Consider the following 112,622-nt stretch of genomic DNA (forward strand, 5'->3'; position numbering starts at 1 on the left):
TGACTAATACTGTACAGCACTCTGCTACTAGCCCTTATGGAACTGGCACACAGGGAGATAGGCTTCATATTTATTCATCTGAGGAAAGAGAGACATTATACTACAAACTGTCCCTTTCAGTATGATTAGGAATTGCCATGATTAGGCAGGATAGGCACGATTGTGGCCCAAATTGATCTTTAAAGTTCCTAAAGCAGTCTTATAGAAGCCATAGGAACATGTCAATATTGCTGAGCCCTCCCCCGCCCAGCATTACTTACCTCAGGAGACACTCCAACACAATTTTGGGTCATGTTCGATAGAGTCACACTGAGCTGGAGGCAGCGCCATCCTTTCATTGGCTCCCGCAATTTTTTCATTTGTAATCAGCCTATGGAAGGACCGCGTCACCTACAGCCCAATGTGACTGAAGAAAACAACTCAATGTCAGCCCCTCTCTTTCCTATTGCCAAACTGCAGGGCTAGGGGTAACATGGGGGCATTTTTAAATATAAAAAGTTGATCCCCCAGTAATAATGACAGTATCACTTTAATGGCATTGTAAGCAATATATGTAATTGGATGGGGGCTGAAAGAGAAGTATAGAAACACTGAATCATTTTTATAGTAATTGATCTTTTGCACAAAATCATGTGGATCAGTTACTAAAAGTTACCTCAGCAGTGTTGGTTGGGTTGTGGGCCAGATAGCTTGCTCAAGGTACCCCGGGCTGGTGCTGTTCTCTCCTAACAGGGGCACCAGCCCGGGGTACAAGGTAAGCAATTTAAGTCACTGGGAGGTGCCTAACATTTTGGCACCCCCAAGTGACTTAGCCTTTCCTTAGTGTAATGAAGCCTTGTTCTTATCTTCTACCTGTAGGGCCCTACTGCCACCTGTGCCCACCAGAGCTCTCTAATTTGTGTGCCTAAATGAAGTGCACAAAGTACACAAAAATAGTGAATTGCACCTGTTTTTTTGCATTTTGCTCTGCAGGTTGTAAATGACCCCTGGTATCTTTTCTTGGAAAAACTCTAAACTCCTGATGGATTGAGAGTCCTGTGATTTAGAGGGGTCTCTCATGTATTGGAAAGTGGTTATTTTAAAACAAACTCTATGTATTTCTAGAATATATCCACTAGAAATTCTATCTTCTATTAATGATTCTTCTTTCTATGTTTCTGATGCAACATGAAACTGCACCCACCATACAAAGACCCGGTGTTCAGCATAGATTCCCTTTCATTGCTGGATAGTTCCCACCAACAGTAGCCTTCCATTGCCTGCAGATACCTTGAAATAAAACACCATTGTATATTTTTCTCTTTTTATTGCAAAAATAGACATAGCTCTCCAATATCCTTAGTTGTCTCAAAGTTATTAATGTTTAGCCAGGCCTCGGCATTTTAAAATATACTTGGTGTCACAGATACAGGGGGGGTCATTTACATAAGGAGGTCTGCATGCAAAGTACAAATAACGAAACAACCGGCCATTTTTGCAATTTGCATACTGCCTCATAACAAAAGAATTGCCGCTGATCATCGCTCCCTGTTTTGGAGAGTAGTGACCTTCGGAGGCTCGCGTGAATACAACAACAGCCCCAGCAATTAGAAAATGACCCCTTGTTCCAGGAAGCCACAAAGCCTTGTGTAAATCTCCAGCATAAGAATCCACAACAGCTTGTAAAATGCTGTGTAAAAACAGCGTATTTTGGTAATTCCAGAGTTCCCTAGTGTTAATAAATGCACGTGCGCACTATTCATCAGTGGGGGCGGGAAGCATTAGCTCTTCATGCAAGTACAAGTAAAGCCATGGAGCAGGTATGGGGGCAGGTCCTATGGTTTCTTTTGTTTACCAGAAAGGAAATATATTGCCCTTATGACAGCATACAATTTGCCAATAACATTTTAGCAGTACAGTAAAGCAATATTGCACACTGTTTTCAGGTAAAAGTAAATACATGTTATTAAATCAACAGTATCCCTTTACCCACAAGGGCTTTGTGATGGGATTAAAGGAGAAGGAAAGTCATATTTACAGGGGGGGCACCCTCCAGTGATTGTATTCACTTACCTGGTTCCCTAGGCCCAATGCTCCTATTAGCAGAGAACTGTACCCGCCCAGGGTACATGCAGGCAAGCGACTCTCTTCCTTCCTTCTTATTCTATCCCCGTATCCCGGGGCCAACGCATGTGCAATAGAGTGAAAAAGACGATTTCTTTGTTAAATTTTGTCCCTTCACTCTATTGCGCATGCACAGCCAGCGCAATGAGAGACGATGGAAGAGGATCGCTCGCCTGCATGTACCCCAGGCTGGTGTGGTTTTCTGCTGACAAGTGCACTGGCCCAGAGTTTCAGGTAAGTCCATATAATCACTGGGGGTGCCTAACATTTTGGCACCCCTCAGTGATGTGACCTTTCCTTCTCCTTTAAAGCAAATGGCTGATGTTCACACTATGGATTACTCTACTATTCATAGGGTTGGTTGCCTCTTAAAACAAATTGCATTGATTTGAATGTTTTAAAACCAATATGTTTATTCACAGGCTCTGTAAGGGGAATAAAAAAGCAGAATGCCAAGTAACACACATTGGAAAAAGTTTATTAAGTCGATAAATAACATTAGTGACCTAGAGTGGCAAATATATCTCTTTCTGTTTTACACTGGATTTATCAGGCTTGGTTTTCTAATACAGACATTTAAAAATGAAATTCACACCATCTCAACACATTCAATCACAGTGCAAAATCAAATAATATTCATATAAAAGTGTCCAACCCTTTCAGTTCCTGGGACCTGCTTTGTGCAGTTCAATGACGATGCCTCCCCGGAAATAAACAAGCTGAAACAAAACCATACGCATGGGCTTTGGTACATACAACTGACACAACACTATTCATACAAGCTTTGGGAATTGCTATAGTAGCACATGTAACAGACGTGTCCCCAGTGGTACATGATTTGGGAAGATGTTCTGTGAGCTCAGGAATGCAAGCCGTTATACATTCTAATCCCACCCTGCACCCCTCTGCTACTTACTCAACTACTATTCCCATCAACTGCTGCAGGGATTTGCAGTTCAGCAACATGCAGAGGGGCTACATAATTTATCAAATAATGATTTGTTTAAAAGGTAAAATGAGATTTGGCCTAAAATCACTGCATATCACAGAATATCGTGTCTTCTAAGTTTACGGCTAAGGAAATTCCAGTGACAACAGTTGCACTTAAAAAAATGGACTGAACTCATGAAGAGCAAGAAACAGAATATTACATTGTTGGGCGCTTACAAACTGATAAATAACATATAAAAGAATAAATTATAAATCATTATCACTGACCAACAGGTTGGCTGCATGTTATAGGGGTTGTTCACCTTTAAAATAACTTTTGTCATGATGGAGACAGGGATACTATGAGACAATTTGCAATTGGTCCTCATTTTTTTTGTTATGATGTTTGAATTTTTTGTTCAGCAGCTCTCCAGTTTGGAATTTCAGCAGCTGTCTGGTTGCTAGGGTCCAAAGTACCCTAGCAACCAGGCAGTGGTTTGAAAGATGGATAGATAGATAGAAAGATAAATAATAGAAAGTAGCATTACTCATGTCTGTGACCCCCATGAGAAGCCTGGAAGAGTCAGAAAACAAGGACCAATAATTCAAAAACTAAAATGCATGTAAAAAATGAAGACCAGTTGGAATATTGCTGAAAACAGGACATTTTATAACATACTAATAGTTAAGTTAATGGCAAACAACCCCCTTATATGGGGGACCGATACACAGAGTGCAGTCTTCTAGCACATACTTTCTACTGTGACCGCTTAATTCCCCTTATTATCTTCCTATGGACATCATGGCTAGAACTGAGCAGCCTTGTTACGGTTACAGCTTGAAATGAAAGTGCTGAAAAAGGCAGGACGATACAAGGGAGATGTTCAGGATCTAATTTTGTTCACTACTGCGGAGTCTGCAGGCCACAGCAGTGATCAGAGCCGCTCCTTTACCGCTCCCATCCTCCGAGAGGAGGAAAGAAACGTTGCACTTCGGGGCAAGGTCTTTAACTGTTTGGTGCATGATTTTGGAGAAGCTGAAACAAGAAACGCAATGAGTTAGAAATGGGATCCAAAATGTTTCTATTATATATATTACAGCAGGTACACTTTATATAAACAGATACAAGAACAAGCCGAGAAAGCACTAAGGGGATGGAGATTGGGGATGAGGGTGAAGGAAAGTGGGGCAAGATGTGGGAAGGAGCCAGTAGGAGGCAGAAAGGGAAAGGTGCCTGGGGAAGGAGCAGAAGGAAAGGTGCAGCAGACACAGAGATGCGGGAAGAGGAAATGGAGATCATGGAAAAAGGCAGAGAAGTGTAACCCTTTCTGCTATTGGTTTTGCTAAAGCCTTGTCACACACTAATACTGCTGTGTTTTGTAATAAATATTAAATAGAAGTGCACTCCTTTTATTGTATCCAGAGATGTATGTATGTATATATTCTCCCTGTTCTTCAAACCATACAGGCAGCCTCGCTGGCACCAGATAAAATGTACCCTAGTGTGTATATGATAGGGATCTTAGATGGGAAGAACCCCTATGACAGGGGCTGATGGAACATAAAGAAACTGACACACTACTGCAGGGACTATGATGCTAACCTCTTTATTTAACCAAACATGACACTTGAAAAAGAGTCACAGTCTGAAACATGTTGTGTTGGGTTGAATAAAGAAGTTGTGTATGCAGCTTAACATGAAGTAAGTCAGGCAGCGCATGATAAAACGAAAGGTAGCCTGATTTGAGGCAGAAACCTGCACTGCCCTTAGTGAGAGGTTTCAATGTTGTCTCACATGGGCTTATGTATAAACAACTATTCATCCAATCAGGTAATTTGTGTTAGTGCAGACACTGCTATTAGGTTAGAAAGCAAGTACTTACTGTGGATGTAATTTATATAATGTTCCATCAACTCCAACTGTGACGTCCAGATGGTCTAAGCCCCTGTTCTCTCGGATTTTATCCACGACCGCTGCCATGCCTGCCCCGCACACCTGCGCTGCCCTTCTTGATACAGCACCACACACCTCCTTTACAATGATACTGTCATCGCAGGTGCTGTTTAGACCTAGTTGCTGAAGGATAGATCGGACTTGGAGAAGCGCTAATCTATCACTGTAATAAGAATAAAAATAAAGCCAATTTAAGTACCGGATGAGCATTTTAGTAAGAAACTAGCAGAGGCTTTATTGCATGAAAAATGAGACAGTCTGTTAGGCTCCTATGTTGATCCTAGAACTGAGGATTCTGTTTAAGAAGGACCAGTGTAAATCATATAACAGTTAGCAAGACAGGAATACATATATAATTTCTCTATGAAAGGACCTCACTGCACTGTGGCAAATACATGGGGGAGAGGTGGAATAACATTTAACCCCCAGGCAGCACCTTGGTCAGAACTGAACCCAAGATCTAAGCCCTATAAGGCTGAAATGTTAAATACTGTACATATTAGATTATGAAATGTATTTTGCCCGCCCTGCTGAATTCTTTCAGTTTAGAGTAATAAGAAATGTTTTTGTCTGTAATGAAGGGCCTGAAAGTAACGTAGAACAGAAGACAAGTAAGTTTGGGTTCATGTAAAGTATATAGCCTTTCAGAACCATTTCTCTTCAGTGAAAGACCTCCAGGATGGCATTTATAAAATTACAGTAGACTCCGAGTAATCCAGGCCAACCAATTTGGCTACATCCAACATGTTAGTGCCCCTAAGAATATCCATAGTAGAGAAAATGCATAAGCTCACTCCTAGATTGCACTGAAAGCCTTGATAAAAGGCACAGGATGGCCTGCAATATTGCCAAGTGTGCATATGTACGTGTATATGAGCTAAATAAACACCTTTTACACAACACAGTATATTGCCCATGCTACAGGAGAGGGATCTTGTGAATAGGCAACACTTGCTATCTTGTTAAGCTTCACCCTTGGATTGCTAAGGGTACCAACTAACCTATCCAAACACAACTTTTGTCATTTGCAAATGATTTGCAAAGTCACAACACTTCCCATTATGCTTAGTATTAAAGCCATTGTGACCTGTTTCCCTTGAACAGACAGCATTTGTGAGACAAGCAGATACATAACAAACAAACAGCCAGCAGATATTTTATTCAATCAGAACAACAGTACCGCTTACTTACCTCTCAATTTGGGAAAGGAATTTGGTTTCAAAGATACTTGTGGTTTTCAGTGCCTCACTAATCTGCCCTCTGAACAGAAATCCTCTTTTTGTGAAGTCAATTAATATGTTGCGCACAATTTCTCCTAAATACATGCCACTGATCATCTTCTCGTACCTGCGGGAACATGGTAAATAAGTACTGGCTTTGTTTCACGTTTGTTTTGTTTTACAAAGAACTTTGCTTCCTTCTTAGTTTCATTTAAACAGATTCTGAACTAATGAACCCTAAGGCTAAAGTTCCAAAATATGGATAAATTAGTTGAACTGGTAGTCCGACTGCTCATGCTGATTTAGGCACAATCACCTGGAAGGTAAACGCTGGGTAAGATCATGAGGGCACCACAGGAAGGCTGTGATACCAGGTGGAAGGTAAATTGTGTGGAGATCAGGAGGGCACTGCATGAAAAATAATCGGTGGGAAAGTTTAAAGCTGGCCAGACACATTAAGATTTTTAAACTCTTTCTGTTATCGTAGGACAAATCTTATCCTAAAGGACTGTTTAAAAGTACAATTTGTCCATTAACAAAAACAACCATTTTAAATTATATCATCTAGCTGAAACTATGAAAACTACCTGCTTGGTCCTAAAAACAATTGGACAATGGGCAAATTTCATTGTCAATGACAAAAATTTTCAAACCTGCCCGATTGATTTTCTGACCGGCATTGATTGAAAGATCGCCAGATGTACGATTGTTCAGTGCCCACTAACCTTATGATAATTGGACAGTTTTGTCAATTTGCACTGAAATTGGTCGTTACGTGTATAGACAGCTTTGGAGTGCACACAATTGATGGTAAACTGCATGGGAAATCAGAAGGGCACTACAAGGGAAATAAGCAGTGGGAGTGCACCTAAAGCTTGCCATACACATTCAAATTTGAACGTTTACATATTGATCATACTTTTAATTCAATCTAAAACTAACATTCAGATTTTACATTGCAGGATTATTAAGTCAGAAAAATAATTTCAACAATCAACGAAAGTTATGTCCCAGAAATATTAGTGATGTATGGAAAATGTAATCCCGGAAATGATGTTCTTGCTTAATCATATAGTTCTTATACAAATGAATGCGCTATGATTGAGTCTGTTTATATTTAAAAAAACAGATTTTGTTTTCTGTTTTAAAATGAGTCCAGTATATATATATATATGAATGGCAAAACACTGCAGCCCCTGCAATAGTATTGGCAACAGCTCATCAGGAAAAGGAGAAGATAAAGGATTCCTGTTTTAATAGGCAATGGCTTTTTAGGGCTCTGGCACACGGGGAGATTAGTCGCCCGCGACAAATCTCCCTGTTCGCGGGCAACTAATCTCCCCGAATTGCCATCCCACCGGCGACAATGTAAGTCCCCGGTGGGATGGCATACGCTGCGCAGGCGATTTCGGCAAATCGTCGAAGTTGCCACGCGAGGCATTTCGTCAATTTGCCAAAATTGCGCCGCCGCATGTGCCATCCCACCGACGACTTACATTGTCGCTGGTGGGATGGCAACTCGGGGAGATTAGTCGCCCGCGAACAGGGAGATTTGTCGCGGGTGACTAATCTCCCCGTGTGCCAGAGCCCAAAGCACAAATCGTACATAAAGTTCCTCTGTGGGTGTGTGCATTTCGTTTATATGTCTTATGTCACCCATGGATATCATCTGATATCGTCAGCAACACATGCAAACATATTGTAGCTATCTGCGTGAAATTTTCGAACCCGTCTGGTTTACTAAACTATGATTGCCATGGTACGAAAATTGTCAGGATGGTCATTTGGACCTCACACATGGTCTGCAAATCACACAAAATTTTATTTCGTACTAGGGATGCACCGAATCCCGTATTTGGGCCGAATCCAGCCTTTTTTTGATGGATTCGGTTTCGCCTGAATCCACAGTCACGGCTGAAAAAAAAACGAATCAGCATAAATTAAAATATGCTAATTAGCATTTGGAAAGGGTTAAATTTTAGGGGGAAAAATGTAAACTTTTGACCCTTCAAAAGCATATGCTAATTAGGATTCAGTTCGGGATTTGGTAGAATCTGTCAGGGTGGGTATGGGGGTTTAGCCGAATCCAAAAAAGTGGGTTTGATGCATCCTTATTTCGTACGAATACATTGACGCTTGTATGACCAGCTTAATAGAAGTTAAATTGTTGAGGAAATCAGGACACCGCATGGAATAGGATTAGTGTGGAAGATTAAGAGTGAGTCTGATGTACGGCCAACTGTGGGGGAGATCAAAAGGACACTACACGGATGAGAAGCTATGGTAGAGATCAGGGGGACAGAAATTCACTCTCTAACATACTAAACTTAATAATATAAAACCACTAGCAAGAGGACAAACTGCCCTTGATTAAAAAAACATACCTCTGTTTTCCTGAATTTAATGACAAATCATCAACAGCCTTATCATAGACTGTGCGGATATCATCAAGGCAACCATTGTCCCCAAACGCTCCCCATTCCATGTTCACACACATTCTTCCCTGGTCTCCGTCCACCATTTCTATATTCTTTGTTTCTTCCATGTAGCATGCATTGCTTCCAGTCCCTAATATATTAAAGAGATTAAATATAGATTTCATAGATAAATATTTGTTTATGCAATTAACCCTATTTTAGGTCAAAAATGGCTACATTGTTCAACTGCAAAGTGAATACTGACTCTGATTGTCTATGCTGCTGCTAGGGTGAGTGGTTTTGTAGCTGAATTTGACATTTTACATACAGCATGTATAATACCTACAAATGCATTTGTGAACAGAAAAATGGCAGCCTTGTGATGATAATTTGGCCCCTGTGCGGCACTAATTAGTCTGTGAATGATATTTTTAGTATGACTTCCGCAGATGTACATGTGAGCCGTGGCGCACCAATAGGCTGTATACAGATGGCTTTGGTTTACACTTAACAAGTGCCACAGAAACATACAGTGGAACCAATAAAGCCATCATCTCATCTGGTTTTGGTTCTACTTTTCAGGAATAAAGGTTCTGCTGAACTGCGATGTAATTCATGAATATTTGTGCTTACTCTATAGTTCACCTGAATGTGGTTGGTACTCTTGGCTCTAACAATAAAGAAAACAAAATCTTTATACAATCTAGATCCTATTGATTCCTACAGAATCACATATATACTCGTATTCCTTTCCTTGGGTTTAATGTCAGTGCTACATCCGTTACTTACCCACAATGAGACCAATTTCACAGTTTGGATCTTCATATGCACAGGTCATCATGGTTCCTACTGTATCATTCACAATCGCAACCACATCCAGGTCAAACTCCTAAATGTGGGAATACAGAAAGTTAGGGGCCCATTTACTAACATTCGTATTCTTTTGTTTCCCCTTTTTATTGCTAAAAATCGTGTATTTTACTAATTACTAATAAACCAATTTTTTTTTAAAAAATGAATCAGGTATTAAAACCACAAATAACACTAATACATATGCCATCATGTAGAAGTCAATGGGAGTTGTCCTAGGTAATCTGTAACAATCTTTATTTAATTGGTGTTTTTTTTTTCATTTGTAAGCACACTAAAATTCTTATGAAAATTAGGATTTTGTATTCTGATTATTTGATTTGTTTTACTTCAGTTCTCTATTAGATCAGCCTAGTTGCTGATTTGTTCCGATCATAGAGTGCAGTGTGCTGAGTGCCGCCGGCTCCCCTGAACAGCCTGGGAAAGGGGGCAGCAGGAAGTGGAACAATTTCAACATATCAACCCAAAACACTACTTTTTAAAGCACATTCCTTCTATATTTAAAAGGAAAAAGTAGTAGCCTCTATTTACTAAATAGCCAGACACAGTGATATGACATTCCTCACAAATTGTTAGGAGAACTAAGTATTTCACCCTTTTGCTAAATATACCCTGTTGATAAAGAGTCTTGCTTGGCACCTATACATATGTAGCATTTACTGCTTTACTGCCAGAAACACATTCTTAATGGATTATTAACAGTGAGAATAACCTGATATATAAATACATTTAACTCTTGCCCTTTAATTACTTCTATAATTACTTCTATAATATACTTCGAGTAGTAGAAACCAATCAGCCCTTCCAGTCTGTGGTGTCGGGGAATGCACCCAACCAAAGATACATTACACACATTATTGACCACTTTAGTGAGCAATTTAAATTAAGTACATGATATGCTTCCATGTCAATAGACAGCACAAGAATCACAGTTACATATCCATGACTTACCTCTCTTCTCTTAATTCCTTCTCTTAATAAATTAACCACATCTTCTCCTTCACAATCAGTGGCCTTGAAACCTTTGGTCCATGTGACTAAGATGCCCTGGGCAAGTGGAAATAAATGGTGTCTGTTACATTCAGTACTAACTATAAGCTCATACCTAGGCTCAGTGCATCTAGGGGAGTAGGAGAGGGGGTTAGTATGGGAAATTATACATACATTCAAATACAGATCCCATTTCTCCATGCAAACAACACCACAGCAATTTATGTAATGATTCATTTAATAAGTATTTTGTGCAATAATTTGGTTTTTTTTTTAAGGCCGCATTTTAATCAAAACATTGACATTCAGTTTAAAATGGGGCCCAACTAAAGAGAAGATCCTACTGATATTAGGCTGAATTACAGTTTTTCATCTTCTGGTGCCCCACGTCTACTGTATTAAAAGACTCCTTAATGGTTTTCTGTAATGGTCTCTTATTTCAAGCTGACAATTTTAAAGGAGAACTGAAGCTAAAGTTCTGAACCTGCCCAAGGCAGCCTCAGCCCTTTTGCAGGGAAAATCTGTGCCCCCCACCCCAAAGATGACCCAGTAGCTCCCCATCTTCTTTTCCACTGATTCACTGCACAAGCTCTGTTCTGCTGTCAGTTACTGAGCTTAGGGACCAACTCACTATATACTGTATATATAGAATATAAATGTATATTAAATATGGCATAGCAGTATTTGTTTTTAGGGTTTAGTTCTCCATTAAATGTAAAGTATATGTATTATTGTGGCAATTACTTTCAAATGAACAACAATAATAAATTACTGATATGATGTTAACATCCCTGTCATGCAGCATTGGGTAGACATAGATGACAGACATAAGGCAACTTACAGCATCCAAGCTGGTCTGCATGCAGGGGAACGAGAAAGTGAAGCCCAGCGGAAGTCTTGCTCCCTTTATTCCCATGTAATCCAGGAAATCAGAAATACAATGAGCAATGTGATCAAAGAGCTGCAAAGGAGAACAGAGGGCACAAGTTACAATAGAAAATCTGCCAGCAGTACGGTGTGCTGTTGTAATAAAGTTGTAGGTTAGGATTTCTATAAAGTGTCCTTCCCCATACACAGTAACACTGATTATTACAATCACTCAACCCTTAGCCCATAATCTCTGACCTACGCAGGGGGGAGGAGCAAGGCACTTTCCTGTCACTTCCTTTCAATCAATGACATCCCCAAGACACTGATGAGAGGCATTAGCCAATGGGTGCAAATCAACAATTGTTGTCTAACTCTGTATGCTGGAACCATTCATTCGAGAGTGTAGAACTGCTTGTCCAGATTTATAATCCCCACAGTAATTTGTACTGGGGGATTATTTTTTGCTTGTTTGTTTTGTTATGAAATTCTGAAATACTTTTTGTACTTTGTGTAAGAAACCCTCTACATAAACAAACCCTTCCCCCAGCTGATACCTATGTAAGGCTTTTAGATAAGAAGCAGTTCATTATATAGAGGGCTTGTCACTGGACTGCTAACTTGTTTCATGGTGCCCATAGGAACCAAAAGTAGAATGTGGCTTTACTTTTAATAGCAGGAAACAGCAAAAAACAGTTAGATATTTTCTAATTAAGATGATAGACAAAACATCTATTTAGCACAAGCCTTACTTACTGAAAAAGGGTTTACTGCCCCTTTAAGCTGGCCAAATTTAAAACGGCATATGTGCTCCTCTGAGAGCATTTAGCAATATGTGTAATTTATTTTTTGCCCAGCCACCGGACACTGGGAGCAACATGGACAATATATTTTTTAAAAACTGTCAGTATTAAACTGTACAAGGGGAACAATCTTATAACAAGCACACATGTAATAAAACAAATGATATCATATTTTATATGAGAGCAGCTTGATGTTTCTGTAGTGCACAAATCATGAGCAGTACCTCTTCCCCTGTCCCCTGCATGACATCTATAGGGATGGCGTAAATTTTATTGTGCATTTCCACGGTTCTTCTTTTTCCACTTCGAATTTTCACAAGTAAAACTCTAAAGTTTGTGCCACCAAGGTCCAGAGCCAGAAAGTCTCCATTTTCTGCAAAGATAAACCAACCAGCAGACAGCCGATTAACAGGCCTGAAAAAACTGACTTTTACTACATTGTTTCAAGAGACACAACCAGAGAACATCAGTTACATTTAGAAATATTTTAAAACCACTGACATTCTTTTATTAATGTAACAATTAACATGACATTTTCATTCATTGTGCAAAAAAGCAGGTTTTGGGCAGGTATACAGTTAATATTAATTAAAATAATGTTAATAATGTATTGGCATATTAATACAAAGATTCGACAGTGCAATGTTTTCCTTAAAGGGGCAATATCCACATACATTCAACATGAGGTTAATTAACAGAGCTTGTGGCGGACAAGCATGTGTCCATTATATTAATTAAAGGGATATGTGCCACATCCTATGAGAAAGCCAGCCACTGTACACCTAATATGTATGCAGTTTAAACCTGGAAATTATATCTAACAATTTTGCATCTATGTTGTTGAGGATCTGCATTTACTGTAAGATTCCAAGTTAGAAAGTGATATTTAAAGGTCAGAACTGAACAGATATAGGTAACGTACCTGTACCATCGGGTGTACTCCTTACATACGTTGGCAACATTTTAACCTTTGCTGATTCATGGGTCTTTTTCCTGAGTCCATTCTCTATTTCAATCCGCATCCTCCTCTTAACCTCAAGCAACTGTTCACGGCTGAGCTTGAACTCTTCTAAGGTCTCATCGATCTGCCTTCTCTGCTCTGACAGCCTGTATGCCACCGCAGTCACCATGGCAGCTCCTTTGCCACTTCCACTCTCTGATAAGAGGAATCTCACATCCGACTCAGGAACCAGTCGCCTTACTGTTTTGTGTAAGCGCCTGGCATATCTACAGAATGCACATAAGACACAATGTGGAACTGATTTATAATACAGTGTGTACTCATTACAGAAAATTTCCCCCCCTTAGGAATGTGGATCTGACAAGTCAAACCAGAATATAATTTTTACCTAATAAAAGGACAAAATTCTAAGCAACTTTGCAATATACATTCATTACAAATTTGTAATGGTTTTTAAGTTATTTGTATAAATAATTGCTATTAAAAGCAGTGTTTGTCTGTCCTTTTCTATTCTCTGCCCTGGTGGCTCTGGCATGTGAAACAATATAACACATGGCAACAGACTGACAGACCTGCCTTGCTGGAGGAGACTGACCTTTGCAACATTGTTGAAAAAATAACAACCAAGAGTTCAGACTATGCTGCTTTCAATAGCAATTACAATTACAATTAACCTTTAAAGGACATGTCAACCCCAAAATAATGTTTTTCCGAATAAAAGAAAACATGATTCCAACCAACTTTCAAATGTGAATTTTTTTTTGAAAAACAAGCAAAAACCTATTTTTGGGGTTGACATGTCCTTTAAGACTATCTATGATATCCCAAATCTCATGCTGATGCTCCTGATGGGTTTCTACAAGTACATATGAGAATACACAAAAATTGCCACATCAGACATTCATTCTGGACTTTCAGGAGTATCTCTAGAACATATATGCATTCTCTCCACATTTCTCCCTAACTGACCTTCAGGTTGCCCCTTCTGCCCCAGCCACTGCTTTGGGTCACGGTTTGGGATCTGCTGCATTATAGTAAGAAAAGTAGCCAAAGCACTTACTGTGGATGCATCTTGTATAAGGATCCATCGATGCCCACAGTAGTACGCAGCCTGGGAACCCCTTTATTGTCCCTCAGTCGTATGAGGATTCCACCAAGCGTAGCAGCAACTAGATTAGCAGAGCGGAAGGACACGATTGTACATACATGCTGCACAGCAATGCAGTCTTCGTGAGATGGCTCCACCCCAAGTCTGGTCAGTATGTCTTTGGCTTTGCTTAAACCTTCTTTGCTCCTGAAAGAAAATAGAATGTCAAACTGAGACAGTTTTACATTTGTTTTTACTCTTGCATTGTTTCTATCCCTGACACCCGTTCATGCCCCACTTCTATCTAAAATCTCACAGTAAAGGTTATGGAGTTACACTTACTTCTCGATTGCAGAAACATGCTTTGTTTCAAATTTTCCTCTGGTCAGAAGTTCAGGAGTAATTCTCCCTTCAAATAGGAGTCCTTCTTTGGCCATTTTTACCAGGATAAGTCTGACAAGTTCCCCCATGTACATGCCGCTGACCATCTTTTCAAACCTGTGCAAAGTAAGTGTGACTGTTAAACTCCTGCTGCAAACAAATGCTTATTTACTGTTAAGCTCTACTTGAGCAATGTGCTTTTTATTTAGGTAACATGTAGAAAGCAACAGGTTGACTGTAAATTCCTGCAAAACGCAGGGCAAGATAACTTTAGAATTTAGAGAATAATCTCCTTTAGTAGTGACAACTGCATTGTAATAGTGAGATACTTACAGCTGTTTTCCTGGATTGAGTGAACCTCTGTCTATCTCTCTGTCGAACTCCGACCTGATGTCCTCCAGACACCCATCGTCACCAAATGCTCCCCACTCAGTGTTAATGCACATTCGACCCTCATCCCCTTCCACCATATCAATGTGCCTCAGCTCTTCCATGTAGCAAGCATTGGTCCCAGTACCTTTAAAACACATTTCTCAATAAGTAATCTTTCCTCCAACTTGTTCAATTAAACAGCAAAAGCAAGTATATACTGCATGTTACCTATAATTATACCGACTTCACATCTCTGGTCATCAAACCCACAAGTCATCATTGTCCCAACTGTGTCATTCACGACAGCCATTATATCTGCCTCATAGTCCTAAAGTAGAGGACAAGGATAAAAAAAAGATTAAGAAAATATAAATAAATGAGAGAGAGACAGTGAGTAGTTAAAGATGAATGCCTTGGGTAACTGAATACAACCAAACTCTGGGTTCTGTGTCACTGTTTATTGCTGAGAAAATGAAGCACCAGTGTAATTAGCACAGAGATGAAGCACACTTTCATTAAGCCCTAAGTAATGTCTTTGTGCACTAAGCATTCTCTGAATATTTACATTTATATACAGGTATAAAATTCAAAACCTGTTATCTAGAAAGCTCCAAATTACATGAAGGCCATCTCCCACAGACTTCGTTTAATCAAATCATTTTTCAAATTATTCTTTTTTTCACTATAATAATAATGTACTAAGATATACTTAATCTTTATTGAAGGCAAAATAATCCTATTGGATTTATTAAGGGGCAGATTTATTAAAAATGTTAGAGTTTAGTTTAGAGTTTAATACATAAAAACTCACCCACGTTCTATTTATTCCTATAGGATTTTTAGAAGCATATTTGTCAATGGGTGAAAGGTGATAGGGCATTTACTAAACCGCAACAGAAATTTTTAACATTTTTTCTTAAATTTATTATGTGAGAAAAATGCGACAATTCCGAATCCAAAGTACGCCATCTAAAACCTTTGAGATCATGCAGAAGTATGTGGCAGATTTCTCTTTTACATCTTTCTTTGCTTTGTGCTTTTAGAGACTTTTGTTTTTTTCTATGCTGGCTTTTGTGTAAAAGTATGAAAAAGTTTTGCTTTTGCAACATTTCCACAAATTTTTTTCATTTTTTTCTGTTCAGATCTTTTGATAAATCCGAAAAAAACGAGTTTTAGTAAATCCCCCTCTTAGGGGCAGATTTATCAAAATGTGAGTTCAGAACTGAATACATAAAAACTCACCCACGTTCTATTCATTCCTACGGGATTTTAAGAAGTGTATTTATCAATGGGTGAAAGTTAGAACTCACTTTTTGATAAATACACTTCTAAAATCCCCATAGGAATGAATAGAACATGGGTTAGTTTTTATGTATTCAGTTCTGAACTCACATATTGATAAATCTGCCCCTTAGAGTTTAGCATTTAATAAATACGCTTCTAAAACTCCAATGGGTATGAATAGAATGTCAGTGAGTAGGGTGGAAAGATTGCTTTTCGGAAAACCATTGGTTAAAACTCCTGAATTGTTGTCATTTTTGCTAAAGCAAAATGTTTTAATGTCCTAAATATACTGTTATACTGTAGGTGCATGCAGAGGATTTCTTGTCTTTATCTATATATAAATATATATATAGTGACATAAGTTCATTTGTTACAGTGTGAGGGATATAATGTAACTCTCAGTAAAAACTACAGAACTTATCCAGATAATAATCACTTACCCCGCGTTTCTTGATCGCCTTATTTAGCAGTTTCACAACATCCATTCCCTCAACCCCACTGGCTTTGAATCTCTTGGTCCAGGTAACTAGTACACCCTAGATAAAAAGGTAGAATATTACACTGTTAGAGTATTGCCTTGGTATCAGCAGTGGGTCTACAGACTAACAACTGGATACACTGATTCAGGAGGTAATTCCACAGAGCGAGATTGGTAATATAAAACCCACCACAGAGTTTCCTCAAGGTCTAGGAACAAATAACAACCAAGAAGATTTGTTTTTAAACAGCAGGCCAATGCACAAGAAAAGTACATCTTTTATTTGTTTCTTAAATTAACTGGAATCTAATGAAAAAAAATTTAAATTTAACTGCAGGCCCACAAGGCCCTTCAGTGGCTGAGCCCAGCATACCTGTTGATCTAATCAGAGTTTAGCCCCTGTTGCCAGCATATGGAACATATACCCACGTCTGTCTCACCTCATCTATTTTGGTTTGTATACAAGGGAAGGAGAAGGTAAATCCAACAGGCAGCTTTTTGTCTTTGATCTGCTTCTTCTGCATGAAGTCTCCAAGGCATTCAGCAACATGGTCAAAAAGCTGTAAAATAACATAAAAAAACAATCAGACAACTTCTAACATGCTCGGGGTAGCAACTTATTAGGGCTCATTCAATCATTTCTGGCTGATTCTGATCCTCCATCAACATTGCATTATACTACTTTCACACTAGTGGGTCCCACTGGGACTATCCTTTGCACACAGGTAATAAATCCCCAACCCTTCACCCTCATATTTCTTTACTATTTTAGAAACAAAGGTACAGTTTGGTCTTCCAGAAAAGTCAGACGGGGTACATGTGATGCTTCCCACAGTATTCAAATTAGCAGCAATATGTGAAAAATATGTGTAAATGTGATTTCTTTGCTTAACTGAGCAATAACTTGTGACCAGAAAATGTAATTTACAATCGCTAGTGCAGTGTGCAAAGTGCAATTTTATACACAATTCATCACAAAGTGTATTTCCCTCCAGGGGCACAAATGCAGGAGCTTCCTTACCAGCACGTGTGCCCCAGGGTTGCTACTCTCTGCAGTGAGTGTTGGATAAAAAAATCTAGTGGTCGAGGCTGCTCCTAATGCTCCCTAATTAGTTAGTTGGTTGGTTAGGGGCAGATAGGGAGCTGAGTGCTGAGTAACACAGTCAGCACTTGATCCATGGGGCATGCCGCAGGTAAATGGAGTACAGAGGCCTTTGGCAAGTTATACAATGTAGGAGGCAGCCAACTGAATTGTAAATAAGGCCTATGGTTTTTGGCCAGAATGCAGTGGTTACCCATAATTCCAGCATAATTGCAGAGAGAATAGTGTCTCACAGGGAATTTCTTAGACACATGGGTTACTGTACCTAGACAAAATTTGCTTCTTTATTACTATGTGTGGATAAGCTTCTGAGTTCAGCAAAAACATAATTACGTAACTACTATTTTTATTTATTTATTATTTCAAAAGTACACACTGAAACTGCCTCATTGGCTGTGTTCAAACACTTCCTTGATTTAAGTTTACTCCATCTTAAGCATAAAAAAGCTGTGTATTCCCCCAGTCTTTCTAAATGACACTTACAATATTACTTTAAGGCATATTAAGGCCACTAGATGGCGCTATGTGTCCTTTAACCCTTCTAATGCCATAGATTGTCAGCACATTAGTGCCATAGTGCTACCAGTGCTTTAGATCCTACTTTTCCAGCTTTATCTGTAATCTATGTTGTGTTGTACTGGCAATATGTAGTATTCCGAATTTAAAGAGTCACAGCACTAAAAGGGTTAAATGAATCCCTGCTTACAAATGCAAGAAGAGAGGAATTGCATGGTTAATTCATATATTAACAGAAAAATAAATCATTCTATCAGGGTTAAGAAATAAAAAGGCACTAGGTTTGCTCAAGAGCAGTAACCCATAGCAACCAATTAGCAGGTAGAATTTTCTGGTTACCTGTTTAAAAGCAAACATCCGATTCGTTGCCATGGGTTACTTGGTGCTTTTTGTTACATATAGGGGTATGTGTGTACCTGTTTGCTTCTATATAATTCTGCTTGCAGATTCTGCCTTGTCTATAAAAGCCCTTTATTCCCTGTCACAATCCTCCAATGTCCCAAACAACAGCAAATCATACAGACTGATACTAGGGGATACGGATATATTGGATCACAAATGATACATTTAGAAGGTTAACAAAGTTAAGAAAGACTATGATAAAATCCAGGGTTAGCACTGCAGCAGAAATATCATTTATACATGCCCAGTTTTGGAAAACCACAAATGGAAAGGTTTTAGTGCACCTTTAACCAGGTACAGAAAGGAGTTTTATACCAACCAGCAGATCCCAGCACTTTTATTATACTATAAGAACTGCAAAATATAACTGAACTGTGTTTTTTAAGAAAGGGCTGCCACCAACTCACAGCTAAGTACATGCTACATGAATCCACAGGCTGACACAGGGCACAGGCCTATAGGATACAGGATTAGGTATTTAGCAACCTACAATCTTTTAATCCCGCACCGTATATCTCACGTACGCACACCAATAATTTCTGCTTTGATCACTGCTAATACATACAGGTCAAGGTAAATAATAATATATAAAACTCTTCAGAAACCCCTTTCTCAGAAAAATATTCCTTTGAACCTAAAAATCTTAAATTAAATATTTAATATTATCTGTGTCAGACTGTTTTTGATCACTGGGATAAGAAAACAAGTTTAATAAATTCTATTTTAGAGCACCTGCATCCCAGAAAGAAACGGAAGCAATACACATTCCCCATTCACAAACATCTCACTCACAATGACCCTATTAAAGTCTGCATTTACAACGTAATTTAAAATTCTTCTTCCATTGTCCCAGGCCCTTCCCTCTTGCACTTAACTAAATGACAGGACTGATCTACCTCTATGCTGCTCCAACATGTGCATTAAGCTCCGCTGCTCATTTCAACACATTTGTGTTTGAAATCCAGAATTCTGGAGACCCTTTTCTAAAGGTAAAGACACATGGAGCTCCTAGTAGCAGCTACTTGCCACAGCTACAAAAACAGACAATGCTGATCATTTACTGATAATTGCCTCTATTTGTGTTTTAGCAGAGGCAATTCTCAGTATTGTCTATGGCAGAGTATTTTCGCATATTTAGTAGCCGTGACAAGTAGCTGCTACTATGTAGCTCCATGTGTCTTTACTCTAAAGCTGCCCCTTTCTCTGGAACCCAATTTACCCAATCCCTTCTAAAGCTGCACGTCATCACAGCTGCATTTAATGACCACTAACTATTCAGGACAGGTTCCCCTTTCCAGGACTATCAGTTCAATGAACTTAATTGCATTAATATTATATGCTGTATTGTGATTTATTCCACGTATCGGCATTGAATTACTGCATCTAACTTCCAATAGTGTTTTAATAACTCCAAGAAATCCTATAATCTCCTAGAAATTTCTGACTCAACTGATTTTAGGTTTATGTGCGCTTATCATTTTGATGCCACCACCCTCTCTAGGAGATAAACTTCCCATGCCAGAAAGCAGGTTCTTCCCATTTTAGTGAATAGGAGATGCATTACCAATGTTAGATTCTAGCAATATTTCCTGTGAAAGTGCCCGCATGATCTCTCACAGGCAGTGTGCATTGTATAGGGACAGGCAAAGGTTGGGCAAGAGGTGTGACATGAACCTAATGGAACATATTATCAGCTAGGACATTTACCAGTTATGTCAAAGACAAAAATGCCCCCCTATCAAAGTACAATGTAGATAGCAACAGGAACCACTTTTACACAGACAGCCAACTACAGGGCTACTGACAGAGTGATAACAGAAAATAGTTCCCATGGGATTCCTGTGACATGTGATTGTCCTGAATGAGAAAGAGTGCGTGCTCCCCTCACCCTTAGTTTATCTCACTCACCAACCTTGTACAGTTCCAATGGTTCTGAGCAGCAGATGGCCAGTCAGCTGGGATGTAAGGGGCAGACGGCCCATTGACAAATTAAAACAAAAGTCTATTGTGTTTCTCAGCTGTCTGGCTCTTAAATAATTCTAATTGCATCCCAAAGCTGCCCGTCTGCTTGTACAGCAGAAGGCATTAATCAGCAGTTTTTTAAAAAGCCGAGTCATCCTAGGAACCTTTTACTAGGTTATAAATGGTAGCAATTTAAGCAATTTTGATTATTTGGCTTTATTTTCTTACTTTCTGTATTTGGTTTTAAAAACACTATCTGGATGGTAAGGCTGATGATGCCTGTGACCAGGAAGCCCAAGAGAAGTTAAGTATAACCCCAGTGATAGACAAGCTTGAAAACTTTATTTTAATTTCTGCCAAATAGGCAATAGTGTGAACTCTCCCAAATACTGCATCATTGCTATTTATTCCTAAGCAACAACCACTTTAATGTTTAAAAACATGCAATGTGAACTGTCCATTCCACTTCTTTCTTATTGCAGGCACTGTGTTGCTCAGCAGTAAAGCTGGCCATTGCTGGTGGGCAATATCAGACTGATTTGATCAATTGGCCTTCAGGGCATAGATTGGATCACAATGATGAGATGCAGGCTGCCGGGGTGAGTATCTTATCCATGAGCCGGTGCACTCCTCGCCCTGATGGGATTTTTAAACCTAGATTGCACAAAAATACTGGCACAACAGGACTTACTTAAGCGGCATAAACCCTGCTGATTTTTAATAGTAGCAAACCATGTAATGTTTCAGGGACACCCCCCTTCATCAGTGGAACGTGGTGGAGAGTGCTGAAGACTCTCCAAATACTGTGCACCAGGGGGAACAGAATGGGAAGGCCAGGGTGTGCTTGTGAGTGTGGACTGGGATTTTTAAACCTGCCTGATAATTTCTAATACTGAGTATCCTTTGTAACACTAAGGGGGAGATTTATTAACCCTTTAAGTGCCAGCCGAATTCGTCATTTCGGTTCCCCCCAGTGCCAGACGTTTTTTAAGCATTTTGTACTCATTCACTTTAACAATGTTTTTTGGTAGGAAAACCTCCACGAAACTAGGGAAATTATATATCGTTTTTTTCGTCACTAATTGGGCTTCGACATACATACCAAATTTTATAACTTTTCTGGAGATATGATGTGTATTTTGGGTGAAATATGTAAAAAAAAAATAAAATTATGAAAAATTTCTGTATATTTTGAGGTTTTTTTCCATAGAAAAGTTAATTTTACTCACTTTTTTTTATTGTTTGTAAAAGCCCTGATACTCCCAAGTCCAACGATACCAAATATGTGGTGGTACCCCACAGTTCCTGTCCAGAAGTAACCCCCAAACTAAGGCAATACTTAGTACAATATCACACCAGAACAAAGCAGAAAAGCGCTTGTAACAGTTAATGCAGCATAACTTATATGTAAATCTAAAATATCCCCTCATGTTTGGTATCTTTAGAAACTACAGACCTTCAGGTTTCTAGGTGCAATGTAGTTTTCACTCAAAAGCCAAATACCTTTTGTCAGTGCATTGTGAAATTTGGAACTTTTTATGACATTTTTTTTTTTTTTCTAAAACGTAAACTTGGACGCATGATCAAATGTGGATTTGACAAAAAAAAATATCATAAAAATTTTCTAACAAAGGCATATTTGAAAGACAAACTTCTCCTGAATAAAATGATGCCCCATATGTATGGGTGCACATAAAGACATGGGCACCAAACACTCCAAAGCAGGGGCAATGCACAAGGGCAATTACAGCTAAAAATGTGGGGGCTGCGCTCTATGTGCACTTCCTGCAGTTTTTCAGTGTTAACCCCCCCTACCTGTGAAATAACCCCCACAAACTATATATTTCTGAAAAGTGCACACCTTCAGCTATTCAGAGACACCACTCTTTTCTTTCTACATGGAAAATTGTGGCCGCAGTCCCTTGCAGAAGTCAGCGCTTTGGTCAGAAATCAAGGAAAAACCAGATAAAAAACCTAGATTTCTCCCCAAAATCTCCATGGCAACTACCAAAAACTTACTAACCATCAATCTGCAAGTTCCCCTGAATAAAACGATACCCCATATGTATGGGTGCACATAAAGACGTGGCCACCAAATGCCCCAAAACAGGGGCAATGCATAAGGGCAATTTCAGTTGAAATTTTGTGGGCTGCGCTCTATGTGCACTACCTGCAGTTTTTCAGTGTTAACCCCCCCTACCTGTGAGATAACCCCCACAATCTATATATTTACGAAAAGTGCAAACCTTCAGCTATTCAGAGACACCACTCTTCTCTTTCTACATGGAAAATTGTGGCCGCAGTCCCTTGCAGAAGTCAGCGCTTTGGTCAGAAATCAAGGAAAAACTAGATACAAACCTAGATTTCTCCCCAAAATCTCCATGGCAACTACCAAAAACTTACTAACCATCAATCTGCAAGTTCCCCTGAATAAAACGATACCCCATATGTATGGGTGCACATAAAGACGTGGCCACCAAATGCCCCAAAACAGGGGCAATGCATAAGGGCAATTTCAGTTGAAATTTTGGGGGCTGCGCTCTATGTGCACTACCTGCAGTTTTTCAGTGTTAACCCCCCCTACCTGTGAAATAACCCCCGCAAACTATATATTTCTGAAAAGTGCACACCTTCAGCTATTCAGAGACGCCACTCTCCTCTTTCTACATGGAAAATTGTGGCCGCAGTCCCTTGCAGAAGTTAGCGCTTTGGTCAGAAATCAAGAAAAAACCAGATACAAACCTAGATTTCTCCCCAAAATCTCCATGGCAACTACCAAAAACTTACTAACCATCAATCTGCAAGTTCCCCTGAATAAAACGATACCCCATATGTATGGGTGCACATAAAGACGTGGCCACCAAATGCCCCAAAACAGGGGCAATGCATAAGGGGAATTTCAGTTGAAATTTTGGGGGCTGCGCTCTATGTGCACTACCTGCAGTTTTTCAGTGATAACCCCCCCTACCTGTGAGATACCCCCACAATCTATATATTTACGAAAAGTGCACACCTTCAGCTATTCAGAGACACCACTCTTCTCTTTCTACATGGAAAATTGTGGCCGCAGTCCCTTGCAGAAGTCAGCGCTTTGGTCAGAAATCAAGGAAAAACCAGATACAACACTAGATTTTGGTCAGAAATCAAGGAAAAACCAGATAAAAAACCTAGATTTCTCCCCAAAATCTCCATGGCAACTACCAAAAACTTACTAACCATCAATCTGCAAGTTCCCCTGAATAAAACGATACCCCATATGTATGGGTGCACATAAAGACGTGGCCACCAAATGCCCCAAAACAGGGGCAATGCATAAGGGCAATTTCAGTTGAAATTTTGGGGGCTGCGCTCTATGTGCACTACCTGCAGTTTTTCAGTGTTAACCCCCCCTACCTGTGAGATAACCCCCACAATCTATATATTTACGAAAAGTGCAAACCTTCAGCTATTCAGAGACACCACTCTTCTCTTTCTACATGGAAAATTGTGGCCGCAGTCCCTTGCAGAAGTCAGCGCTTTGGTCAGAAATCAAGGAAAAACTAGATACAAACCTAGATTTCTCCCCAAAATCTCCATGGCAACTACCAAAAACTTACTAACCATCAATCTGCAAGTTCCCCTGAATAAAACGATACCCCATATGTATGGGTGCACATAAAGACGTGGCCACCAAATGCCCCAAAACAGGGGCAATGCATAAGGGCAATTTCAGTTGAAATTTTGGGGGCTGTGCTCTATGTGCACTACCTGCAGTTTTTCAGTGATAACCCCCCCTACCTGTGAGATACCCCCACAATCTATATATTTACGAAAAGTGCACACCTTCAGCTATTCAGAGACACCACTCTTCTCTTTCTACATGGAAAATTGTGGCCGCAGTCCCTTGCAGAAGTCAGCGCTTTGGTCAGAAATCAAGGAAAAACCAGATACAACACTAGATTTTGGTCAGAAATCAAGGAAAAACCAGATAAAAACCTAGATTTCTCCCCAAAATCTCCATGGCAACTACCAAAAACTTACTAAACCTCAATTTGCAAGTTCCCCTGAATAAAACGATACCCCATATGTATGGGTGCACATAAAGACGTGGCCACCAAATGCCCCCAAACAGGGGCAATGCATAAGGGGGGGCTGTGCTCTATCTGCAGTTATTTAGTCTAAACACCCCCATACCTGTGAAATAACCCCCGCAAACTATATATTTCTGAAAAGTGCACACCTTCAGCTATTCAGAGACGCCACTCTCCTCTTTCTACATGGAAAATTGTGGCCGCAGTCCCTTGCAGAAGTTAGCGCTTTGGTCAGAAATCAAGGAAAAACCAGATACAAACCTAGATTTCTCCCCAAAATCTCCATGGCAACTACCAAAAACTTACTAACCATCAATCTGCAAGTTCCCCTGAATAAAACGATACCCCATATGTATGGGTGCACATAAAGACGTGGCCACCAAATGCCCCAAAACAGGGGCAATGCATAAGGGGAATTTCAGTTGAAATTTTGGGGGCTGCGCTCTATGTGCACTACCTGCAGTTTTTCAGTGATAACCCCCCCTACCTGTGAGATACCCCCACAATCTATATATTTACGAAAAGTGCACACCTTCAGCTATTCAGAGACACCACTCTTCTCTTTCTACATGGAAAATTGTGGCCGCAGTCCCTTGCAGAAGTCAGCGCTTTGGTCAGAAATCAAGGAAAAACCAGATACAACACTAGATTTTGGTCAGAAATCAAGGAAAAACCAGATAAAAACCTAGATTTCTCCCCAAAATCTCCATGGCAACTACCAAAAACTTACTAAACCTCAATTTGCAAGTTCCCCTGAATAAAACGATACCCCATATGTATGGGTGCACATAAAGACGTGGCCACCAAATGCCCCCAAACAGGGGCAATGCATAAGGGGGGGCTGTGCTCTATCTGCAGTTATTTAGTCTAAACACCCCCATACCTGTGAAATAACCCCCGCAAACTATATATTTCTGAAAAGTGCACACCTTCAGCTATTCAGAGACGCCACTCTCCTCTTTCTACATGGAAAATTGTGGCCGCAGTCCCTTGCAGAAGTTAGCGCTTTGGTCAGAAATCAAGGAAAAACCAGATACAAACCTAGATTTCTCCCCAAAATCTCCATGGCAACTACCAAAAACTTACTAACCATCAATCTGCAAGTTCCCCTGAATAAAACGATACCCCATATGTATGGGTGCACATAAAGACGTGGCCACCAAATGCCCCAAAACAGGGGCAATGCATAAGGGCAATTTCAGTTGAAATTTTGGGGGCTGCGCTCTATGTGCACTACCTGCAGTTTTTCACTGTTAACCCCCCCTACCTGTGAGATAACCCCCACAATCTATATATTTACGAAAAGTGCACACCTTCAGCTATTCAGAGACGCCACTCTTCTCTTTCTACATGGAAAATTGTGGCCGCAGTCCCTTGCAGAAGTCAGCGCTTTGGTCAGAAATCAAGGAAAAACCAGATACAAACCTAGATTTTGGTCAGAAATCAAGGAAAAACCAGATAAAAAACCTAGATTTCTCCCCAAAATCTCCATGGCAACTACCAAAAACTTACTAACCATCAATCTGCAAGTTCCCCTGAATAAAACGATACCTATGTCTGGTTGCACATAAGTACATGGCCGCCAAACCTGAAAATGCATAATATTGGGGCTGCACTCTATGCACCCCTTTTTTTTTGCCTGCACCCGAATGAATGGGATACGCTCGGGTGCAGGCACATGTAGCCGATATACGCATGAAAACGCGTGAGAATGCAAAGTCTCGCGTTTTCATGCGTATATCGGCTACACGTGCCTGCACCCGAGCGTATCCCATTCATTCGGGTGCAGGAACAAGTAGCAAGCGTAGGGCTGAATTTTCGGCAAGCGTTTTTCCACTTGCTGAAAAAATCAGCCCTACGCCTCGTGTGGCATCAGCCTAACCCTTGGCAATAGAAACTACCAGAACAATCTTAGCACCTCTGGACCTTTCTAGAACAACTGAAATCAAATGGAATAAAACCACTAAAAGCAATCAAAGAACAATAGTTGCAATGAAATCGGTAAGAGCCCTGGATCCACCAATGTCACTGCAAAAGCAACCTTTTTGGGGGCACTAAACACACAATAAAGAACAATGCAAAGATAAAACACCGTAAAATCCAATAAAACCACCTAAACCAACAGAAGAACAATAATTGCAATGAAATCGGTGGTCAGAGCCCTGGATCCACCAACGTCACTGCAAATTCAGCACCCAATAGCAATACAAAAAGTTACAGTGCAATAGAATAATTCAAAAACAGAAATCAATTATGAAAATGCCAAAAAAACACTAAAATGCAACCAAATAAATCAGATAATTATAGAGCAAGATCAGAAATAAAGTTTTAGTAAAAAAAAAGACTGCCAAAGAAAGCAAAGACAGAAAGAAAAGAAAAGAAAGAAAGAAAAAAAAAAAAAAAAAAAAAAAAAAAAGTGTAAGTGTAAGTGTGTGTGTAAGTGTCTGTGTGTGCTTGGGAAAGTTGTAAATCAGTGTGTATGTGTACAAAAGTGTAATAATGACAAAGATAGAAGAAAAAATGCAAAAAAAAAAAAAAAAAATTTTTTAGACAGTTGAGATAGAAATAAGCAAAATAAACAGTGGTAGAGAGTTGTAGTTCAGCTTACCCAAGGCAGGCAGACGATCAGGGGCGATCAGGGGCGATCAATCCAGCAGGAAGGCAGCAGGGGAGCTCCATCTCGTCCGAAGTGCGCAGCAGGAGTGAGGGAGCCGACAGTAGGCGGCGCTATTTAAAGGGACAGCAGTGGACACGTCATCAACGCGTGTCCACTGCTGTCATTGGCTGGCGACGCGATCGGTGCGGCTCGGGGACCCGGATCGGTGAGTATGTCTTACTCTGCTCGTTGCCTAGGGGGATCTGAGGGGTTTACAAGCGCTGCGCTGCTTTAAAAGCGAGCGCAGCGCTTGTAAACCCGACAGTGCCATTGGACGTAGATTCTACGTCCCATGGCACTTTGGTCCCTTGGTACCTGGGACGTAGAATCTACGTCCCTTGGCACTTAAAGGGTTAAGACACGAATGCTCTGAGCACGAAAAATTCGGAAAGGTCCTGCCACTGTTTACAATCGTTCGGTACGAAAATTTTGTGACTTTTGGATCGCCAATACGATATTATCGTGACTAATACGATTTTTTTGTAAGCATTCGTGTAAAAATTTGCGATCTTCAGAAATGATCGTATTATCGTGTTTTAATGAATCGGCCCCTAAGGGTATTTCTAAAATTTTGTGCGTCCAAATACATAAGGCAACTTGCAAGGCAACATCAGGCTACTGATACATCACCAGCAGCAATTTCCATTAACGCCGTAGGAACTTTGCATGTTTTTTCGCAGGAGGGGATTAATGGCAGGCAACAACTAAACAACTTCAAATGGTTTTATGAAGGAGGGGATTAAGTGCAGGTGACAAAAAGTCCCATCTGCCAGGGCACATAAGAAAGTAAAAAATAGCCTACAAAGGTAAAAATAGTTGCTGGTTAAAAATAATAAATAAAACAAATGAACTAAGAAGCAAACAAAGAAGGAATGCTAGGAATGTGTTAAATACAACTGAATGCAGAGCGCTGGCAAATCCAAGTAAGGAGAGCAGGTCATCTCCCAGGAACAAACACTGGCTCACTGTGTACTAAGCACACACATATAGATGGGTCACTCAGCAAACACACAAAGGCACAACTACCCAGCCATCTAGTAGGACTTGTCTTTGTCTCTGTACAAAAACCAGTATAATTACAAAAGCATACCAGTTTAAGTGTCTGAGCCCCTTAACAGTTGTTCATATACATCTGTTCATTATCCAATGATTTGGCTATACATATCCTCTAAATAGAATTATTGTAACACAAAAAAAAACAATCCTAAGTGGTCTAGTGAGATATGGATAATCCTAGATATTAAGCTATTTTAATATACACACGTTACCTACAGGATTTAAAGGAGAAGGAAAGGCAAAGTAACTTGGGGGTGCAAAAATATTAGGCATCCCCAAGTAAAAGGTAAGTGATTTAAGTCACTTGGGGGTGCATTTTTGGCCTTTCCTTCTCCTTTAATAATGAAATGGATGTATGGATACATCACATCATTATATTGCATTAATATGATGCAGTAGCAGGCTTTCTATTAGTGATATTTTCCCTGTTCAAAATGATAGATCTTTTGCAGTAAAATATTTGACTTGTGATGATCTAAAGAGAATCCTTTCAGCTGCCTATTACACTTGACTTAAAGAGGCAATATTTCAGGAACACTAAAAAGGTAATTTAAGACTATCCTAGGGGGAAAAGTCTTGAGCACTAAGGGGTGCAAGAGACCTATGTAAAATGTGCCTTATGGCAAGTGGTAAGGAAAGGCCCCCCTTCCCCCCCCGGACACTGTGACTTGCATGTCACATTGTATTTATTATCCAGCATCAGATGCAGACTGCAGCCAGACCAGGGGATAAAGTGCTGGTTGATAAGAAAAACGAAGCATGCTATTGTGCCCCTTAGTGCTCCTGTACTTCTTCCCCCAGTCTTTGTAAATGTAGTACATTTTCTTGCCAACACTATTTAATGTCTAATGTTGACTACAGATGGAATAGTTCCTAAATAATCCCTGCCTTCATACTAGGAATATTTTTTAAGAGTCAAGGTCAGATTGGTGGATCCAATTAATTTTTGTCCATGTAATTGCTGAACTGATGGTAACTGCAGTACACAGCACCTAATGGTATGTATGTTTTAAGAGTTGTTTGTTCCCCTTTAAAGGCAGAACTGCCCGTTTCTCTTCCTATTTCTCTGAAGGATTAACCTTGTTAACCATATGTATTTTTTAATAGTGTGGACCATAGTGCAGTGGGTGGGACTGTCAAAAACACTAACTCTGTCTTGTGATTCTTCACTCACTTTGGTGAGGCACAAACAACATACAAATCTCTATAGTGATGTTTGGCTTTATTTTTTGCTGCATTTTTACATTGTTTTAAAGGACAAGTTTTAAGCTATACAGAAATCCCAAATAAGCTCTATCTCAACTGAAGGTAAAATAGAGAGATACAACACAGAGACCCCAGAAATTCATGTCACTGACACTCAAATTACATTACAGAAATATTTTTCTACATTATTCTCAATGAATACTTGGAATAATTTGTATATAATGTGATCAATAATAAAATCACTTACTCGGGTACCACTGCCATGGATAATATCCTCTGGTGTGTCATAGATCTCACTCTCCATCTGAACCGTCTGCTTCTTCTCATGCGAAACTTTCACTCTCAAAATGCGGAAATGAGATCCACCCAAATCCAGAGCAATGAAATCTCCCTTTTCTGTTAAAAAGAACAAGCTTTACCGAAAAATCCACATCCTCCAAGTTGAGGTATACTGCAGTAGAAAGTCACTAGTGATTAAATTAAATAAAGGCATTGGAATGTTCAGTTCAATATCTCTGGATAATGAAATGGATAAATGGAATTTCATTTGCCCAGTGTAGTAAATGAGCCCGAGTGGATCTATGGGTTAAAGAGAACTAACCCTTAAAAACAAACATGGAAAGAAATGCTGTATATAATAAACTAAGTTTAATACATCAGGTTCAGCATCTCTATAACAGGCCTTCAAATTTATGCACAGATAGCCACCATTTTGGATTCTGTTTGACGTGGCAGTGACACTGGCATGCTTAGTGAGCTCTGGGCTGCTGTAGAGAAAGCTAATCTTAGGGGTCATCATCAAGCAGAAAATGAGGGATCACCTGTAATCTAAGCTAATGCTACAGGGCTGATTAGTACATTCTGATGTTTAATTGTGCTGGTTTGGAGCTATCATGTAATAAGAATCTGATTTAATTACTAGCCTGTTTTTTTTACATTTATATTCTATATATATAGTATATTGTGAGTCGGTCCCTAAAGTCATCAGTACAGAGTATGTGCAATGAATCAATAGAAAATAAGATGGGGAGCTACTGGGGGCATCTTTGGAGGCACAGATCTTCCTGCTAATGGCCTGTGGTTGCCTCGGGCTGGTACAGAGGCTCAAAACATAATGTACAACATTTCTGCCCTACTTCTTTGCTAAGCATTAGTTATCTTTTAAAATGACAATAAATACAAATTTTTTACTGATTTCTCCATGGCCCTAAATAACTCACTCACTACTCATGTTGGCAACCCCACTTGTTTATTTAGGGTTGTCATACAGATTACACTTCAGTCCCACAGCATTTTAACTAGAAAGCTGCTGATATTTTCTGAGGGTCATTTTCAATCCGGCTGAAAGGTTTAAGTTATTGCTGCTACACTGTAATGGACATGACTCAGATAGTACAGCCAATACGGCTTAGAGAAAAAAATCTATATTGAGCCACTTTTGGAACATGCACCCATTCCTATAAATGCATGAACAGGGAACATGTACAGGCATCCAAATAAAAGCCCTGCTTACACAGTGACAGGCGTAAAACGACTTTCATTACTTCCAGATAACTCGCCTATAATTGACTGTTATCTCAATACAGATACTGCAAATTACTGCTCATTTCTGAGTAAACAGCAGAACAGATGTTCAGACTTTGTGGCCATTGATGCACTTTAATTAAATGCTCAGTAATGTCAAAAGTAAACATTAAAGATCATCCTCCTCTCCCACCAAATATAACAACACAGTCCAGGACTTTACAACCTTGATTTCTACAAACCAATTTCTACAAACACTATATACAAAATAACACATAACAGAAATGTTGTATCTAGCATATATTTTATGTGCTGCATATCCAGAGAAAGCAGTCACAATGTGGCTTGACTGCACTTAGGGCTCTGGCACACGGGGAGATTAGTCGCCTGCGACAAATCTCCCTTGTCACGGGCGACTAATCTCCCCGAACTACCATCCCACCGGCGAAAATGTAAGTCGCTGGTGGGATGGCACACGCTGTGCAGGCGATTTCAGCAAATCTTGCCAACTTCACAAGCGTTTTTTCATCAGATTTTGTGGGACAGGTTTATTCTGCTTCTCCGTGCAACAGCACACACCATGCAACAGGTCGGATCTTACAAAATCTCAATAGGCTGTAATGTAAAATCAGATCAGATAACATAAGAGTGCTTTGTTTCCATGTCTACACGTGACAATCAATTTATTTCAATTATAAAAAAAAGTTGCTCCCACTGGAAGAGACAATTTTGCTTTGGATGTGGATGCAGCATGTCATGTTTGCATCAGACAGTCATGTTGCGTCTGATGGAAAAAATGACATGTAGTTTACGCCCCTAAGCCCAATGCTAGAAGAAGCTGTATAAACGCAGGCCGAGAATCAGCCCCTACACTGGCATTAGCCATTCCCTGCGCCTGCTACTGGAGCCATTGCATCAGCCTGGCTCCAGTAGCAGGCTGATTTCAGCTACAAATTGCATACTTGTGCATTTCCATGCCCAAAATCCACTTTTTGTGCCTGCTCTGGGCACACACAAAGGAAAAGAGCGATGCTAGTGAAGGGGCTGATTTTTGGCATGTGTTTGTCTGCCACAGGAAAATCAGCCCTATCTGGCATTAGCCTAATAGTTCACAGGTTAATGTACCCTTTAAACTGCAGTCTGCATTTAACAGTCTGTCTTCCCTATATATATTATCTGCAATGCTTGGTTGGGACCATCCTAGGGTTGCCACCTTTGCCGGTGGCTAAACTTGAATAAAGAGGGCGGGAAAGATGGTTTTGGGGTGGGGCAGTGATGCTGGGGGGGGGGGGTAAGTATGATGACATAGGAGGTGGCAACAGTCATGCCAGACAGGGTTATTTCATCACTTAGACTCAACTGGCTAGATTGCTATCCAGTTTTTTCAATACTTTCAAAGGGACAGACAGTTTTGAACTGGACAGCCCCTTGAAAAACTGGGATGTCCAGTTCAAAACCACATGGGTGGGAAGCCTATCACTATTTATATTTTGCCAGAGGAGTAAGTCCAACCCTTTAATGTGGCATGGGATCGCTTATACAGAAATCAGTTATCCAGAAAGCGCTGAAATACAGAATGCTAATTTAGAAATGCAATTGATTGACTGATTAGCTTTTTCTTACTGTAATAATAAAACAACTGCTTGATGATAACTGAGTCATATTGAAAGAAAAAATCATGACGAGTATCTTAATATTTAAATGAACAGGCCTTCGAAAATCGAACTGTGGCAACCCTAGACCACCCGTAATTTTGAACACTGTGCCTTAAAGCTAAAAGAAAAACATAAAAACAAGAACAGGATCATGTTTCACCAACATGGAATTCATTTAACATCATTAATATTAAATAGAACTATAGAACTTTCTACTTCATTATTACAGGGGGAAAAAGTTAATCAAACTAATATAAACAGGACAATCATTTGAACATTTTGTGGGCCGATTATTTCTCATTATGTATTTGGAAAGGCTGGATAATATAAAATGGACCATATCATATAAAGTGGTCTACAGAAACCTGAAGGAGACTGGGGGGGGGGGGCATAAAAATCCCATTGAAGGCCACATCCGCCCCACAGGCTTCCATTATGAAAGCCCTTATTTAAGAAATGGCATTGCTGCATTTTAGAGCTCTTTATTAGTACAGACAAAAATCAACACATATAATATTTTTTTTATAAACCTGTTGCCCCTAACAACTTTTTTTCTTTACAATTTTATTACTATGTTTTCTCAACATAACAAAGTTACACTGGACCCAAAGACTCAAATGTCTGCTATTACCAAACAGAACAAGTCCTGACAGATAAATATACATTATTAAGCAATTAGTTGCACAATGCAAAGCTAAACTGGAAGTAAGGAACCCTATTCAATAATACATGTTATAACAGTCACTCCTCTGCTGAGAAATCTGTGACATATAAATAAGTATACCAGGGAAAGGTGTATACAATATAAAATGCGCTGGTCCATATTATTGTTAAATCCCGAAAAACAATATTATGTACGTGTAAGTGGTAAGTCATGGCTAGTACCCCTCTTACAACAGTAATTCTAGCAACCATGTTTGTAAACCTAGTCAATTTACTATTCCTGAGACAGCAAACTTAAAGCAGTAGTATCTAATAAAATTGTCAATTCTTAGCACTTTTTAAATTGGTCTTCTTCAAAAAACCATAAATAATAAAAGAATAAAGACCAATTGAAAATTGTTAATTTAAAGGTTAAGGTTTAGTACTGAGTGCTTTATGGGGAAGGGTCTTGTACCTGCAAAATGCTATGAACAGCTTAAAGTAAAGTCACTGTACAATACTGGATTTCCAAAATTAAAAGTATTGTAAATATACTATAGCTAATATGAATAAAATGTGATAATAATAAAAGGTAGAATCTATGACGTGCTTCTCATTTTGTCAACACTTTGTACTTATCCCGGGCTGCAATATCAGCTGTCATTGCGGTCTGACTAAATATAGAAAGAGCAACCTGAGACACGGGCTAGAAAAGGCAACTTACAAAGGTCAGAGGGTCTGGATTTAATCAAACGTCTCTGCTGTATTTCAGGGAAATCACGTCCTTTATGGTAAGCAACCTGACTCTTGTTAAAAGGGACTTAGCAAATAAATATATGTAACATGCACAGCTATTGAGAAATTGAAGTCCACTGCTTCCTCAGCTACCTTTTCGTACTGCTTTTAGCCCTGATGAAAACCCTACCATTAGAGTTCATTCCCACTCTACTCCCTTAAGATGGCCATACACGGTAAAATTTGTTGGCGAGGTTGACAAACAAGCTAATCTTTCCCCCAATTTGCCCACCATGGGTGGCCAATATCATGCTAATGTAATTGTTTGGCCCTAGCATAACAATGAAGTGAATACAATGAACATCGGCTCATTGATGCACCCTTATCCAACAGAAAAATCAAGCCTGTCTGATCAACATCTGACCGATTTAAAGGAACAGTAACACCAAAAAATTAAAGTGTATAAAAATAATTAATATATTATGTACTATTGCCCTGCACTGGTAAAAGTTGTGTGTTTGCTTTATAAACACTACTACAGTTTATATAAATACCCTGCTGTGTAGCCATGGGGGCAGCCATTTAAATTGAAAAAAGGAGAAAAGGCACAGGTTACTAAGCAGATAACAGATAAGTAGCATAGATTCCCATTGTATTCTACACAGTTATCTGTTATCTTCTTATGTAACCTGTGCCTTTTCTCCTTTTTTTAATTTAAATGGCTGCCCCATGGCTACACAACAGCAATTTCTATTAACTACAGTAGTCTTTCTGAAGCAAACAGACAACTTTTACCAGTGCAGGGCAACAGTACATTATATTTTAATTATTTTAAAACATTTTTATTTTTTAGTGTTACTGTTCCTTTAAGGCCAGATATTAGTTGGGGAGGCCAGTCAGACAGCCCCATACAGGGGCAGATAAGCTTACGAATGGGCCCGAATCGGCAGCTTAAATCTGCCCCTGTCAGGCAACAGCACATTCACTAAATCGCTAAATCTAGTACAAAGTGGGCTGGGAGCATCTCATTATGGAATTCTATGTTCATGTGAACTCCAAATGTACACCATTAGTCAAAGAACATACGTCCAAATTAGTTTAAGGTTACTGCCACACCAGGCTGATTCTAAAATCTGCTTTGTGTGCCTGCACTCGAGCTCACCAGTGGCTCTGGGTGCAATTACAATGGTAGGCTTAGGCATGCATATCATGCATTCATCCACAGGCTAAGAATCAGGCTTGTGTAGCAGTAGCCAACATTAACCAACGTTAGGGTCCAACAAATTTAGGGCCCTTACACACAGGTGTTTGTTCCTGCATCCCCCTGCAGATGATTCTGTGTGTTCCACCGCATTGGTACACAGGAAGAAATGCAGCCCAAGCATGGGGCTGTAGTCCCTGTGGTGCATGCAAGCACAGACCAGCAGTATAATGCCTAAATTTGCACCAACTACAGGTGGACAAATAAAAAAATGCTTGTGTTTAAGGGCACTTTGGGTGGTTCTTCAAGCTTTCAAAAAAAACTAGCTATTCAACAGAACACACACACCCATTCAAAGATCCATGAAAATAAAACTAATACTATTATTCACATGAATGTGGTCCTTTTAATTCCTGGATTTGCCAAATCAATACCTTTGCTACAAACAAATACTGCCCTTAATTGATATTCCTAGCACTTGTTTAGCAGTTCATTAGCTCTGCTCTTCATCTGATCTGAAAAAAATCTAATGTCCTGTCCTGTGACCTTTTCTCCTATCTCTTTACACACAAGTGAACTCATTTGTCCAGTTACACAGGCAGACCCTTCCCTATGCATCTGCTGCCCAACATTGTAGTTCAGCCTGTGAGTGATTATTGACTTGGGAACATAAAAAGAGCAATTTCACCTATAATCAAAGCTATCACATAAAAAATGAAAGTTTTTAATGGTCTATGACAGAAACATGTTTAACAATGAAGTGCAGGACTAAGAAAGAATAACAGAATAAAAGAATAACAGGTTATTTGAAAAGTGCATTTTGAGCCCTGCCCTGCATCTCAATATACTGTAGCAGTTATCTTCTTATAGACCCTCAACCACCCCATGAATAGAGATCTGCGTGTGTTTGGCAGCACTGTATTCATAAAGGGTGGTTGGATCTGAAGTTTGTGAGTGGTGACAGGCCCAGGCCACAACAGAGTCCTTAGTACTAGGTGCAGAGCACATCCTGCCCCCCAGACACAAGTATTTTAAGAATGAGCACTTAGGGGCCGGTCTTACACCCCTTGCATCTGCATCTAGGGGTTTTGTCCCTGGACTCTTAAAAATAAAATTTGTGGAGCCTGCAATGCATTTCATATTCCTTCATTTTAACTTGTTGTGGTGAATCTGACTTTTCAACCAACCATCAAATTACAAGAACACAGCTTAAAGCTAGCCATACACGCACCGATATTATCATACAAAACAAGGTTTCATACAATATTCGGTGCTTGTATGGTGGATTGACAAGGTAACTGATATCGCAAAAGTCTTGGACATCAGTTGTCTCATCGAACAAGAGCAAAGGCAAGCGTTTGGTGCTGAACTGTCATGTATTGAGATTGGGGTATATTTTTAAAACTGTTGGTATCAGCACTAAAGTAACTAAACATGACCTAATAGTTTGTCTCATGGTTTGGGTATGGAATTGGTGTATCCTTTCCATACACGCAAGGTGGAGAGGGGATTTGAAGGTCAGAGACATGATGTTCTTCTCTGCAATTTGATCAGACTGACCTTAATGCTTCACTTGTGGCTAGAGACAAAGAAAGCAAAGATAGAAAATTCTCTTTTGTGAAATTCTAATGTGGCAAAAGAGCAACCTAGAATTTGATACCAGTGCATAGCCAGCTGGTCCAACTAGTCTGCTTATTTATACATCTAATTGTAGTTTTGCTTAAACGAGAATAGTCATTAGGATAGTAGATCCAATAAACCAGTGACATAACTATAAAACGGCAAGGGGGGCTCTCGGAAGACCCACAATTTTGTGCACAAAAGGCAAAGTGTGCGTGCTATGGGACACCCGTGATTTAATAACTGTGTTTTAAAAATACTGTTTTACTCCTGTACTGAAGAAGAGGAGACCTGGAAAATCTTTCGGGGGAGGGTTAAGTGAATACAACAGGAATATATTGTACCTAAAGAACTGCAAAGATACATTTAGAATGTGATTCTGTCAACAAACTGTCATAAGAAGCTGTAAGGCTGGCGGCAGCAGGGTAATGGTAGGAAATAATTCAGTATGTACACATGTACATACAATACTCAACATGAGAAAGGAAAGGTTGCCTGGCCATAAGTCTGCCTGATCCTAACTATTGCTAACAGAGCATCCAAATGAAAAGATTAATCTCTCCTATGAATCAGCTTAGTTATAATCTGCCCATAACCTAGGCCGAAAGTGGGGTAATCTATTCTGCATGATTTCTTTATTTTGTGATACGTGAATAAATAAATGCTTAAATTACTAACAGAATAAATGTTTCGGATTTATTTTTAACAGAAAAATGCAAGGATGAGTCTAAACCAAGATATTTGCTATATAGATTTTACACTATACTAGAATAGACAGTTTTAGTACTTATTAGAGACCTATAAACCTACACATATATATATACACATGTAAAGGTATGGGGTCTATAATTTAAAAACCTGTTATCCAGCAATGGGATTTACTTTAGCGCATTTCCTATGATGTACTGTATAATCAGGAAATTCATCTTGACTGATTTGCTTTTCTCTGTAAAAAGAAACTAGGACTATCTGAATGGTACAATGTGTCACACTTTTACCCCCAATGTACCATTCATTTGACCAAAAAGCTGTGCCAACAATTCAAGAGGAGACATGAGAGAGGGGCATGGGCACCTGCATGCTCTTTACATTTTCACTATTCCCTACACACAAGATCAAGCATCTATGGCGCAGTGTGCCCTCTATATAATGGCAACCTAATTCAGGGCTCCTTTGTCCCCAAGTGCACCTCAACCTGTGCACTGTGCTTGTTGCATAGGCACAAATGGCTCAAATTATGATTTGATCAGTAACAGCAAATGATTCATGCTGTGTTATTCAGTCAAACAAACACTTGCCATACTTCCTTTATCAACATACCTGTTCCATCAGGAATTGATCTTACAAATGTTGGCAGCATCTTGATAATTGCTGTGGGATTTGTGTCCCTTGAAAGACCATTTGCCATTTCTGCTCGGAACCTCCCCATAATATCCAGTAAGGTTTCATCGGAGAGGCGCATAGAGTACAAATATTTATCAATCTGAAGATGGAAGAAGGAAATAAATAGATAAATTACCTATAGCCAAGTAAAATGTGATTTCATTTATAAAAAGTCTACAGCCAGCATTTGAATATATCACTTTGACATTATATCCAACAATTAAATACTGAGGCATGCCTCTCTTGTGGAGCCTTTTGGTGAGGCCTTTTTGTTGAGTGGACTCTATGCTGCCCATACATCTCCACAGGGCAGAGGTTCCCAAATCGTAAGGTTTAAAACTCTACTTGGGAGAAGGGAACTATAAGCTAGACAGGCGAAGGTAAGACAACACGCTTTCCAGAACCTTTACGGAAGTACAAACAGTGAGCAATTTACATAAAGCGATATGATTCTTTTCTAACCACACCCCTCACATTGCATGTCTGCATAAAAATAAAAGCTCATAATAAAAACATTATTTTCTATAAATAAAGCATATTAAAATCCATCCCTCTGCCTTTTATGAGGCACTGAACACAGGCTAGGCTTAATCTTCCATAGAATGGACAAAGCTTTGTCTTTTTCTGCCACACTTCTTCCTGTTACAGTGAGAGCTGCAGTATTTCCTGACAGGTGAACTTTGAAGTAATCACAAAATGGTAGCTCAAGGGAAAAAAAGTAAAAAGGGTGATATTTACTCATATGAACATGCAGTTTAAAATAGTCAATTGAGAGTATAAAAATGTTCTGTTGGCCAAGTTGTCATGTATAGTTTTCCTGAACAGAAACAGTAGTATTGAGCTACAGTGGTAGATATTCATCCATACATAATATGGAATTTTAACATATGAGACAAATTACATGACAGAAAGTAGTGACATATTTTTAAATGTTCTTTTATATTCTTCTTTAAGGTAAACAGTACTTTATTTGGCAAAAATGTTACAAATGGGGAGGCAGTGTTATAAAAAGGAGCGTTATGTCAAGCGAGCTGCAGTTATTGAATGTGCAAGTCATGCTGAGGCCGGATTCTGAGACTTTAGGACAAACCATTGAGATAACAAACTTCGCTATATTATTAGTCAGTTCAAGATGGTGTTTAGTTACTAATAAATAAGTTACTCATAAATGTATTGGTGTGGTGCTATTTCTGTAGCAGTTCTACTCTGTATTAAATTAATTGCTTAGCCCAGCCTACAAGGATGGAGCACATTTTTATAAATATGTATCTGTGTATATGGATGTTTCTACAAATATATCTGTGTATTATGTTAATTATAGATGAATGTGGCTGTTTTATAATGTATTTATGAGTTTTAAAACCCTTTCCTGTTTTGTTTTTTAATACAGGTATGGGATGCCTTATCTGGAAACCCGTTATCTAGAAAGCTCCAAATTATGGAAAGCCCGTCTCCCATAGACTCCATTTTAATAAAATAATTCAGAATTTTAAAACTGATTTTCTTTTTCTCTGTAATAATAAAACAGTACCTTGTACTTTATCCTAACAAACATATAAATACTCCTTACTGGAAGCATAACAATCCTATTGGGTTTAATTAATGTTTTATTAATTTTAGTAGAGGTATGATACCTTAGTTAAGGTACGGAGATCCAAATTACGGAAAGACCCCTTATCTGGAATGCCCTTGGTCCCGAGCATTCTGGATAAGGGGTCCTATTCCTGTACCTCCTTGTCCTTCCCTTAACCACTGTTTACCTATGGGTCCCATACTGCAGGGGTTGGTCGGAAGGCTTATGGCTTTTTGTCTTATTCCATTCAAGAATAGCAACTCCAAAAAGTCATCTTCTTGTTTCAGTTTTCTTGCCAATATCATGTTATAATCAAAGAGCAGAGTGGTGCAAATAGGGTTTTTTTGTTGTTTAGAGCTAAAAAAAAATATCTTTACAGTGCCTTTGTGGTAATGATGTGAAACAAAGAAGTGATAGTCAGGGGTACACAGGTAGAATTTTCACTGCATGATCCAAGCAATGGAGAACATGTAAATGGTTTTATAATGCAGTGATGCAATGAGTTGCTTTAAGAATAAATCTCTATGATTACTGGACTACAGCTCTATCATGGTTTAACTGGAGAATGAGTTGTAGTCTTCATTTGGGCAGTGAGTGTTTAGCAGCCATGGAAGGTTTATATTTTATTTTAATTAAAGAGAGCCTTATAATGTAAATGAATTATTTTTTATAAAGATTTGATGGAATTTGTGTAAAATTACAGTGGTGTCCAAATTCATATTTTCTGTATGCTATCAGTGTAAAGATGTTGCCAATAGACCACGATCAAGCTAAAGGTGGCCATACACGCACCGATATTATCGTACGAAACCTCGTTTCGTACGATAATCGGTGCGTGTATGGCATGTCAGCGAGCCGACCGATATCGCAGGAAGCTGCTGAAATCGGTCGGCTCGCCGATCGGCCAAGTTAGAAAATTTTGATCGGGCGCCATAGAAGGCGCCTGACCAAAATTCTCCCTTCAGAGCTGAATCGGCAGAAGGAGGTAGAAATCCTATTGTTTCTACCTCCTTACCTGCCGATTCAGCCCTGAATGGTGTGTGGCGGATCTGACGATGTTTCGTGCGACCGACGGTCGTACGAAACATCGTGAGATCGCCACGTGTATGGCCAGCTTTAGTCAGACTGATAAAACTATTAGAGCAAATGAGCCCCTTATAATCATGTCCAGCCTAGCACAACAGAAGATGCAGCTATAGCAGGGGTTGCCAATACTGCCGGCCCTTCAATTACTGTTTTCTATATTCTGTATTTATAACACTTTCAATCAAGTTATTTTGAGTAACTTGTTAAAAGACTGCAATAAACCTTATACAAAGCTTGCAACACAAATACAGTTGCTTAATTTCAATGACAGTGTCTAATAACCACTAATTATACCCTGATTTGTACTGAAATTTTAACTGTAAAATTCCAGTACACGCATTTGTCTAGTAACTACAGTAACTGTGTTATACATTTCTGAAATGCTATATAAACTTTAGATATACATATTCTGCATCTGCACAAACTCTCACAAATTGGGAAAATGTCATAAAAAATGTCATTAAAATAAACATTAGAAAAGTTTTTTCTCTGTTGTTGTAAAACAAGCAGAACTGAGGCATGCTGGGAGCCTATAGGAAACATTAGCCAGGAAAGCCAATGTGCCTATACACATGGATGAGACTGGTAAACACAATGCAGGTTACAAATGTATTCTATAGCAGCCTGCAGTCCTCCAGATGTACTCCCTCTATCCCATCAAGAGCAGAAGCCATCAATGGTTTAGTAAAATATTTATGTAGGGAGTCATATGTATCTGAGGGGGAATTGAAATCTCATCATAGATATGTCAACCGAAAACTGCTTGACTATTATTGAACAGTGGTATAACTAGGGCTGGGTGGGCCCAGGTTCAGGATTGGCCCAGGTTCAGGATTTGCCCCTGGTCCCCCCCAGCCCTTAGGGTGCCTCTGCCCTCTGGACCTGCTCATGTACATAAAACTTTAAACTTCTATCTGTGATTGTGCACAATGTGTTTCCGATGGCTCCAATTTGCAATTTCTATCTGGATGCTGCTATAAAGGATCCTAGCAACCAAAAGACAAAGCTAGTGTAAGCTGGACCTACACAACCCAATAAAAACATTTTGTATGACTGATGGTGGGGAGGGAACCCAACCTATATCTTTGCAAAACTGTAATAAATAATGCTTAAAGTGGGATCTGTCACGCTAAGAAATGTTTCCAATTTCTTTTCAATTGTTCTTGTTAAGCAAAATTAACTTCACATACTATATAAATGATATAAATATTGTTTCCTTCAGTCATGGGAATATACAATCACAGCCAGCAGGCAGCTGCCATTTTGTGGGCAAGCTTTGTATCACCCCAAAATCTTGTGTATGTGCTAGAATGGGGGACCTTAGGCCCTTGCCCATGCACTGGCTACACAATTAGATGGTGAGAAGGTAGGGGGAATGTGAGTGCTGTATGGAAAGTTTAAGTAATTGTCTGCCCCACCTCTATGCCTATAGAAGCGGGGCAGGCAGTATATGATTGACAGCTGGGATTTTTAAATGCCTTTACAATGGGTTTGAATGTGTTAATATAAAGATGAATTTTGGTTTCATGATTAATTTGAAAAGGACTTTTATTATACAGCTTTTCATGTCTGGGTGACAGGTCCAATTTAAAGCCAGAGTTCATTGATCTTCCCATGTGATCCACTTTAGCAAACCAATAACAATTTTCTGTTATATTTTTCAAAAACGTACGGTAGCAAACTGTATTAGAATATTTTAGGGTCTACTATGGTAGCTGTCAACATTATTTTAGTAAATTCAGTTGCAGTCAGAACACCCCTACTGCTAGTGTTGTGGCTCTATGTTGACATGCACTGATACACTGCTATTTCTTTTGCTGCTAGAATGATAAGTAAACTATTCTACTATAAATGTATTTAGAGTTAAACTGGCAACTGGTAAGCTTCCGGAAAAAGGAATTTACCAAGCTATGCAGAGCATGACCGTACCTGTCTAATCTACAGAAAGTATGTGCAATGGATTCGAAACAGGCCTAGTACAAACTACATCACAGTTTACATGTAGAGCTACAAAACAAAGTGTAGTTAATTCACAAACCACAAAAAAGATCCATTACAGTGTATCTTAAAGGGCTATTGTACATATTATACTGACTTGTACTGAATACTAATGAATACCATTGCTAAACTCCTCATTAGGACATGTTACTGCTGGAGGGGGTGGGTACATACGGTGGCTAAAGGCAAACCGATTGTATTTTTCATGTGTACTATGTATCCAGAAAACCAATTAGTGATTTGTCAAGTTAACTGGGGGTTAAAGGGTATGTAAACTGTAACCTTTAGAAACTTTCACATTCAGATTCAGATACATTAATTACACATTTTAATGGTGTTAAGGTTTATTGTATATATAACTGCACCTAGAAGTTGTCCATCTATCCCTTTCTATTCTCCTCCCTGATCATTCTGATTTTTTAAACAATGTAGCAAAAGCTAGCTGATTACCAGACCTGTGAGAAAACATGGATTTTTGCTAAATTGTATCAAAAAGCACTACACAGTGCAGCAAGGGACAGACAAATACTGATTTGCGTTACATTTACAAATAACTTTAAAAATAAAAATAGTATTTTCTTTCTATTATGTAACATTTTATTTTGGGGTTTACATCCCATGTGAAAGCAAATGCTTATGGTAATAAAAATATTAGTTCGGTCAGTGTTCGATCAGTGTTTCCTTATTGATTTTTTTTTACACCAAAAAGAAATGTTGCTAAGAATCAGAGGTAAAATGCTGGGTGATTTCAAACCTGGTTTTACTCTTTTGGTTACACAGTAATATGACACTGGTGACAACTATAAAGAAAGCCAAAAAATGCAGTAAAACTGGAAGTAGCAAACTCCAGCACAGCCGACTCCTGGAAACAATAGTAATCCCAGAAAATGCAGTCTGGAATTAGTACAAAAGAAAATTAATCACATTTTCGGGAGGAACAAGGTACAAATGAGGTTGAGGAGTACTAGAGAAGTGGAAAGCTGTGAGCTTAACTGTTACTGAACTACAACTCTCACAGTCCTAATGCTAGCCTAGACATTGGTGTTCCAGCAAAGTCACAGACTGGAGATCACTGATCTAGGCAGTAATCTGTGCTGGGACTGTTGTGGAATGTGGAATGTGTGTTCTGTGTTATTGGTTTGTAGGTATTCTGGATTCTGTGTTCTGGATTCTAGAATAAACAACCTGTTTAGCTTCAACCACCAACCTACTCCCTGGGTATTATATCTTGTCCAGAAGTTATCTATAGCCTGCAGAGAACTACTTTGGCAATGCACAGTCATGATGAGAGGAAGTTGTACCATTTGCAGAATGCAGCCGAACACAAACTGGCCAATTTTCAAATATGTGGCTGCTTTATGGCCCAGCCAATTGCCTACATAATTCATTGGATGGCCAGCCTGCACTAATCTGATCCATGGATTTCATGAAATGATTGAAGTGCAGTTTCATCCTAACTCTGACTGTCTAATAAATAAAGGTACTTGATGAAGTCACTAACCTAACAAGTTTAATATTTGCAGCTTTCAGCTCTAGTGGGCCAGTGTACCCCCCTTTTTAACACTGGCTGAATGAATAGGGCTTGACCTGAACATGTTTTGTGCACAATGTTTTAATTAAAAAATGTTTCTTTTTGTTCTCTCTTACTTTCTTGCACAAAATCTGAAATTGAAAGTAATGCCACATTCTACTTCCTATTCACAAAAGCACAATCAAAAGCAGCAATCCACTGAGAAGCTCACTGTAAAATTACTAACAAAGGCTGTGGATTTGAGAAGGAAAGGGTTTGGTTATAGGGGGATTGTATTGGTAGTGCTTATATGGACCGGAAGCAGAATGTGACTTCACTTTTACTTTTATATGTTGCTCTGTTGAATGCAGAAAATAAAAAAGCATACGTATAGACAAAAAGTATGTTCGGCACAAGCTCTATTCATTGCACTAATGTTATTATAAAGGGTATAATGCACCCACATATGGTACAATTCAGTCTGAAATGACCTAGTTGCAGATCTATTTGTGGTGATTAGAAATATTTTAAATGAGAACCATAGTCTGCTATTGTTTTAATGAGCCCTCCAACAGTTATGTGTGGGTCAACAAAAAGTCAGCCCTCACTCGACCATAACCTGCCCACACCCAACCCAACCTGGCAATCTACCTGTAACTAACTTTGCAAGAAATGTAACTTCAACATTTTGAGTGGTCAACTGCCTAGCAGCATTGTTTTAGGAGTCAGAACCAGTAGTGCAGAGAGTGCTTTCTGTAGCCATTACATTTACAAACCTTTGAAAATGTGTAATTAGTGCATGCTTAGAAATGAAGATTGTCTATATAGTGATCCTTATGCATTAACATATATTTATTTAATAGTTAATAAGAACTACCATACTGTTTCCTCTGGTAGATAAAATGAATAGCACCAGTAAGAATGTGTCAGGAGCCAAATGGTGACAAACAATGGTAACTATGTTTCAAAGGAAATCCCTACTCTCTCTCTACACAGGAACATCCTTTCTGTACTCAGTAGGACAAGCAGCCATGACTTCTTTATGTTATCTTTAAAATCATATTCATGTACACTCCTGCCCAAGCCTAAAAATCCTTAAGTAAATGTTAGATCTTCTATAAAACTACAATCAACCTCAAACTTCTTATAATTGTATGCGTGTAGTCTTCTTCTCAATGATCCCAGCCAAGCAGCTGCAGGTACAGTGAAGTCTGCATTATGCTACTGTATACATAATGTATGAGCGTACAGTATCACAAACTAACACACAAATACACAGTCTACAGCTCACTGCATCACTTATATTTAGTTTGACTCGGTATTACACTGATGCATTACGGGATTTTTACAATGTCTGTGGATGTTGCACGCTTGTGTGTTATGCAATGTCACCTCCTCATTTTTTCTAGTGCACTTGTTCTTATTGGAATGTGAAATTTATGTGAAGTGCCAAAATATAAATCTAAACTGTGAAAACAACATGGCTTTTCTTACTAATAACTGCAATGGTGGAGTATTTTGATCAATTATTGGCCATATTTATAAAAGATGAAATAGAGCAAAAAAAATATTGCTAGTAGGAAATTTCACTGCACTTCTGTGGGATTTTTGGGGCATATTTATCAATGTTTATGAATATTAAAAGCATCTGGTAACACTTAGGGGCCCATTTACTTAACGTTGTGTTTCTTTTTCACGATTTGTATTTATTTGTGAAATAATACAAATTTTAAGTGGAGGAAATTAGATTTTTTCAGCATTTATTATGCAACAGATCTGAAAGTAAAAATATGCCAAGCTATCAAGGTCATTTAGAAGTCAATGGCAGCTGTCAAATGGCTAAACTTTCTTTGCTTTGTGGATTTAGAAGTTTCTGGGGTTTTTTTGACTCTTTCACAAAAATTTTGAATTTTTTCTGTGTTTTTTGTTTACTTGTGCTTTTTTTTAAAAGGCTGTTTTAATAAATCACTTGGCATTTGTGATTCTAGAGAAAATGAGTTTATTTGTGGTTTTAAAAACCACTAAAATTAGAATCCTGGTCTAGCATGGAACATATCAGCAATCAATGGAGCCATTCTGGTACAAAGAGACAAAGGGAAATAAAGTGACCTTTGCAAGGTCACAAGGATTGTACATGTTAGATGTCACCATAACACAATGGGTTACAGTCAGAATAACCTTGCATCAATGCCACCACCCAATGTTCTACATGTATATGAGAGTCTGCGACAAAGCAGTAGCTTGAAACTGGTTATAACTGAACTGCCACCTCACTACAGTAAACAAATTGTAGCACAAATCAGCAGGGCAGCATAGCACTCCGTGCCAGTAACATAGTGCAAACCAGACTCGTCCACTTTTTGGTTACGGCTCCTCGGACTCCGGTTGCACAAAACTGTTTTAGGGAACAGGGGACAAGTGTTACATTAGACTTAGCATGATGCATTTGGGTGCTTACTACTCACAGTCATATATTAACAGAAGAGGCTACTTGAACATGTATATATGTATTTATATGGGTTCTATCTAGAAACTGTTTTACAGAAAAATCCAAAATACAGGAAGGCCATCTTCCACAGAGTCCATTTTATACTAATAGTTCTTATTTTTCCCTTTTCTCTGTATTAATAATATTGTACCCTATACTTGATCCTAAATAAGCTGCATAAGCAATGGTAGAAAGACAATCCATTAAGGATTGTTTAATTTTTTAATTTTTTTTGTTTTTTTTTGTCAAATTAGGTATTAGGTTTCCATGTTTTTTTACCCACAATGCAGTATTATTTTTTATACAGTTCCAGCATGAGATGTAGTGATACATCTAACAATTGCCTGTGCGCTTTGGATACAACTGCTCTGAAAATCTTTGATATTGGATTATCATCATTTCCAGCACTCGCCATCAAAATGAAAGATCTGTGCATGATTCTTTAGGTGCAAGTAAACTACATGCGAGCTCTACGTGTGATTCATCTGAACCGACTGTCAGTGGTCAGTGCCCATTGGTACTTCGTGCCAATATGCGCAAGGGGCTGTTTTAGATGCAACTTCTCTCAACAAGTGATGCTGATTAGTGCAATGACTGTGCCACAACTGCACTTGTAGGGTTTATTTATTAATAAATAAACGATACAGTCTCCTATCACATCCCTGTAACATCTAACATCCTTCCATGAGCTTCGCAACCAGCTGTATAATGGTAACCAGACTACTACTGGCTGAGAAACACCTCAAACAACTTTTGTATTCCAGTTAGCCTCCTCCATTCCCTTCAACCAGTTCTAAACAGACAGACATTCAGGTCAAACAACTCTATGCAGGGGCTAAACAGCCAAGAATTCACTCTGCTTTTTAGAAAATCTCCAGGTTGATTTATAGATACACCAGAGAGCTGATACTGGGTTTATGTAGTAATATGAACAGAATCAAGGTGGCCATACACAGGCAGACTTGAGCTGCTGATTTGAGTCCTTCAGAGCGATTCAAGAGCTTTTCTGCCTCTGTATGGGGACCCCTGATGTGCGTACCTGACCAATTTGTCGATCATGCAGGTTTTATTTTCCTATCGGTTCAGGCATCACATTGGCTCATTGCTCAGAAAAGCGGAGCACAGGTATGGGATCCAGAAAGCTCAGAATTATGGAAAGCCCATCTCCCATAGACTCCATTTTAATCAAATAATTCAGAATTTTGAAACTGATTTCCTTTTTCACTGTAGTAATAAAACAGTACCTTGTAACTGATCCCAACTAAGATATAAATAATCCTTATTGGATGCAAAACAATCCTATTGGGTTTAATTCATGTTTTATTGATTTTTTAATAGACTTAACGTATGGAGATCCAAATTAAGGAAAAACCCCTTATCCGGAATACCCTTGGTCCCGAGCTTTCTGGATAATGGGTCCTATACCTGTACATGGAGAAGACCCACAAGCACAGGCAGAACATATAACCTCTTTGTATGCAATGCCCTGGTTGGAATCAAACCTAAGACCTCAGGAGTCACACCTATAAAGGTTAAAAATACTGTTTGCATACTTGGTTACCAGGGTTACTGGGCAGTTTTAAAAGGATGGTCATTAAACAAAAATCATAAGATAGGTGTTGACTGTGAATGTTATAGAAACAATACGAAACATGGAAGTGTTGCAGCCTTCCTTCTGCTATTATGTTTCTTTATGCTCTTTGTAAAACTGCCTGTTAGCACTAAACGATTTCGATGCTCCTGTAGCCTCAGTGCCTCTTGCAATACTTTGGCATGACAGGTATGGTAGGCCCAGCACATTAGAGTTAGTCTTATGTAACACACACTGACTGAAAACTTCCTGAAAATTATATATATATATACAGTATATATAAATGATTTAATATTGCATTTTACTGTTTATGTGCATGCCAGGACTGGTTGCTATTTACAGGCTTGTTGTATCAGCAGAGAAAGCATAGAGGAACATTTAACTCCTGCCAGGTAACAATCAGCACTACTATAAAATATATAGTAAGATCTATTTCTTATTGCTACAAATAATGCACATTATTGGGCAGATTTATCAAAATGTGAATTTAGAGCTTAATACATAAAAACTCACCCATGTTCTATTCATTCCTATGGGATTTTTAGAAGCAAATTGATCAAATGTTGAGTTCTAGCCTTTATCCATTGATAAATACGCTTCTGCTGGTATTGAAACTATATTTATCAAAACATTAAACAGATCCCCCTCAACAGGTCCTTGTGTGGTATTTTAGGGATAATTTCAAAATTCACCATTTGAAAAATATGCCTGTAAAAATACCATACAAATGAGAAGACAGCAGTTAACTTTCCTTCTGGCAATCTATGATGGGCTCTTTTTCACCTTTTAGTAATCAGCCTGTAATTAAAAGTCCAGTGACTGAGCCCTCCTCCAGTCTCTACAAACGTAGCTGAATCAGCTATGCAGATCAACCCATTCTAATATCATGTCACTTCCACAGAGAGCTAAATGTTTGGATTTTCTGTGAGCTGACATTCTATCTGGGGTTTCACCTTGTCCAAAATGAGAGAGTAATGCACACACTGCCTTTCCAACTGTGTGACTTGCACAGAGTTACAAGAAAAGATCTCTATTGACATCATTGCACAGGCCATTAACGGTTTAACTTTTCCGGATAGAAAATCAATACTAAAAGTTGCCACATATTAAATACATTAAATCAGGCTGGGTACATTCACTCACTAAATATTCCAGTATGATAGACTCCTCTGTCTATGATGCTGAAGGAAATTTGCACTAAGGGATACTTCAGGGTCTTTTTGGAATTCTACAAATCACAAAGTTTAAGGCACTCATGTGCCTGTGTCCCAACCTATAGCTCTCCAGAAAAACAAAACTCGTTTTCACACCACAGTTTTAATCATTAAGTCATTAAAACCAATGAAACAAAAAATGACACATTATTACTGCTACAGAATAAACCTGTCTATAGTATTACTATTATTGAACATTTACTATACAGTTATATTTATTTTACTATAAAGTGAAATTACATAGAAATACTAATTGATACAAGTTTTTTGTTTATTAGAGTTTACATAATGTATACACATATTTATTGTTCTAATAATAATAATATGCAGCCCAGGGAAATCCTAGGTAATATGAGATCTATATTTGTCAGAAAGGTCAGACCTCCCCAGAGGAAGTGACACAGCACAGACGCATGCGTTGCAGCAGAGGTCACATGCCTGAAGAGCTTCATATTCTAGGGATGCGCTTAACTCAGCATCTGGGTAGCAGTAACTAAGGGCCGACTAGGAATGGGGATGCTGAACTGGCAGTTATGATGCATCAAGGGCAGTCCTAGCATCTGAAGGCTTACACAGCAAGGTGTGCCCTTGAATTTAAATCCTTACTATTCTACTGAACAGAGGAAGATGAGGATTAGTAAGAATAACTGCTAGTGAAAGGAAGGCAGGATACAAGTGAATACGGTAATCAGGGCCTGACCTCAAACATTAACCTCTCCTTATGAACAGAAGGTATCCCAGAAGGCACCACTGACACAGTACATTAGAAAGGCCCTAATACTTTCCATTATAAGACATGACCACAGATAGATAGATGATAGATAGATAGATAGATAGATAGATAGATAGATATGATATAGCAGATAGATAGATGATAGATAGATGATGATAGATAGATAGATAGATAGATAGATAGATAGATAGATAGATAGATATGATATAGCAGATAGATAGATAGATAGATAGATAGATAGATAGATAGATAGATAGATATGACTGATAATAATAGCTGGATAGCAGACAGATAATGGATTCCTCCCACTTGAGTATAGGCCCAAGACATGACCACAGATAGATAGAAAGATAGATAGATGAAGATGATATAGACGATAGATGATAGATAGATGATAGATAGATGATAGATAGATAGATGATAGATAGATGATAGATATGACTGATAATAATAGCTGGATAGCAGACAGATTCCCCCCACTTGAGTCTGTATAGGCCCAATGGCAAGAACTTTACAATGAAAGAATCCTAAATAAAAATTGGGACAAATGCAGTAACCCAGCGTAGCTGTGTGGGGATTTGCTCCAATTACTTAAAATGGGAGAGACCAATAAAAGGCAGGTTGCTGACTGGTTGCTATGGGTTACTGCATTAGTTCAGTTAGTAAACCAGCCCCTTAGACACCAAGATGTCACATATTTTGCAAGAGACACAGGTTCCAGCAGAATATATGCTAGATGGTTTATGTTGAGTTTATTTGATGAGCAATTACATATGAGGATGTGCAAAATATGGATAAATTCCAAGTACCAATCAGGTGTATAAATAAATATATATAGGCAGCAGCAGATGGCAGGCAGTGTGTAAGTGTCAGTGCCCACCCCATAAGGCTTTTATCTGTACTGTACAAGGCCTAAGAGTCCCAGACTGGGAGCCACAGAGCAGAAATGTCACCGCATCCTGCTCTCAAGGACACTGCAGACGGTCCTACCCTTCCTCAAGCTTCCTGCTCAGCTCCCCACACATGCTTATTTCCTGTGTCACAGAAGCCTCATCATCACACACTAATCCCAAGGGACAGGGATGCGCCGAGTCCTATCTTTTCCCTACAAAATGGCCCTGGCTGGGCATATGATACGCACATAGGATTCCACTGCTCCCCAGCAGCGAGCCAGAACATACACGCATCACTGGCCACTCACCTTCTTCAGCTGATCATCTTTAAGTTCTGTGAAGTAATATGCTAGCAGCTGGGCAGCAATCATCTTGTCGGTAACGGCAGAGCTCACAGGCGCCTATATACTGGCAGAGGAACCCAATGTGCTTGTGCCCAATTATACAGCAGCCCCCTGATCTGAGCACTGAGCCCTCTCCTTGTCTCTGCCCTACAGCCTCACAGATGCACATCTAGCAGGAACAGTGACATATTAAACACGCCCCCTTGCTGCCTTCTGATTGGCTGCAGCTTGCGAGCCCTGCAGTACCGGGGGGAGAGAGTCAGTAGGAGAGTCAATAAGGGGGGTGTAAGACGTGAATGCGGCTCGGAAGGAGTAAGGGTGTGGGGATGTGCAGCTGGATATACTAGCTCTCAGGGACTGGGTGGGCTGAACATAGTATGGGGAGGGGGTGTACACAAGGCGCCTAAAAAAATAAAATGAAAGCCAGGAGTTGATGCTGTGCAGGAAGGGGCACAGACTGATTGGTAGTTGCCCCCTTGGAAGGAAGTGGGCTGGTTTATTTGAGGTGTCTCAGACCTCTCTTCAGTTCTGTTGCACGTCCAGCACGTACTGTGTAACTCGCAATGCTGTGATGCTCCCTCCTAATGTACCATCTCCTAATGTACCATCTCCTAATGTACCACCTCCTAATGTACCACATCGCTACGATTCTCCCCGGCCGAGCGGGCAAACGGGCAGCTTCCAACTTGTATAGATCGGGTGATAGAGGGTCTGCCATAGAGAATACTTTAGATTTTTTGTTTTTGTTAAAAAAAAGGCACAAGTTGCATTAAGAACCACCCCAAGGCACTTCCATACTATTACCTGTCTGTGTGGCAGAAGGAAGAGAAAATGGACTGTAACTGGTTTATTGTATTTTCATCACAATAAACACTGTACTTTCCCTAAAATGAATGCTCCCTCTGCAGCTGCACACATAGAGCTAACAATCTATTTTAGTTTTACCCATGGCGCAGGCATGCAAGGCACAGGAAGAAGTGACTCCTGCACACATTACTGGTGTTTCTCTTCTGTGATGCACAGAGAGATAAAGGGACTGCTACTAGAAGATAACAATTAAAAACCACTGCTGTAATGATTTATATCAGAGGCCGATTTGGTGGCTTATCTGCCCCCATGGTGGGCCTCCCCCATCGATACCTGGCTGAAAACCATCCAGGTGTCGATTGATTTGATTTTCGGGGACCACATTGCTCACTGATGCGGCCCTTGGTCTGATGGCACCTGTACCCATAATTCAATGGTTTGCACGGGCATATCGGTAGAAGATCCACTCCTTGGCAGCCTCGCCAAGCAAGCAGATCTTAACGTGTATGGTTACTTTAAAGGGGTTGTTCACATTTGAGTTAACTTTTAGTATCATGTAGAGAGTTATATTTTGAGACAATTTGGACTGGTCGTCATTTTGTATTATTTGTAGTTTTTTAATTATTTTGATTTTTTTTCATCAGCTCTTCTGTTTGGAGTTTCAGCAGCTATCTGGTTGCTAGGGTCCAAGTTACCTTAGCAACCAGGGAGTGATTTGAACAAGAATCTGGTATTAGAACAGGAGAGGAGCTATCTGGTTGCTAGGGTCCAAGTTACCTTAGCAACCAGGGAGTGATTTGAACAAGAATCTGGTATTAGAACAGTAGAGGACTTGAACAGAAAAACAAGTTTTAAAAAGTAACACTAACAATGTTTTGAAAGCTGTAAAGAGGCAGAAGAAGAAGACAAATATTTAAAAAAAACTATAAAAAATAAGTCTAGTGCCACAGAGCTGAGTCTCGGCCTGTGTTTTTCCGAAGGCCAAGAATCAGCCTCATGTGAAAAATGAACATAATTTACTAAGGTACCACAATGCTAAATTAGCTAACAGAGTAATATTATTTTACCACAGTTATAGCATTTTTGCACTTGGTATTCTGATTCCAGAATTGTGCCCATGTACGACTCGCCTACAAAGCAGTTATCACAGATTGTCTAATAAGTGTAAGTGGTAAAACAGGAGTTCTGCTATGAAATTTATGGTGGTCACCAGGGTGACAGGAGCAAAGGTCCCCATGGAGTGAAAGTGGCCACTGGTTGAGGCCTGCTACAAAATTGCAAGGTGCAATAAGTTATAGCTAGATCAAAAACAAAGAATGTAGAACATGGAGTGGGACGGGCCTGTAGGTTGTAACCCAGTCAGGATACATGATACTTTGTATCAGTGTTAGTAGGGAAGATACAATGAAAGGCAGGCCAGTCATTTTTATGTTATAGAGCTAAGCAACTTTTCAGCTTGTTTCATTATTTATTTTGGATGTTTTCTGAATAATTACCATTACTGTTATAATTATTTCCGATCTGCAACGGGAAAGGCTGGCTGTCAGGGTTTAACATTATACTTATATACTTATATTCAGACTCCTATTCATCTTATATTCTGACTTTCAAGCTGCTGCCTGGTTGCTAGGGTTATTAAGCCACAAACAGCAGTTGAAATAGTTGAAATAGAGTATTCCACAACAAAAAGAATACATATATCAAACACTATAAAAATGTAGACCAACTGCAAGCTGCCTTAGAACACTGCTGTCTGTATTGAAACTTAATTTTAAAGTGGACCCGTCACCCAGACATTAAAAGCTGTATAATAAAAGTCATTTTCAAATTAAACATGAAACCCAAATTCATTTTTATATTAACACATCCAAACCCATTATAAAGGCATTTAAAAATCCCAGCTGTCAATCATATATTGCTTGCCCCGCCTCTATGACTTAGGCATAGAGGCGGGGCAGACAATAACTTTAGCTTTCCGTTCAGCACTTCCTAGATGTCACTGCACATCTCACTTTCCCCTCCCTCCTCATCATCTAATTGTGTAGCCAATGCAAGGGGATGGGCATCTGGTCCCCCATTCTGGCACATAAACAAGATTTTGGCATTATACAAAGCTTGCCTTCATAACAGTGTCCTCAAAATGGTGCCTGCCTGCTTTCTTTGACTGTGTAATTCCAAGACGGAAGGAAACACGATTTATATTATTTATATAGCGTAAGTAACGTTTATTTAGCTTAACTAACAATATGGAAAATAATTTGGAGTTGTGTCTTGGGGTGACAGGTCCCCTTTAAGGATAATAAGGTTAATTTTAAGGTGACAGGTGACTATAGTCATATAACTATATAACCATCTTTTTTTAGAACTAATTGTATGGTACAGCAGTCATTCCATAGTGACACCTGCCAATTCGGGTCCCCACCCCAACAAGAGCCCCACCCCAGTCACAGACACGATTCTGTACTCTTTGGGCCAGCACACCCCTGCCGCGCATGTGAGCACAAACATTGCATTGTATTTTATTTTATTTGCTGCAAGAGTTATAGGCAGGGTGTGGACCTGGGCTGGTGGGGCTCACAAGGGCCAGGGGCCCACTGGGTTTTTTCCCGGTGTCTTGCTGGTCCAGTCTGACACTGCATCCCCAGTTTAAGAACAGCAGTAGTATCACATCCCCAGTTTAATAACAGGTCCCACTTGCACTGTGCCTTCAAAGTGTGGTCCCTTTGATTTTGCTGCATTATGTGTTGCCAGTAAACACACAGATCAAAAAGTAAACCGGATATGTAAATTTTACAGAATTGAAAATTAGCTAAAGTTCACCCTTAAATTAATTTTTAATATGATGTAGACATTGATATTCTGAGACGACTTGCAGTTGGTCTTCCTTTTTTTATGGTTTTTTAGTTATTTAGCTTTTTGTTCAGCAGCTCTACATTTGGTATTTTAGCAGCTATCTGGTTGCTAGGGTCTTGTTTACCTTAGCAACCAGGCAGTGGTTTATGTAAGAGATGGCAACATGAATAGTAGAGGGCCTGCATAGAAAGATAAGTAATAAAAAGTACCAATAATTTTAAAATTGTAACCTCACAGAGCTATAGTTTTTGGCTGCCGGGGTCAGTGACCCCCATTTGGAAGCTGGAAGAAAAGATTTGGAAGACAAATAATCCAAAAACTATTGAAAAAAATAAAATAATGAAAAACAATTGCAAAGTTGCTAGGAATAGGCCATTCTATAACATACTAAAACTTAACTTAAAGGTGAATCAAATGTGAATCAAAATGTGATATTAGAGCTCACCACAGAGCTCTATTTATCAATGGGTGAAAGTTAGAGTTCACCATTTAAGAAATACGCTTCTAAAAAACCCATAGGAATATATAGAACTTGGGTGAGTTTTTATGTATTAACCTCTTAACTCACATTTTGATAAATCTCCCCCTAAATGTTTTCAATCCTGCAGGTACATAGCTTTTAATTTTGTCCCTTTTTTCATTTTTTTGCTTTGCCCCAGATGCCGCCTTTACTAAATACATGACTGCATGTTCATTGTTTAAATCTCAGGGGAGGGGGAAATATCTCAAGTTAAGTAGCCTACATTCCTCATGCCAGGGCAGCTGCAGATCACAATATAATCTGGCCAAGTCATGCTTACAGCCTGTAGTGACACAGCACACCTCCCCCACGCAGTCAGGCCACCATCAGTGTAATCACTACCGCCCCAGGTGCAATGGTAAATACACTCGCCATGAGAACAATAACAGAGTCTGTTACAGGCGGGGTTGCTTGGAGTCTGGGTGTGCTTCTAGTAACGCTCAGCACTACCCAAAAGCTCCTTGTTAATGTTATAATATTGCAGGTATTTTACCATAACCAATAACTATAGCAATAGCTTGCCTTTATACTAGGGTGACCACATCAAAAAGTCAGAAAAAGCTTGTAAGATTGTAAATATGCTAAATTAAACCTTTTTATTTCAGGCAGTTCAAGAACCTACTAGGAATGACTCTATTTTGGGCTTACTATATCTAATATCTAATACTACTGAACTCATCTCTAACATTTGTGTGGGTGAGCATTTGGGGAACAGTGATCACAACATGGTCTCCTTTGAGATAATTCTGCAGAGACGGCTCTATAAGGGAGTAAACAAAACACTCAATTTTAGACGTGCAGACTTTGCCAGTATAAGGGCATCTCTGTAATGTATCAGCTGGGAACGTCTTTCACAGGGATAAACACATATGGAAAATAAAATATCTTTAAACACATCAGCAGTAGAAAAGCAGTAGAAAAGCTTTTGGACAGGGTAACATTGCAAATCACAATACTATAAGTTTGTGCCATTATGGGTTTATGAGTAACAGATCTTGCCAGATTAATTTAATTGCCTTTTATGAGGAGGTGAGCAGGAACCTCGTCATAATTGGAAAACTGGGCAGCAAACTGGAAAATGAGGTTTAATGTTGAACAGTGCAAAGTTGTGCACTGTGGTAGAATTAATAAAAATGTGAGTTACACACTAAATGGTAGGGTAGGGGGATCCTTAATTGAGAATGATCTGGGGATTTTTGTAGATAACAAGTTGTCTAATTCCAGGCAGTGTCATTCTGTGGCTACTAAAGCAAATAAAGTGCTGTCTTGTATAAAAAAAGGGCATTGACTCAAGGGATGAAAACATAATTTGCCTCTTTATAGGTCCCTGGTAAGGCCTCACCTTGAGTATGCGGTGCAGTTTTGGGCTCCAGTCCTTAAGAAGGATATTAATGAGCTGGAGAGAGTGCAGAGACTGCAACTAAACTGGTAAAGGGGATGGAAGATTTAAACTATGAAGTTAGACTGTCGAGGTTGGGGTTGTTTTCTCTGGAAAAGAGGCGCTTGCGAGGGGACATGATTACTCTGTACAAGTACATTAGAGGGAATTATAGGCAGATAGGGGTTTTTTCTTTTTTTCCCATAAAAACAATCAGCGCACCAGAGGTCACCCCTTTAGATTAGAGGAATGGAACTTTAATTTGAAGCAGCGTAGGTGGTTTTTCACGGTGAGGACAGTGAGGTTGGGAAATGCCCTTCCTAGTGATGTGGTAATGGCAGATTCTGTTAATGCCTTTAAGATGGGCTTGAATGATCTTGATCTTGAACAAGCATAGTATCCAAAACTATTGTGATACTAAAATCTACATTTAGTATCGATGTTGGTATATATGGTTTATGTATGTGAGTGTATTGATAGGTCAGTATAGGTTTGTGTGTGCTGGGTTCACTTGGAAGGGTTGAACTCGATAGACTCAACCATATGTGACTATGTAACTTGAAAATTCAGGGACACGTCTAGAAAATCCAGCTAGCAGGGCAAAACTGATTGCAGTTTAATTTAAAGGAGAAGGAAAGGCTAAGTCACTTGGGGGTGCCAAAATGTAAGGCACCCCCAAGTGAATCTAATCGTTTACCTTGTACTCCGGGCTGATGCCCCTGTTAGGAGAAAGCTGCACCAGCCCGGGGTACCTGTATCGAGTGCTTCCTCTTTCCGTGTTCAGTCTGCCGGCAAAATCCCTGGGCCGGCGCATTCGCAGTAGAGTGAAAAGCCGTTTTTTTTCACTCTACTGCGCATGTGCAAGCACAAACACGGAAGAGGAAGCACTCACCATTGAGTCCTATGGAAGGCTTCCAAAATCATGCATTGACGTTTCAAAGCCAGGTTTTCGCGCTGTTTACGATCGTTTGGATAGAAAAATTTTTGTGACTTTCGGATCGCAACCACAATATTTTCGTATGACCAAGAAAATAATTTTCGCGCAATTTTCGCACATCAGAAATTATTGTGGGTACACCAAATTTTTTCCAATCGTGCTTTTAATTGGCGAACATTTGTGGTTTAATGAATGGGTCCCTAAGGGTAAAGTTAAACAAGGTGGATTGTCAGCCTACAAAGACTGATAATCTGCCCCTACGCTAAAAAATAGTTCTAGTTGTGCAGGTTGCAGGTACACGCAGCCGATATGGCCAACACCACGTCTGCTTGCACACAGGCGGATACAATGATTCTGGGCACAACTAGAAGTATTTTCAGAAGTAGATTATCAGCCTGTGCTTATTGGCAAGTTGACAATCCACCTTGTATGACCTTGCCCTAAAGTGTTAATGAAATACATTCATGGAGGTGGAGTGAAGTTTTGTGAATATGACAGTTTTTGCATAGGGAGTAACCTGTATGTTAATAAATTAAATTATTTTACAGGTGAAAATTCCGATCACAGTATGCATTTGAAGTTGTCTGGCGCCACACTGCTTGCAGCTATGGGTGTAAACAATAGTTTAGCTGACTTATAGCATATATTTTTAGAAACATCTAAGTAACTATCCAACTGTCATAATAAATAACTGTAAAATAAATGTTCCACCTGATCATCATATGCTGCAAAATCAATGAAAGAAAGCATGAAAGAGAGAGAAAGAAAATGAGAGCCAACTTAATGTAACTAGAGCAGTAAGTGACACTGCAGGAATGCTAACTGGCTTTGGCTGATTATCAACTGAATTATAAGCAGCCCTTACTGGAGAGATTGAATTGTGGACCATTTAACCCATAAGGTTGACTGAGGTGTCTAAGTTTATGTGAGCTTACACAGAAATGTGCATTATCATTAATGTGGCAACAGCTAAATGCTGCGCAATGTGGAGATAATCCTGGGTTAGCTTCTCTTAATATTTGCTAATGGACTATACACTCATAGGAAACGTTCATAACAATGGTAAATGGGACTCCGTTAATGAGGAGTGGTATGCACCGTAGCTCCTTTGTATAAAACCTACCTGCAGAGAATATATTGATTTGTGGGAAGGATCCTGTGAATCTGCAATTATAAAAGAAATATATAGAACAGAATCCCTGCTCAACTCTTTGTGGCACTGTTTAATATCACTGGGTGCTGGTTGTGTTCTTACACAACACAACACTACTAAAATATAACTGATCATCCAGCAATTTGACCAGGTCTATAATGTATTATAACAAAAGAGTGAAACTAGAGTTCACCACAGTTCATTAGCAGAAATGTTAACCAACCCCATGTCATGAGGTTTAGTCCTTTTTTAAGGTCTGAATTCATCTTCCTCTTCACACTAAATGATAGTGGATCATTATCTCCCTCGACATGGAGCTGGGTGACAGCTCTGCATTAGAGAGCTCACAAGTTCTCTATTCACATTTTGGATTCTCAGGTTTATAGTTATCAAAAAGTGAAAATTCCATAACAATCCATATTAACCCTTTGATGTCTGTGTTTCTAAGGACCCTATGCAAGTGAACAGAGTGCTGTTCAACATTCCTTATTGTGTTGCACTCTGTTGTACTATTATAATAGATTTCAATCGTTTTTATTTGGAACATATCTAAAAACCACATAGAAAAAAGGGCACATCCTCAAACAGATGTAAAAAAAATAATTGTACGTTCCTAGGGATGCACCAAATCCAGGATTCGGTTCTATGTTCCTGGCCGAACCAAATCCAAATCCTTAAAATCACGTGACTTTTCGTCACATAAACACAAAAGCTGAAAAATTTTCGCTGTGCATTCTCATTGACTCATACGCAAACTAGGATTTGGATTCAGTTCGGTATTTGTCTGAACCTTTCACAAAGGATTCGGGGTTCAGTGAGATCTCAAAACTGTGGATTCGGTGCATCCCTATACATAGTACACAACAATCTATACCCAACACCTATCCATGCTTCACATGCTGTGGGACCTTTGCACGTGGTTTATTGCGTCAGGTGCAAGCAACACCTGCCCAAAGCTTCTAGGTACTGCTTCTTGTACCCTGCTCATGGTGAGTGCAACTTCCCCAAATGCTTGCTTTACTTGGCTATCTATGCACCTCCAGTAATGAATTTACCAATTATGTGGGTCTTTGTTGCACTTGTGTGAGGTGCAGAGGACAGTGCTAACTGCTGCAGCCCTATGCGTACCACCTGTCGTTTGCCTTTACCTTTGCAGCCTGTGTAAACTTCTATATCTGAATGATGTGCATGTTAGGGAAAGAGGCATCAGTGGTTATACCTACATGACTCTCCCAACTACTTCATACCTTGTAGTAGTAAAATATTCACACTTTCTTTGTTAATTTACACCCCCTTTCATTTTCTCTGTCATAAGAGAAATTGCTTTGAAATGTCAGCATGTAACACATGCACACAGAGACCACTGGAATTCCTTTCTGTCTGCTTCCATAAATAAAATGCATGCCACAAATTTCAAATAAAGGTCAAGTATTGGTTTCAAAGTAAACATAGTGTAACTGTGGGTAATACTACATTACATCTAAGCTTTGTGAAATATGGACAGAAAAACCTCAGACTAGCTCTGCTTGCCATGATTATCATTCATGTAGGGCTCCTTAGAAAAATAATTAACCTGGCTAACACTGAAATACATCACTTTAACAGCTAATATATTAATTATAATTATTATATAATATAATTATAATTATGCAAATGCAAAATAATTTATTCAAAATATAACGTACAATTACATCACAAAGTAAGAAGCAGGGAACACCCATATAATATACATAAGAGGTTTTCTTGATACTTAAAGACGTGCTCAGAAAGTGATTAAAATATGTAATTAAATCTGTTTTTAGTACAACTTTTTTGTTATATTCCTAGTTAGATGCAACAGTAGATTAAAGATGCTCTATTACCTGCTGCATTTTTTCCCATGACAGTATTCCTTGAAGCCCAACTTGTAAAGCTCTACATGTACGTGGATTTACATTCACAGGCTGTACAGATTACTACTGAAGGTGCTTCCATACCATTTCCAGCAAGCTGTATTCTATACCAATTGCCAAATCAGAATGATCAGGCACTGCATTGTCCATTGTCCATGACATCTGTCTCAGATATATCATGTCCTTTTGGGTAAGAAGAAAAGTAATTTCCCTTTAAGGCAGGGATCCCCAACCTTTTTATCCCGTGAGCAACACTCAAACGTAAAAAGTGTTGGGGAGCAACACAAGCATGAAAAATGTTCATGACGGTGCCAAATAAGGGCTGTGATTGGCTATTTGGTAGCTCCTGTGGGGACTGGCAGCCTACAGGTAGTTCTGTCTGGCAGTACATCTGGTTTGTATACAACCAAAACTTGCCCCCAAGCCAGGAATTCAAAAATAAGCACATGCTTTGAGGCCCCTTGGAGCAACATCCAAGGGGCTTGGGAGCAACATGTTGTTCACGAACCACTGGTTGGGGATCACTGCTTTAAGGACTCTGCAGTCACAACAACAGTATTCAGTATGAGAAGCTAAAGAGGCCTTTGGAATTCTCTGTGAGACACAATGGAACTAGGAGCACGTACCTTTTCTGTCATTTGTCACACTTTAGCCTGTTGATCCCCACAGCTGATATGTTCAGACCTCTTGCTTTCTTGCTTTGTATTATGAACTGCCTTGAAGTTTTCTTATACAACAGGCAGATTTCATCTTTTAACAATTCAGCTCTTTAGTCATCTGCTTGGAATGGCATTTTGGTTTTGTATAAAATAAATGACCTTGCAAATTATCCAAATTTCAGCCTGGCAGTGAATACATTTTGTAACAACACTATTCATGCCCAGTGCAGAGGCATATCTACCAGCCCCAAGCATTCCCTTTCCAGGCTAATGTTTTATTGGCAAAATATTACTTCTTTGCATTTTTGGTGAAGCTTCCTATCAATAACAATAAAGGGAATTTTTCATATTTTTGATAAAATATATCCTTTAAATAATGATGACAATGATGTTCATTATTATTATATTATTCATGATAATAAAAAGTATAATCAAATCTTCCTCATTATATCAGTATGATTTAATCTTGGTCCTTTGAAATATTTCTTAGGGGTATAAATGTAAACAAAGCAACATTTTACCCATAATTGCAGCCAAGGTAGTGGCATAATAACCCCCATGGGTTGCCCAGGATTTCAGCCATGGGGGTGGGGGCATGGGGTGTGGGCCCAGGCTCCCATAGTTCCTTAGCTGCAACACTGCAGACGCCTGGTTTGCTAATCGTTCTGGCACTAAATAGCCCTGTATTTTTTAAAATATTTATTGTGTTTAATAAACATAACCATCAAGAAATACAAATAAAAAAGGACCAGGTGTGATAATATTTGAGATTGTATATCAAATGTAGCCCCAATTATGTATTGTTCATCATTAATTTGCTTCCAATATTCCAATACTTGTTGATATTTATCGGGGCTTCACCTATGGATATATGAACTGGCTGGGCCACTGCTACGTGACCTCTAAGCAGGGCCTGGAAAGGTCTGTAGCTCTGATGCCATTTAAGGGCTATAAGGGCTATAGTTTTGTGAGCCAAAAAGCAAGATTCCCTAATACAAGTTATTTGATGTACCAAGTTAGAAAGATTTTTAGTAATACCTAACACACAAACCTTTGGAGTTATAGGAATATGTATATAAGTTGATAGTCGTTCAGTTACACGACAGACATCCTTCCAGAATACAAGCTCATAAGTCAAGTAATAAAAATCTGTGTTTTCTCGAGGGCAACTTGCAGTTACTGTTTATTTTTTGCAGAGTTATAGGCATAATGTTTGTTGTAGGATAAGAATATAAAAGAAGAAACTATGGGCATTGAACAAAACCATAATAGGAACTTCTAAGGCCTCTGACCAATTGTCATCTGTCACTTTATCCAGGTGCTTTACCCAATTTGCTTTTTAATCAAGTAGTTATATTCTCGGGTGTTTAAAAAAGACAAGAGTATATTAAAGAGATAGGTTTGTAACATGATATGTTTGAAAAATAGTCCATTAATTACTTTATGGGCAAGGTTACATTGGCATTTTGGGCCATTGTTTCTTAAGTGTATGTTGAGTATGTCAAAACCAGGCTATTGAGGGGGTTGAGAAATTCTTTTGTATCTATGCGAAAGAATTAGACAGGCCATCTGTAAATAAGTCAGAAATCTGTCGGATGCCACCTACTTGCCATGTCATTTGTCTGGCCAAACCTGCAAAACCCACCAAAGAAAGAAGGATTGTAAATTTTTTTGGTTGCACCGGTGAGCAGTCTATGTAATATAACTTTTACTAAAGAGTCCTAACTTTACTGCCAAAATAGTATATAGTCCCTTTTAAGCAAGCCCTAAAAATGTGCAGTGTAATAACTGTCTAATGAGGAATATTACATTGCGAAATGTACATTATTATCATTAATGCAATTTTTTTTTCCCATTAATGACTTTGTGACACGATGCAACATGACATCATTGAGCGGCAGTTGAAATCCAATTACGCCATCTTGCATTGGCTGTAATGCAGTTATGCCGCCACATGTATTGTGTGCACATGTGCAGAAGTGGAGGAGAACTTTGTGTATTGGATGGTATTACAAGCGCCGGGCGACCTACTGCGCACTCTTCAGGTGCCCCAGTCACAGGACTCATCTCCTTCTGTGTGTTGCGGTGCGCATTCTGGAGCATGCACAATAATGTTGGTGCCACTCTGCACGTGCAGCGATGTTAATGGGTGCACTGATGTCACTTTGGCACCAAATTTAAGGTTTAATAATGCTGCCTTGCTTGTTTTTATTGGCCACGCTGGCTCTGAGTATCCAGACCCTGGCTAAGCCTTGCCTTTGTTTGCTCTGCTAGTTTTTGACTTCTTGCCTGATTTTTGATGCTGAATCTTTGCTGCCTGCCACTGACCTTTTGCCCGACTCTGACGTTGCCTTGCAGCAGAAAGTTCCAGGGCCCCAAAAGGGGGTCGGTGAAGAGCTGGGTTGCCAGGGCTCTGATTCCTAATTTTGATACCTACATCCTCTCTGCCCATTCCTCTCTGCTTTCAATCTCAGAAACTTTTAGGGGGCCATTTACTGTCTGATTTTTTTTTTCCAATTTGATCCGAATCCAACAATTCGGGCTAAAAGTTGCAGAGATCATGTTGAAGTGAATGGCAGTCAATGTCAATTGTCCCTTCACTTTTTTGAAAGATCCCTCTTTTGCTTCAAAACTTTCAGATTTTTGAAGCTGGTTTTTGTGAATTTAAAATATTTGAGTTTTCACAGTTTATGCGACTTTTCACAGTTTATACTTTTTTTAAATGTAAATGTAAATGTCAGATATTCATGGAAATGAGTTTAGATGAAAATAAAGTATGAGAAATGTTAGAGTTTTAGTAAATCTGCCCCTTAGAGCCAGATTCATTCATTTTTGGGCAGTCACTAAGAAACCCCAAACCTGAAATAATTGGAGCCAAACTGTAATTTCAGCTTTTAAACAAAGTGATCAAGCAAGATTTTTTTTTCACAATCCAAGTTATTATTCAGCAATTTTCATATTTAACAGAAATCTCTAAGGGCATAGTCTTAACCACTGCTGTCCAAGGGCTGGATTTTTTCTGTCCTATGTGGTGAAGGGCCAATAATGGAATCTGACCCCTCCCCTTTTTAAAGCCGCACTTACTTCAAACCACACCAGTGTTATCATATGAGCTTTAAAGACCATACCCACAAAGGGGGCAGCATGCTCAAAAAACAAATTGGTGCTCACTGTAGGGATATCACCCATCACCCATATGTGAAAGAAGCTTATTGAGACATATTAAGCCACACCCTTAAATCCATATGCCTCCTCCTATGGCACACACAGGCAGCATAGGGAAGGCAGAGTATGGCGCATACAGGCAGCATAGGGCAGGCAGAGTATGGCACATACAGGCAGCATAGGGCAGGCATAATATGGCACACACAGGCAGGGTAGGGAAGGCAGAGTATGGCACACACAGGCAGGGTAGGGCAGGCAGAGTATGACATACACAGGCAGGGTAAGGCAGGCAGAGTATGGCACACACAGGCAGGGTAGGACAGGCAGAGTATTGCACACACAGGCAGGGTAGGACAGGCAGAGTATTGCACACAAAGGCACCATAGGGCAGGTAGAATATGGCACACACAGGCAGCATAGGGCAGGCATAGTATTGCACACACAGACAGCATAGGGCAGGTAGAGTATACAGTACATACAGTGACACAATGCCAGTGCTGCGAAGGTGTGAACAGGTGAACAATGGGGATGGTAAACATCTGAGTCTGAGTTGTGAACAATGCAGAGTCTTGCAGGTGTGAACCATACAGGTGTTTACAAAAGATTACACAAAGGTAAGCAGTCACAGCAGCCAGACAGATGAGGGGCCACACAAGGTTGGGCTGTGGGCTGGCTGCAGGGCCACCAATTGGACAGCACTGATCTAAACTGTAGAAAAAAAAACTGACCGCAGGAAGAAAAACTTGTTTAAAAGCTGAAGTTACACTTCCCATTGGCTATTATGGCATCTTAGCAGGCTGCGACTTATATCGATTAAATGCTGTAAAAAAAAAACGCTATCTGCATGAATCTTGGTGAACTGAAAAGTACTGATATTTGGTAAGAATGGTAATATATACTGATAGCTTCAAATTTGCATGGAGAGAAGGTTTAATTAATTCATAACTGACTGGTAGACTTACACTGATAAATAGATGAAAAAAATAATATTTAAAGTCCCTTTTTAGTACATTATTCAGCATACAATACACAGCTCAATGTAAACATTAAAATGTAAAACACTTTATTTTTCATACAAAAATGTAATATTTCTTAAAACAAAAAGCCAGTAAAGTTGACATCACTCAGCAATTTTCTTTCTTCAGCTTCCCCAGGGAGGAACACAGAGACAAACACTACATATATGGATGCCTATGCAAATGTCTATGCTTTGTGGCAGTGATTTCCAATGGGTGCCATGACCAAGGTGATATTATCATAGACATTTTGCAGGGACAGTCCTTGCATTTTGTCTTTGTTTTGCTGCTGGGATTAATGACTTAAATAAAACAAAAATTAAATGCGCGTCTTTATAAACTTGCCAGGCTCGCCGCTTAAACTATCTATTCCCGTCTTCTTTCTCTCTTCCTTACTTTCTTTTTCTCTAAACTGCTGTTATTAAAATGTTAAAGCTCTAAATAAAAACTTATTAAAAAAAAAATACAATAAAAAATCAGTGTCTCTCATTGGCTCTTTAGCCATAAGTACCCTTTACCCTTTAGCCATAAGTACTCTTACCATTTATAACCATGTATGTGTCGTGACTGTGGTCATGACTTCTGTTGGGATAATTTAGGATCAAGTTCCCAAATTGGAAAGGCTGGCCCCATATAATTTGTTTTGAAGGGGGTATTGCCTGAATGCTAGTGTTATGTAGGTATATAGTGCTACCATGAATAGAGCTACCATGAATACCTCTGAAACCATTAGCAGGGTGACTTTTATAATAATGTTTTCAGTTATCTGTAACCATGTTGAAAGCTAAGTCAGCAGATCACCTTTTGCCTCCACCTGCGTTTTGTACTCAGGCTAAGGAAAGCAAATCCGCTTTCACATGTTCTTTTTTTTTTTGAGTCCTACTGAGAGGAACAGCATCAGCCTGTTTAGCGATAATTGGAGCAGATATCTGTGAAAAAGTGCATACATTTGCATTTCAGCGCCAATATCCACTCCGTGTAGCTCCATACAGGCCATGCCGGCCAGTGGAACTACAGGAAGGTGTGCATGGCAGTGGATCTGTGTTCCTCAGCCACAGGAGGAGGAAAGTGGATGATCTGCTTATGTGCACTTGGCCTATAAGAGGGCCTACCCAGAAAAAAAGAGGAGAATAAGCACAAGAAATCTGAAATTAAAGCAGGTGTTATTCAACAGATATCCAGCAAATATTTAATGTAGAAAAAGTAGTTTTTGGTATTTTCAGGCAGTGCTCTGGTTAATGAAAAAGTTAGACCAACTATAGAGACGCTGTTCTCTGCAAGGTGGCTGGCGCCTTCACCGAACCCTTGTACAATAATATCATTTTGTCTCCTCTTCTCCACGGCTGTGAAATCGCTTGGCCACTGCTGTAATGAGGGCGGCTCCTTTTCCGCTCCCATCTTCCGACAACATAAATGTTACATCGCACTGCGGAGACAGCTTTTTCACTGTTTCTTGAAGAATCCTTGAGAAACTAATGCAAAGGAAATAGGGTATGACCATATAAAACCTTTTACCTACAAAATATGTTGTATTTGATTTACTAAATACCAATCAGATTTACAGGACCCCACCCTCTATTCATTATTTTCTAATCTACCAACTCACACCTTTGACAATCCTGACTTATAAAAGGCAGTGCTGGAGAGAATAGGGCCATGCAGAAAATACAAGAAAGCTGGGGCTCACAGCTCTCCAGCCTGAAATTTAAACTGTTATCTGGTTGACACTGACCCTAGCAACTATAGAATGGTTATAACAATAGACTGGGAGATAGGTAATAGAATGGAAAACAAGTATTAAATAATAATTACAAAGGAGTCTGGCCATTAACTGATCCAGGTTTTTACTTGCCAGTGATTTTTGAATTCAGGGAACCAGACATCATTTCAGATTGCAGTTGACAGAGAGGTAGAATGTAGGCAAATTAACTACATTAGTTCCCCTTAAATAAGTTTCACTTGAAAACCTATTAGGAGCCAAAGGGGAGTGAGTAGAGTATTTGGCTTTACGGGTGAAGACACGGAGCTACTAGTAGCAGCTATTATAATGACTACTAAAATAGACAAAGCTGATAATTTACTGACAATTGTCTCTAAGTGTGTTTTAGCAGAGTAAGCTCTCAGTATTGTCTATGGCAGGGTATTTTCTGGCGTTTAGTGGCCAAGAAAAAGTAGCTGCTACTAAGTAGCTCCATGTGTCTTCACCCTAAGAGGTAGCAGAAGGTTCACATTGTGTGACAAAACTGTGGGTCTGGCTTCCCTGGAGCTTGGTAGTGGCAGGGACATAGAATGAAGGTAGTTTAGGCTGATGGGGGATAACTTTTTGTCCTACATACACCTGAAAGCCCAGCTTATAAAGGTGACATATGGAGTGGAAACTTATCTTCTTGGAAATGTGGCTGAATGACTGATGCTCCAATGTTGTACAACCTAGTTAGAAACTAAGGGGGAGGGCAGAAGAAATGCTGAACTTCCAAGGTAGGTTTGAACTAAAAAAAAGTCATATAACCACTGCTTTAAGGCATAAAGGGGTTGTAGCTATGAACACCATAATGCACATGAGATGAACTAAATCTTACTGAGGATGTAGTTTGTACAGTGTCCCATCTACACCAACAGTGACCTTCAGATGCTCCAGATCCCGATTCTCTCTGATTTTATCCACAACAGCTGCCAAACCAGCACCACAGAGCTTGGCTGCTCTCGTTGACACGGCCCCACAAACTTCTTTCACAATTATACTGTCATCACATGTACTGTCTAAACCAAGCTGCTGCAAGATCTTTCTGACCTGAAGAAGTGCCAAGCGATCACTGTGCAAGAAAGGGAATAATGATTAAAATTTAGCATAAATATATTTTAAACTACATAATATTTTCATATTACAACATGCTTCTATGATGTGCCCAGTTATGGGTGTATTTATCAGCCAGGACCTGCTATGATGTTTTACTGGACCTGTACCTCGCACCAGATTTTATTATTCAGTACAAGGCTCAGAGCACATTCAAACCACAGGCAAATGCACGCATTACTTTTGTGCTTATGCCCACTGCTATTATCCTATGCTTTGTCTACTAGTCTTTAGAACCCAGCCCCCAACCAGCCTCTGTGTATCCTCATAGGAACTCAGGTGGATCAATAACTGGCTGTGTATTCTGACTTCCATCTGTGTGCCACTGCACATGAAATGCAAATCAATGGAAGTCATGAAAAACTATTGTATGTTTAATGGCAATTTCAAAATACAAATAACTTTAGGGAAAAATTTGTGGGACATAAATTTACTTTTTTCTGTGTAACTTATTTTTATATTTCAGTGGTGGTTTGATAATATATAACAAATATAACATGTGGTTTGAAAAAACAGATCAATGTGTTTGTCAGTACATTAATCAGTCTCCATTTGGATGTGGCATGGTGTAACCTTTGCAGATTATACATGATTAGAAGGATGTTTAATTAAACTGACCTGCTTTTCCCCAATACATACTGTCTATAATAATGCATAATTTGCATTTTAAATATATACTTATATATAAGTCTTTTTCTGTATAATTCACATACATGGGGGAACCATTGTGACCAGATACCTTCCCATTCAGTTGGCTTCATGTTGTCAGACTCATTTTTTCTACTCGGTATTCAATGCATTGCCTTTCTGCAGGGCTCACACAGCACTCAGTGACTGGATAATATATAGCCACAGAGCCAATGAGAAAGTAACCTAGGAATCCTGCAGAAAGGTGGCTGGTATACCAAGTATTAAATAGAATAGTAGACCACCAAAAAGAAGTTCTTATAATGAAAATATACTGGCCTTTTTAATAGAACTAGCACTATGGCATAATTTAGCTATAAAGGCCAGACTGTAGGGCCCATTTGCTTCATGGACCTATTCACAGCAGCTGCCGTTAGTTGTCACTGGGTAACAGGCAGAGAGTAGAAAAAGAAGGGTAGGATAATGGGACCAAGAAGACTATTTTCATGAAAAGGGAGATATAGCAAAAGCAATGTGGGGGGGGGCACCAGTAATTAAGTAGGAGAGGAGAACAGGCAGAAGGGGGAAAAGTTTACCATAATGGAAAAACGTGATTAAAATAAATTAAATAGCATAAAAAGGAGGAGGTGAAGGTAGAAGGAAATATATAGAACAGTAGATTGGAAATGTGGAAGACAATGTAGGAATGGAGAGAAGCGCATAAAACAAATAAAAGCATGTAAGAGGGGGAAAAAGTGAGAATTAGCAGTGGAGAGTGGAGCAATAGAAGGGACAGAATAGATGTAAATGGAGAAGGGTTATTGGCTGACAGCAGAAGACAGAAGAAAATGGGCAGTGTATATGTCTTATGTGCAACTCACTTGTATGAAGCAAAAAAATTGTGTTTAATTCAATGTTTCGGCTTAGACTTCAGGACACGCGGTCCCGAAGACGGCTTGAGTCTAAGCCCAAACATTGAATTGAACACCATTTTTTTGCTTCATACAAGTCCTGTGAGTGCGGTTTGCTTGTGCTTACTATATATATATTGGTATATATTGTATATTCATGTGCTGTGGTCTTTTTGATACTTCCAAATGCACCTCAAGTAACATTATTTACTACAATAAGGTTTAAAACTATTATCTTACAATCAACGCCAAATTTACAATTTCACCACCTAGGGGCCAACCCCATTCACCGCCCCTGATCTGCTTTTGGTAACAGCAAAACTACTCTGTAAATGTGCTAAAACTTCACCTTTCAATTTGGGACAAAAATTTTGTTTCAAATATTCCTTTGGTCCTCAGTCTTTCTGAAATCTGTCCACGAAACAGTAGGCCACACTTTGTTAGATCAATCAGAATCTGCCTTACTATCTCCCCCAGGTACATTCCACTTGTCATCTTCTCATATCTGCAAGAAAAGAGATGATTCCAGTAGCAGAGCATACAAGGATACAAATAATGCACTTTTTCTAATCTAATTGAAATCCATATGGGTTGAAATAAAACTTGGTCTTTTCTGTTAGTTTGTGCTATGCTTAATATGTGCAATCCATTGGCCATTGCTTTAGGCATTTTTGTAAGATGGAGACTCTGGTTGATGTATCAGTGAGGCTGACTGTATATAAGTGTAGGTAGGTAGGCTATGTTTGGTAGCACAACACCTCTGTTTAGTGTACGTTCAGCTCATAATGATGTTTGTTTGGAAGTTGCCACATAAGACATATACACTTTGTGTGTAAGTGTAGGGAATGTGAAGGAAGTAACCTTCCCTACTTTGTAGTGTTGTCTATATCGTGGGAGAGGGTTGTGTTCCTATGGGCACAAGGAATTGTATGGGGTTCAGCCTTTTTGGACTCCACTCTATGGTGGGGGTGGATGTACTGTCAGCCTAGAGCCTCAGTAAGGAAAATCTAGAACACTAATATAGACCAAACACCTTAAAGGAAGTTTGGGGGATGGATCCTGTGAATGAAGACTTCTAGATAGCAGGAACCCTCTGTTATAAAAAAACTCTAGATGTTGTGAGTCTGAACAGTAGCGTACCTTTTAAGCACTGCCCCCCCCCCCCCCCCCTGCAAAACCATCCACGGAGGGGCCCAGTGCAAACAGTCTCTCCACATCGGCTGGTGATGGGGGATTACAATACAGTAGACCCAGTGGTCTGGGCCCCCACATCCCCTGGCTCACTGCTGTATTTGGGGGGGGGGGGTCATATACAATGGGGTCTGCTGAATATGTAGTTATGCCACTGAGCCTGAGCTATTTAGAAGAGATTTGGGGTCCACCAAGGAGATTATAGGGTGGGCTTGTTTCCCAGTGACACCCACCAGACATTATGGATTCAAGAGGGTAGGACTCATGGAGAGTGAGCAAAATCTATTTGCGACACATTGTTAGATCCTAGTATGCAGGGGCAGGTACGTGTAAGTATCTATAATGTGATTATGATGTGCCACAAATATTTTGTGCACAAGTGAAGTACCCTGTCTCAGTAACTTAGTTTTCCAATAAATCTACTATTCCTGCTTAAAAACCACTGGCACCCAAAATTCTGAATGAAAGTGTATGTGAGATAGTTAAAGTTCAGCTTGTAGATCCCACTCCTCTAGTAAAGAATAGTAAAGACTGCAGCTCTGCATAATAATAAGAAAACTACAACAATACAGTAATGTTAAGGGGTATTTTAAAACAAATTTGATCATCTCACCAAGACACTGGGGGACATACTGTAAAGAAAAGAACTTCCAATTTTATGAAGTTGAGAGAGTTACCTCTGCTTCCCTGGATTCAATGATTTTTCATCTACATCAATATCATATTTTGTTTGAATATCAGCCAGGCAGCCGTTGTCTCCAAAGCCTCCCCACTCTGTGTTGATGCACATTTTACCTTCATCTCCATCCACTATTTCAATATTCTTCATTTCTTCCATGTAACAGACATTGCTTCCAGTCCCTGAATAAGAGAAGACTCTGCATTTATCTTCAACATCACATAAACCCAGCCTGCTGTATATACATATTTACGTTATGTAGAATGTTTTGACAAGAGGAGTAACAAAAGAGGAAGCAGATCCTTTGACTGATGGGGGACGCAGCAGGTATAGGGTCCCAGTAGAGCACCAATAAGCACTTTCATGAAAAATGTTTCCAAAGATTAAGGAAACCCTAAAATGATTTTGCTTTGGGGACCAGTGAGTGGCATAACTATAAAGCAGGCCAGACATGTAATGATCCACTCGTTTAACAACAACAGTAATGCATGCCAATAGGGCATAGTCAGGAAGGCCTGTCTGAGAGCTCTGTATAACATATTGTGTATGTATTGTAACTTCTAATTACGCCTAGGGTTGCCACCTTTTGTCAATGTTCCAATGTACCAGCCAGGGTGAGGGGCAAGTCTGTAACGTCAAAGCGGGGTTGTGAAATAAGTGGGGGCAGGGCATGATGTTGGTGGCCTGCATTTAAGGGGAAATAGAGAGCAAGGTGGGTTAGAAATAGAGCTGGAAGAGGGTATAGGAGGTGGGATGGGTGGGGGGGAGGGATCAGAGGCAGGTCAGGGGACAAGTTATTACAAGTTTTATATTTTAAATTCACCAGTAACTACATTGTCTATCACTATTTGTAATACCAGCCCATTTCTACCCACATTTTTTGCATTATATGTTATTTTCAAGATCCCATTAACCAATCAGAGAGAAATAAGTGGGAAGGGGATGCACATGAAAAAGCAGCTCAACCCTAAAGTGCTCATTGATTATGCAGCATGCAAATGTGCGCTGATCGATAAACACTTCAGAGCTTTATGTACATCCCTCCCTTCCTCTGCAACTATCATGTTGCATAACTAATTCTGTACATTTGCTAAGACCAAACACATTTGATCTAATGCAGGGATCCCCAACCTTTTATACCCGTGAGCAACATTCAAATGGAAAAAGTGTTGGGGAGCAACACAAGCATGAAAAAAAAGGTTCCTGGAGGTGCAAATAAGAGCTATAATTGGCTACTTAATAGCCCCTATGTGGACTGGCAGCCTACAGAAGGCTCTGTTTGGCATTATACTTGGTTTCTATGCAACCAAAACTTGCCTACAAGCCAGGAATTCAAAAATGGGCACCTACTTTGGGGCCACTGGGAGCAACATCCAAGGGGTTGGGGAGCAACATGTTGCTCACGAGCCACTGGTTGGGGAACACTGATCTAATACAAGGCAGTTGTTCCACATTTCCAGAAAATAAGGCTACAGCGACTGTAGCTTATTAGACATTCATCCAGAGTTCACTATTACTGTATAGACTAGAAATGGCTGATTTCAGTCTGGGATTGGTACTAAACTGAATGACACTTTTTTCTGTTGTATTAATTAAATGCTATAAAAAGCACCAGGCCACTATCTGCAAGGAGTTTGTATGATCTCCACATGTCTGCATGGGTCTCCTCCAGGTACTCTGGTTTCCTCCCACACTCCAAAAACATACAGGCAGGCTAACTGGCTTCTGAATAAACTGACCAAAGTGTGTGTGAATATGATAGGGACCTTAGACTGTAAGTTCTTCTGGGGCAGTGAATGATGAATACTTTCTATAAAGCCCTGCGGATATGTATTGGCACTATATAAATAACAGGAAATAATAATACTGAAGCTCATAAAGTCACCTGTTGTAAAGCAAACATCTGATTGGTTGATATAAGTTACTAGACCTTTTTTTGGCAAGACCAAAGCCCAAGCTAGGACGGCAGGACTTCAGGGGCGGCATGCTGCCCAGCTGTGTTTGAATTGGGTCTGGAGCACAGGGGAAGTGCAGAAGACCTGTGCACCAATCCCCAGTGCTCAATATGTCACAACAGAAATTTGTATATGCCCACGCAAGTAGGGGAGGGGTGACACGATGAGACAGGGGCCTAGGGGTGCCCAATATCCGGACCTACATAAGGCTTGATACTGAATCAGCTTTTCTACTATAAGGTGGGGGAACATCTCACCTCTGTCAGAACCCCTGCACTCCTTGGTACAGTTACATTTTTATACATTATAAAAAAGGTTTTCAGCTGGTTAAGTAAAATTTTACTATAGCCTTTGCTGACAATAAGCCCATGATATTGGTGTGCTCCTTTAATAAGGAGATATAAAATACAGAATTAATTGCGCCTGCTTCAGACTGGTGCAGATAGGATAGTGAATAGCTGGCATTTTTGTGCATGTTATGTCTGCAATGTAAGTGGGAGGATAAATGCGGGATTTGGCCAAGATTCAGCCTTTTTCAGCAGGATTTGGCTGAATTCATGCCTCGTTGAACTGATTCTTTAAAATTATGTGACTTTTTGTCAAATAAACACGGAATTAGGATTCAGATTCGGTTCGGTATTCACCCTAATCTTTTGCAAAGGATTCAGGGTTTAGACAGATCCTAAAATTGTGGATTTGATGCAGCCCTAGTCACTAAGCACAAATGCCAGTTTTTATAAGCAGAATGCGTTTAAACACACTGTATATTGCACTTGATGTACCAAACCTGATAAAACCATCACAACCCAGGCAATGCACACATATACAGTAGTGCAGGTAAATGCAACCAATGGCTTTCAACTGATGGGAGATACATTACCTGCAATAAGACCAATTTCACAATTAGGGTCTTCATATCCACATGTCATCATGGTGCCCACAGTGTCATTGACAATTGCTACAATATCCAAGTCAAATTCCTAAAATTGAAAAGAAAAATACAACAGCAAAGGTATGTTTATTAATGAAGTATGAAGGAATGTGCACAGGGTTGGTCTAGACTAGAACCTTTGGCCACCTAAGGTAGCAGAGCCTGCCCACCCCATGCTGAAACTTGCCTTATCTTATCTCTTCTACAGTAAAGATGGCCATACATGTTACAATTACGATCTTTTCCTGCAACCATTGGTCGCAAGAAAGATCGTTCCTACCCTCCACTAACCTTCAGGGCTGAATCATCAGATATGGAGGTAGAATTCTACCCCTACCTGATGATTCAGCCCTTTAATAGCCCCCGATCAAAATCTTTTGTCCTGCCCGATCAACAAGATGACCGATATCCAAGGCTTTTCAATATCGGTCGTCTTGCCGATCCACCGTATGTGCCCCGATTATCATACAAAACCTTCATACGATATTTCATACGATAATAGGGGTGCATGTATGGCCAGCTTAAGGCTATCTAGGAATCAAGTAGGAAGTTGGACAGGCACTCTGGAATTCCAAAGAAGTAGAATTACTGCTCAGGTATTGAGTAAAAGCAAGGTAATATTATTTAAATAATGCACATAAATGCTATGAAACTATGTGCATTACTTAAATAAAATTACCTTGCTTTTATGCAATACCTGAGCAGCAATTCTACTTCTTTGGGATTCCGGAGTGCCTGTCCAACTTCCTACTTGATTTCTAGATAGCCTTAAGCTGGCCATACATGCACCCCTATTATTGTATGAAATATCGTATGAAGGTTTTGTACTATTCCTATGTGGCTCCCCTATGCTGACGGTCTGGGGCTTGAGCACCTGGACCAACCATGTACAATGGGTAAGCGTTTTTCTACTATAAATGCTTAGATCTGTATATTTCTCAAGATTTATTGCCAGCTTAAGGCTATGTCTTTTCCAGAAAATCACAATGTGGCAGAGATAATAAAATCACAGATCTGTAGGGCCCCCAAGCCCCTACCCTGTGCATTAGGGAGGTGAGCAAGTGACCCATAATCCTATACTTTTCTTGGGGAAGTAGGGAATTCAATAAATATGAGGATCAGCAGTGATCACTAAAAAAAAACCCCACAGCTAGGGGAAGCATTGTAGCCTGGGGGTTTCATAAATGAACAGATCAGCCCCTAATGTAAGTTTCATAAAACTAAAATGTATCCTTATCAATACCTATGAATGCAACAATTTAGGACCACAGGGCAGAGGGCCAAAATAGTAAGAAAACAAATCTCCAGCCCTTCCTAAGGGCACTCACCACCTTAAAACTATAACAAAGCCTGATAACGACAACCTTAGTTTAAAGGGTTGGTTTACTTTCAACTGCAACTTTATAACTGATCTTCATTTTTTATAGTTTTGGTTTTATTTGCTGTTTTCTTCTGACTCTTTAATATGGGGGCTCACTGACCCGAGCAGCCAAAAAACTATTGCTCCTTTAAGCTACAGTTTTATGGTTACTGTTCGTTTTTATTCCTTATTCTTCTATTCGGCACCTCTCCTATTCATATTCCAATCTCTCATTCAAACCCCTGCCTCGTTGTTAGGGTAATTTGAACTCTATTAACCAGAAAGCTGCTGAAATTCCAAACTGGGGAGCTGCTGAACAAAAACCAAAATCATTTAAAAACTACAAATAATAATAAAAGAATACCAACTGCAAATAGCCTTAGAATATCACCCTGTACATTATACTAAAAGTTAGTTTCAAGGTGAACAACTCCTATAAATAATAGAAGAACAGGCAAAACTAAGAGTTTAGCTTTATGTCACTCACATTCCTTCTTTTAATTGCTTCTCTTAGCATATCAACAACATCTTGACCTTCACAATCAGTAGCTTTAAATCCTTTTGTCCATCCAACTAGAGTTCCCTGTGAAACAGAAACGGTAGAGGTTTGGGTTCCAGTTGGGTGCTGACATTTGTTTCCCCACACTAAGGGCTGTGGCAGACGGGGAGACTAGTCGCCCGCGACAAAATCTCCCTTGGCGCGGGCAACTAGTCTCCCCTAAATACCATCCCACCAGCCTATATAATTTCTTGCTGATACAGGTTACAGTCACAGCTTTTTCTGATTTTTGTAGGAATGTTGAATAATGGATAAAGGAACACAATACAAATTAAAGAATTAAAGAAGATCTGACCATATTAAATTTTAGCAGATTATCTGTTACTATCACTGGTATGTTATATAGTAATTCAGATTACCAAGAAGAGGGTACAGTGCATATTGGTGCCATTACCTTATCAATTCGTTCTTGCTTGCAAGGAAAGGAGAATGTGAATCCCAGTGGTAAAGGAGCACCTTTAATTCCCATGTAGTCTAGAAATTCAGCAATACATTCTACAATGTGGTCAAAGAGCTAGAAGACAACAGAGATTTAAAAAAACAAAGATGACAAACAAATACAGACATATGAGAAACTGTCATCACATAAATACCCCCATTTTATATAATACCATGCTCAAGCTTTAAAGGGGACCTGTCACCCACACATAAACGCTGTATAATAAAAGTCCTTTGCAAATTAAACATGAAACTTGCATTTTAAATCGGAGCAATCAGTCATATATTGCCTGCCCCGGCTCTATGCCTGATTGACAGCTCAGATTTATAATTACAATTACTTTTGCATTCCACTGAGCATTTCCTAGATACGGCATACACAAGATTTCACTGGAATTTTGCAAAAACAGAAGTAATGAATCAAAATATACTTCAGCCTTTCAGTCCCCCACAGGAACATTTGTCAGGAGAGAGAGCATGGATATGTTTTTGCTCACTCCTGACGAAGGTCCCTGTGGGGGACCGAAATGTTGAGGTATATATATATATATATATATATATATATATATATATATATATATATATATATATATATATATATATATATATATATATATATATATATATATATATATATATATATATATATATATATATATATATATATATATAAAGTACTTACATACTAATACACAGAAACTATACACACATTTGTGTACATGCATTAGTGTGGAAATATATAAGTACTAAAAAAAGTTAGACCCTCCCCCTGTCTTCCTACAAAAATAAAAGTCTCTTTTAATAACAATGCTTTTTGAAATTCCAGGTTACCTCTTCACCTGTTCCTTGCATGATTTCCAGGGGAATTGCAAAGATCTTGTTGTACATTCTCACATATTTTCTCCGTCCGCTTCGTATTTTCACAAGTAGGACTCGGAAATTCGTTCCTCCGAGATCGAGGGCCAAGAACTTTCCCCATTCTGCAATAGAGATTTTTCTTCATTGAAAGGCACTGGGATACCAGTAAAAGTTATATGACAATAACTATCAATATAAAGCATGTATAATGGGAGACCGTGGGTTATGTACGTATAAAACCAAATTACCACTGGTGTGGCAGTGAACCACAGTACATTTAGGGAGAAGTGGATGTTTGATTACGAATGTCAATTAATATAGGGAGTGTTTTATTTGTGTATATTTACCTGTTCCATCTGGAGTACCATACACAAACGTTGGCAGCATTTTCACTGTTGCTGAACCATGAGTTTCTTTCATCAGTCCATTTTTAAGTTCTATCATCATTCTCTCTTTAATGTCAAAGAGGTTTTCATTAGAGAGCTGCAGCAAGGCCAGAATCTCATCGATTTGCTTGTGCTGGGACAGTAATCTACATGCCACCGCGGTGACCATAGCAGCGCCTTTGCCACTGCCACTTTCTGAGAGTAGAAATCGTACGTCACAGTTGGGTACAAGTCTTCTTACAACTTTGTGTAACCGCTTAGCATATCTGGAAAAGGTTTGATAAATTAAAATGTATACTGTAGCCAAAGCACAAATTAAAGTTTTTTTTCTTTAAAATATATGTAACCACTATTTGGCTGTATTTACAGACCAGACCAATTAGATAGGCTTCAGAACATGGGGTACATAGGACTCTAACACACAAGATGGGCTTTCATTAGGTGGAAATATCCAAGATGTGTAGTGCAACTACAATTCACTTATGCTGTGTGCAAAGCAATTGAAAGAAGGGGTGCCAGAAGGTTATTTTGTGGTAAAACAGAACATAACTTATTTGTCCAAGACAAATGATCCGCAGGTTTATACAATACTCTCTCAGAGGAATAAGCAGGTATAGGCACAGAAGGTAAAAAGGTATGGTGTCCACCATTTTATCCCACCTCAATGGAGTGCGGGCAGGGTAAAGACAACCAAACAGCACAGCACCACTGTGGGGAGTATATGTATACTCAGCATGTATACCTTAGCAATCAAGGATCCCAGCCGACTATGGATCAGGGATTGGAACTGACCTGATACCTGTGTCTTAACTGCGGTCCTATACTAAGGCAACAGTGCCTGTAGGGAAGAGTACTTCCAGCTAATCTCTCCTGGCTGGAGCTGAAACTGCTCTTTCTAATTAGACTAATAATTTCACTTTCCCAGAAAGTGCTTTTAAAGGTATTATCCTGCTCTTACTAATCCTCATTCACGGTTCCCTGTTCCCCAACTTCGCTAAAGTTAAGGTGGCCATACATGCTAAGATCCGCTCGCTTGGTGAGGTCACCAAGCAAGCAGATCTACTCCCGATATCCCCACCTATGGTTGGGCGATATCAGGCTAATTTGGTTGTTTGGCCCTAGGGCCAAGCAATCGAATTAGAACGACGGGTATAGGCGTCCGCCGGATTAGTCGGATCGGGACCCCATTGGCAACTAATTTTAATATTAATTTGACCACTCCCTTTTCCTAAGCCAGTGTAGGGCAAGCAGAGTATGGAACACACAGGGAGTGTAGGGAAGCAGAGTATGGCTAACATGAGCCTAGGATAATAGTAAGTGGGTGTGTATGCTGCTATTCCTTTATCTTTTAGGCTTTCTGTAAAGAGGAAGCCAGGATTCATAATCTCATAGGTTACTCAGGCATGCTATCTGTGGGCAGGATTTTTCTAGTACTTAGCACAGATTCCAACATGACAGAAAGATAATCATATAACTTACTGAGGATGTGTTTTATAAACAGTTCCATCCATCCCTACTGTAGTCCTCATCCTCTCCAATTTCTTATTCTCCCTAAGTCGCTCAAGGATCGCAGCAAGAGCAGCTGCGCACAGATTGGCTGACCGAAATGAAACGATGGTGCAAACATGCTGAACAGCTATACAGTCTTCTTCTGCCGGCTCCAACTCAAGTTCAGTTAATATCTGATTTGTGTTATACAGCCCTTCCTTGTACCTGTTTTGGAAAACAAAAGGGAAGTAGATTATATATTAGAATTACCCATAATACCATGATACCGAAATAACCTTTAGGTGGCTACTATTACTATATGTTATCATAGTTATAGTTATAGACATGTGATTATAAATATCACTATATATGAGTCAAGCGTAATTAACTTTGATTAACATATTATTTTAATCAGTTTGTTTTTATTTGAAAATCACTGATATTCAATTTTATTTCATTTGTGTTAAATAAACTAGTCTGCACTGGGCCCCTCCACAGAATAATCTTGGAAAGGGGCCCGGCGGACAGAGACTCCTAACTGGCCCCCTGTCATGTCCCTTACCCAACTGTGTCCCTAGCGTCCCAGCTACCTGTCTGCAGGTAGGAGAGTGGCTGGGGAGTGGGGTTTACACCTATAGAGGGAGCAAACCCCATAGTGTTAGTGACCTCAATCTTGCAGTTTATGTGTGCATTCCCCTCTGCAAGCAATGCTAGCATATAGGAACAGGTCACTGTACGTAGGAATGGTGCATTAATGCAAGCTAAGGCTTACTAAAACATTGTGTTTAAAGAATTTGTATCCCAACCTATGCTGCATTTTTAAATGTTTGTCACAGAATATATTTAAAAAACTGTGAAACACAACATACATATATTAATATATGCACATTAAAAAGCCCATGTGTAAGTATTACCGTATAACCCAATCTTACTTTTCTATGGCAGCTACGTGACTTGTTGCAATGGAACCCTTTGTACGTAGAGCATTAGAAATCTTCCCACCAAACAGAAGGCCTTTCTTTGCCATCTTTAAGAGAACCAGTCTGACAAGTTCTCCCATGTACAGACCACTGATCATCTTCTCAAACCTAGTAGAAATAGAGATGTTACTTGAACAAATGCTGAAGGTACCACAATTCTTATGTCTTTGTTATAATAACTATGTTTATTAATAGGGTTATGAAAGTCATTATTACTTGCTTCCACTACAAGAGTATGCAGTGTCATCTAGTCTTTCTTGTAAATAAATAAGCAGCTGCCTGCAGAGCAGAAGGCTCAGTAGGTTGAACTCCAACTTAAAAATTACTAAAAGTATATCCAACAATTTACTCTTCTAGAACATTCCAATCCTGACAGATGTAGTGCTTCAAAAGAATGGAAAACCAGACTTTCCATATTGGGAAATGAACTTTACTCTGATTAGAATATCCCAGAGCTAAAGAGCTTTGCCACTATAGATCAACACCATAAAGACACCAGTGGTCTAAATGTTTAGTAAATCACTATCTGACCTCTACTGGTGATATCAACAGAATGTGCAAATCAAAAGAAGGTGGACATGAAGTTATAGTACACAACCTGCTGCAACAACTTTGGGCTGGACAAGTAAGCCCTATGCATGAGGTACAGGCATGAAACCAGTTATTCAGAATGCTCAGGACCTGGGGTTTTCCGCAGAAGGGGTCTTTCTATAATTTGGATCTCCATACCTTAAGGGGCACATTTACTAATCCAAGAATCCGAATCACGAATGGGAAAAAATTGTATTGGAAACGAAAATTTCAGAAGATCGCAAATATCACGAAAATGCTTTCGAAAAAATCGTATTAGTCACGATAATATCGTATTGGCGATCCGAAAGTCACAAAATTTTCGTACCGAACAATTGTAAACAATGGTAAAACCTTTCCGATTTTTTCGTGCAAACGTCGGAAAAAGTCGTGCGCCGTACGAAAAAGTCGTGCGGACGCCCGAAAAAGTCGGCGAAAATACGCTCGGAGCGTTCGCATGAACGCTCGAGCATTTGTGCTTTTGTAAATGTGCCCCTAAGTGTATTAAAAATCATTTAAAAGTAAAAAACTCAAAAAGGATTATTTATATCTTTGTTGGGATCAAGTACAAAGCACTGTTCTATTATTGCAGAGTGAAAGGAAATCATTTTTGTGCATGTGAGTTAATTAATTAAAATGAGAGATGATCCTCCAGTAATGAGTTTTCTGGGGTTTTATGAGGTTTTTACATAACAAATCTCAAACATCATAGCAAAAAAACACAAACTTTTCAATCAAAAGAATCTTAACAGTTCTACCGAAAAAAAAATGTCCACATAAAGTGAGTCAAAAAAGGCTTAATTGAGTTTAATCATTATTTTTTTTATGATGAAAAAAATCTTGAATTTGAAAATTGATAAATTGCTCCCTCCCTATGAATGCTACAATAAACTTTGGTTTCCACAGCCTTCCAAAATTACTCTACTTGAGTAAATAAATAAGCAAAAAGGGAGAAAATTGTGCATGACTACAGGGTAAACAAACCAAAGTGGTGATTTAAAGTGGTCACAAAGTTTGAGTCAAAAATGTTTACAGGGTAACCCTTTTGAAATAAAAAATAACAAAAGTGGTATAAAGGTGATACATTTATTGGCTAACTAAGATAATCATAGCAAGCTTTCAGAACATTTTAGTTCCTTTTTATTGTGACTTTTTATTGTGAGACATCACTCAATGATCCCGCCAATAAAATTAAAACTGTTAATACTGTTAGTCAGGCTGAATGAGGAAGAATGACTTTGCTGAGTATTTGTGGGTAATGCATTTTTTAAATAAAAGCCAATGGGGTAATTTATAAACACTGGGCAAAGTTGCACCTGGTTGGTGACAACCAATCAGAAGTTTTCTTTCATTGTTCTACCTGCAACTGGCTGGAAAAATCTAATTGCTATGGGTTACTGCCGAGGTGCAAATTTGCCCAGTGTTTATAAATGAGTCCTAATGTGTCTATAGACTTATTTTAGACATGTACACATGATTAATGACATTTATGTCACACTCTGCAATTTTTATTTTTTTACAGTTACTACTTACAGTTGTTTCCCAGGGTTTAGTGATCCTAAATCTATTTCTTCATCAAACTCTGTCCTGATATCATCCAAGAGACCATCATCTCCAAAAGCACCCCATTCTGTGTTTATGCACATTCTTCCCTCATCTCCTTCAACAAAGTCAATATTGCTCAGGTTTTCCATATAGCAGGCATTGGTTCCAGTTCCTACAATAGCAGGGAGTTCCATTTGGTCAAAAGTGCTAACAAATACAGCAGTTTGAAAAGCCAAAATTATATTTCACAAACAGTTTCATATATATATTTTTTTTTTACTAGTGATCTAAGTAAAAATACTAACAGCAGGAGCAGAAATCATACAATCAAATGGTCAGTGCCATAGGCTAAAATGTAAATATTATATTGGCATTAACCATTTGATTGTATGATAACAGCAATAGCAATTGCTTGTTTTGTCTGGGGTGACATACTGTATGTCTGTTACAGATTTCCCCATCCAACAAACAGATTCCAAAAATTTGGAGTGCCCTACTACTAAGCAGAAAAATGGTATTGACTAAACCTGTAACAAAGTGCTAGTTTTAGAAAGAAACTGAAATGAAATATGGAGAATTTAAAAGATTTGTAAAACATGTTGTGCCTTTTAATTTTTCACTAGAGGAGTGGTAGAAGACTTTTAAATATAATGCACCTGAAACAAGTTCAGTTACATACCTACAATAACACCAACTTCACACAACTGGTCATCATATCCGCATGTCATCATTGTACCCACAGTGTCATTAACAAGTGCCAGAACATCCACATTTGCACACTGATGGGAGACAAAATATGCAACAAATCAGAAAAGCTCTCTCTATTCTGTATGATTCTGCTGGTAGAGGGTATCAAGCAGGAGAACTGACTTACATGATGCTAAATGATACCTATCTATTGGCATCTGCTGTTCACTGAGTATCTCCCATTCCAATCAATGACCATTAAATTCTTTTAAGGCGAAGGACCCACAGAGCAGTTAGTTGCCCGCGATAGCTGGGATCTATCGTGGGCGACTAACCACTCCAAAATGGCTTTCCACAAGCAACAATAGGAGTCACCAGTGGAAAGCATTTTGGATCACTTTCGTATACCGAATTGGCACAAAGTTTCTGCCTGCAGGCAACTTTGCACAACTTCGGAAAACCGAAGCAATGCAAAGGGCTTTCCACCAGTGACTCCTATTGTTGCCGATGGAAAGCCATTTCAGAGCAGTTAGTTGTCCTTGATAACAGAGATCTATCGCGGGCTACTGAACCGCTCCGTGGGTCCTTAGCCTAAAGGTGGCCACGCATGTGGCGATTTGCGATCTTTTGTGCGACCATCGGTTCGTTCCAATAGGATTTCTACCTCCTTCTGCCGATTCAGCCCTGAAGGCAGATTTTGCTCAGGTGCCTTCAAAATCTTTTAACAAGGCCAATCGGCGAGTCGACCAATATCAGCAGCCTCCTGTGATATCGGTCGACTCGCCGACTTGCCATACACGCACCGAATATCGCACGAATGAGGTTTCGTGTATGGCCAGCTTAAGGGGGAAGACACACAGAGCTACTAGTAGCAATTACAAAATAGTCAATGCTGATAATTTACTGATAATTGTCTCTACATGTGTTTTAGCAGAGGCAATTCTCAGTATTGTGTATGGCGGGGTGTTTTCTGGCATTTAGTAGCCATGAAAAAGTAGCTGCTATTAAGTTGCTCTGTCACATTTGTCCCACGATAAGGTGGTTTGGTCCATCCTATTTCAGACTGACTACAACAATAGGACCAAATCTGATTACTGATACTGTTATATTAAAGTCTAATAGCTGAAAATGATTTGAGCCCAACAAAGAGAAATGGTCTTCCATTTTGTTAAAAATGATTAAACTTGGTGAGCTAGTTGTTTTGAGTGTGGACAACTTTAAAAAGTGTAAACAGAAAACCATAATGATCAAAAAGAAATGGAAAGCTGAAGAGTAAAATCCTCTGCATGACATATTAATATTGCAAAATATTAAATATGTATTAAATGTGATGAGTAGGATAGAGGACAAGGATTGTTTGTACTATGACAGGCAGCGTCCTACTACTCTAATATAATATTATAAGGCTACAAGTATAGATCTGAGACAGGCCTGGATTGGCAGACTGTTGATTCAGGCAAATTCTAGAAGGGCCGCTATAAGATGCAATACGCAGTCGCCATTTCTTGGGGCTGTTTTGGGGGGGCTGTTTGGGCCTCTGTGTACTTTAAAATACCAGGGCCTATTCTGTATCTAAGTCGGGACCTGCTTAGAGAAATGCAGCCAGTGTGATATATTTAGACTTTATGAAGGGATTTGATACTTAGAGACCTAATGTGTCCTAGGAGTGAATCTGTGCTATCTGTGCATGGATAAATAACTAACTGAAGGTCAGAGAACAAAGACTTTTTGTGAGCATTTATATATTGCCTGCGTAGAATAGTTTCTCAGCATTTGGTTACCAAAAGGATATTATAGAAACTGAACCAGTTCTTTAAAGGATAACAAAGGAGTTAGGGAACTAATAAAGAAAGGCTTGTCAGATTAAGTTTGTTTTCAATAGAAAGAGGCTTTTTAGTGGAAATCATTAAATGGGAATATGTTTTGCAGTCTAAAAAAACCTAGTGCCCATGTGATCTGAGACCCATAGTTTCAATTGGGTTGTCACCTTTTGCAAATGTCAAAACATGCCAGCGCCACACCAGAGTTCTGGGTTCAGACTGACTAACACCAGTGATGGCACAGGGGCTGACGGGTGACATCAGAGGTGCTGGCGATGATGTCAGGGGCAGGGTTATAACATGGCAATCAGTGATTGGCCAGTTATCACTGTGAATCTAAATAAGTCCTGCCTGGTTTCCCTAATTTGAAAAACCAGGCAGGGAGTATATTTATCTGTGTCTTTCAGATGAGTGAAAGTTAAAGATAAGTATTTGATAAATACACTTCTAAAAATGCCATAAGAAGTGGGTGAAATTTTCTGTGATGAGCTCTAATTTCACATTTTGATAAATTTGCCCTCAAATATCATACATAGAAACATACAAACTTGTTTCCTGATGGCATCTCTGTCTGTTATTGGAGGAAGGAAGAATCAAGGATCTTTCTGCTAAGGACGTTCAATACTCTCAGTATTGGAGTTGTATTGGTGGGTAATGCAGTGCATATAAGAACATAATAGCTAGTTTCGGTTTCTGAAGACTTTGCCTAACTTCAACTGCCTCATTGTGATCAGAAATCTGATGGAACTCCTTCGCACACTTGCTTCTATGTGACCACATGGATGTTGTTTAACATGGCAAATATGTATTGGTGGCAACCAAACTATCAAAAACTTACCTGTTTTTTCTGCAAGGTGCTGCGCAATACATTAACAACATCGGAGCCTTGAACCCCTCTTGCTTTAAACTCTTTTGTCCATGAAATAAGTACCCCCTTCAAAAAATAACAGCAAAAGTCAAAAGAGAAATGCTGTAGTTGAGTAAGTCTTACAAGCAAATTGCGTGATCATGTGACAGAGCTGAAAGATGGGAGGCTTGGAAACCCAGTGGGACATATTTATACAGGTGTGTGAAAATATTTTACACTGAAAAACATTTTAAGAATTGGAGATGTTTATGGTTGCCACCTGGCGGCTTTAACCCCGGACAGCCCAGTTTTCAGAAGGCTGTCCAGGTCAAAACCTCCTGCCTGGTTTCCCAAATTAGGAAAACTGGGCAGGACTCATGGACATTGACGTGGCGATTGGGCAGTCGCCGTTTGCCATGTCATAGCCCCGGCCAGGTCTCTTCCCCGCCCAGTGGTGTCACAGCCCCGCCTCTTCCCCACCCCCCATGACATCACACCCGCCCTTTGCCCGGCGAAGAAAGCCAGCAGAGGTGGCAACCCTAGAGATGCTATGACTCTGGCAAATGGAGCTATAGCTCTATTAACAAATCATTCCTTAGATGTACAGTATTAAATGTGTTAATATTTGTTAATATTTTTTTAATCCGCTGTTTATCTATCTATCTGTTGGGTAACGCTTACAGGGGAGTTGTGTCTGTTGGGTATAATAAGGTACTATATTGCATACGTAGGCAACTCTCTTACCTCATCCAGTTTAGTCTGCTTACAAGGAAATGAGAATGTAAATCCCAGTGGAAGGTTTTCTTTTATCTGTCTTTTCTTTATAAAGTCCTCCAGGCAGTCAGCAACATAGTCAAAAAGCTGAGTTAAAAAAGTCAATACATATTAAACAATTTAAGGAAGAGGATGTAAACAATCCCACCCAAAGCATTAAGATTCTGAATAGTGCAGCCAAAGGGCAGTCATTTAATAGATGGTAATAGGGTTTTTTCCTTATTAATTTATCTGAACAATGCAATATTATGACTTGTAAATACAAACAGAATGCACCTAGAACAAACTATTGCCTGTCTTGTCCTCTTGTAGCAGAGCTACTCTACTATAGGTACCTACTATAGCTACTCTACTATAGGTACTATAGGTACCTACGTACAGCCGTATGTGCAAGTAAAGCTTTAGCTACCTTTTCATGAGAGTACTACTATACTGGTCCCATCAAACAGGAGCCATAAAAACTGTACTTAGCAGGATATCTTTCATAAAATAATTACAGAAGCTATGTTGCATGCATTTTTCTTCTTAATTGTTTAAGCAGTAAGATCTCTTCTAATTTACCTCTCATATTGATGTCTGCAATAAAGTTAACTCACAGAACACAGGGGCCATTTTCTCCAGATGCACGTGCTAGAGCATTATGGGATGCAAAAGCAGGCCCGTAGGGCTCATTCAAAAATAGAAAATAACATTTAGGACACATTCAATACATTCATACAAACATTCAGAATTCAGGGTCAGGGACTGGCCCGGTGGGACACTGGGAAAAAAACCCAGTGGGACCTGGTCCTATTCGGCACCCCACCAGGAAGCATCAGCGCTTTTTATTGAGCTTCTAGTGCTACCATGCATATTCATTGGAAAATGAATTGTAGTTTTATTAGTAATCAATAAAAAAGATAAAGGATAAAAAGTAACAATAACATTTTAGCTTATCAAAGAAATTGTTTTTGGGTTGCCGGGGTCTGAGACCCCAATTTGAAAGCTGGGAAGAGGCAGAAGAGAAATGCAAATAATGCAAAATCTATAAAAACCAAGACCAATTGCAAGGTTGCAAGGAAGGACATCCTGCAAGATACTAAAAAAACAATGTAAAGGTGAACCAGTCCTTTAAACAAACCTTGTAGTATGTTATAGACATATTATTAGCTTATTGCTTTCTGGTTGTCAGCGTCACCTCTCTCGGAAACAAAAAAATAGATTTTACATTTAAACAGGGAAGACCACATGATGTATGTCTTAATTACAAGAGAGAGAGACCATACTTACTTCTGCCCCACTTCCTGTCATGGTTTCATTGGGCATGGGGTAGTACTGACTGTCCATCTGCACCTTCTGCTTTCCATTTTCAGACACTTTCACCCTCAAAACACGGAAATTTGAGCCTCCAAGATCAAGAGCCAGAAAATCGCCCTTTTCTGTGGATATAATGAAGTTTTTTTTTTTAGAAAAATATGGAGAAAATGCTGTTTCTGCGCAGCCCTAAAACTATAGTCGCAATGATATTGAGTACATGCACAGCGGTGGAACTAAGTTTAGCGTTTAGAGCTTAATACACCCACATTCTATTTACTCCTATGGGATTTTCCTTATTAAAAATTCTAACAAACTCATTTCCACAAATGTCTGTCATTTATTGAAAAATCTGAACTGAGAAAGCATGTGCGGGAAAAGCCACGAATGCTTAGAATTTTTTTTTCGCATGATAATTGACTTTTTTTGAATTGTTGCACAAAAACCAACATCAAAATTCCGAAAACCTCTAAAGTTCAGAAGCAAAGAAAGATCTTTCAGGGAAGGGAAGGGACATCTGCCATTGACTTCTTCATGATCTCCACAAGTTTATGATGGCAAATTGTCAGATTCGGAATTGTTGCAGTATTTTTGCAAGTGGCCAACTACATTGGATAAAACTAAGCTATGAATCAGCCCCAATGCTCCAATATACATTTTGGCCCGAAATCAGCTCTGTGCACCTGCAGCCGGACAGACAAAATGGCCTGGGTGCAGGCATGTGGAGCAGGCACGTGGTAAGGAGCTTAGAGGCAGATTCTGCAGGCTGAGAATGAGCCCCATGTGGCCATAGCCTAAAAGTAGTCAAAAGGAAGGCCAGCATAGTAAGTTACACAAGAAGTCTTCTTACCAGAACCATCGGGAGTAGATCTGACATGGGTCGACAACATTTTCAATGATGCAGTTGGGTTTGTGTCCTTTTTCAGGCCTTTTTCCATTTCATTTCGGAAGCGACCCATTATATCTAGTAGCGTTTCATCTGACAAACGCATGTGGTACAAGAAACGATCAACCTGATCATGGAAGTAAATACAAATATACTTTACTGGATAAAATACATGAACTGGGGATGATGCAATGCTAAGCTAAAGGGGATACAGGACACAATAAGTCATATTTAATCAAATCTAAAATGTTAGTCTATAAATAGTTTTGGTTTATTAGTATAATGGCATAATGCTACTGTGCAGCTTCCTATAGTCAACATGTCTGTGGTTCTTAGATTACAATTACATATTTAGCCCACTTTCACTCACACTTCAAAGGTTAACAGTAAGGCTGCAGCATCCCCTTATCACTAACCCAATTGGCTCCCTCCCTTAGGAATTTGCTTTGGCTCCTGAGCATGCCCAGTTCTTCTCGGCTCAGATTATTAAACATGCCCTCCAGTCTAGAAGCCAATGAAGAGATGTAATAGAAACTCTGTTCTAGTGGTCTGCTCCTTTTTTTTTTTTTTTTTTTTTAACCATCACAGTGCTCAATCCAAGCAGGACTTTTTATCAAAGTAAGTTCTGCCTCTGTAAGCCTGCATTTCCATTGCATGAATGTTACAGCACGCGGGCTGTTTACAAATGTAATTGTCACTGATGTGTGAGAGGGAAAATGGCCACCTGGTAATTGCTGCTATTTGTTTTAGGAAAATGTGAAAAGTTCTCAACCCGAACCTGAGCACGACCCGCAAGTGATGTGCCAAGGTCAGTCCAAACCCGACAGACCTGTGGGTTCTGCAGGTATCAGCCTGGCCCGCACATTACTATTTGGCCTGATACCCCAGGCCAGTGCACCCATTAGAAGATAACTCCCGGGGTACCTACGACCCGGTGATTCTTTCTATTCTTCTGCCTTCACGGTGCTTGCGCATGAGCAGAAGAGTGAGAAACAAGAAAGTTATTTTTTTCAATCTTCTGCGTATGCAGCAGTCCCAGGTTTCCAAAGACGAGTGAAGGAAGAGGATCGCTCACTTGCAGGTACCCTGGGTTGGTGCAGTTTTCTCCTAACAGAAACAACCAGCCCAGGGTATAAGGTAAGCGATTACAATCACGGGGTGGTGTCACCATTGATGGTGTTTCCTTCTTTTAAACAACTACTTATATGTTTCCTGTGTCACCAATACAGTGTACTGTACTGAGCAAACATACCAACAGCAGCTATTAAAGGGCACTTATTACAAATAGTAAACAAATCAGATTCGATTAAAGAAAACAGTTCTATTGGGCAAGAATTTTTTATATATAAAACAAAAAAGCTACGGCACACATTCTGGAACTAGTGCAAAGATTTGCTGATCATATAATAAAATCATCTTTCCACCACTGATGCTCATTTACTTAAATGCTGCCACAATACAAAATTATCACTTTGTTGCTGGCCGCCATATTTCTAGCAATTAGGTGACCCAGTCAGAATCAAAGAGAACTGCTGCCTGTTATCTTTGTACCAGGGTTGGAATGAAAAGCTCCCTCATAAAGCACTGACAGGTTGGGATGTTGGCGCTGTTGACAGTTCATGCAAATGAAAAGTCTGGAGTAGTCGATACATAAACTTCTTGCACTCCTTGCAAAACATCATCTTCCTGCCATATTTCTACTTCTGGATATAGTAGTCAAATTGATGTTGGAAGACAGAGGTGCAGTGAGCCACAGTAGCCCTCCATTCCCTCACATGACCTATTCAGTATGAATGAACTAACTTCAGGATTCTGCAGAATCCCTGCAAGATCTAGAATTTATTCAATCAAATCCAAACCCTTTGGGGGTATTAAACTTTACAACAATAGTATAATCTGGGCAAAACCCACCATCACATTTTGACACAAAAATGCAACCTCAAATTTGTATCAATTTCCCCCTCAGTGCCAAATGATAAAATACATGCCAGTCAGTACAAATTGCTCTCTGCAACATGAAATATTGGAGAAGAAATAGGACAATGCCTAAAATAGCCAAAAGTAGCTCAATAGGAAAAAACATTGTTTCCTTTTTAGGTAATGAAAGTAACTTTAACAGTTTGCCTTTGTTATGTATGGGCTACCAAAATAGAACAGACATAAAATAGAAAAAAACATCATTAGAATAGAAAAAGAGAATAGAGCAGAAAAAGCACCAGCTAGCATTACGTTTACACTACTGTATATGTAAATAAACGAGTAGTACAGCTATGGGCTCTATTCAGGGCCATATTTATTTATAGGCAAACAAGGGCCTGTCCTAGGGTAGCAGCCTTAGTGGGGGGCCCTTGGGCGCCTATATAATCAATAAACTTTTTAAAACTTTAAAAACCTTCCCTGTTTCATTCCCCCGCCCCCCCCCCCACCCGCGATGTCCTTTGGAAGCAACGTCACTTATCTGGGGGCGTACTTCCCTGTGAGCACCATGCCTTAAGGCTTCTGAGTTAAAACGAATATTAAAAATACCCAATAGCGTTGTTTTGCTACCAACATGGATTCATTCAGCTAAGTTACAATCATTACAAGCTACCGTTTTATTATTACATAGGAAAGGGGAAATGAGCCAAAACAAAGTCTGATTTCATTCATTAAGAACAGCACCGGACTTCTTATACGGGTTCCCCAAAACTGCCCCCATACGTTGCTGTGCCCCCCCCCCCTTGAGGCAAGCGCTCATGCGCGGACTTTTAACTTCACATACGGAGACGTGATGAGAGGTCCCCATTGCTCCGTATGGGAGCAAAATGTAAATTTGTGCCACCCTAAGCCAGGGCTTTTGTGGCCTCTCCACAAATTCTGGCCTGATTAAGAAACTCTTGGAAACAGCATTACTGTATTTCACAACTTTCTGGATAATGAATCTGGAAGAATGTATACATTACCTGTAATATAATTTTGTACATTATCCCAGGCCTTAACATAAAGTAATATTCAGAACTAGCATATATTTCTACCTCTGGATTAATTAGTTACCCTTTGCATCACAGCTCTCTCTCCATATGCCATTTCTAAACTGAAGGGGATGTTTGTAATGAAATCACTACACTCACCTTTTTAATCTGATCTTCTTTTAATTTAGTGAAGAAAAAGGATACCAAATGCACAGCAAACATTTTCCAAATATTGGTCTGGGGTCCTTGTTGCAGAGAGAAAAACAATCACACCCAACAAAACATTAAAAGGATAATATCTCTTCTGAACAAGATTAGGCGGAAGACATGAATCCAGGGGATGTGAGCAAATGAAGATTGGTTTAAATGCAAAGACAAGAGCTGCACTGATTCACTAGGCTGGTTCAATCATTAACATCCTGCCTTCCTGGCTAAGTTTTATTGCAGGTTGCTGCACATTGGCTGAGCTGTCAGGATAAATCATTTGCTCAAATTCATTTGGTTTCACCTACCTGAAACTCAGTTCCTCAGCTGTAATGGGCAGTTGCCTTACCTACAACAGGCCCATGAATAAAACTCACCCAGTGTCTAATTGGTTGGGACACCACGGATCCATGGGGTACAACTTCAATTAAGCCTTGAGAGGCGACTTCGGCAAATCGCGCTGCCGCGTATGCCATCCCACTGGCGATTTACATTCTAGCTAGTGGGATGGCATTTCAGGGAGATTAGTCGCCTGCAACAAGGGAGATTTTTTGCAGCGCGACTAATCTCCCTGTGTGTCACAGCCGTTATACAGAGAGCCAGTGGGACCTCCTAAGGGTTGGAATAGCAGCAAATCATGTTCAGTAGTAGTACATAGGCAGATAAGGGCAGGTCAGTGCTCACTTAGGTCAACAACCAAAGACATATCCAGATAAAGGTATAGGATTCCTTATATAGAAAACCATTAAGCTCTGAATTATGGGAAGGCCATCTCCCATAGACTCCATTTGAATCAAATAATTCAAATTTTTAAAAATGACTCCTGTTTTCACTGTTACAATACCTTGTACTTAATCACAACTAAGATATAATTAATCCTTATTGGAGGCAAAACAACCTTGTTGGGTTTATTTATATTATTTTTTTTCGTACACTGGACTGGATGTCTTTTGCAGGACTGCACAAAAATTGGGGGAGAGCTAGAAAACAGAGGGAAAGACGTAGTTGATGGGAGACCAGGGGAGGGAGTAGGAAATCAGGTAACTCCCAGGTCTGGGTATGGAGACCAAAATTACAGAAATACCCCTTATCCGGAAAACCCTAGGTCCCAAGCATTCTGGATAAAGACGAAAGTAGGCTTCACTTACAAAGCAAGGAACAACGTGAAAGCATTTTACATGCTGAGCTAAGGGCAGCTCCTAGAATGGAGTACAAGAAGCAGGGCCTTCTTCTCAATACACCGCTGCCTGCATATTGCCGTGCTGCATTCATAACAAGCCGCATGTGTTTATCTCCTGCAGGGGCAGAACTTTCGGGCCCCGGTCTTGCACCCCTTAGTGCTCTGGTACTTGCATCCAGGGCAATAATAAATTACCTCTAGTGGTGACATTACATGTTCAATACACTGAGTGAGTTTCTTAGGATTTCCACTGTAATTGCCTCCCCATTATTTTCCAAACATGACTTTGGAATATAATACATGCATATTGTCATAGGTAAAGAGCAGATTTATCAAATATCAAATAAAATGGTGAATTCACTGGGCCTCCTGCAGTTGCAGGCTCTGTTTCTATCACAAAAAGGTATGGGATATGGCGCATATACAAAACTCACAGGTCATTCACTGTAAAGGAAATGATATGCTGTGCTTTGGGTTCTTTTGCCCACTCTTTCAAGCACCCTTTATTATAGCAAGTTTAATGTAGGGTGCCAGCTTATCTGAATTTAGAAACGCGGAAAAAATTCAAAGATCCTTTCCAGTATGGTGTCCAGCCCTGCTAGTAAGGAGCGTGAATACTCTACTCCTTTAGCTACAAAAGACTGAACTGACCTTTGTACTTATATGAGGAAACCTGTGCAATTGTGTAAAACAATGAGCTCTTATCTGTTACGTACATCCACCTTGGAGAGGAAAGTTCAATTGCAGTCGTTATTAAAGGAAAACTATCCCCCAAACAATGTAGGTCTCTATATAAATATATTGCATAAACAAGCTCATATGTAAAACCCTGCTTCATCTAAATAAACCATTTTCATAAAAATATACTTTTTTAGTAGTATGTGCTATTGGTTAAACCTAAACAGAAAATTGCCATTTTAAGAATTAAGGGCTGCCTTCTGGGATCACAGGATTCACAGTGCACACAAACAAGCCAAGGCACACATACATGCTGGGCCCCATCAGCCAATGAATGGACAGAGTCCTGTCTTTTACTCCCACACTACTTCCTGTTACAGATAGAGCTGCATTATTTCTGGTCATGTGATCTCTGAGGGAGCACCCAGCCCATCACAAAATGGTGGATCAAGAGAAAGAATGTAAAAGGGCAATATTTACTGATATATATATTCAAGTTTGGCAAGATTCTTTAATAGGTCACTTAAAATAGTATAAGCTATCTATTGGTTAAGTATTTATTTTGGGGGTATAGTTTTCCTTTAAACCTACACTGTGGCATAAAAATCAGCATGTACACCTGTGAGCTGCTGAAAGACAAAAGGCGGTCACTGTAGATCTATCATGACTGTTACCAAAGGCAGCACATGTAGAGCTACACGGAGCTATGGGTATCAGTGGATCCACTTGACTCAGCCTGGGGACCATCTGCCACGTGTGACTGTGCCTTTAAAGGACCAGTAACACCAAAAAATTAAAGTGTTTTAAAGTAATTAAAATATAATGTGCTGTTGCTCTGGTGTTTTTGCTACAGAAAAGCTACTATATAAATAAGCTGCTGTGTAGTCATGGTGGCAGCCATTCAAGCTCCCATGGCTACACAGGGGCTACTTATATAAACTATAGTAGTCTTTCTGAGGCAAACACACCAGTTGTACCAGTGCAGGGCTACAGTACATTATATTGTAATTACTTTTATACACTTTCGTTTTTTGGTGTTACTGTTCCTTTAAGTTAAACTTTAGCATGTGGCCCAAGAAGGCCCAGTGACATTGTACACACATAAAAAGGCAAAAGAGCCACAGATGAACAACAATTCCCAGCATTCCTCAGCCTCCTGCATTAATGAAAAGAATGAAACCCCACCTCTTCCTATGAGGCAATCACTAGTGGTTAGTAAATGTGACTTCAGATGGCCTACATGACTACAGATACACTATTGGCAATCATCGTCCTTTTCGGTTGCACAAACTGAGCCTGATATGACACCACAGAAGAGCTTACAAAAATGATTATTATAAATAGTGACTTTATCTTATAAATGATAGCCAACATTTGAAACAATGTTATATTCACATATTCATTTGTTCTACAGTTTTTTCTTTAGTTCATTTAAAATATATCTAAATCCATAGTGCTACTTTTTTTTTCTTTTTCCCTTTAAAACTTGTGGTGTGCTGCGATTGCCGTTGTCGTGCTGCCGTGTTTGCCACTCTTTTTCCAGCTGTGTCAGCATGTCTGGGGTAAGAAGTCCTTGCTGTACTAATCTGGAGGCAAGCGAGCCCTTCATATTACCAGGCAATGGCTGGACTAATTGGGACCCTCTGGGTCTCCTCTGTCCCTGGGAGTTCATATTGTGGTTGAGGCTTGGAACGCTTCTTTCATGGGCCCCTTGAGCTTCAGAATTATCAGAGGCAGAAGCAGGGGTTTCTGATGCTCGAATGAGTTTAGTGATGTTATATACTCCCATCTGTATTATAGAGTCCAGTTCTTTCTGTATGTCCCTTACAAGATTAGCATCTGGGAACATATCCATAAAACGGTAGCTGCAAAATACAGTAAGTAAATAATGTGTTTAGAGAAATAATGCCTACTTTAAGGTACCTAAAACATGAAAATGCTCTAGAACATGTTCACTTGTGCCACCCTAACAGTTCCCCACTTAAGTATTTTACTGTCAGTGCCTTCCTCCCTTTCCCCATGCAAATTGTTTCCCTGTTTTACTATTCTTTTCCATTGTTAGCACAGAATAAGGCAGTAATACCACCAGGCAGTACCTCGGTCCGGTTTGTTTTAGAGTCAAACAATAACTGTATATATGTATATATATTATATATATATATATATATATATATATATATTATATATATATATATTATATATATATATATAATATTTTACTTTAAAGGACACCGATAATTACCTATGACCAGAACAGCAGTTATTTGAGGTTAGTGAGAGTCTCCAATTGGAAGCCTATGATAGGTCCTGACTGATGGGCAATATTCCATTTTGCAGTGAGCCTGGTAACTTTTATTATCCAGTTTAAATACTTTATCTGCCCCATATTTGTACTTCAGTCATTTCTTTAAACAAACTCACCTTAACCATAGATAGAGATCCAGGATATCATGAACTGACTCCAAGTGCACCAAGTCTTTGATGGTCTTTGGGGAAGCGACTGGCCAATTAATATGTCTACAAATCCAGTCAAACGTCAGAGGCTCATTGCGGCTGAACTGCCGAGCAAACTGCAAAAGAGCAACAAAAGCTTGACACCTCTCTCACCACCATCAAATTTAAAATGCTAATATGGCTGCTTAGCCAAATCGAAATGGAACCCTTAAAAGCATGTGACATAAAAGCTAGAGAACTGAATGTATATGCAAATTAGGGTTCAGATTTAATTAAGTATTTGGCCAAATCCAAAAATGATGCATTCAACACATGTCTAATTTAAGTTAAAATGCAGTGCTATAGAACAAGCAATTAGACAAAAACACAAAGAAGTAGATCGTGTAAGGACTGCACCCTTACATCATATTAAAGCTTTAAGGAGTTGTATAGGAAAACCCCTAATTTCAGGGATTCTGTTAGAATCTCTTAAAAGGTCAGTATACCCCCTTGTTTAATCTTAATTCAATGAACAGGGCTCGTGCTGAACATAAACTTTGTCTATTTTTTTAATCACTATGGTTTTTGTCATTATTTTAAACTAAGCAGGGCAAACAGGGAAATTAAAACAACCATGTTTGGTCCTTGCGATGCAGATAATTAGATTACTAGATTCCCCTGCATAATGGACGTCTACTTATCTGTAAGACAAAACAGTCACAACAAAGGGTGAAAGGAGCTATTTAATGATATTCTAATTATCTGCCTGATCACTCCTAGCTTCCTAAGCCAAATGCAGAGTTATAGAAGAAATTTAAAAATGCACGTCCCCAAATGAAAACCAGCATCAACATTATGGGGATGGCAAGGCCAACAACACTGTAACGTACCTTTAGCAGCGACGTGCAGACAAAGGGCTGTTTGCGGTTGATGGGAGCTGTACAAAATACATATCTTGCCCTCAGGTTTAGTGGAATGTGTTGAATCATATCAGCGACAAACTTAAAGTCATCGATGTTGCATACAAAATAAAGTCCATCAACCTGAGAAAGGCTGACAAATATATCCTGCAAAAGAAACACATTTGTATGAATGCCTTCTAAGGATTGGTACACCCTACACAAATGAGAAAGACATTAAGAAAACAATAAAGCTCATCTCCTTGCTTGCTGATCTTGAACCTTTAAAACCTGGTGCAACTATAATAATTTATCTAACTTACTGAACGCAATACAACAATTACAATGCACCCTTTTGGGACACAGGAATCCCTTCGTCGCCTAAGGGCTCTGGCACACATGGAGATTAGTCACCTGCGACAAATCTCCCTGTTCGCGGGTGACTAATCTCCCCAAAATGCCATCCCACCGGCGAAAATGTAAATTTCTGGTGGGATGGCATACGCGGTGGCGCGATTTCAGTGAAATCGCGGAAGTTTCCTCTCAAGGCAACTTCTGCGTTTTCAGTGAAATCGCGCCGCCGCGTATGCCATCCCACCGGCGATTTACATTTTAACCGGTGGGATGGCATTTCGGGGAGATAATGCGACAAATCCCCCTGTTCGCGGGCGACTAATCTCCCTGTGTGCAGGAGTCCTAAATGCCTCCATCTGATAAAGGGATCCCAGCTGCTAGAAAGCTTGTGCTGTGATTTTTCTTTCTTTTTCAAAAACACATGGACTGCAAAGATTTACTTGCTTTAATTGCTTTTTTTTAAAATTTTTTATCATTCCTTTCAAGCTCTGTACTATTCATCTTTCACTCTGACTTCTAAATTAATTAAGCCCTAGCAACCAAGAGCCCACTGGTGGAACAGTTGTTTGCATGTTCTGAAACAGACAGGCCCAATTCTGGGGTGCTCTCTCAGCACTGCTGCTTTATACTTACAATAAGATTTGATAACGTTGCATCAGGCAGGTGGTATGCAAACATCTCTATTTGGTCAGCAGTGGGATGCAATCCAGCAGTCTAAAGAAAAAAAAAAGACATACATATATCTATATAAGCAATAATGTGTGCCTATACTCTATATCTCTCCTAATAATAAATTCTGGAATACTTTGTTGTTTTATCACAACAGCTAAATAATATTTATACACAAATACAACCTGGCCCCAGGATGTAATGCCATCACTGCAAAGAGAAATATATCTGTGAAACAATACACTGGTGAATTTGTCTTCCACATTACATTTTGATGGCATCACTAAAAACAATATACTCTCACATATCACCATGGATCATAAAAATAGGCCTTGCAGTGCTTTTGGCAATGGATTTCATCTGCAGCCTATAGAAGTCCCTTAGTTAATGGCATTTTTGCCTGGAGCAACAGATATCTGACTAAGCCTTTATCAATTTTCAAAGAAAGTTGTTTTTATCTCACACACTGGGCAATTTGCTAAAAAGTTGCTTGGCACCAAATGTCTGTACAAGTATAGGAACAGACAGGAAGTTTGGATGAGCCTCTTACCTCTATGGCAGTGACTGGTTTCCTCATAATCTCTTTGAGCAGAGGCAAGTCATCACGGAACATTGTAGTAACTTCTCCATCCTTAAACATGCTGCTAAACCTGCCGGCACGACCTGCTATCTGCAGGGCCTGAGAGGTGGAGATGGTATCAATCTCTTTCTCCCCTTTCTCATTTATGCTTGGTTTTACCAGGGAATTAAAGATGATCCTTTTAATGCTCCTAGGAAGGTGGGGGGTTCAGAAAGCACACAGGTTACTTGGGGGTGAAGGTTAAAGAACAAATTCAAACCAGAACCAACCATGTAGTGATCCTGAGACATTATCTAAGTTTCCTTCCTACTAGCTGCTATACTTATATAAACAGTGAATACGCACAAAGCTTTACAAACAAAACCTTAAACCTAGCAATTAGATTTTAATTCACAACTGCTACCAAAATATTTGATTTGTCAAGAAAAAGAATATAAAAAAAAAGTCAATTACTTTCTCTTCTCTGACATATATAAATATATGAAAACAATAAAATGTGTTGTTTGATTTGAAACTTTGGATAACTATTCTAGCATTATATATGTTGTGGAATATAATATACAAAGGCAAAGACACATCTCATGTGAAAAAAGCCCAGCAGTACTGCTGGATAATAACTCCATTCAACTTGACATAGCCCCCCTGAAGCTGCGATCTTAGGCACCAGTCCACAGCTACCTATGCTAAAATACATAGATGTGCCAACCCTGCCACATTTAACTACCTATCAACTCCTAAATATTAGTCTGAAATATGACAACTGTATGGGAATTGAGCAAATGAGGGCACAGTGAAGAAAGTAAATATGTTTTCCCCTTTGTGCATCTCAGATCTGCTGTGAGACTGTGATCACTGCACCATGTCCAAAACAGGAACCCAAAATGGGGTTTAGAAATCAAATTAACATTAAGTATGTGGCCCCGTGCCTTTACACCTGTCCCTTATGCCATATTAACATGTTTGTAATAACTCTATTAAACTTTCTTTCCCATTCATACTTGTCAGTGCTGAATATACACAGCACACAAAATATATATAAGGAAGTGACATGCATAGTGATAGTCACAAGTTCTGCCAAACTGCTGATATAGTATCACATTGTGTGCCAGTGTTGCAGCACCAAGGTGTGTTTTATTGTTACACTCCCAAGTCCCTTCTCACCTCCTTGGAATGATACCATGTGATAAATTCCCTCTCTGGGTATCTTATTTCCCACACGCTGAACTTTAGCCTTTTCTTGGAAAACCAACTCTCTCTTGATTTGCTTGATCTTTTACTGGTACTTAAGGGCTCTGGCACTCGGGGAGATTAGTCGCCCGCGAACAGGGAGTTTTGCCGCGGGCGACTAATCTCCCCGTGTGCCAGAGCCCTAACTGATATGTAACCCTACTGACTCACAAATAAATCCTTCTCTGCTTTTTCACTGCTACATTTACGGGTTGTTCCAACACTATGCAGTGGCTTTACATGTATTAATCCTTGTATCTACCCTAATAAGGCAAAAATTAAAGGCACTACATTTCTTTTTAATTCCATTTACCCAATTTACACACAAGCCAGTACACAGATCTCCCTAGAGAAAATGAATAGCATATGAAATGTTTCTTTACTTACAGATTAAGGCCCATTCCTATAGCATCTGTAGCCACCAGGATTTTACAGGGATCAGCAGGATCATTGAATTTCTTTGCTTGGGCAAGTTTAGTCCCTAAAAAATGCAATAATATTTTCTATGATCACTGCATCATACACAGCAAATGTAAAAAAAAAAAAAAAAAGAGTTGCCTCTTTAAGAATGCAGCATACATAGTGCAGTATACAGAACTTAATTTTAGCCTCCCCTTATAACCACCCAAATTTTTCCATCACGCTGTGATTGCAGCATTGCTGTCCCAATAGTAATCTACCTACTTTGACAATAAGAACAAAGATAAAATGTATGCAAGTAATTTTAAATGGGATGTGGTGACAGGCAGGTAAGGGTGCTTTGACCAGCATGGTTCTCCCAGGCAACCTTGCAGCAATCAAAACACCATGTGCCATAGCCCTTGAATGGACTGCTTTGCTCAATTGTATCATCCATAGGCACTCATAAAGGTGACGACTGGTGTCCCAGAGCTTCAGTTTCAGGGATCATGGCATGGCTAATAACTATGGCTGCAAGCTGCTGGGCAGCATATTATATATTGGCAAGTATCCATGGCAATGTGTCTCAAAAGAACTTTTAAAAATGCTATGCTGTCCAGAGCTGCCAAGGGAACAACTTGATACTTGTGTTGTGGCACTGGTGGCTAGCCGCCTAAAAACATGTAACACTAAACAACAGTATTAATGTCACATGGAACACCAAAAGTGCTGAAAAAGTGGGTTCATTGAAGCAGGTTTGTAGTGTTCTGCTGTAAAAACAGCTTAGCTACAAGTGTAAACTATTAAAGAAGGAAAGGTAAAAACTAAGCAAGCTTTATCAGAAAGTTCTATGTAAATACAGCCATAAGCACTCACGCTGTATCAAAAGAAACACACAATTTCTTGTCTTTTGTGTAAACATGTTCTTTGGTATCAGACTTCTTCTCCTTCAGGGCACTGGCAGGAGTCTGCACAGCTCTCTCCTCTCCCTTTTTTTTGCTCCCCCTCCCATAAGAATTCATAAGAATGTGTAATCTGAGCTACGGGCAGCTAGAGTTGCAGCATGGAAACTACTGAGACCAAGCTAAAATGACAGGGAAATTCTACGGCTGTATGGTAAAGCTTTCTGCAGAATAAATATAGCGTTCTATGTAGCACTAATGCCGCTAATCTATCGGCAGTAAAATGCTAAAATGACTTTCCTTCTCTGTTAAATTCATAGTAAAAGAGAAAAAAAAAAAGCATTACATTATCAGGTCAGAAAGATAAAGCTATACACACCTGGGGGGAGGCTGCCATAAATCACGGCACATTCTAAACTACGTGCTTCAATTTGTCGGCTCACAGAGTAGATGTCATTCTTATTGAAACAGACTATGCAATCGCCTGGGCGGAGATTATCTAGGGATTCCAAAGCCTGGTCGAGAATCTTAAGCGGTGTCAGCCTCTCATAATTTCTCACCTAGAAGTACAACACACATCTAAGATACCCTTTTTTTATCCTCCATTAGTTTGCCAGAAATAGGTTTTCTAATATTGTCTTATAGCATCTGTATATTTGAATTTACAATATTTTGGTCATAACTCCTGAGGAATTCACTTGCATAAATGTTAAAATACATAGGAAATACCTCAGCAGATACAAACATGGAAAGAAAAATTATTAGATTATATTATTTTAGGTATTAGCATTCACTGCAACAAAACTCAGGGTCGTGGGCTTGGGTATATCTTTGCCTAAGGACTTAGTGAAGGCGCACAGGTGTTGGTCTCCTAAGTTGTACGAGTCATTTATAATTAGCTGGCTCTCTATAAAACTGTATTTTTCAAACTAGATATGTCCAATAACATGACCCCTTTGCATAATTTATATTGGCTCACTGTACCACAGAGCAATTCAGCAGGCTGCCAAATTCTACACTATTACACTATACCTCTACTTCCTCTCCTGTCGTAAACATAAGCTCAGTCACCAGGTTGATAGCAGCTCCTTCACCACAGATATGGATTTCTTCTGCACAGAGTCCTAGAATAAATAATTCAATAAATGGGGAAGCCCCACCAAGTCAAGCACAGCACAAGCACTGTTCTCTAACCTAATCTGTCTATGAGAAATTAATATGCAGTTTTCTATCCACGTGCTAGTAAAAACATTGCAGAGTGCACAGGATGACCCTAATACTGAATCCTTTTATATGTTATGTTAAGGACAAGGACACTTCAAATAAATGCAAGTTGCCTTGCATTTCTCATTACCTCTTATGGCAAGGTATTTTCTGGCATGTTGTAGCCACAAGAAAATGCAGCATGACTTATTGCCCTCAGGCAACTAAAATCTCAGCTATTCAATTATTATCCCCCTTTCTTATGAGACAGTGATTTTCCTCCTATTTCTTCTGCTGGGTGCTATTCCCAGATCTTCCACTAGGTGACACACAGAGGCATTTTCAGCAGGGCAGAGGGTTTCTGAGCTAATTTTGACCAGTAGGAGGCTGATCAGGGAAATTTGGGTAAGGCAGGTTCAGGATGGCAATTTATGTCTCCAGTGGGTGGCAGACCTATCTGTGCCCAGAGCTACCCCTGCAAGTGACATCAGTCCCCCTGTCATAGGCTCCTCTGGCACATCTCCCCTGGCTCAACCCCATCTGCTGCTTTATTTTATTGACTTGTGGCTAACCTGTCCCCTCTGGGGACTTCAGAAATGGGCAGTTTAGTTGCAGATATATAAATGATGGAAGCATTGCAGGTTGGGCTGGATCAGGATTGGGAGGGTGTCAGGATTTACTGTATTTGCTATTTGTTATTTATGTATTTGCGGCTAAAAAGCCCACTGACCTTCAATTCAATGTATTTGGGGTGTCAATATCCTTGTATGTATTTAGGATGTGGAGATATTGTTTTTGGAATCACTGCACCATTATTTAAAGGTGGATGTACAAGCTGAGTCAGAGTCTGAAGTTAATGACATGGCACTGGCTTAAAATGGTATTGTAGCTGGTGAAGAAACACATGAAACCACCCATGCCGCTTCCTACTGATATAAGTTGAAACTGCCTGATACAGCAAGTATTGCTGTTTTCATTTGAACCCATTGGGGTTTAAATTGCATCTATTGGTTTGCGTGGCCAGGAAGCACATAGAATTACAGCCATCTGCTGGAATAAACAAGCATACTGAAACGGTATTTTAATAAGCTGTTACCTAAAAGTGCTCTGGTCCAGGCCCAACCTCTGGAAGGATCTCTGATCATCTGTATTTCATCTATGACAGCCACCTCATCTGATAGAGAACAAAGACACGAATCACATACAGAAGGCTGTGGTCAATACTTTCTGAACACTAATAACAGAATCAAGACAAGTAGTGTTCCCCTACTTCCATTGCAAATTTACACACACAAAAACACTCAATGCAATTTGTCTGATTTCAATGAGACCTACAAGAAAATGCCACATGTAAAATCACAGGGCAAAGGGAAAACAAGATTTCTCAGATGAAATACACATGGTAAAACTACATAAAAATGGAATTTCCTAAAACAATTATAGAAGAAGAATGAAAAATATACATACACGGTGAAGTCACACTGCACATTTCAATTGTACAAGCTGCATGGGCTGAAGGCCTGCCTTCTGGATCCACAAACACCAGTTCTTCTCCTGTAATAAGGTCACAAGGCACACCCTGTAAAAAAAGCAACAAATGAGGACGACGTACAAGAATGACAAATTAAAAAAATAATGTATATATGTATGTATAACTATTTATAAAGCGCCACAAGGGTATGCAGCACTGTACAATCTTACAATATACAAAATTACACACAGGGAGGACAAGTGTTATAATAAATACAAAAAATAAGTATAAATACACAGGGATTAAGTGCTATGTGATATGAGACACAGTAAGTAGGAGGTCCCTGTCCCGTAGAGCTTACAATCTAAGTGATCTGTAGTGAATGTAGATCTGAAAATATCTGTAATGGCCAAAACACTGAGAATGATGGTTTACTATTATTAATGTTAAATTGCAACAATGCAGTGCAAACAGTTAGAACGTCACGTTCATTTTTCAACCAGTAGAACACTTATCAAAAGTAATTTCTGAGTGGTAGCTATGGGTGCCCCTGTGTTAGTGTATAAGCCCTTAAGATCTTAAGATTTTAATTTAAAAAAAAAAATCATCAGTGTAATGGTATTCAAGGGGCAAAAAGCAAATTTTAGGGATTTAGGCAAGTAGTGTCATGTATGCTTGAATATGCCTGCATTGGCTGTTAAAAGGGAAAAATGCTTGTCTCTGTAAGGTTGGTTTACATGCAGCCATGATCTATACTGCATAGTAACAAACAAACTGAAGCGTAGAAGCTTGCCTTGATTGTTACAATGCACACACCACAGACAGAAAACAATGCTAAATTGAGGTAAAGGAGTAGTTCACCTTTGAATCAACTTTTAGTTTAACTAAGGAAGTGCTATTCTGAGACAATTTGCATTTAATCTTATTTTTTTTTATTATTTGCGGGTTTTGAATTATTTAGCAGTTTATTCAGCAGCTAATTTGGGACTTCAGTAACTATCTGGTTGCTAGGGTCCAATTTAACCTAGCAACCAGGCAGTGGATTAAAAGAATAACAGGAATATGAAGGAGAGCTTAAACAGAAAGATAAGGAATAAAAAGTAACAATATTAATAAAACTGTGGCCTCACAGAGGAATATTTTTGCTGCTAGGCCAGTTACCACCATTTGAAAGTTGTAAAGAGCCAGAAGAGAAAGGCAAAAACTATAAAAAAAAAATACATAATGAAGACCAGTCAAAAGGTTGCTAAGAATAGGCCATTCTATAACATACTAAAAGTTAACTTGAAGATGAACCACCCCTTTAAGCCCTGGAACCAAAACCCAAACAGAAAGTAGTTCTTTTTCAAAAGATTATTTCAGCTATGCTGAAAAAATCTCTAAAAACACATTTATTTAGAGAAGCTTACCCTAATTTAGTTAAACATAACCTCAGTGTGCTGCTAAAAGCAATAACCTGTGCCACACCTCTAACATAGCTTAACTGTGATCTTGCCCATTCCCACACCTTGTGTCTCAACCCTTTCTCCTTGTAGATTGTAAGTCCTTTTGGGCAGGGCTCTCTTCACCTCTTGTATCGGTTATTGATTGCTTTATATGTTACTCTGTATGTCCATGTATGTAACCCACTTTGTAAATAAATGATAATAATAATAATAATGTAGACAATCTTTTTGAATAAACAGCAAACATGATAGATACACAGACAGACGGAGAAATGAGATGCACCGGTTATTAAAGCTTGCAGCATACTAACCGAATCATTACTCTTTTGGTAGATTTCATGAGCCAGCAATTTCAGAGGGCCACAATACACCCCAGATTTCGCAGACAGATACCTCTGGATAGCATGATAAGTCTTGCCACTATTAGTAGGCCCTGCGTGGATGATTATCTTGCGCTGGATGGCTCTGGCCTCAGGATACCTATGTATAAGTGAACAGTAAGGTTCCCACAGTAAGATCATGATATCTCAATAAAAATAGACTATTAGATTTTTTTTTTTTTAGAAAACTCACATATTTCTTTACACCTTAACATTATTTTACTCTATATATATTCCCAATATATTTGCAATCAGAGAAAATTTCAATTACACTGAAAATGTAGTAATTACAACTGAGTAGAAATGGTTTTCCTTGTAAATGATGCCTTTATTTTAAAAGTTGTGTTTTTGCTTATCTGATTTGCAATGGTTATACTCTCTTGTAAGGCAATGTTCAGATTAGAAATAGTCCCTGCATTCAGGCTGTGCTGCATTTTGGTGAATTTACTAAATACTCCCAGGCAAGGTAAAAGCTTGACCTCTCCCTGTTATGGTGAACTCATCATAAGCATGACGATGTGTACTTGCCTCAGGTGGAAACAAATAAAAGTAGAACACGGTAGGGCTTATTTATTAACACTGGACATATTTGCACCTGGGCAGTAACCCATAACAACCAATAAATCAGCAATGAGCTTATTCAGCCAACTGTAGGTAGAAAAATTATGCAAATATTGTATTGGTTGCAATGAGTTAGGGGCCAAGTGCAAAGACCCTTGCTGCCTCTAGGTCAGCTACAGATAGCATTTTCGTGCTGTTATGATCCTGCATTCATCATTATAGGGTTATTCACTACATTCAATGGCTGGACACAACCTCAGTACATAGCAAAACACCCATCTGCTGAAACTCTTTCATGCACTTGGGAAATTATAACTCACTATCAAAAGCTAGGTCTTGTTTCAAGTTATTGATCTAATACCACCTCTTCGTTTTGAGCAAGACAGTGATTGGCTTAAGCTGATGGCGCACAGAAATTTTTCAGTAGCATTTAGATTACCTCAGTTCTCTGAGGAAAAAACCACAGCAATTTAAGCACCCCTATTAGCCATAGTGAGCCAATTTTCACTCATATGAATAAAAAACATTGTCTACGATTGATGAACCTCATCAACAAACAAGTCAGCGTTCCTAGGTAAATGCTCCTCTACAAGCAGAAGATCTTTCAAAATGAACTGAAAGCACTACCAGAAAAATGAGTATGCCATTATGTATCTTATGCAAGGCTTACTACCACCTAACATTTTCTAAACAGTTTAAAACTTACCAATTAGGAGGTAGCCTCAAATCACTAATTTTGCGAAGATCATCCATACAATCCAACATTGGGAATATCTGTTTTGCATGTCTCATAAAAAATGGGAATAGGTCATCAACATGGCCTACAAGGGGGGGAAAAAAAACATTGTTTACTTATTTTTATTTATTTCCTGTTATTTATATAGCGCCAACACATCTCCGCAGCGTTTACAGAGATTGTTCATCATTCACTGCTCAAGAGGAGATTACTATTCAAGGTCCCTATCGCATTTCATCTGTATAGGAAGGAGTCAGGCTAGGATCGATCAATCGATCGCCACATAGTGGATGCTTCCCCTCATCGCCGTATCGCCTTTTTTTTAAATGACCGGAAGCCAAGTTTTAACAGGTATTTTGTAATAAAGCATTCAAAATACTAAATGGTTTGAAGGATTTGGGCAATTTTTGGGGCAGGGTAGAATAGATTTTTTACTTACAAAATGTTAGTGTTACTTTTCCTTTAACCTGCCATTATGTTTCTGGAGTGTGGGAGAAAACCCACACAGACACAGAGAGAACATACAAACTCCTTGCAGCAAGTGCCCTGGCTAGGATTAAACTCAGGACCTCAGTGCTGCAAGGCAGAAGTGCTAATCACTGGGCCACAATGCTGCTTGTAAGTATTTATAATAAAATCTATTTTTATGTGTAAATGAGGGAATTGATGGCACACCAGGCATTTGCTAAGAAGACATATTTCCACCTCTCACCACATGGGCTGCCACGGGGGGGGGGGGGGTGATACACAGGAGAAAATTGCACTTTTCCATTACATTGCAACTACCATGCTCTTTATTAAATATGAACATTATGAACAGAACACCTAATAAAATTATAAAATATATGTATGACTAAGTCTGAGACAATTCATATTTACATATATTTTACTTACCAACCCCACAGCAAATATCATTCAATATAATATGCAAGTCCACATGCAAAGGATCAGTCTCCATAGCGTATTTTCTAAAGCTAATAAAAGCTTGGTGGAAGAGACGAGCTAGGAATGACAGAAAAGCACATTAACAGATCACGCAAGGTACGGCTTGGATAAAACAACATGCATGTTTTCTCTCTCTTACCATCTAAACCATTTTCAGCTCCCAGTCTCTGCATTTCTTTCCTTTTATAAAACTTGTTTAACGTTTTCAGGACGTCACCTATAGATTAAACATAGCGTTTAACACAATTTATGTAGCACAGTGAAGTAGTAATGTAGGAGAAAGCTTTTAAATGAACTTTTGCATATTGAATTATTTGTTGTACTGCATCTTTCCAAACAAAAACTTTCAATTAGTGTAGAATGTATTGTTTGTCTTAGTTCCAGCATCCAGAAAAATTACCTTATTGCTACAGTGTGTGTTTCATTTCTTTTTTTTTTAAAGTTGTTTTTTATCGAGTTTTATTTAACATAAAGAGAAGAAGGAAGAAGCGAAAGAAGATAGGAAAGAGTAGAAAGAAAGAAAGAAAGCATGTCATATTTCTTAATACATTCAGTCTGATCAATGACATCCTTATATAACAAATCAGTACAGGCATTCAGTTTCCTTACATTGTTTTGTTATGGAAGTATGAGGCCTTTGCATGGGTGAATGTATAGGTGAGTTTCATTTCTTAACTACAGAACAAAATAATTTATAAAAGAAAAAATAATGTATAAAATAAATGACCACAAACTGATTTGAAATGCCACTCTCTAGACCAGGGGATGTCTCTTATAATTAGCCTTGAGATGCTCCCACAACCCCTGGTGGTCCATGGATAACTACAAAAAGTGTTTGAATTCAGCATTTTAGTATAAATATTGAAGACATTTCAATGTCAATGACAGGATTAGGAGCGCACTTCCACACTGGCATGCTTATTGATCAGCCCCCAGGTCTACTAGTCACACTAATGCAATTTGATCATTCATGGGTATTAGCAAAAGCTGGAGGGTAGGCCAACCCGTTACTGGCAATCTCTGGATGAGGTATGACGATGGGAGTTGTAGTTGTACAACATCTGTATGACACCCTGTATGACACCCAGCTCTCTGACCTACATAATCCCCAAGGTCTTACTCTTATTTAGAGGCTGAGTTAGTTCAGCGCCAATGTCTGTGTCCCCAATCTCTGTGGGTCTGAGCTGCACTGGAACAAACAGCGAAGTGTCTGGTGGCTTGCTTTCTCCTCCATGCAAGGTCCTGCTCTGCACCCCGAGTCCATGGAACCTAGAACCCGATACAAGGGCACAGGATTTTCTATGAATAGTTGAATGAACTTCCCGAAGCACCGGCTGAAGGCAGCAACGAATAACTGGCGGCAAGCGCTTCAGATACATTGCAATAAAGCCACATGGACCAAGGAGTTCTGCAGCTGCACTACACTTGTCCCACAACAGCCCGCATGCCCAGCAAGAGCAGCATGACAACAGCCGGCGCATTCTGATGGCGTCACACGGAAGGACCTGAAGCATTTGGCAACCAAAGTTTTGCCTGTTTGACATTGACAATCCCCAATCCCGGAAAATGTGTGGTCCCCCAGCTCCGAAAGTGCAAGCGATGTAGCACTGGGACTGGGAGTTAATAAGTGCTGAACTACAGCTATCATCACACTCACACTGCTATGTTCTTTAGCTGCTTTTTGTACGCAAAGCTGCCAGTGCCAAATTACTTGCAGAAACAAGTGATTCTCACTGATGGAACACATTTACCCCCCACTACCCACTCAGAAATCAGAGCTCCAGAGTCTGGCCCAGCGTCAAACCCTGCAGCCCCCCTTCCTTAGCTGGGTGCTGGATCTTTGTACTGGGGCTCTGCAGGTTCAGAGAAGGGATGTGACAAAGTTATACTGGAATAGCCATTTCACCAATAAACTTTCTAATGAAAAATGCCCCACACCACCCCAGCCTAGTACTCCTTACTGCAGCCATGACTTTGGCATGGCTTTATGCCCGCAGAAGCAGTTTTAATTTGTCCAGCCCTTGGAAGAATAGATTGTTGCAATTTGCCGAATTTATCTGACAGAATTTCTTACATACAATAACACATCACTCTAAATATGAATGCCAGAGGTCTACTGGACAGTTGGATGCCCAACATGCACAGATTTACCAAAGTATGTGATATGTACGGACCACAGATGCAAATCAGTGCATTTGAAGTTTCTCAGGGGCTAACTCAGCATCTGCAAATAAGACCCCCTGTTGTGTATTATATTTCGTAAAACCCCCTAACTGTACAGCGACCCCTGAAAACCATATACTTCTGAAAAGTAAACATTCTGATGAATACAACACAGTTAGAGTTTCCTTTGAACACCAAAGTACCAATCTGCAAAGCTTTCCTAAACTTAGCAGTATTTATGAAATTTCTGAAAATTGCCTATATGTTGTAATTTGCCACATTTATCTCACACAGTTTCTTACATCCAATGACACATCACACCAAATGTGAACACAAGAGGTCTACTGAACAATTTGATGCCCAATATGCATAGATATACCAAAGTATGCGATATGTACGGACGCCAAATGAAAATAGCGCATATGGATTTCTTGCCTGCAAATCAGCTTTTGCACACAGAGCCCCCTGATAGCGTATCATCTGCCGTAAGACCCACTAACTATACAGAGACCCCCGGAAACCTATATATTTTTGGAAAGTACACATTCTGATGAATTCAAAATAGGTAAAGATGTTTTGCTTCAAAATAGGTAAAGATGTCTGCAAAGGCAAAGCTATGCTAAAAAAAACAGATCAGGAACAATAATACAGGGATAAAAAAAACAATAAACTGAGACTTTGAAGCTCAGAATCTGATTTGGATCACAGACTGGACAAACAGATTGAAACATAAAGAAAAAGGATACCCTAAGGCAGGAGTTTCCAACCTATTTGCTATTTTTACAAAATCAAAACCCTTCATATGGACTTCTAATATTAAATACAATGACCATTATTAAAATGATTTTTTTCCTTTAAATGCAGCCATCAGCCAAGCTATTACAGCTATTCCTGTTCCCCGGGGTCCAGGAGGATGAAACTGCATCAGGGGACAGTAACATCGTTCCTGGCTTCTCATTTCAAAGTTCAACCTGGCTGTGGTAAGTGCAAATAAATGTGTAATCTAGCCAATAATAACAACATGCTATTACATGTAGCACAGGTTCATAACATCACTGGACAGTGGGCAAATCTGTGGATTTCAACATCTCCACCTGCTGCACAAAGCTGTGTCATCTCTCCTGTTTAAACCATCTGCTCCACCTTCACCTGGGATTCCAACTCCCAGAGTATGAGACTGCTGGTTAACATCAGGCCTAGAATTATGAGGGGCAGTTACTCATCTGGGCACATGAAGAGAGGTAAATGGTGGTAGGTATCACTATTTGTGAAGCGACTTTGTAAGTGAATGTGAGATATGAAAGGCCAAGGGTGTCCAAATTGTCTGTGATTTGTGATTGTGGTTT

General features: G+C 39.4%; 3 protein-coding genes across 4 annotated transcripts; all 3 read right to left on the reverse strand.

Annotated features, from left to right (window-relative positions):
- Positions 1-2,560: 2,560 nt before the first annotated feature.
- Positions 2,561-62,173, reverse strand: hk1 (hexokinase 1). Of its 2 annotated transcripts, none has more exons than XM_031904752.1 (18): positions 62,044-62,173; positions 38,385-38,547; positions 29,935-30,083; positions 17,158-17,277; positions 16,680-16,775; positions 15,184-15,283; positions 14,917-15,100; positions 14,545-14,700; positions 14,176-14,409; positions 13,077-13,381; positions 12,379-12,527; positions 11,326-11,445; positions 10,446-10,541; positions 9,414-9,513; positions 8,592-8,775; positions 6,179-6,334; positions 4,917-5,150; positions 2,561-4,069 (listed from the first exon to the last, which is right to left on the reverse strand). In XM_031904752.1, the coding sequence occupies exons 1-18, from the start codon at positions 62,053-62,055 to the stop codon at positions 3,925-3,927; spliced, it is 2,703 nt and encodes a 900-aa protein (XP_031760612.1). In that variant the 5' UTR covers positions 62,056-62,173; the 3' UTR covers positions 2,561-3,924. The 2 variants fall into 2 exon arrangements, with proteins under 2 accessions (XP_031760612.1, NP_001096201.1); NM_001102731.1 differs by lacking the exon at positions 62,044-62,173 and adding an exon at positions 51,842-51,986 and having other exon boundaries at positions 2,566-4,069.
- Positions 62,174-66,281: 4,108 nt separating this feature from the next.
- LOC100493823 (hexokinase HKDC1) lies at positions 66,282-93,275 on the reverse strand. The gene is made up of 18 exons (XM_002936858.5): positions 93,007-93,275; positions 89,861-90,023; positions 88,987-89,135; positions 87,688-87,804; positions 86,935-87,030; positions 84,269-84,368; positions 83,578-83,761; positions 81,427-81,582; positions 80,486-80,719; positions 78,968-79,272; positions 78,594-78,742; positions 77,719-77,838; positions 77,253-77,348; positions 75,355-75,454; positions 72,518-72,701; positions 70,999-71,154; positions 68,837-69,070; positions 66,282-67,729 (listed from the first exon to the last, which is right to left on the reverse strand). The coding sequence occupies exons 1-18, from the start codon at positions 93,067-93,069 to the stop codon at positions 67,576-67,578; spliced, it is 2,760 nt and encodes a 919-aa protein (XP_002936904.3). The 5' UTR covers positions 93,070-93,275; the 3' UTR covers positions 66,282-67,575.
- Positions 93,276-96,240: 2,965 nt separating this feature from the next.
- supv3l1 (Suv3 like RNA helicase) lies at positions 96,241-110,696 on the reverse strand. The gene is made up of 15 exons (XM_002936868.5): positions 110,234-110,696; positions 109,253-109,330; positions 109,063-109,170; positions 108,139-108,253; positions 106,803-106,971; positions 105,043-105,154; positions 104,672-104,749; positions 103,405-103,496; positions 102,752-102,932; positions 101,459-101,552; positions 99,815-100,034; positions 99,229-99,309; positions 98,233-98,409; positions 97,331-97,479; positions 96,241-96,774 (listed from the first exon to the last, which is right to left on the reverse strand). Exons 1-15 carry the CDS (start codon positions 110,655-110,657, stop codon positions 96,366-96,368), a joined length of 2,487 nt encoding a protein of 828 aa, XP_002936914.2. The 5' UTR covers positions 110,658-110,696; the 3' UTR covers positions 96,241-96,365.
- Between the last annotated feature and the right edge of the window lie 1,926 nt (positions 110,697-112,622).

Source organism: Xenopus tropicalis, chromosome 7 (genome assembly GCF_000004195.4).
Source record: "Xenopus tropicalis strain Nigerian chromosome 7, UCB_Xtro_10.0, whole genome shotgun sequence".
Classification (NCBI taxonomy): Eukaryota; Metazoa; Chordata; class Amphibia; order Anura; family Pipidae; genus Xenopus; species Xenopus tropicalis.

Coding starts and splice junctions, on each gene's coding strand:
- supv3l1 (XM_002936868.5), bottom strand. CDS start 110,657: ATGTCAAACAGGCAAAACTTTGGTTGCCAAATGCTTCAGGTCCTTCCG. Junction 103,497..104,671: donor CTGGACCAGAGCACTTTTAG/GTAACAGCTTAT, acceptor TATTTATTCTAG/GACTCTGTGCAGAAGAAATC. Junction 98,410..99,228: donor CAACGTTATCAAATCTTATT/GTAAGTATAAAG, acceptor TTTCTTTTGCAG/GATATATTTGTCAGCCTTTC.
- hk1 (NM_001102731.1), bottom strand. CDS start 51,904: ATGATTGCTGCCCAGCTGCTAGCATATTACTTCACAGAACTTAAAGAT. Junction 13,382..14,175: donor TTATACAAGATGCATCCACA/GTAAGTGCTTTG, acceptor TGCATTCTGTAG/ATATGCCAGGCGCTTACACA. Junction 4,070..4,916: donor TTATATAAATTACATCCACA/GTAAGTACTTGC, acceptor TTCTTGTTTCAG/CTTCTCCAAAATCATGCACC.
- LOC100493823 (XM_002936858.5), bottom strand. CDS start 93,069: ATGTTTGCTGTGCATTTGGTATCCTTTTTCTTCACTAAATTAAAAGAA. Junction 87,031..87,687: donor AGCAGACTAAACTGGATGAG/GTAAGAGAGTTG, acceptor TATTTTTTGAAG/GGGGTACTTATTTCATGGAC. Junction 83,762..84,268: donor TGAAGTTGGTGTTATTGTAG/GTATGTAACTGA, acceptor CTGCTATTGTAG/GAACTGGAACCAATGCCTGC.